At 41.0% G+C, this 131118-nt stretch overlaps 6 protein-coding genes and 1 non-coding gene across 8 annotated transcripts in view; 3 read left to right on the plus strand and 4 right to left on the minus strand.

Moving 5' to 3' along the window:
• LOC119655159 (BSD domain-containing protein 1-A-like) overlaps positions 1 to 12352 on the plus strand; it is a 12448-nt gene extending 96 nt beyond the window's left edge. The window contains exons 1-6 of the mRNA XM_038060907.1: positions 1 to 141; positions 265 to 328; positions 415 to 519; positions 11041 to 11411; positions 11473 to 11854; positions 11912 to 12352. The exon at positions 1 to 141 is cut by the window's left edge and continues 96 nt beyond it. Of these exons, the coding sequence (XP_037916835.1) occupies positions 131 to 141; positions 265 to 328; positions 415 to 519; positions 11041 to 11411; positions 11473 to 11854; positions 11912 to 12202 (1224 nt within the window). The 5' untranslated portion in view covers positions 1 to 130 and the 3' untranslated portion in view covers positions 12203 to 12352. The remainder of the gene's footprint in view (positions 142 to 264; positions 329 to 414; positions 520 to 11040; positions 11412 to 11472; positions 11855 to 11911) is intronic.
• Positions 12353 to 21711: 9359 nt separating this feature from the next.
• Positions 21712 to 36369, plus strand: LOC119655868 (vesicular inhibitory amino acid transporter). Its single transcript, XM_038061995.1, has 3 exons — positions 21712 to 22572; positions 22628 to 22781; positions 28187 to 36369. Exons 1-3 carry the CDS (start codon positions 22374 to 22376, stop codon positions 29484 to 29486), a joined length of 1653 nt encoding a protein of 550 aa, XP_037917923.1. The 5' UTR covers positions 21712 to 22373; the 3' UTR covers positions 29487 to 36369.
• A 7510-nt stretch (positions 36370 to 43879) lies between these two features.
• On the minus strand, positions 43880 to 54772 carry LOC119654583 (rab-like protein 6). The gene is made up of 5 exons (XM_038060042.1): positions 54314 to 54772; positions 53901 to 54222; positions 45376 to 45516; positions 45142 to 45319; positions 43880 to 45074 (listed from the first exon to the last, which is right to left on the minus strand). The coding sequence occupies exons 1-5, from the start codon at positions 54438 to 54440 to the stop codon at positions 43983 to 43985; spliced, it is 1860 nt and encodes a 619-aa protein (XP_037915970.1). The 5' UTR covers positions 54441 to 54772; the 3' UTR covers positions 43880 to 43982.
• Positions 54773 to 54991: 219 nt separating this feature from the next.
• Trnav-aac lies at positions 54992 to 55064 on the minus strand. The gene has a single exon. It is a non-coding gene; the product is annotated as a tRNA-Val (tRNA).
• A 4628-nt stretch (positions 55065 to 59692) lies between these two features.
• On the minus strand, positions 59693 to 80118 carry LOC119653902 (cytochrome b5-like). Of its 2 annotated transcripts, none has more exons than XM_038059038.1 (4): positions 79667 to 80118; positions 79514 to 79602; positions 70933 to 70992; positions 59693 to 59928 (listed from the first exon to the last, which is right to left on the minus strand). In XM_038059038.1, exons 1-4 carry the CDS (start codon positions 79778 to 79780, stop codon positions 59844 to 59846), a joined length of 348 nt encoding a protein of 115 aa, XP_037914966.1. In that variant the 5' UTR covers positions 79781 to 80118; the 3' UTR covers positions 59693 to 59843. The 2 variants fall into 2 exon arrangements, with proteins under 2 accessions (XP_037914966.1, XP_037914967.1); XM_038059039.1 differs by lacking the exon at positions 59693 to 59928 and adding an exon at positions 60010 to 60300.
• Positions 80119 to 80403: 285 nt separating this feature from the next.
• On the plus strand, positions 80404 to 98154 carry LOC119653901 (exportin-2). Its single transcript, XM_038059037.1, has 11 exons — positions 80404 to 80656; positions 80782 to 80933; positions 80995 to 81702; positions 81770 to 82063; positions 90603 to 90792; positions 96091 to 96289; positions 96347 to 96450; positions 96515 to 96671; positions 96736 to 97036; positions 97106 to 97203; positions 97309 to 98154. Exons 1-11 carry the CDS (start codon positions 80572 to 80574, stop codon positions 97937 to 97939), a joined length of 2919 nt encoding a protein of 972 aa, XP_037914965.1. The 5' UTR covers positions 80404 to 80571; the 3' UTR covers positions 97940 to 98154.
• A 23624-nt stretch (positions 98155 to 121778) lies between these two features.
• Positions 121779 to 123309, minus strand: LOC119654450 (sphingomyelin phosphodiesterase-like). Its single transcript, XM_038059859.1, has 3 exons — positions 123211 to 123309; positions 122136 to 123150; positions 121779 to 122077 (listed from the first exon to the last, which is right to left on the minus strand). The coding sequence occupies exons 2-3, from the start codon at positions 123115 to 123117 to the stop codon at positions 121779 to 121781; spliced, it is 1281 nt and encodes a 426-aa protein (XP_037915787.1). The 5' UTR covers positions 123118 to 123150; positions 123211 to 123309.
• Between the last annotated feature and the right edge of the window lie 7809 nt (positions 123310 to 131118).

Here is a 131118-nt window from a genome sequence, read left to right on the forward strand (position 1 = left end):
GTCCTTGTTTCGCGAAATTAATATCTGCCTACAAAAAATGCTGGTCGTTTTCTAGCTCCAGTAAAAAATAGTTGAGAGAAGACTCTAAAAGCTCCGCAGAACTTACAAAATCCAAGTGAAGCCCAAAAATATGGCAGAAGGGTAGGTTTTTTGTGTCACTAAAAAACATGGAAATATTTTTGCGGAATCAAGCACCCAGACAGAATATTTTCATAATTTGAGCCGTCGCAGGACTTGATTAAGAGTTTAATAATAATTTTACAGCAGAGAAGAAGCTCCTAACGGCGCCAGCTGGTGGGGTTCGTGGTATTCTTCGGCCAAAGCAAAGGTCAGCAGAAATTTCAGAATTAATTCTTCTGTTTGTGAATCTAGGTCGACCAGAACACTCATAATTGGTTCATGTCATATTTACAGACATCGACAGTTTTCGAGGCGGTCAAGAAAGATCTGGACGAGCTGTCGACGGCTGTAAAAACTGAGGCGTCTTACGTTGGGGCCGCGATCGAGAATACGCTGAAGGTGAGTGCAAACAGGGTTCGAGTCTGTTTACCTTTCATTGTTTTGGAAAGTGGCTACGTGCAAGCCGCGTTCGTTCGACTGATGTCATCTCGTGATTGTGTGCCGAATTGACGGCTGTATAAATTATAAGCGGGCTCGTTTCCTACCGCTATCTTGCGAAATTGAGGCTGATAAGCGGATAAAGGTTTTATTTACGGCCTGAAATTAGCGCAGACACTGGTCTACAACTGCAATGCGAATGCAACGTATCTCGGGAGCTTGCTTATATAATGTTCCAGGTTTTGATAAGTGCTAGACAACTGTCGATTCTCTAATCAGTGTTTTTGTCGTTATTTCTGAGTTGGAACCTGCTACTCAGTTCCACTTCATGCAAATGTTCATTTCCTCTGGACTATTCTAGCAACGTGATAATTCCACAGAAGTTGATAAGGGAAATAAATGCGCGAGAATGTCGATGTTACCGGACTTTTGTGGCAGGACAAGTGGAAAATATTATTTGCTAAAAGCTCCTCCCGGTATTTAACACCGCATTCAAACCAGCAATAGTAAATACGCGGTGAGATATCAGTTTCCAATAACATATACAATACCTAGCAAACTTGTCAAAGCTCTTTCAGAAGGTTAAGGCAAGAAATAATAAAAACAAATTTGACGAATGGTAGAATTTATTCCAGCTGGATAAATATTGGAGATATGAAAACATTCGTCATGCTTTAGCCTAAGATTCATAAACACCTGTTTCTAAATTTAAAGTGAAGCACATGATTTCAGGTTTTGTTCGTTTTAATCGATAACTTCCTCCCATTTTTGAGGGAAACTCTTTACCCATGGGTGCAAATTACTATATGCAAGTAAGGATCATGCCGTTCATCTTTGCCTATGCCAAGTTAATACTGAGCTAGAATTCTATTCTCTACCCAGAATTTACATCGATTCTTTAATGATTCTTATTCACGCTCCGTCGTTTTTTTTTTTAATCATTTCATTCTATTTACCATCACGAGAAGTAACTCCTTTTATTGACTATTGGTTTTATTCACCTTTGTGTGCGGGGCATGGATGTCTGGTATAGCACTACACCCTCACTTGAAACCAAAGGGGTTTCAGTGAGGAACAAGGTGCCCCTCCGCTCGGCTGCTGCAAGTCAAAATGCACATGTCGCGAGCCTCTGTTCCTGGTTGCGTTTTTTCGGGATGGATAGGCTTTAGCCGGGCCAGGGTACTCAAGGACCACGAAAGAGTCCTTATAAGGTGGGCGTCTGTCCCAATTAGATTGTGTGCGCAGGAGTCGAGATCCCTGGGCACTTTTTCGTGTGTATGGTAAACGTTGATGACTTCAGCACTGCGCACTGCGTCCTTGACCAGATGTTACACCCGGTGGCGTTAAGGCTCCTAACGTCGAATGCAGGGTCCCTGAGGACTCGTCCCGTATACCAGCTCCGCGGGATTTTCAGTAAATTGTTCGTGAACTGCATTCCCTGATCGATGGTGATAGCTGTCAGCATACGGAAACGTGGAATCCAGTCTCGGAACAAGATTGTGCAGAAATGTCTTCCAAAAGTGTCTGCTCATGCCACCGCGTGAACATATTTCTAATTGTGAGGCAATTCTTGAAACAGTGTATGTTTCGCAAAGAGCCAATTACGTCGAGATGGATTGTGGCGAAGAATTTAATGGATCGGGGGAACACACCTACCTTTTTCCTCACGATTTGTTGTCCGGTTACCTGTGTGCGCGGAAATCGGCTGGAATGTTGAGCTGAAGATAGGAAACTCTCTAGATATGTAGTTGGACTTAGAGCTCTGAAGAACTACGTCGTCGTTTTGCAATTGTCGGAAAATCGACGGTGGCGGAGATCTTGACTTCTCCAACACGTCACCAAACGCCAAAAACTACATTCTTTTTTCCAGACACGTGTTGAATGTCGGAGTGGTTAATAAAACTCAGGTGGCGAAGTTAGCGAGGGGACACTTTGTCGGAATTTTGTTGCAAAGCAAAAATGAGTGATTAATATTACACGGACAAGGGAATAAAGTAAATATTTGATTGCGAGGTAGGCGGTTAATTACGGTCTAGATTCTGTAGCTCCATTGAGCAGGATCGGCGATACGGTCGCTAAGACCGTGTTTCACATGTCCGGTAGAGGGTTTGTCAGACCCCAACTTGGCATTCAAATTCCCCATTATGATCACAATGTCATTTTTAGGAAACCTCCCCTGAACTGCGTGTAATAGCTCGTAGAAAGCATCCTTCTCCATTATGTCGGAAATCGCCGTTGGTGCAATGTACAATTGTGATGCTTCTTAACCTGGACTCGAATTTTGCAGTCAGAAGTCTATCCGAAACTATCTCTCACTGACACCGGATTTGCGTCTGCCGCCGCTTGGTTTTCCAGAGTATAAAAGCACATTGCCAGTAGTGTGGTAAAAGGTAGAGGAGTACCCTCCGGAGTTCCACCATCTAACTTCGCTTAGGCCCAGAATAATCAGCTTATATTGGAGTTTCCGCTCGAGTTGGAGAAAGCGAACATTCTGGGCAGCCTCGAGGAGCGTGGGTACATTCGAAAAACCAATCATAAGCTGCTTCAATAACCACAGATGGTAGTCATGAAGTCAGTCCCTATCGGAATAATAAAGTTTCAAATTTTGCAGGTTGCTAGTCCACAAATTCCTATCCCTTACGACACGCAAGGATGACCGAGTACATTCGTAGGTCGCAACTCACAGGGCACCACTGTTACTCAAAAGCTCCAAGCCTTCGTGAACACCTATCTGTGTCGTATCATCGGAGTACACTGGCCGGATACTATCAAAAACAAAGAAATTGATCGACGCGCAGGCGCAGCACTTGTACGCACTGTGATGACCACACATTAAGGTAGAGCGACAATTACATTGCTGGTTGCGCCATGTATTAGGATCCATTCTTTCAAGATGACCAACATGTGAGTCGCTTCAAGGACACTTGGCGCAGAAGAGTAGAGAGTATAGAAGGAGTGCGCATTTAAGGTAACCGCAAGCAATGGCGCTTAGGTGTGGTTGACGCGATATACTCCAGCAAGGAGTAAATAGCAACCATATATATATTTTACTGAAGGGCAGTACCTACGGCGATGTCTGAGGCATCAACAAATAGGGTTGGGGGTGCATATTTTCAAGGGCAGAAATGTAGCTTCCACCAGTGGTTGCTTCGTGGCCTCAAACGCCTGGAAAGCCTTTGGGTTGGGAATCAGTCAATCAGGCGAGAACCTTTAGTCTTCGGCTCAGACAGGTAACTCTTAAGGATCCTTTGATGCTTGGCAGCGTTAGGTAAGAAAGATTGATAGAAGTTTAACATGCCCAAGAACCTTCTCAGATTCTTGACGGTTTTCAGAAGCGGGGTGCTCTAAATCACTTGCACGTTGACTGGGTTCGGTTGGTTGGGTGGTTGAGGAATCACCTGCAAGAATTTGCATTTCTCTGGGACCGGGGTTAAGGAGACCTTACAACGCACTCGAGATGGTTGACATGTTCAGACTCAGAGGAAGACTTGAAATAAACGAAACAAAAGTGAAAGCGGAAGCGTCACATTGCAGGGTTAAAAAGTCATCCTAGTTAACACGAAGAGTCCGAAAGGTGTGCATTTGAGGTTTTGATGTAACGCTTTCACTAAATCCAAAGAGAATATATGGCAGTCTGATATAGAATGCGCAAAGTCGTGGATGAGTGGAATGGGGTGTCGGTATGGAATCGTCTGTAATCGTCATAAGGTCTCCATTCGTCATTGGGTTTTAGTGACCTGAAGGTCTACGAATATTCCCATTAAGAAGTTCTCCGAACTCTTTCCTCGCAGTTGCGAGCTTCTGCAGTGATAATGGACGCACCTTAGAAAAGATAGGAAACAGTGTTGATATAGTGCTGAAAATCCATTAAGCATGCTCAACCTCAGAGAGACTACGCTCAGTAGAAGGAGTACTTCGCCATCAAATGTTGCGTTTCACTTCCTAGTCGGGGACTCACTTGTCCGCTTGGCTGGTCGGACGGCCATATACTCGCCTGGCACCTGGCGCCAAGAAAACCCATGAACTACACCTTTTGATGGCTGCACAAAGCCAGTTCAAGTCATCGTCCACTTTCGTTTTTCCACGCTCTAATGCAAATTCAACAGTTGTTTATTGTAACTATTTCTGTTTTCGAAGGCATGGCCAACCGAATCTTTCCAGAACGTTTACAATTAAGTGATTTCGTCATACAAATAGCTTGCTCCGCCACAGTATACTGAGGCAGCAATCATAGACTGCGATTGGAAATACGCCTGTTGATTGAATTTCTAAGTCAAAAATCCAGGGGAAAGTTTTCAGATTTTATTTTCTCTATTCTTTTGGCTATATGGAATTCTTCATGTGGCGCTGCGTAATGGCGAGAGTCGAAATCATCGGCGACAGCTCACACACATTCAATCAGGCCTTGCGAGAGGGGGGCGGAGAGGGGCTTTACCACGGGCCCGGAGTTAATTTTTTTCACAAAAAAGGATAATAAAGGTAGCTGAATAATTTTCTCCTCAGATTGGTATAATTTTCTCCTCCCGGACCCAATTTGTCCGCATAATTTTTACCCTTGAGTCCAGATTTTCTCTCAACAGCCTTGCATACAACACACAAATAAACGACCCATACATTTTTGCTAAGTTTTTGTTTTGTTGGAAATGGGTATTTCATATAAACTAGTTCTTAAGGTGACTCTGTCAATAACGCATTTTATTATTGCAACGAAACGATGCTAGAAAAGATCGCAAAAGTGCTCGAGCTGATTAAGAGCTGAAAAATAAAATAAACATTTTGAATGTGGGAATAGAAAATAGAACGTGGTGGTGGAGAAATACAGTAACTTTAATGAAACTTGGGCTATATCCATCAATTGACGGTGTTATCATAGAAGTCGATGTTATGTTCAAATTAGTTCACATAAAATGCCCCACCAAACGCTTCGAATTGTATATTCGATACCATAGCAGGAATGGCTGCCTCATGCAATGCAATTAGTCCCCGGTATTTGCAACAACTTCTCATTTAGTAATTTGATATCTATCGTTTGTACTTTTATTTTAAAAAGCCAGCTATTCCTTCGTATTAAGCTATCTTTTTTTCTGGATTTCCTTCTTTTGAAAAGACGTAATCATGCCTTACTACCATGAATATTTTGCTTTCGATATACGTTACTATTTTCTGACAACAGAACATTTCCTCGCGATCCTTCGTATTACAATATTTAACTACTAAAGCGCATAATAACCATGCAATAATGAGGGCCCTTAGTTCTATTTTAGTGGAATGTGTTCTTTGGAATGCGAAAAAGAGCCCTTTCAGCTCCGGAACTTCAGACTGCTGCTATGTCGTGCTATACACTCAAGTGCACAATTTTCCCAGTTACTGGACATCAGATTGGCACTTATCTTGCTGTTAGTCTTAAATGACTCCCATTTCGTTTTCTCTTGTTGTTCACTCAAATTAGTTTTGCTTGTCGCAAAATATGGCTAAATGGTATAGGCATTTACGCAAAATTCGATATTTTTAGTAATGAAATGTAATCCATATCTGGCATAAAAGCGAGGTTATTGCCCCCTATCTTTATGCTTCTCGACAATAGTTTTGAGAATGACGAAATTGCTCGCTTTCTACGACCTTAGGTAAAATTGCATTGAAGTAACATAGTGGACAGTATTGTTCCACTTGTAATATTGAGGGAACCGGTTTCAAATCGGATTTTGATTGCGAGATTTCAACACAGAATGAGGAGCGCCGCAACAGTATATTTTACACACCAACGGAGCTTTCTGATGCAAAGGAGAAACAAGCTCTCTAGGGAGAATTGAATTTGAAAATCCACTAGAGTAAAGGTGACGATTTAGTCGGGGCGGGTGATTTGAATTCCCGTGTTCAACGTAATATCGGAGAGGTACGCGGCTCATAATTCACGATCTTAGGTGCTATAGTTCCGTTGATGTTCGGTGGTCTGTTGTTGGTTGGTGGTCTCAAACAACTGGACAGCCTCTGGGGCCATGCAGCAATCAGGCGGGGGTCTTCGGTCTTCGGCACAGATTGGTAAGCGTTAAGAATCGATTGATGTTTGGCGGTATTAGGCAAGAAACGATCCTAGAAGCTTAAAATACCAAAGAACATTCTCAGATACGTAACTGCTTTCGAAAACGGGAAGCTCTAAATCACTTGCACTTTGACTGGGTCTGTTTGGATGTCTGCCACCTGATTAACCGGTGGCTGAGGAATCATCTCCAAGAATTTGCATTTCTCTCAGACCGGCCTCAAGGATACATTGAAAAATGGAGTCAAGATGCTCTAAATGGAGAAGGAGGTTTCATAGCACAGAGCAGATGGATCTCTGAAAGGTTTGCGGCGCACAATCGAAAAGTCAATCTAGTGAACTCGAAAAGTCCGAAAGTTTACATATTGCCGTTATCGGAATGTTTTCGGGAGCTACAGGAGTTTGATAATATGCCTCCATTAAGCCCAAGGTGGAGAAAATACGGCACAAAGTCGTGGATGTGTGGAAGGGGATATCGATCTAGAATCTATTGGCGCTGCCACCGTCTGCTGCAGCCGAACCATCTGGTTTGTCGTGTCACGTGACACCTCGCTAACAACGGGTCACGCGCCACCCAGCGTGGACCTGGATTTGCCTGGCATATACCAAGAAGACCTGTGTACTTTTGGAGGTCTTTGAAACCACAACGGTCATAGTTAAATCGCATGACGCTAGCCTAACTCCTTCCTTCGCTAAAACGGTGGCACTCGTACTGACGGCAGTTATTGAGGGGTCTACCTCCGTTGTCTGTCATTTTTCGTGAACATCCTATGACGAAGCGAAGCACTCTGCAAGGACAACCGTCTCTCAAGAGAAACGAGGGCTGCAGAGAGTGGATGAAAAAAGCTCTTCGCCTTCTCTTGCGACGTTCTCTTTCTAATATTGAAAATAAATTAAAAAATATATATATACTGTTTGATGCTTAAAAAAAATAATTTGCTCCCGACCGGACGATTTTTTTTTGCGAATTTTTTCTGGCCTCTGCCTGCCGAGCACTTGAGCTGGAATTGAGACACGCCCAAAGACTTCATCTTCTGTGGGCACTTTGCACGTCCGAGTTGTACGCAGCCAAAAATATTTTTTAATTCAAAATAAGCCAGCAAAATCCAATTATAGTTTGCCTAGGGGATTCATTGCCCTCCTCTCTTCGTATGGCACCCAATCCCCTTTTATGGCTACCAAATGATGCGGTGGATGGAATGGTTACGAAATTGTTATGCTGTCGTATTCGAATGGAATTTGTTTTAGACAAGTGTTGGATCCAAGCCATCTATAAAGATCATCATAAGCCGCATGCCAAACATATAATTGGTAATTTCCATATCGAATCTGTGACCAAGACAAAACTCTGCACCTTCTGGTGATTTGAAGTTGTCCGCTTGTAACGTGTGAAGTTGGTGCTAAAATCGTATCTCTCTGGCGAAAACAAAGTAAGTGCACTAAATGAATTCGCTATCCCTTCACCAGCATAATAATAATAATAATTGTTGGTACGGCAATCCAATTGGATCAGAGCATTAAAACGTGTTAGAGCACTCTATTGAAGACCGTAACAATGCACTACAACACAACAGTAGGAGGCAATGCGGTCAGCATTGCGCTCGCCCGGTAGTATTGTACTGATTTGACTCAGGTACTCATTCACCGTTGAGTCGACTGGTATCCGAGACACAAAATCCCTCTGCCATCAGTAAGATATGATTATATTAAAACGATTGTGAGATTTGGGCCGGATGTGACTATGGTTTTTTCCTTTTTCAGTTCATGTGTTATTATGACTTCCCAATAAGCTTACAGAAATATTTCCTCAATTTTTCTACATGTTCGGTTTTGGAGCCACCGACTATTTGTTTTTAATGGGGACATACGTTTTGTTCTATAGCATAGTTGACAAAAGATGTCTTATTCTGGCGCAATCATACTAGCTTGATCAAAAAGTGCCCAGAATTTATTCAAAAAGTTGAATAACCCTGCAATATAGCATCGATTATATATCGAAAAAAAAATTAATAGTCGGTGTTTGTTATATTTATCAAAGAGTAATCGCAGTGAGCAAGATCAGGTGAATTTGATGGCTGTTGGATGGAATTCATTTCGAGTTGGTCGCGAATAATATTTGTATGACGGACGGCCCGTTATCGCGGCGCAAAAATCACTCATAGTCTCATAATAGCGCTAAATAATACTCCGTGTTGTCTAACCTTCTGGTAAAAATCCAACCGATAACCCGCCTGATGTCTGGATTTCGTGTCAACTTACGTCTCGCCTCTAGTAATGACTCCTTTTATGAATGCTGGATCGGATTTAGCGATGGAAATTATAACTTCATCTCACAAAATGTAACACAAAGTGGTTTTTGCCAATCCAATTCCATTTTTAAGGTTTTGCGTGAAACAAAACCTTATTAAAATCGGTGGAAACTGTTAACGCTCACACATACAGTGAGTTTCATTCTTCTACGTCGAATTTAAGGGGGATACATGCAAAAGGAGGGTGTACATTTTTTTTCACCAAATATAGTCATGTGAGGGTATCAAATGAAAGGTTTTGGTTAGTACTTTCCAAATCCGGGTCTAGTTTTGACTATCGCTAAAAAGGTGGGGAGTGCGGGGGGTCGAAATTGATCATTTCGTTAACTGATCCATTCTCAGAAACTACCCAACCGAAAAGGCTAAAAAAAAATCAGGAGGCTGTAACTATATGGTGCCTAGGCTCCGAAATATCTGTTCAAAAAAAGTTAATAATAGTATTTTACTATAATTCATCCAAGAATCAGAAATGTAGGCTATAGTATAGAGCATGATGCTGCCAAGTTTGGTGGAAATCGCACTCTTACTAACAAAATTATAACAGATCAAATTTGCCGTTTCTGTGCAAATTTAAGACTTTGAAAGTCGTTATTCTCACATAATATATGCATATATTACGTGCTAGATTCTAATGGGATAAATGCACACCCAAATGGCTTTATAAAAGAAATACACAAAATTTTTCATACCTGAAGTGTCGAGCTTTCGGTTTCCCAACGTGTTAAGATTACAGAAATCGATATACTCAACACCGCATTCAATTTACAAGCTGTTATACTGAAAGGTGGATAGAGTCTCTGTAATAGATGTAAAAGCTAAACAAAAGAGACAACTTCTATCAGGTAAGGAGTGCCACACGATGGTAATTTTGGGTTGTATGTAGATACCTGCGCTATAAGAATTAAGGCATTTTTAATTGCCAACTTATGCATGCACGCTCCCCTATGTTGGTGAATTCCGCTCTGGATCCTCCTGCACTGACCCTATCGACTCAATATCGAAAAAGTTTTTAAAAGTGTCAACAGGAATTGTATTTGGAGCACTCTCCATGGAGGGTATTCTGGAAAAATGAATAGCTATTATCAGAGCACGCCATATGTTCCTGTCAAGTGCTGCATGAGTCAAGTCTCGGTAGAATTCGAAGTCCTAAGCGGAATCCACCTGGCCAATTGGGAAGATAAGAAGCAAATGTTGTTAGCATAGTGTTGGTGGTTGCGAAAAAGAAAATCCGTGACACTTTCCATAAACCATGATATCTTTCCGCAAACTCCACGATTACGTTAATAACATCTGCTTCTTCTCTTACCACTTGGCCAAATGACACTGGACTTGGGGAAGGGTGCAGGTAAAGTCGAGCAGAAGATGAATTCCAACCAAATCAAGGTTGCCAGTCTGAAAGGTCATCGTACTTTTCCTATTTGAATAGCTGATCAGAGCTTTGAAGAGTAACCGCCTTGTACTATTGTATATAAGTTAATTTTTAACATAGTCGCCATGCCTTTCGATTCCCGCCTCGAAAAAGTATCTTGCCAGCTTCCTAACCCACCTAACCAATCCAGCGTCCAGCTTCCGGTATTCCAACTTGTTTTTGAATGAAATACTGGTTTTGATTTTTTTTTGGCGAAGGGTAAAAAGGTGTGAGCCACTACTGATACTGTCTTTTGGTTTCAGGCATATAGTGGGCAATACAAGGAGCGGAGTGGAGAAAATAATCGCTTTCGAAATTGTAGCGCTCCAAAAATTCTTTGGAGATCAGGACTCGATTCAATTTGTGTTGTTCTGTTCGCTGATTTACGACCCATCTCAGACAGTTTCTCATGTCTGGATTCTGTGATTGGTTTGTACAGCAAACGTCTGGGGATTTGCGGAAACATCGCCAAAATTTCACCCCAAATTGTCGTCACGAGTCGCATTCCTGATTTTTTCCACAATTTCATCATTCGCAATTCAAGGGATTCAGCTTCGCGGCACCATATATTTTGTTTATTTGCTTGAGTTATATATTAACGAAATAGAATTATAGTTTTTTCCGGAACTTATGCAGCACATTTAGTCGAAAAAATTCCAGTCTCACTATCACACCCTGTTGAAACATTTTGAAAATCAAGCTAATAAAATGTGTATTTCTTTTACTAGTTTGACGAGGAAGATTCCACGGTTGGGACAGTGAAGAAAAGTATTAGCACCTTTTTCGGTCAAGTGACCGAGGCATTAATTCCTTCATTGGAAGACGATGAAACCGAGGCAGTTCTTATAACTCATGACGGAACTGTAACCTTGACTGGGTTTCAGAAGCATTTAGCTGACCTACAAAAGAACGATAAGACTTACTTGGAAGCGCCTAAGGATGAGCTAATCGAAAAATACAAAATGTGGATGGAGGTAGTAGATCAGGATCAATTCACGCAAAATCGTCTTGCGCGACATCTGGCTAGTAGCGAAATTTTGAATGAAAAATATGTGACTCTGGTCCCGGAAAAACTGCCACACATGGAGTTTTGGCAAAGGTAGTTTTGAAGAAATACAAGTAACAAGTTTTCTAGCTTCGTTTTTCATTTGCAAATCTAGGTACCTATTCAAACGTGCTCTTCTGGAAGATGCTTTGGCCAACGCTGAAATCGCTGAACGGAAGGCCAAGATTGAAATAGACTCTACTACCCCAGTTTCTCCCCGCAAAAATATAGTTCAAACGGAACAACCGAAACTTGCCTGTAGCGAAAATGACAAAGAAGAGAAAACCGATTCACCTGAGAAGGAACATTCAAAGTCATTGGACAAAGAGTTATCTGAAGACGATATAAATTGGGACGCAGAAGAAATTCCATCCAATGTTGAACTTACTGAAGAAGAGCAGACCAGGCTACTAGAACAATATGAGCAAGAAATTCAAGAGCGTGAGAAACGGAAAAGTATCATTTTGAATGACCCTACTGCCATTGAAGAACCCAAGGTAAGATTTTGAAAAGAAAGAAATGTTTTGTTTTCTTTAACATGACATGTTCCACAGAAACCAACGCCAAAATCATCACCTGAAAAGAAGCCACAACAAAACAAGAAATCAGACAAGAATAACGGCAAGCAACCGGCAGTCGACTCAAAAAAGAAACAACAAACGCAACAAAAGAACACTTCAGTCAAGCAAACCGACAACAAACCGGCCAATGCAAAACCCACGAAACAGAATCAGTCAAAAAAAGAGAGTTCACTTAAAGTCGACAAGGATCACTTCAACAAGGACGAAATCTCATCATCCACATCCGACGAAAGTTGGGAGAAGGACTTCGACATGAACGAATAGATAGCAAAATAGCTGGAATGGCTTCATCTTATGTTTTTCAAACGAAATAATTTTAGGTGATATATAAATTAAATTTAAAAGAACAATATTTAAAGAAAGCAGACATTTTTATACACTACATCTTAATATAATAAAATATTATGAAACATACCTGGAAAATCAATCTCTGAGGATTCACGAGATCGTTTTGGTTTTAAAGAAGAGAAAGAAGGAGTCTTATATCTTTACCTTGAGGAGCATTCATAGTTTGATTGTGTCGTGTTCTGTATTGCTGTCATTACTAACAAGACGTGTTGTAGTCATCTCTCGTTTCTTTCCACTGTATTTGTTTTTCTGATCGTCGACGTTGCAGTTAGTGTTTGTTTTCCAATAATGAATGTAAGATTTAAGTTTAGGCTACTTATGCAATTTATATATAACTTTTTTTCGTGGACCCAGATAGATATATATTTTTACAGAAACTTCTCTCCATATTTTTTATTTTAAAATTGTTATCAAATAACTTTATATTATAGAAAATATAGACAAATTGTATATCATTTCTCTTGTTTTATTTTGAAACTGGATAATGAACACGAAGACTGATTATCTCTTGAATGCTTCTAATTGCGTAGCTAAAGAGATTCCAACACGTCGATTTCTCGCATGAATTGAACGATAATTTGAATAATCCGTCGATCTGTCTTTCGCTTCGCTCTTGCTGACCAGATGGTGTCCTATCCGTTTCAATAACCCGATTAAAAAAATTGCTGCAGAGTGTTGGGTGCAAGCCCCGGTTACCAGAATTAAGATCGGATTGAGAAAAACAATGAGGGACAAATCCAATATGATATTGGGCAAAGTGTTGATCGAAACGAAATTCATATTGGAAAAAGTGTGGCTTGAGTCAGTACCTCATTGTGTGGCGCTTTTTGTTGATTAACAATAATTTACTACGGAGCAGCACAAATCTAACAGGGGTCACGATAGAAACACAATTTAAAAGTCGAATCTTGGTCAAAAAATAAATAACTGGGGATTCAGTATTTACAAATGCATTATAGACAGAATTTACCTCGGATCATGAGTTGAAGAATTTGAGTTGAATTTGATTCAGCCATTTTTTTGGCAGCTAAAGCATATTCACATATATGGTTGCCATGATTGGCTAAATGCAACAGAGCGGGTCGGAAACACCTATGTGCCATCGTTGCCGGTTCACCGAAATGCACTTTTACTCTCTCTGGGTCTTTCCGAAAAGCCTACACTCCCTTACGGCGCTTCGCCATTTATTTCTAGGAGGACCGAATCGTTGATTAATTTGGGATAGTGGGTACCGTTGTATAGCATAACCAGCAATGGAGTTGTCACCCTTTGTTAAAGCATGACCTATTTACTGTTTAACCAACACATCTACCTGGCCTGTATGCCGACGCAGTTTTTTATTGGAGACTGTCAGGCCACAGTAAACCAATGACCACACTCTCCTTCTTTTGGTCAAGACTGAATAAGAGGGGAAGCGGATGTCTTCAGCGTTTTCGAGGTGATTGAGGAAAAATGTCATAGTCCATTGAAGCCCTAGACTTATTCCGTATAAAGCAAGGATGGACGTCACCGATAACAAGAAGGAATAATATCGACGACAGAATGCGACCTTATCGGACTTTGCTCTGAATTTTATTTCGAAATTTGACCTCGATGCAATCCGTGATATTTTGCGCTATTATATATCGTTGTGATGAAATATTAGTTTCTCTGGAATGCCCCTCCTGTACAGAGCATTTCACTCCCATCATCTTACCTCGCTTGACCCCAGCATGCTAGAATTCCTATTGAAGTTGGTGCTTGGGAGCATCATAGGGAACCTCGCACACTTTAGAATCCAACCAAAAACAGTTGACGAGAGCAACAAAATTTTAACCCATAAATCCCTATCCCTTTTAGTCATCCCGCTTGCCGCAACAGGGAATACTTTAAGCGAATTCTCAATTCTCAGGTAATAGGGGAGTCATTGTCTCAGCATTAAAATTCCAACTTATCAATAAGTAATAATAATAATAATCGTTGGCGCAACAATCCGTATTGGATAAGGGCCTTGAAGTATGTTAGAGCACTTCATTTAAGACCGTATCAATACACTACAGTACACTGTAGGAGGCAATGTGGTCAGCATTGCGCTCGCCCGAGATTATTACCCTGATTTGACTCAGGTACTCATTCACAGCTGAGTCGACTTGTATCCGACATCCAGTCACGATAACAAATCCCTCTGCCAGCAGTGAGATTTGAACCTTCCGCTATGACAGCGCAGTGCTCTAACCACTTGAGCCATCCGGACATTATGAATAAGTACTAATCTCAAAAGAGCTTGGAGCCGACAATAGCGAATCATTCATTAGAATTATAAAATATATCAAAGGTAAGGCATGGGAGTATATCTAGACTGGAGATTAACGCCTGCCATACTTATTGCGAGACAGAATTGTAAATTATCAATTGGGGTAATGGCCCTACCTTCGGCGATGCAGTCAGGCTAGAAGTCATCGGTGGCATCTTTTGGTATAGCGTATCTATTCGGGGACTGACGAGTATCAAATGATATTACAATTTCAAACTGCAACCGCGTAAACCACCTCCAACTACTCCAATACGAAATCCACGAAAGACTGGCTGGAGTCTTTTTCATTTCGCTCGCATTATCAACAATAACATTAATTTTCGAAAGAAACTGCCCTCTTAATATGTCAACGAAGAAGAAAGTACTTTGGTAGAAGTTAGACGTTATGATGGGAAGAAAAACTCTTCAACTGAGCTCTGTAAACCGAATCAACTGAAGACTGGATTTTAGAAAAGGTTGATAGTTCAAAAAGCCATGGTGAATAGTAAGAGATGGGCTAATCGATAATTCTGATACTTTGATTAGAGGAATTCAATTAAAAACGCCGTCAAGGTTTCACTATCGCATATATCGATATATCCGGAGCAAATTCTCCTTCCTTTGTGCAAGGTGTCCTCGTTGAAGAGCGTGTCTACGAACTTGGCAATCTACGCTTGCAGTACGGAGATCATTGAAAACGATGTGGAAACGGCGAGCTCAAGTAGGCTTACCAACATGTAAAACGGTTATTCTGAATCGGTATCCGAACACAGCCTTGAAAACAGAGTTTGGTTCTCGACATGGAAAGTTTGTCATTTGGGCGGACTAATGGATATTTATATAATTCTATAAGAACAGATAGAAGAAATAAATGTTCTAGGCCTGTATGTCATGAATATGCAGTGCATAATTAGCGTACATTTGTATTCTAATAAACTGAAGAGACGTGAAAGCTATGTTTATTAACAAACCAGGAAAAAACCCAAATTCCCAGGCACAAAAATTTTCAAGTGGTTAGCATAACTTTATTTTTGTTTTGTTCTTTGTTATCGTGACTGGATGGCGGATACCAGTCGACTCAGCTATGAATGAGTATCTACGTCAAATCAGGGTAATAAACTCGGGCGATCATAATGCTGACCATATTGTCTCCTACAGTGTATTGTGATGTACCGTTACGGTCTTGAATGAAGTGCTCTAACAAACTTCAAGTTCCTGATCCAATATGGATAGATAAGCAGATAAGGCTGCCAATAGACTGAATACCTTTCACAATTGGAAAGTGACCACGCACGCATTCATTTATAAATGTCTTGGAAAAGAAATATCAGGTGGCTCTAATGCTCACCGATCGTATGATTTGCAGATTCGCCTCCAGCCTCAGAGAACTTTGGGAAGACTGACGTGGGTTTACGAACTGACCCATCAGAAGAATGTATCTAACAAAACTGGCGGGGAATAACCCTTTAATCTGTTCCGCTAGTTGGTATGAAACTGCCACGGAAACATCACATCAAACCAGTTGGTAGGAAGCTGCAATTAGGTTCTCGAATACGATTGAGATGAAGGCGTTCCTTATGCGGGTGCCAAGGCGGTGGAACTAAGTTGATAATAAAGAAGCTGACAGATTGACTTGCCAAGGGTTTCGCTTCACAATGGAGAGAACATAGCTAGCTTTTGGTCGCCATCCACTATCAAGTTTGTTCTGAAGGATTCACCCTGCAAACCCACATCATTTGCGAAGCAATTTGAGGCCGTTAGAACAAAATTCTTATCACCTCCAAAGAAAAAAGGCGTAAAGCCCTCGTAGGGTTTCCAACGGATTCCGAATGATGGGCTTGTTGTGGATGCGGACGGGTAGATGGCGCGGAACTCTCCACTCATTTTAGAACTCGCCACGGGAGTGGAGAATTAGCGGCGAGAAAGTGCCGTTGGTTGGGACAGAAAGGACCGCATGGAAATAAGCCGATCTCTTCTGTCTCCAACCGCGGCGGGTAACACTCATGAATTAAATCAAAGTTTGAAACGTTTTATTATTATTATATTTGTTTTATTTGACAATTTGACTTTGCAATGAAATTAAGAGTTTTTCATGCTAATTGATAAGTGGATAATTATTCATATAAAAGTTTCTATTTGTGCATAATTGAAATAATAATTTATTATATGCCTTAATCATTATTTTTGTTTTACGGTTCCCTTTGTTGTACAAAACTCAAGGCTTGTCATCTGTAACTAATACGAAGAAATACTCCTCTATTTCATATCCAGCCCCCCGGCTCCCTCAGATCTAAGATCAAGATACCTCGAAAGGGTTTGTTTCAACGAAATGCCTTCGGATTTAAGGAGTAACATAGACTACCCGACCAGCTATAAACGGGAATAATGTATATAAAGGTCTTAATGTTATCTGAACGGTTGGAACTAAACCTCCCTCTCTAACTTATTCATCAAAAATATACATATACTTTTGGAGTGGAGGAGAGGAACAGCATCTGAGTACTCTAAAAGAATACCCCAGATTCATTTATTTATTGGAAGATTTCAATTAGTGGATATGATGTTACTGCAACTGAAGCATCGTCATCATCAACAGCGCAACAACCGGTATCCGGTCTAGGCCTGCCTTAATAAGGAACTTCAGACATCCCGGTTTTGCCCTGAGGTCCACCAATTCGATATCCCTAAAAGCTGTCTGGCGTCCTGGCCTACGCCATCGCTCCATCTTAGGCAGGGTCTGCCTCGTCTTCTTTTTCTACCATAGGTATTGCCCTTATAGACTTTCCTGGCTGGATCATCCTCATGCATACAGATTAAGTGACCCGCCTACCGTAACTTATTGAGCCGGATTTTATCCACAACCGGACGGTCATGGTATCGCTTATAGATTTCGTCGTTATGTAGGCTACGGAATCGTCCATCCTCATGTAAGGGGCCAAAAATTCTTGGGCAGATTCTTCTCCCGAACACGGCCAAAAGTTTGTAATTCTTCTTGCTAAGAACCCAAGTCTCCGAAGAATACATGAGGACTGGCAAGATCATTATTTTGTACAGTAAGAGCTTTGACCCTATGGTGAGACGTTTCGAGCGGAACAGTTTTTGTAAGCTGAAATAGGCTCTGTTAGCTGCCAACAACCATGGACTGATTTCACCATCGTAGCTGTTATCGGTTGTGATTTTCGACCCTAGATAGGAGAAATTATCAACGGTCTCAAAGTTGTAGTCTCCTATCTTTATTCTTCCCGTTTGACCAGTGCGGTTTGATGTTGTTGGTTGGTTGATTTTCGGTGCTAATGTTGCCACCATATATTTTGTCTTGCCTTCATTGATGTGCGGCCCAAGATTTCGCGCGGCCTGCTCAATCTGGATGAAGGCAGTTTGTACGTCTCGGGTGGTTCTTCCCAAGACGTCGATATCGTCAGCATAGGCCAGTATTGGGTGGACTTTGAGAGGATCGTACCTCTCGCATTTACCTCAGCATCACGGATCACTTTTTCCAAAGCCAGGTTAAAGAGGACGTATGATAGGGCATCCCCTTTTCGTAGACTGTTGTTGATGTCGAATGGTCTTGAGATTGACCCTGCTGCTTTTATCTGGCCTCGCACATTGGTCAGGGTCAGCCTAGTCAGTCTTATCAATTTCGTCTGGATACCGAATTTTCTCATGGCCGTGTACAGTTTTACCCTGGCTATGCTATTAGCATATTAGTACAAAAAATCTGATGCCTGATGCATCCATAGGCCTGTTCCATGGATTCGTTACAGGATGAATACGTATCATGTTGTAATACACCTAATCTAAACATATTTCCAATTTGTGACGTCAAGCCAGCCGTTTGGGTTCAGGCTCCGTCATTTGCCCTTATTCTCAGTTTTTGATAGCAGCATTTACCAATGATACTGCCAGTCCAGTATTTGTTCCAATCTTGGCGTAAAAGGTATTGAAACTCCCCACAATGAGATATGAGAACCAAGTTTGCATGTCGGGACAACTTTCCCTTTGCATAGCGCATAAGCTCTGAGGACTGGCTTGATCTTTGCCTCCACATGTTTGTTTCAATGGAGCTTCTTATCTAAAATAAATCGCAGATATTTCACTTCTTCGGAAAGTTGAAGGGTTATTCCTCTCATCTCTGGAAGGTAAACACCGCACAGTTTTCTCCTTTTTATCAATACATCATTATTATTCGGATTTACTGAATACTTGCGCCTGAGACGTACCCGCTTGGACGTGTATTGGCAGATTTTGCAGTTCCGCACTCTTTCTTCGAAACCAAAGGACGGATTCACTGGAATTCACTGGAATTTCTATACTGTTAAGCATATTGATTTTCATTTAACGCCTTCTCATGAATATCACCCATTTCACAGACATTTAAACCAGAATGATGTTAAGCTGATTCGTTTGAGATAGTTTACGAAGGGTTTTATTTGATTAGTAAGAAGTTCATTGATCTTTGTCTAATCCATTTTTCCTTGGCCTAGACCGGATACCGGTTGTTGCGCCGATAATGATGATGAATTTCCTGGCATTTCTTCTTTGTATTACAGTCTGCTCGTCTGCAATAACGACACTAAATTCTAAGCAACGGTGGTTTGATACTGAGATTTCGTCTAGCACGCACCAATCTCTAATCAAAGTGATGAAATCGAATAACTTCTCTCACCTAGGATAGCACTCGCTATTTTCCTAGCAAATATCTGGCGTGTACGCATCGCAACCTATTAAGAGTTAAATCCAACTTGATTCCGCATATGTTACCAGCACCTTGCATTAGCAGAGGACACAAAAAATCATTGGGTAAGTAGATAAAGGTAACTTTTCTTTATACCGTTAACTGGTATTGTAAGATGACCACAACTAGATCCAGGGTGCAAAATTGCCTCACTATGGTTGTGCCTAACAATTTTGACATCAGAATGCAGCCTCTCGATTCAATGGATCTTTCGCTATAAAAGATCTTTTCCCTCTTAATTAATCCAATACCATAGATTTTGTTAGATCAAATCCATGGCTCTTGTACCCGAGCAATATAGGGGCAGCCCTACAAGTTTGTTAGCTTTGCTACCAATATAAAAAAGGAGTGTTGCCAAACTTTGTGTTTGACATAAACAAAATGGAAAACAATTAGAAGGGAGTGTTACGGTCCGTGTGTCACCAAGCTTTCCTCGGACTTTATCCTCAAAGACTATTGATTGCGCTAAGAATTGCCGCAAATGCCTTTGTCCTTATCCAAAAAGAGTTTCGTCCTTTCATTTAACCCCTTCTCCGTTGCGAGCCTATGCGAGGTATGGTCGATCCTCTCTCTGGCTCTCTTTTCTATGACTCGAAGATTATAATCGTCCTTCACTTTCCAAATAAAAATAACGCTCTACAGTTTTCTGATATAGTTGAATTTCAATATTTCTAGGAAATAGTGAAGCATCATATGATGACTACATCACATCTGTGCATTTATTTTTGATGACATTTATGAACTTTACCCTCCAGTGTTCGAAATCAATGCCCGAGTTCTATTCATGAAGCATGCGAATGATGTTGCCAGCTTTGTTTGGGGGGACGCTCAATTTGGTATTCACAATGGTGATCTTAGGTCGGCCGCCAGAGATAATAGCTGGAATTGCCTGCTGCAGCAGGTCCGGTGGAGCCCATGTTGAAAACCTACTAACACACCGGTGTTAGTCCCCGTGGGAAACTTGGAAGTAGGTCATAGTGCGGAGTAGATCGCTTTTTGAACGAATTACCGTTAGCCATTCATTATGGTGGGGAGGAGTTACCACCTTTGCCCCAGTTTCTCTGAACATTGCCACATCTGGTGGAATTGCAACGGTCATGCCCTTATTTCCAAAGACTGCGTAGTGCTTTTTTCGACGTTGACTGAAAGGTTCAGGCTCATTGTCCGGTCTGCATGACTACATTTTCAGATACAGATAATCAGGATTTAGCTTGTAGTCCGCTCTCCTTAGTGACGAAAGTTTCCTCGCATCAGTGCCGCAGACCGATGGGCCCTGATCGAGTTTAAAGTTCCTCACTAAGTACAGACTTTTCATTGAAGTGGAGAGCATGTTTTCCACTGGTTTCTCCGTGATGAGTGTACATAATTGTGGTGAGGCTTCCGATATCCGGTCACGATTTGATTACTCATAATTGATGCTGGATTCGAAATCTTTGACTCCTTACCACTTGCAGAGTCAATATCCTTAGATTCCATACTTTTGTTTGGCCATTTTTAGTGTAGTTGTGGATTTTTTTACAGGCAGCCCCACTACGTCAATATGGTGTCCGAAGGCAGTTAAAACTATATTAGTAAATCGAACTTTCGGAAGGAAGGGCTTTCGCTTTTAGTGAGGTCCAGTAGGTCTCATTGATTAGAATTCCGAATAAGAGAATAATGTCAAGGATTTAGGAAAGAGATTAGATATTCCTGAATACAAGGAAGTATATCCCAAAGCCTATTCGCACAAAGTGCCGGACGCAGTTTATATAGGCCAGTTAGAGTAAGGCGAACACTGATTTTGTTGATCAGTGTCGAATCTTCTGATGATTCTGGGTTTGACAAAGAAATTTCAGGAAATTAATCTCCCTAAAAAATAAACCTAAGTTGTAACGTAAAATTTTGAAATTGATTTTTTCCTATTTCCCGAGTCAGCCCCGCTTGTGAACGGGACAAACCTTTATAAAAAAGAGATTCGTTCCTGTTTCCATAGGGATGCATATCAGAAAGTTGCAGAATGGCACTTACTTGAAGTATTCTGAAGGAGACTTTGTGTAATTTTCTCAATTTGGCTACAAAACTTGTTACTAAAAGTTAAGAGCATCTCTAAATTTTACGGTACTTCCCAAAAATGTTGCTTGGTATCCCATTTATATGGAATTTCTATTGTATCCCATAATCCTTATAGCAAAGAGCAGTCATTTTTCTGAATACCTATTTCCTTTCATTTCAAGATTTATTTAATTGAAAGGATACACAAATTTTGAAATGATGCGCTATTCGAGTACAAACACCTTAATTTAGTTTTCAACCCTAAACAGCTATGTTCGACATTAACGCGCAGGATTCAAAAACGTCCCGAATACAATCTTCGAAAATTCCATCTTGTACACGCAGCATCCTTCGTCCTCGTCTTTCTTCCAATTTGGAAAGGAAAAGGGTGAGAAATGCCAGATTGATCGGTTCTTGATTTTCCCTTGTCGCCGTCTTATTTTCCACATAAAATCTCAACAAAAGAAAAGTTTTTCTTAAATTTATTTTCGTTGTGATTACACTTTCATTATCTTGAAATCTATTATCGCGAAAATGCCGAATTGATAATTTCGGGATGTGAATGCAGAAAATTGTTGCGTAAGGAGTTTTTCGTCGGAAGCAGAAAACTTTTGCCCGTCAACCCCCAGAAAGGACCTTCTCGTACAGGTCTCTTGTTGACTTAGCATCGCTTTGTACGGCTCCCGCTGCAATCGATATAACCAAGTTGAGGAAAGTGTTTTCTAATGTTTTAGTGTAAAAAGCGTCCTTTGAGTTGTAGAGAAAAAGTTAATCATGCGGACAGTGTCGATATATCATGCTTGACTCAGAAAACTCCTTAGTGTATTCATATGTAAATAATAAATTTAGGAGATATCCCAAGGTTCGAAACATATCAAATTCATTCTTCCATTTTATAAAAAGAGATTGAAACTTTTCAAACGAAAAGGAAGTTGTGCTTCCAAAACTAACGAAATCCACCGAAAAAAAACTGAGGAGAGAAGAAAAATCGATAGATCCGTATATAATCCAAGCCCCAGGCGACAAGAACGAACAGCTGAGGCGACAAAATGTCCTTCCTAAATCAAGTCCGATCAATGCAGTTGCCACCAGTCAAAAATGTGCTGAACGTGGCAATGCAAACGGCTCGCCAACAAATGCCCGGAAAACCAAATAAGGGCGAGTATGAGCAGCCGGCTGGCAACTTGGGTGGCGGAGCACCACCCATTCCACCCCGCCCCCAAAACGTTCGATTCGCTGATACTGATGGTAAAAGTGGTTTGAATTTTATTTGTTCCCGAAATCTGATTGTTTGGTATTTCAGAGTCACACTGCGAAACACACGAGCTGAATCCTTTCCGAAATCCAAATGGATACATGCAACAGGATGGCGACAATCAAGGCGCTGGTGAAATGGCTCACACTTCGTTCATCGGAAATGAATATGATCAAGGATATCAGAGATCTGGGGGTTACAGGTAATATTTCGATTAATTTCTCCTATATTAAAAGGAAGGTGTTTATTAATTAATTAAATTATTGAAAAAAAATTGAAAATTGAAAGAAAAACGTTAAAACTCTAAGTAAAATAAGGACATAAAGACAATTTTAGGATAAGAAATATTAGTCCCAAAAGCGACTAAAATTTTAGGTTGTTCCCACTTCTAGGTACTTCAGTCTTTGAAGTTGTATTAGGTATTCTTCAAGGTGTGTATTTTTGCTGAATGCCGACCCATTGACACAATGTGCAGATAATGTCCAAAAATATCCCCACCATTCCTAGATGTTAGCTTAGTCTGCAGCGATCTGTGAGTACCCCAACTATGATTCCAACGTTCTTTTCAACTGGAATCGCTTTGGGTAATATGTCCCCACAAACACCCAGGACACTCCATTCATGGTAAGCTTGTCTAGTATAGTTCCTCCCACTGTTGCTTCTCTTTTCCAAGTGTTATGATCAGAAACACTTTTCCAATTACATAGAAGGGTCCATTCAAATATGGTCCAAAACACAGATTATCCAGACCTTATAGTGTAAGCCAAATTAATTTAATTTATCGAGGTATTTTTATACCAGTTTATATTCCTCTTAACTGTGGCTTAGAATCTAGTGTTCTGCTTCCTATAGTTCCTTTGGAGTTTGAAAAGCCACCCGGTCGATGACCTATGCTTTCGCCTGAAATATACAGGTGTGATCACCCATTGATTTAAATTATTACTTCCGGGGGCAATAACTCCTGTCCGTTTTCTTTGCTGTAAAGAACCCTTTGGTATACTGTATACAGTAGACCACTGATATACGCTCCTAGTTAGCCTTGTTATTTAATCGTGTTTCGAATTTTTTATAGAAATAAAACTCTGCTCAGAGTGAAATTATGCGGTGTTTCCAACGATTAATTAATTGAAATAATAAAAACTTGTTGTTTCTTTTTCGTTAGTGTGGGTATTTATTCTTGCAAATACCGATATTTCGGGAACCACTTGTTCCCTTCATCAGTGCAAACACACCAACGAAAAAGAAACAACAAGTTTTTATTATTTCAAAACTTTGCTGTCATGCTGCCCCGTAGTAATAGTCGCCTAAATGACAACAACAACAAAAGGTGGCATTATTAAATATACATGAAACTAATTGGAACGGGGGAGGTACAGCTCCTACACCAGTGGTGCGAGACACATATAAGTGTACTTCGAAGGACCAGTGCCCCATTTAAAGCCGTGTCAGGATTGCTACATCCCTCTTCTTAAAAAACAATGAAAATACTACTCTGGAGGAGAGTTAGCATTGGTTGCCCACATGGCAAATGCTGGTCTGACCTTTGGCGAGCCCATCTGTCATTCTTCATATTAACAGCGATGTTCAAGGAACACTTTGTGCAGTAGACCAAGTTTCAGCAGCAACAGTTGGTAACTCCACACCAACTGGCTCGATATATTGTTGCTATTTAATCCTGATAATTCTGCCTTACTGTCGCAACAGATTCGAATGATGCGACCTTGCCATTTTTGTCGGAAACATTCTTTTGCTGCCAATATGGCGTATATTTCTACTTCGAATATGTAACCTAAAATCCCTTGCAGTTCGTAAGATATCTGATATTGCTTCTAGCTTGAAGTTAAGATGCATTACTAAATATTTGACATGGTAAGGTGGGTAACGTAAAGTTGTTCTACCTAACACTCCTAGTGAACTTGTTCGGACTTCCCAGCGTTCACCGTGAGTCTAGTATGGAGGCACCAACTGTGGATTATCTGCACAGTTGAATTCTAGCGGTTCCAATCGTTGTCGATAATTTGTACGGCTGATCAATCGCAAATGCTTGCGGAAGGGCCCTGTGTCCTCCCTTAACCGTAGCAATTTATGTATTACCGCCTGCCATAACAGTCTTGTTCCAGTCCAGTTAGTAGATAAGAAGTTAGACAGATCAGTTGGAAGTTTTTTGCGTTCGTGTAATTAGGGTTCTCTGGTTTGACAATAAACATCAGGATATTACGACAGGTAATTCAAATATAAGCTTGTGCTAAGCATGCGCGATATACATTCTTAATAAATCGATCCAGGGCATTCCTTTTCTATATTATTGTAATAGCAATGATGTTAGCTAAACTCGCAGATTTCTATTTACCGAACGAGCTAAATGCCCATTTTATTCGCTCAAGTAACACTATTTTGAATGGCAGAGTACAGTTTCTGGGTTGAGGGCTGTGTATGGCTAAGATTTTGGATGCTTCCTGGGAAATACAGTTCAAGCAGATGGTTTGCTTTTTTTCATCACTTTGGTCCCTTCCGTTTTATTACCATAAGTTACCTAACTACTCGTATTTTGGCAAGGATCCGCTCCAATTTGGAGGTGGCACCGGGCAACCTTGTACTCTACATCAGAGCTTTTGGAGCCTCGTAGCACCGATTTTTTCCAACAGTTGAATCAGACTTCAGAGTTCGGTTAATTGTTACTCTTGACATTTGTTTCTCTCGTTTTACAGAATCCACCATGGTTCTACCATGGGGATTTACCCTACTTTGGTATATTGAGTGGAGAGTTCTCTTCGCCGACCTCATACCAGTTATTTTCTCAATTTCAACAATGGATTTAATGCGCATCTAAGTGATCGTAGCTGGGACGCCCAGCTCTAGTTTTTACGTCATCTAATCATTCTTTCGCGGATTTCGAAATAAGCGGCCAATGGTGAATCTATGCCCATTACAGAACTGATGCGCCTGTGACCTGAGAGTGTCAGAAAATGCAACCGTGATGTTGATGACTTCTCGCTTGATTGCATTGGAGAAAATTAGGAATCTGCAGTTCCGTCCCTACCAGGTGTTCTAATAGATGCGAGCCCCTTAGGCTGGTGTTACAACCCGCCCCCCCCCCCTCCCCACAACAAATATGTCGTACGTTAAGATGGCAGCCTGCTATTGGGTAGCTCTTCTGAATGTTCCACTGGGAACTATTCCCACTATCGTAATCTGACAGATTAGTGTCCTCAAACCCCATCTATCGACTTCAATAGTCTTGACTGCAACTGAAGACTACGTGTTGTCAGCCAATCCCCCTCCACTGCATTTGGGTTAACAAGATGGGATAGTTAGAAGTATGGTAAAACATCGGCCCCCAACGATCCTTTTTCTCAACCTTCAAGCAGCTCTGAAGCGAATGCTGACAGAAGGAGAAAGAAGAGTGAGAAGCTCAGGGTTGGTCCCTCACTCACGGTTGAATCGAACGAAATTTACAGCGAAAACTTTCCCCATTTAGGCAAGCACTAAAAGTACGGAGCTTATGATACCCTTTTCGGAACCTGGTAGTTTCCGCCGTTCTCCAAAATATAGCAGATTTGTCAGTGATAGGTGCCCTCCGGAAATCCCGCAGGCTGTCGCTGTCAAGTTTCTAACTGAACTTACGACAGTATCAGCTGCAGTTCCTTCGCCCCCAAGGTATCTTTTAGCACTGGTCCGCTTGCCCCAAAACTATGACGAATCTCTCAATGTTCACTTTAGCAACGTTCCAAACGCAGGGAGGGCAACGCCAAAAGATAGCTTCGACTACTAACGCGATGTATTGATATTCGCATATCGACCAGATGGCACCAGTGATTCACAGATCACGTCAGGTATGCTTCCTCCATAGCCTGGGCGGCAGAACGTTAGCATAGATCCGATATTTCAAACTACGAATCCGATCGTCCCGCCATATCCAGGATCCGCTTTCCTTTGTAGTCTGGATAAGATATATCCTATCCAAACGCCCTGGCGATAAATTCTTCCTCGACCAGGATGCGATCGCATCGAAAGTTCGGCATCATTTGAATCGGTGTTTGATTGATATTAAAGAAATGTAATCTTTAAATGCACTTCGCTTTGAACTAGCACCCAAACTCGGGCGCGGGATTGCTGAGTCGAAATGCGATGATGCTGGAAACTCGTTCCGATACTGTTCGCTGATTAACTTTTACCTCCGCAAGGAACTGTTCATGGTGCTTACATGTTAGAGGCATCTTAAACTTTTCCAGTTTCGCCACGAAGATGGGACCACCCGCAATATGTGCAACACCCTCAATAGTCGCGTCACGAACCTTGAAGAATAAATAAGTCGCTTTTTCATCGTAAGTCTTCACTTTGTAACAGCATGCTGCCCTTCTGTTAGATTCCCGGTAGATTGTGTTCTAATAGTCCAAACATCTATAGCAATTTATTTGGGCTTCCCGTACGCGCATTCAACATAACATTATGCAACCGATTCTGATTTGATGAAGCTACCTCTATCTTGTTCGGCAGCTTCTACCTACTAGTTTTTGGTCTCGAAAATTCACATAAGTAATGCCTATCCGGGCATTGATTGCCTTTGGCCTTGATGGCGTCTTCGACTTCGATATTTCTTTGCAAGATTGCTAGTTAGCCCCTTGACCCCATCACAGAACGTACAATTGTCGGTTGTTTTCGGACCTAATTCAACGGGAATTCCATTAGCCGTTATTTTCCATTTGGAAGACGTTACTACTTCACTGTCCACTGTTATAGTGAAAAGAGTTGGTGGACTAGTCCTTCTTCGTTTCTTTGCCTATGTTTGCTCCGTCCGCTACTCTGCTTTGACTTTAGCCAGAAGGTTTTCAATCAATATCCTTCTTCGCCTTCTTTTTCTGCACCCTCTAGACTCCCTGAATGGAGTCTCCTCGAAAGGCGTTTTCCTTCTTTCGACTTTTCCTCAGTTCGCTCTGCAGCAAACTATCTACGCTCTATTTCGTAATGACGCCACTCTCGGGGAGGATTACGATTGCTTCTGCTTTTTGCGTGACTTCTGTTGCTGTCCATATACGCCTGTAGAAAAAAATGCCTGTATATTTCTAAATGAGCCTTTTCTGTCAGATCTAGCAAGAGCAGTCAAGGATAATAAGAGAGAAAGCCATAGAAAGTCAACAGGGTAACCATCGCTTCCTTAAGCACGACATGCTATCTTTTCCAATACTCACGTAGCCCTAGGAAAAGTTTTGAGTGGGGTAAGCTAGACGGTCACGGTTTCAGTTGCGGTTTCGGTTTTTTTGGACAAATCAAAGGGAATTCGTTTTCCTGCTCAGAAAACACTGATGCACTTTTAAAGATGTGGATGTCGATGTTTAGTCTACCAAACGTTTGTGGAAGTTTGGAGTGTGGAGCAGGCATCAGAACGGTAGTGATTTATTTCACCCAGTGTAAATCCACCAGTAATATGTTGGATTACCATACAGAACTTGCTATAAATTGGCAGCAGTATAGCCATGTGATCACACATTCATTGTTTTCATTAGGTTTCACTAGTATTCAAACCACAAATATACATTTTTTTTCTATTTCAGTGAAATATACAACTTATGGCGGTATAAACTTTAACGATTATTCTTCTTATTGCAGGCAAGGCAGCTTTGCATCATCTGAAAGTTCATTCGCTTGTGCTGGTGAAGGAGGTCATTCAGATATTAAAATCGATGAAATGCAAGCCGCTTGGAATGTGACGAACGCCATTCAAGGAATGTTCATCGTCTCGCTACCATTTGCAGTACTTCGAGGTGGCTACTGGGCCATCATTGCTATGGTAGGTATCGCGCACATTTGCTGCTACACTGGAAAAGTCCTGGTCCAATGTTTATACGAACCAGATCCAAACACCGGTGAACTAGTGCGAGTTCGCGACAGCTACGTGGCTATCGCCAAAGTTTGCTTCGGGCCGAAATATGGAGCAAGAGCGGTAAGCATCGCCCAAATTATTGAGCTGCTCATGACCTGCATTTTGTACGTGGTCGTATGCGGAGATCTTCTGGCCGGAACATGGCCCGAAGGTGCACTAGATACAAGATCGTGGATGATGATGACCGGGATATTCTTGTTACCCTTAGCATTTCTCAAATCGTTACAAATGGTGTCCTTGTTATCATTCTGGTGCACTATGTCCCATTTGGTCATCAACGCCGTGATTATAGGATATTGCTTGCTAGAAATAGGCGATTGGGGTTGGTCCAAAGTCAAATGGAGCATAGACATGGCTAACTTCCCAATATCATTAGGAGTTATCGTTTTCTCCTATACCTCACAAATATTCCTGCCCACACTGGAAGGCAATATGGAGGATAGATCCAAGTTCAACTGGATGTTGGATTGGTCCCATATTGCGGCAGCAGCTTTCAAATCCCTGTTCGGCTATATTTGCTTCCTGACTTTTCAAAACGATACTCAGCAAGTCATCACAAACAATTTACACTCTCAAGGGTTCAAAGGATTGGTAAACTTCTTCCTTGTAGTGAAAGCAATTCTTAGTTATCCTCTTCCATACTATGCTGCTTGCGAGCTTCTGGAACGAGCATTCTTTCGAGGTCCACCGAAAACCAAGTTTACAACGATTTGGCATTTGGATGGGGAATTGAAAGTGTGGGGTTTGGGATTTCGGGTTGGGGTTATTGTAGGAACAATCATGATGGCTGTTTTTATTCCACACTTCTCAATTCTGATGGGCTTCATTGGGAGCTTCACAGGAACAATGTTGAGCTTCATTTGGCCATGCTATTTCCATTTGAAAATTAAAGGACACACTTTGGATCAGAAGCAAATCGCATACGACTATTTCATAATATTTTTAGGTGTTCTGTTTGGGGTTATTGGAATTTATGATTCAGGGAGTGCTTTGATAGAGGCATTTGAAATTGGTCTTCCATTTTAAATAGTAGGATAAGAATTTGTTGAGTTTTTTGATTATTTTTCATTGTTGGTGTGGAAAAGAATTTATATTAGTGTCTTTTTTATTTAATTCTGAAGTACATAATTGATTTTATGTAAAATGAAAATCTCCTGTTTGAGACATTGAGACTATACTTGTTGGTATCACTTCATAGCGCTGTTTTTGGCCTTATCTAATATGGATCTTCGGTCCATCATTTATTGCCAATTTTTAACTTATGTTAACACTTTAGATCGCACAGATTAAAAAACTTTATTCAGCCTGTTTCTCTTCATATTTCTCAGATATTACTGTTTTTAAAATTTGTTCCCAAATATGTCAACTTTCAATTCAAACAAACTACTCGTCCACCACCACTGATGGTGGTTAACAGGTAACCGTCAACGTTTCAAGAATTCCGAATAGCTGGAAAAGTGACCTGTGGAAAAAATTTAAATGTAGAAATTATTCTACACGCACTACGGTTCCATTTTGTCAATGCTTGTGCTGCATCCCAATTCGGTAGACCAAACTATTTAAACTCCTTTCTTGAATGACTGATGAAGTCATCACCAGGTTGGTCGTTGCTCGTTGACTATACTTGTTCCACTGGTTGGGTCAACTAAGGACGGCTGCTCATTTCGAATTAAATGATTTCTTATCCAATAACCTAAACTACTTCTGTTATTTTCGAATAGTAGAGGAGGTAGAAGAAGGATGGTGTCATGTGGTATAAGTAGTACGGTTTTCCTTAGCGACTGCAGTATGAACATTTTAACGAGACGTGTTCACATCATTCCCTATACCTACGGAAGACACATACTGCTGCATTTCCTGCTAGGTTCACAATCATTATATGCATCTACTCCAGAGTGGGTATGCCGAAACACATACGGTCGTTAGGAGGTACTATTTCGTTTTTCAACGATGGGGAGAAGTCATCTGTGATGGTTATCCACAACAGGCTTGTATCAATTGTTGGAAATAGATATGGCGTAAGTCACCCATCATATTTCCTTTTTTTCTACTTGGTAAGGAATATACTACGCCTCCAAGGTTTTCGCGAATAAGGCCGCCAATTTTAAACGCCATTCAAAACCTGGATCATTATTGTCGTTTGCTTTTCGCCGTTTTCAAGCAAAAGCAAAGGTGGCTATTTTTTCGGTACTATATCCTCTTCACACAACCCTTTGAAACAATTTTTATTACCCCTCCAAATGATTTCTCTGGTTAAACACTACTGGATCTTTCTGTGAATCGCTGATGGAGTCACCTTGCTGAAAGCACCTATTTTGCAGTACTGCATTTTCACAGATCTATTGAGAATTCGGTTGCCTGTTGGGAAGCACGAGCTTTTGGATCAAAGCAGCATCACATGCTTTCCTAACTCAATGGGTAATTTAAGCAATAATTTCTCCTTCATAGCAGAGATATTAAGCCATATGTCAACCACAAGGACTTCTGAGAAAATGTCTATCTTAAAGCTGTTCGTAGCCTAACTGGGCAACTGGCTTAATATATTGTAAGCAAGCTTTTTAGCCGCCAACTCACTTCTGATCTAAGGTTATTTTGTGATAACTGTGGATGTAGTGCGCCACAGGTTAAGCGACTTTCTTCGCTAATACAGCACTTGCGTTTGTCATATTTTCTACAAACTACAGGCCGCTTCCTCAGATAGGATGGATCGTGCAGGACACGTTTCCTGACATACGTCACTTGAATAAGGCCAAGATTTTTCAGGATGTATCCTTGTGTGTCTATTACAAAAGTACTCAACCTCCCCTCATTTTCAGCGGATGGTGTGCTAGGTGGAATCAAACCATTTTTAACCATTACAAACTGGACATCAGAGTGTTCCTTGACCTCATTTTCATCGAACACCTACAATACTGCCTATCCTGTTTTGTCTACCATTTGATCCCTACATAATTATGGTTAAGTTCGATAATTGCAGTTCCACCAACATTTTTCTGACCTCACAGTGATTGAGTATAGAGTTTGAATTCTATCTCACCTCCGACATTCCGAAAACCAAAGACATCTATACCATCATTTCGCTGCTACCTATTTCCTAAGCGGACATACAATTCAATCTATTTTTATTCTCCCAACCCCCACTAGTTTGTGTGCAGCCTTCTTCGATAGAGAAGAGAATTCAAGCTGATCGGATTCTTGTAATCCGATTGCTCTTGCCCTCGATGATGGATTCTAACATTATAGCTTTTATATTTACCTCTCGCCCAACGATTTTTCCATTTAACTTAAGAACTTGTTCCCGATAATATTCTCGAACTTTCCATATTTCAACTTGAGATTTTTGCCGAGATTAACGGTCGGAGGAAGTCGGCGCATGTTTCCTTTCATCGTTTAGAGATGATGATTACTTTTAGTCAGATCCTCCTTTCGTCTTTTTTTCTTGGGTACCTACCTCTAAGCATGTCCTACCTTTGAAATTCACAACCAATCCCCCCCCCCCTTTCGTTTCTTCAGAGAAGTTTGACCGATTGACTCGTTCAACGTTCTCATAATCCTTTGACACATTTTCTCTGTTACGATTTGGTGATTTTACGGATGGTGAACACTTTTCTTCTCATTGAGCATCTTTATTTAATCACGAAGTAGGAGGAAAGTTGCTAACGCTTGCCCACTTTGCCCATCGTCCAAGTTATTAGGCATGAGAAGTAGGTCCTACCGGCTTCCTTCAACTACCCTCTTGCTGCTCTGAACCGTACTTTGAACAATGGGTTATGGTGGCTGCGGAACATGGAGTTATTTTTGAACACTTCTACTATTGGATGTCAGAGTAGCTAAGTGACGTACTGATGAAGCTCTGCAATCATTTATCGACGCCCGGGAGTTCGGTTGCTCCAATCGTAAAAAAGCATCTCGTCTCTTGTAATAATTCCATCGACAGATCGTTAAATTCAGTGTTAGTTCGTTAGGCGCATTTAAGGGTGTAATGCGGTATAGAATCGACTGCGAAATACTCCTTGCAGCAATGACCTAAAACCTTTAGCTCTCCATTCTTCTGTAGTTCGGCATATGCAACACTCATACGACGCGATATTCTATACGATTTCTTTTCTTCTATTGGATTACATACTTCGATTTTTGCCTTTACCCTCCTCACTCCTTCGCCTTAACTTGCTACTGAATAGGCATTTGGGAATTCTTCTACCATCTATTCAAATTGCATGACCTACCTACTGCAGTTTTCGTATGTTGATAGAGGTCACAGCTACTAATACTTTATGAATTCATTACCTTGTCAAGTTTGTCAGGTTCTCATTGTCACTCACTCCATCTTCCCCATTTTGTCTTGTTGCTGGTTTTATAGATTTACCACGTTACTCTGATGAGTGCAATCATTAAATTCTGAAAGTGTTTTGAACAGTACTGAACGATGCTTGTCAGTCCTTTAATGGAGTTCATGAGGTTTCTTAGTAAATACTACTTAAGTCAATTGCGAAGGCCATTATCCATTAATTTAACAATTTTATTTCGCTTTCGGATTCCGGAGAAACTCCAGACCCGGGGTGCAAATTATATATCCAATTTCGTTAAATTTCTATCCCCCAGCCCGATCCCGATCGCGGAAATATGAGTCATACTAGTCTGCCATGATTGTCGGGTTGAGACATTCTTCGTTTAAGGCATTCCTCGTTTAAGAGCTCATTCTTTAGAATATCTTCCAACGACAACCCTCATTTCCGTATTTCAAACTTCCAGATCGCAAATTATCTTAAAGAATTTCTATTTCTATTCCCCTTCCTGGCGGAGTTGCCATGATTCGATTTCAGTTCGTCCTTTCGATGGAGTTACTCGATTTTTTGCACGGGAACACGAATGAACGCAGATTTATATTTTGTAAAATTAACAAGTGCTTGCCATTAATCACAAAGTTGTTCACATGTGAATGATCTTATCGCTTATTACCCGCTTTTTGTCCTGAAGGCATTTCAGGTGTTTTATTTTAAGAATGCAAGTGGCGAGAGGTAGACCTGACGAGAGGGTGAGTGAAAGGAGATGGTTACCCCGAGGGAGTTTAATACTATTAGACTGATTGTTCAACTTCAGGAAGGCGTATGATTATCACCCCGGGGCCCAGACATGCTTTTGAAATAAAGGATTAATAGGTGAGCCCACATGTCCCACTTAGTATGGGCAAAAGGTCCTATTATGGTCATTACTTGCTTCTACAGCTGAAAAGAGGATACATTTATTTTAACTGCGAAGTCTGCTTTCATAAGACAGCAGGATGTAGTAAATGATGGATCGACTTTCGAGCCTTGTTGGTGAAGCGGGTAAAATCATCTCAAAGTTGGTTTTTGTATAAGGATTTTAACTGAAGATTGGGGACTTCCAAGTTTCGGTTTAGTTGTTCAGTTAGGGATCCACATTTGATGATGACTACCAAATTCCGCCTATTATCAGTTGTTTTAACTAACTATTGGGGTGTTGTCGATGACGACTTCCACCAAATCGTCATCCGTTCTGACTAAAAGTACAGCGCCGGTGTTCTAGTGTTATATCTGATGAACTTGATATTATGTCTGTTTTTGAAGTGAATCTTTGAAATGCAGTAGAAATCTGCTTCCGGAGAATCAATCAACACTTTGGTGTACAAAACACCAGGCCTTGTAGCCGCCTAAAAGTTCCTGGTGCCGTGTTTCTGTCAAATGGCTGTATGACGCGATAGGTTTCAGAGAAAGCCGGTCACTAAAAGGTCAAGAGATTTTACAAGGGTTGGACATAATGTTTCTTGAAGAGACGAAACGATCTACTTGGCTGATTGATGATATGGACGTCGATGTGCGCAGCTACGTGTTGCGCATACCTTCCTTGTTTGATGTGCCAATAACGATCTATACTCTTCAAGTTCTTAGAACACAATTGAGATGCATGATGTGTGGCAAATGAATTCCCACTGATTGTCTTATCCACGACACCTATAACGTCTAGAGCAGTCTATGGTCTGTGCGTTGTTTTTGGCCAATAAAAATTTGATTTTTGGGTTGCTAGTTATACCTCCTGGATAGAATCTTCTTGGTCTTGTTATATGACAAACTAAACTTTTTCGAGGAATCCTCGGAATGCTTCTGTTCTTTACATTGAGCAAATGTTCAAAGATTGAAAAGAGTGTTCCACTTTTCCTTGACGAAGTCATCACTTCAATTTTATTAATCCAAACTGAGGATCTTTTTCTGCTTCTTGAATAAGGTAACCGAACCTGAGGGATTTTAGTGAATGCTCGGTGCGAAAAATAAAGCATTGGAACACTATGTGCATGAGATAATAGTACTTTTCGTGTGATTGTGATTGTCCTTTCCTATTTGCTGAAATTGTATAAAAACAACGCACAAGCTGTAATTTTGATGTCAGCCCATTCTAAGGCAGGCAAGTATCCAATATGTTGGAATGCAGGCTGATGGGCTGTGCTCAGATTAACAATGTGTTTAACCAACTTTACCTCTCTCTCTGTCGATGCTATTATTCTTATGACTACATATAGTTTCCCTTATTAATTTGTAATTTTCCTGTGCTCCAGATCGATTTTGATCCTCCAACTTCTGGAGAAGTTTTCCTCAATCGTTTCTGTCTGCCCATATTGGCAAATTCCAATACATTTCCCGTCTTATTTTTTGCAAATTTGATAAATGATTGATATAAATTCTTATTCCACCGATCACATATTGAGTTATGAGAAAATGTTATAGAATTATTGTAAGAATACATAAAGAATGATATTTAATCCAGGATAAAAATCCAATTTGAATGAGATAATGCGCGCAAGTGCGAAGTATAATCTTAAGAAAATATTCTACATTAAATAACGCGAAGAGTGTGACAATAATGCATAAAATATCAAACAAGTCTTCCAGAAACAAATGTAACAATGAAAACTGTTCAATTTTATTTACATATTAATCATCCGAAGAATATAAGGAATATACATAAATTACAATTGATAATAATATAAAAACTTAGGTGTAAGGATAAGAAGAGAGGAGAAGCCAAAAGAAAGCAATTCATAATCAATGTCTTCCAGTTCAATTAAACAAAGAGAACAGAAACGTTCAGGCTACAAACACTATGACAATAAAGCAACAATTCTACGAAAATTACCTTATTGTAAGTCGTAAGAAAGGCGGAGAAAGTGCAGTAAATATTAGCGAAAGAGGTTTTAAGACAAAGTAAGTCACCAGATTCCGTAGTTAGTGACCTAATTTATATACACAGCAGAGTAAATTGTCGACCGTGTAATATACATGAGAATGTGACTATCAAGCGAGCATTATCCTTTAAGAGAATTACGATAAAAAGTCTTCCAACAAATGTGAAATATGTCTTCCAAGGAAATATACAATTATTCGTATATTTAACAAACTAATTGATAGTGTAATAAAAAATGATAGTTCGAACATATATTGTTACTATGGAAATAAAATGAATATTTACTGAGATTCTCGTAGCTTATACACTAAAATTACTATTAACTATGATATTCAAGACGCAGAAACTGATATTAATGCTAAATTTAGACGTTAATTATTAAACTATTTACTATTGTATGCGTTCCGATTACTTAGAACTCTGACGTTCTTTGTTCGTTTTATGGACTATTAACACAATTGTATTGGAGAGGACATCTTATGCGTTGAAGAGTCGTTAATTTGATTTTGTTTAAACATTTTATTCATAAAAATTCTAATTAAAAGTGTGTTACATATCGATGTATTTAAAACCAAACCAGAAAATTTTCAATGTGGAATAACAAGCTATTTGAATGCGTAAATACAATACACAATTTGTTTTATTATCTAATTTCCCCTTCAGCTTGAGAAAGAAAAGAATTTCAATCTGTAGACTTGGGGTACGAGGTGGGGAAAGAATAGTGGGCGAAATGGTAAGGAATAGAACATTCCAGGATGCTCATGGGCGGGTGGGGATACAAACCCAATCGCCCCAGAATTATTTAAACCTCAGAGAAGAGCCTTACGATCATAGCGTTAAGTCATACCAGGTAAATTCCCAACTGGTATGGTACTGGCTTAACGAAGTGAACACGCTTGGCCCAGTCAATAAGGTTTGGATACTCTGAGTTCCAGGTCACATTGGGTTAGAAGGTAATGAAGCAGCGAATAAGCTGGCCAGGAGAGGAGCAGCGTCGGCGCTATACGGGCTAGAGGCATTTTGTGGAGTCGGAAAGGGGTTCATGGTTACGACAGGCTCAGGGAATTTTACTGAGCTAACTTACCAGGAATGGAACATTTCAGGGTATTCATGGGAGGAAACAAACCCAAGCGAAAGATTGTTAAAAACTCACCAAGAAACCGGACAATAGTGGGAATACTCACTGGTCACCATAGACTAAACTATCACCTGGGGGAGCTAGGGATATTTACGAACACTGTCTGGAGATTCTCTGAGGAAAAGGAAAGGTTCTTGGTGAAGAGCTAACTGCTGACCGATACATGTTGGAACATACTAGGAATTGCCGGAACTGTCGACAACTTGTGGCCAATGTCGATGGGATCATATGAGCCTAGCTGTGCCAAGGTAATAGTTGTGGGTTGTATCAGGAGCTAGCTCCTTTGGGACCCTGGTCGTGTAGTGTGCGAGATCAGCTATATCGGGCCTCAGGAGGCTGGGGTAATGGCTTTGTCGCCGAGGGTATCCCCATCCCTGAGTGTTGCTGCCCGCCCCGCCCGGCCCGCAAGGGCTAAAATACCCGACGAAACATTGGGATGCGCACAGTGAAATAAATAAGAAGACTCGCAAACTGTTTTGAGACCCGTGGCGGAATGGCAACCCTGGCACCATGCCAGGGTCATCAGATGAAAAAGGGTCAAGAGGCAATAACATGCTGCGCCGCAAGAAAACTTTTTGTCTCAAGTTAAGGCAGACACAAATGGTGGAGTACCAAAAGAAAAGGTGGAGAGACGAAAGAGAAGCTCTGCTTATTAAGCCGACAGAAGACAAGACCTTTGCGGAAGTCCTCAGGACTGAAGGTTATAGGATCAAGCCCGAAAGCAGTGGCGCAGAAGTGTCTTCTATTCGAAAAACGAGGGGTAGTGGAGTCCTCGTCGAATTAGGTCCGAAGACATGGAACGATGTGGCGCGTCTGATGAGAGTATTACATATACTGTACGCTCGGAGCTGTTTCCAGTCTTCAGAAAACAGAATTGGAGAGAACTAGGAAGTAGTTAACATCATCCGTATGCTACAATGCTTCATCAATATGTAGCGGAGTACAACCGCTCATGAATTGCTAGCGCAGTTCGTTGCGAAGATAAAAGCTGAAATAACGCTCATCAGTGAACAGCACCAGAACAGACTTCAGACTCGACTTCATGACGCTCAGACTTATCAGATATCAGGGTTCTTGCTTCGTCTGGATTTCCAGTGTCTACCTAATACCAAATGAGACAGCGTCGGACTTTGATGTTCTGTAAGGCCCTGTCTTGGGCACGGAGGGGTGAATGCCATTTGGGGGTGATTTCAATACCAGGGCTTTTGAGTGGAGCGTGCCTCACCCAGACTCCAGAAGGAAATGAATTTTTGAAATGGTAATGAAAAGAGTTCTTGTCGTTTTTAATATGGGATCCACCCCAACATTCGGGCGCCTAAGATGCGAAGGAAGCATTCGCAACGTATCCTTTGCGCCGGCATCACTGGTGTCGTTAATGGACTAGTAGCGAGTTCTGGAAGGCTTCTCGGCAAGCGACCATCAATACATCGCATTAAAGGTGGCTAACGAAGAGCATCGTGTGGCAAACCTTCTATCCATTCGAAGACGGCAGAAATTGCCGAGCTAGGGCCGGGAGATACATGTATCACAATGACAAAGTGCAGATCAGCTAAAAAGGAATTCCGTACCACGATAAACAGAAGTAACGTTCGCTGCTGACAGAACCTAGTATATGAAGTGAATGGAGACCCGTGGGAAGTCGGTTATAAACAATGCTCACTTAAGGCCGAGCAGATGGACTGTTTTGTATGGGTTGATAACAGAAGGGTGGAAGGCCGGGGATTGTCCACCTCACTTCCCTAGAGAAGCATTGGAAAAGACTGTCCTTTCTATCTGGATATATCCCGGTAGAGATATACAAGCTGGTGTTCCAACATCGCCTGAACGCCGCATTAATTATTAATTAATTATTCCTTCCCGCTGGAAGCAAAGGGAAAGGAGATTCTGAGCTGCCGTCTGCATACCGGCAACTTTATATGCATGACACTGCCGGGAAATTGCTCGAAAAGCTTCTAGACTTGCTGAAGAGATATGTGCTGCCGGAGATTTATCCTAAAAGACAGTTCGGTTTTAGAGCAGGGAAATTCACAGTGAATGCGATTTGTCAAGTGGAGGCCCACAGCCGCCGAGCTCAACTCGTGGTGCTCCACGTAACGTTTGATATCAGATATGCCTTTAATTCCATAAGATGGAAAGACATTCTAGGTATACTATGCACTACATTCCACGTGCCGAGCTACCTCTTACAGATATTGAAAGATTATCTGAGAAACCGTTTCCTGCTGTATGAGATGCTAGAGTATCAGAGAAGGATAGATTTTATGAGGGATAGCACAGCGATTCACCCTAGAGCCGAAACTCTTGATCGCTTGTTACAACAGTCTATTAAGACTCGACATGCCAGAAGATTCGCGTCTGATCGGTTATGCAGATGATGTTGGGCATTTGTAGCCGAATGCACTGTTGAACAGGCACAAAGCAGGCTTGGTATGTTGGTGCGACGGGTAAGTGCATGGATAACTGCTCATGGTTTCAGCCTCTCGCTGGAAGGAAACGAAATAGTTATTCTGAATAAAAGAAAGAATCTCGACGGTGCGTCCCATATCGATTAGCAAGTCGATAATCAAATCCAAAGACTATTAAGGTAAAGAACCCAACACCGCTGTGGGCACGGAAGCTTTCAGTCTTACCTGTATAGAATTAAAAAGGCATGATTTCCTGATTATGTGTTTTGCAATGGAGTTGTGAGTTGTGAGTGACGCCGATCACACCTTTTTTTCCTGTAGAAGATGGGATGGGATTCGTCAAAAACTTTATTTAAAAAGGGGGGAGCTCCCTCCTGACAACATTTTCAGAGACATTCTGAGGAGCGCTGACAGGTAGAAATATGTTGTGTATTATGGTCAGGTTGAAGGCTCTCCAAAGCAGGGGAGCGAGAGAGGTAACCCGGAATAATGTGTCAAGCGGTTCCAGGATAGCTCTTATTATTGTTATGGGGTGGGGAGGAATCATGCCCCCTGAGCATTCATTCATTGTACACGATCTGTAGACTCACTTGAACAAAGTTTAGAGAATAAAAGGGCATACGAAATAGTGGAATGATTGAAGAATCGAAAAATTGGAAGAACTGGGCAAAAATGAGGAGCCAGTGCCAACAGCTTTGCTACCAAAACTAATCTTTACCTGCATGTGACGATACCCAGAAGTTCGTCTTAATAGAAAATTGCAGCTAGAGTCTTCCCCGCCTAAAGTCAGGAAAAACGATGTCACGGATCCTTTAGGCTGGCGTTGATGTTTCGGAAAAATTAGACGTCCTTGGTGAGTTTCGTACTGGACTGAAAATACCACGCGAATGAAATAGGACTAACGTTTTGCTCATTGCACATTTTCTGACTATTATAGCTGCTATCCAGTAATATATGTGCACAGAGTAGGTTTGTTAGTCAACCAAAAAGTAAAATCCATTGTTGTCGGCTTTGAAAATATTAGTGTGTTCATGTTCAGTACAGACGAAACTGTAGAAAAAAGGGCGGTACCTTCTATGAGACCGTGGAGTGAACCCTGGCAGTCTGCCCAGATATAATATCAAAATCGTATTGGAAGATTTTAACATTTTGGGAGTAAGCCATATTCAGTTGAAACATCCGGACCCATAGTTTGCATAAATATAATAATAACAATGAGCTGGGAATCATCCAATTAGCAACGTTACACAAGGTGGTTAGAATAGAAATGGACCAAGGATGAAACGCTGAGGGACTCTAAATGATGGGAAAAAGGAGTTCGCAACTGCTAAATGAAGCTCTGCTTACTTTGCCACTTAAGTAATACCTCAACTAGGAGTAACAGATGGTGGCAAACCGAGCTTCTTATGGAGCAGGATGTGGTCAACTAGTCGAAATCCTTGGGACAGTACATTTTCGAGGCGGTTATGCCGGTCAAAATCTTCAATGAAAACAATGGTAAATTTAACTCGTCTAAGTCACGTGGGTATGTTATTCTAAATGAAACTATAGTTTCGTCGGGATTGCTTTCCTTAGTCTGTTTGATACAAACAAACGGAGACGGTAAGTACCTCAGCCACATACGTCCAAATGTCCTCACTTGATGTATAGAACGTTAATCTTGATTGTTAATTGTTTGAAACAGTCAAGGGATGAGGTGACTTTAACACCTCCTAAAAGGGTCGCTGATAAGATGACAAAGAACTAAATGAAGTTATCTTGATATCAGTGGGCAATGAAATATCTCTATTAATGCCGCCGGTAATGATCCATGGGTGGAATTAAAAGGTAACTCTTGACATGCAGTATACAGGTCCGGTACATTAGAAAAAGTTGGTGGCTGGATTTACGTAGTCGTTGACTTATTTAATGCATTGCTAAGTCGTAAAAAGCCCGGAGAAAATGACGTATTGGTCGAGTGCAACTTTTGATGTAGCACCAATGTTAAAAGTAACTTTTTCTCTTTATTTCTCTTGGATTATTGTAGCTCAGCGTTTCGAACAACTCAGTGAGCATGGTTTGGATTTCACGGTGAAGTTAAGGGCCCTATTCAGTATTCCGTCTAGACCCGTCCATGATTACTGCCGGAACTGCCGCCATATTCCGATATCACTGAAAGGTGTCAGCGCCTTTCTCTTGCTGGGGGATAACCCCTGAATAATTTTCATAGAGAAAATATCATAGTTCCATTATAATTCTATAGGCGCTTCTCCATGAAAGCAAAGGTGCTTAAACCATTACTTCCTACGCCGCTGGATGGTCAGCTTGAGGTTTTTCCTTACACGCATGCTCTTTTTGCACCTGATCGATCCTACCTATCGCCCTCTTAGCCGTTCGTTTATCTCGGTGGAAGGCTGTGTGAAAGTTGGCTAGTTCACAGTTCCACCAGTAGTTGCGTCACATGCTATAGCGATGTATTGTCTCACATGCAGATCTTTTTACGTGGAGACGCCCGGTGGTCTAACCACATTCCCATGAAGGTTTGCAGGTCCAATGGTGTCAATCTCCTATTTCAGATTCGTAAGTGGTCTGTTCTAGTAAATCCTGAGCGGCCATGCAATAATTTAAATTTAAGGTGAATAAACCTCATCTTTTCCTTGCAGTCAATGCTTTTTTAAATTCCGGACACTTACCCCTTCTGGTAATATGCCGACTCTCCCGTCCCTGCTTTCTATACGTACAATAGGCATCCTTGTCAATGTAGCCTTTCTCCACACAACTTTTGCATCGATCTGGTCGAGCGGCATGAAGCACTTGAAGTACCTCTCCCATATGTTTGGTTTCGTACTATAACAGGTGAGTTCTTGAATTGGCTTCGAATGACGTCAGTTTTGCCCAAGCTGAATTTTTCCAACTCAAACATGAGATCGCTTCTCTGTGTCCTTCGGATTTTGCTGGCGTTTCTTTTCCTTTTAGATCGGAGTCACCTTCTATCTTTGCGTACGACAGATTGCTATTACTGGAGATAATAATTGCCTCTAGGCGAATTCATACCTTTGCTTTTTTCTTCGCCTTTTTTGGCAGCGATGCTCGTACTTGGGGCACGGGCGTTCGGGCTTTTTTCCTATTAGGCGCTCGCTGATTCCCTAGAGGACCACCATCTTTCTTCCCCACTCTTGGCCTTTTAAACACTCCCCCGCCCATAACATTCAATGTGCTTTCCTGACTTTAATTGTTTGCCGTCTTTGGGATTGGTGAGGTTCGAAGAAGTGAGGAGCTTCTCCTGAATAGGTTTTCTCTTGGGCTTGCAGGATTTCCTGCGGTCAATCCTCTAGGACAAATTTGGTGGGTATCCGAAACGCCTTAGTCGGCCAGCGATTTCCTTTCAGTCCATTATTCTTCGAATTCGTTATTGGTGATCTTGGTAAGGCCTTGCTTCGCTTGAACACATCTTTCATGAAATCTAAATCATTTTATAGCATGAGATACCACAGCGGCCAAGTTGACCACGAATGAGGGACTGGGTTCGAGGGGTATCGTAGTCCGAGAGCCCACTATCCACTCCCCAAACCCGCCGGTACGGGGTTTCCAGTACCGTAAGTATTCTCTGGTTTTCCATAGTAGATAGTTTTGTGCTCTGGATATCCTGTCCATAGCCATTTTGATCTACGTTCACATTCTGAAGAAAAAGTACGTAAACATATATTTATTCATCAACAGATATACCCTTGTCCGCCACCTGGAGAGCCTGATGAGAAGATCTGGCACCTCATTACAGGAGACTTGAGAGAGAATTGATGAATAGTTTGGTCTGCCTGAAAGTAGGGATAACGTGCGAAAAGTGGAGGAATGTTTTGAAAGACTTTACGTGGCGATACCCCCATTATGGGAGGAAGGAACAAAATTCGATTCACTATTTCAGAGTGAAAGAAGATCTACCGACTGGTATATAGACTGAAAAGTACAAAAAGTCCGAAAAGACAGGCGAAAGCCGGGAAATTCGAAAATTCCGAGCGCTTTTGGAACACACGCGTCCTCTTCATGGTAGCAGTCTAGCTTGAGTCACGAAACAGGAGCTATCTACCATTGAAATGAAAACCAAAAGCATTATATTCAGCTTTTATTTATTTTCCATAGATAAATAATAAAAAAAACAATCATAAATTTTCAATTAATATTTTAAAATTACCTACTAAAACAAAATATAATCGTTGGTAAAAAATGAATAAAATACAACGAAAGGAAAATATTTTTTTCTATAACAGTCAATCAGTTCCCTAAAAGTACCGCCAAACACGGACGACAAAATAATGAGATTTTTTATTGTTAAGAATAGTTCGGTAATATTCGGAATATACATTTAGGACACGTTACATGCATTATATTCATTAAGTCAATCTTTTTTACTTTAACACTTTCCATTTTCAATAGCTCTAGCTGTAAAATTGGCAACGAAGCAGGGGACAGTTAAAAGCGTAACGATTAAATAATTATTTGCGTAAATTTGCAGGAGCAGATGGGTATGAAGAGTCCTTTTAAACGGATCGGAATGCAACGGTTCGATATTTTTTCATAATTGAACAGAGAAAGTTCGTCTTCACGGCCGGAAAAAATATGAAAGTTTCGAGGATTCTTTTCGAAAGACCTTTCACTAAATTTAGCAAATAATAGAGAAGCGGTCTTGAACTAGTTTCTTTTTCAACTTAACCGATTATCTGCTGATGCAAAATTACGCATGGTTCAAATATCTCTTAAAACTGATGTAATAACAATAACATTACACATTTCTTCACATTCACAGCATTAAATTGCTTCATACGCTTCGTCGATTCGATTCGTTGAAGTATCTGGCGTGCCATTAAGAAAATCTTCTAAGTCGCTCTCCTTGGAACGTTTCTTCTTTTTCTTCTCCTTCCTTTCTTCCCGGTCTTTTTTGTCCTTGTCTTTCTTCTTTTTATGTTTATGTTTTTTCTCCGATCCACTGTCGGATTTTAGTTTAGGCTCCGCGTCCTGAACAATGCTAGGCATTGAGCTAGTGTCTTCCCCACCTTCAGGTGATCGGCGAATTGAATTATCTGCTAGCCATCCATCGAATTCATCGCCGTAAGCCGAATCGATTGTAGTTGAAGCGACTGGAATTTCTTCGCTTGAGATCGATGATTTACGTATCGACGAGGTGAGCGCTTCGGATTTAGTAAAATCTGTGGATTTACGATGCTTCGCAAGTGGGTTTTCTTTTAAAATTCGATTGTTGTTTGCGCTATCTACATTAGTTATTTTGGAAGTATTTCCTTCCGGTTCAATGAGATCTAAATCGTCATTGAATTTGGCAACCATTGGATTTCCTTGACCATCATCACTGTCGGAATCTGCATTTTCTCCTACTACTCCTCCTGTGTTGTCAGGCCCTGAGGCTGCGAAGTCATCTAGAAAGCTTCGGTCCAAGATACCTTCATCTGGGCAGAACTCTTCAACACTAGCTATCTGTTGCTCTTGGATACTCATCTGTCGAATATCCTGGACAAGACTCGCCTCTTTGATATCGGGTTTCTTGAACAAACTCGTGACTAGACTGGTGGTTGTAGTCGACATCGCTGACTCTGCAGTTGTCGCTGGCAGTGGATTTGCAGTAGTTTTAAGAGCATTATTTCCAGACTGCATTTGTTGTGTTATATTGATTTGTCCTGGAATTACAATTGGTTGTCCGCCACCGACAATGATACTCTTCATTGGCTTTAACTCGGGAGGCGACGTGGGTGTCACTGGCGATATCGCACTTGCACTTGTGGAATGTGTCAATGGTGTCATATGAGCATGTGAGTTAGAATCTGCAATCTGTCGCCGCCTGTTCGATAGATTACTCAGGAACTGATTATAATCGGCGTCCTCAGATTTCTAAAAAAACACAAAAATAAACATATAAGTTCAGTTCGTACTGCAATAGTCAGCCAAAAATACTTACCAAGAACTCAGATATTTCAAAACTGCATATTTCCGTATCTCGCTTGTTTCTTTCCAACAGGGCCAGGAAACTCTCTTTTTGCAGTCTAAGGAATGGCAGCCCCAGAAACTTATGGAGCAAGCGAAGGCCAAAGCCATTTCGCATTGAACTCTCGGCGTATAAAACTTCAGCAGGCCGCCTACAGTATTGCGAATTATGAATCACATAGCTTTCAACATATCCTGATGTACTTACTCTCCTAAACTTTCTATTAGTGCAGTTGCTTGACCTGGGGTAATGACTCTATGGTGTCCCATGTCGCAATGGTTACCGAGAATAAGTACAGGAATTTCTTCAGGTATTTTTGGAAGCTCCCGGGTAACATAATCAAAGGTCCTTTAATAATAATAAATTAAAATTACACTTAACATCGCTATGTGGAGTGCTTCCGGAGGAATGATCATATTTGCGGCTGCGGGAAATCAATTGTAGTTAAGCATAATTCTAGACTATAAATTAGCTCACCAGTGAAGAGTACCGGACGTTATGTTACCCGGACTTATCAGGATCGCTGCTATCTGGGTTCGGTACGGCACCCGCCTTGAGATCGATACCTTGATCAACAGGATGCATAAGGTACATCGATTTTTTGAATTATTTCACGTACACGTGAAACATTAAATTAAGAAATAAAAAGGCATTGTGACACTCCTTATTGACGTCGATATGATCAAAAACATACCAGTATCAAATGAAGAAGAGGATACACGAAACTCTAGGAAATAAAGCTCTACATGCGTGTAATACTGAGACACTTCATGAACCGAAATTTGGCTTTGAAGTGAATAGATGTCGCGCATTTCGCAGGAAGCGACTGAGAGAGGTGCGTAGAGAATGTTTTCGAGAAGAAAAGCAAGATACTTCACCACCTTCAGAAGCCATTCATAAAGGTGGTGTGAGATAAAGTTCTTCTGTCGAAAGAGTGTTCAATACCAAGGATTCGAAGAAATGCATTGGGAGGGATGATGGTGCTGAATACACGAATCAAAAGCTAAATGAAACGTTGAGAAATACCAAGATCAAGCGCCGGTTGACTACCGCTTACAACTCAAACAAAAGTGGAGTTGCAACACGGAAGAGTAACTCCTTCGGCTGGTACCATCGAAAAGGCTTTCTTCTTTCTAGAAGCAGTTTACGTCAAATGTTTACGAAACCAAGGCTGCACAAGCATGCTGAATGGAAAAACTGCCTGTGAAGCCTTATTCGGCAAAACGCCCTGCATGGAAGATATTTGACAAGAAGTTTATTAACATCCGGAATAGCTGGTAACCTCGAAAAACGATTTCTGAAAGAAATAGTGTTGAAAAGTTAATTTGTGAATAGCATTCTTGACGTTAAGCTGAGTAGATGGTAGTCTTAAAAACATCGTCATTATGGACTGCTTTAGTGGTGTCGGTGATATTACTTGAAACGAAGAGACTGTTCAACAGAAGCAGGGGCGTAGACTAGAAATACCCCGGCTCCCAAAGGCAGACCCCGAAAGGAACACTGCACCATCAAAGTGAAACAAAATTGCAGAATCCAAATATTTGAAAGAAATTCCATTTGAACAAGTTTTATCAAGCTCAGGATTGATCTCTGCAATCAATAATCGAGGTAAGATTTAGTCTCAACAGCAATACTTACTTCGGGTATTGTGGATCAACCAAATAATTGGCAGGCTGGAGAGAAGAATCCCAAATTGTAACTAAGGATGGATTTTAAAGAAACTCATCCACTTTCTGCTTGCCTAAAGTCCAATCAATTGGGGATTATAGTTGCTACACACGGAAACATGTACACAAGTAATTTTGATGTCACAATAGCCTAGATATTGGAGCCATAGATTATTTACAGGATATGTATCCATTTGAAAGGTTTCTTGGGAATGGAAGAAACAGAGTACCCTCGCATTTTTTTCCGCCAAATCGGGACGCGCGTTTCTAGGGAAAGGTGTAAAAAACGGGGTCCCTGAAACATTTTCCGTTAGATCGACATTGACGGCTGGAAAGTGGAATTTGCCAACGCACAGAAACTCGCAGAGAACCCATTCTTTCATGCACGCAGTAAACATATGGATGTCACCTATATCTACAAAGTTCTGGTTGGATCGAAGCATTTTGGTTAAAAAGATTCTAGCCGTAATTAGAAAGTTTTGAGCAATGTTGATTTTTTAGTACCTTTTGAACTTCATAAATACCTCAGTGCTTTTCCTTATTTTTCAGTACTTTGACGAAATTATCGAAAAGTTGATCTGATAACCTTAGGTCGTCTGTCGTCACTTTGTGAAGTGGGCCAAAATTTCGGTGATGCTGTTCATCACGTTATCAAAGGTATAGCCAGAACAAAACCGCTCATCTCTAAAAATAGCCTGCCTTTGTGAAAGAGGGTGCTATAACCTAGATCTAAATCTTAGAATTTTGATAATCAGTGACATGCAGCAAAGGTTTGCCTTCAAAAATTGCTATTGTATAATGTTCATGCCAACTCTATATGCCTTCCCAATCGGTAAACCTTAACCTGATTGAACAACTGTATTATTCGCTTGAATTCCAGGTCAGGCTCAACCCGCGCAAGAAATGATTGGAGCATTGTTGGAAACGAATTTTGCCCCAGTGTAATTCAAGACCTTTCCAATACGATGAATCGTTGTTTTACAGCCGTACATAACATTAAAATTGAAATGAAAGTTCGTATTCACTTCGTTTTTACTTAGCGCCTTCATTTGTGTCATGCATGTTTTTATTATCATTGATATATCACTTTTCTTTTTAGGGTGTTGTGTGAAATAATTAACAATAATACAAAGATATGTTAGTTGAACGTTCTCTACGCTCGAGCAGCTAGGAGGCGGTACCTAAAACACCAAGTCAATCGATTTGAAATCTAACAAATTGTAGGGTCATCCATTTTGTGGGAAAACAAGTTTAGCCCCACAATTTTATAAATAAACCTATTTTAGTACAGCGTCGATTTAATGTTCAAATTGCTTCTTGCCTGACCTCAATATTAAAACCCGAAAAAGATATATTGAATATCTACTCTGTAGACTGCGGTGCTGTTTAACTCCGTGAGTCCTAGACGACGTACCTAGGGAACCCTGGACATTCCCAACTGATTACTTTTTTTATTTTTTACTTTTTAGCTGAGCTTCAATAGAAATTTTGCTGTGCGCCTTCCAACCAGCGCAATACCTGACAATACGTCATTGGTATTCCAGGGCGACGTATTTCCAGGTTATAACACAGTATTCTTCAGCGATCGATCAAAAATACTTTGTGGAGTTGGTACAGGAGTTTTCTCGGATACGCACATTGTAGCCGAGTATGGCTTTCCAGGATTCACCAATGTATTTCAAGCGGAGCCTCAAGCACAACATGTTGATAATGACTGACAGACAAGTGGCCGTTAAGGTCTTGTACTCAGTCGCGATTTCCTCCAGACTGGTAGGGTAGTGCAGGGACACGCTAAATAGACTGGGCAGCACACTCAAAGTAACCTGCCTCTTCGTGTCTCGTAATAAGAACATAGAGCCCAACAAGCTGTCTTTGACTGTACCTTGGTGGACGCAGTCGGCGTCCGCCTGTGAAGGGTGAAAACGACTCGCGTCACTTAACAGCAACTGACTTCAAATAGAGAAATCTCACCTCCTACGCTAAGTCGAGAAAGATTTGGCCCTACCAGACTCGATCGCGGGAGATTTTGGACCAAACGTGTACATGATTAGGGCGGTCTGCATGGAGCACTGGCCTATTGGAAATTCTCCAAGTACAATAGAGAATTTGTGGCTAATGCCACAGGCAAACTGTAAAGATCAGCTATGTTATCTTTGAATACGATGCATCATAAGTCGTCTACGGTCTGAATGGCTCTGCCACGTTTAGGCATCTTAGGAAGTACTCCGGATAGTTGCCGTCATGAATCTAAGGCAACATACATTGTAACTCATCTTTGAGTTGAGTATTGAGAATTCACTTAAACAATGTGGTGCTCTTCAAATTAGAATTAAAATTAGGATTTTTTTTATAGACGACTACGGTTTCGTCCAGATCAGAGGAAACTAATCAGGCGATGTCTCTCTCACTGCCCTGGAAGCAGCGTGAGCGAAGTGGTTAGCAACTGTAGTTCGTTCGCTTTTATTAATCCGCAAGAATATCATGAGTGCAAATTACATCCAGGAGGAAAAACTACCAAGCACGTTTGGCCAAAGCCAACCGAAGCTAAAATAAATTTTGTTAGGAATTGAAGAAGCCTGGAACCGTAGTCGTCTATAAAACTTCTTTTTTCAACTTTGGGTCAGCCCAAAAAGAGGAGCCCATAGACCAGAATGATTGATGGCGGATTCAGGGCCCTCTCCATTGCTAACAGAAATTAGAATTAGTGATTAGAAAAAATAGAAACTTGAAAGCTAGCAAGTGCACATACAGATAGATTCAATGCTAATGAAATGTTATCCACGCCGAACACTGGGTTCCAAAATGAGCGAACGCTCTTCGAAAACTATATAGTGTCTTCAAAAAGTTTATTTGTTGTTGTTTCTCACAAGTGGGAAGTTGGCGCTGTGTAATGGTGGAATCAGAGCCAGTATACGCCATACGGCCAACAGCATCCTGCCGTTTAAATTAGCACATAGGCTAATAATAGCCGCGACCATGAGAAAAAGGACAAGACGATCCTGCACTTCATAAGCAGCTGTCCGATCTATTCAGAGTTCAGACGAAGGTACCTCGGCATGGTTTTCTTTAATGAAGAATCTACGCACTCTCTGCCTCTGCAAAATTTGTAGAAGACTATGGTTGGTCGATTACTACAGCAAATGCCAAGAAATAGCTAAAGTAATTCGAGAGCTAAAGTAGAAGCTTCCGAGTTGATGAAACGTTTCTCACAAAGAGAAAATATAATTGGCGTTGTAGTACTGAGTTGCAGAAGGATCTGTTATCGTGACTGGATGTCGGATACCAATCGACTTAGCTGTGAATGCGTACCTGAGTCAAATCAGGGTAATAATCTCGGACGCGAGCAATGCTGAGCACATTGCCTCCTACAGTGTACTGTAGTGTACCGTTATGGTCTTGAATTAAGTACTCTAACACAGTTCAAGGCCCTGATTCAATATGGATTGTTGCGCCAACGATTATTATTATATTTTTGATATTTAATTCAAAGCTCAACCGGGTTCATGATCCAATGAGAGAGCAAGCAGATGTTATCCACATAGTCAAGATTTTTGTTTGGAAAGGTCGACGTGTTGAGAGAAGCTGAAATCGTCCATTGAACCCCTCCACGTCATCCAACAAAGACAACATGAAGAATGTTATCGACAATGAAAAGGAAAAGTATCGCCAGCATGTAAAACAGCGGAGCTAACATTACCGGGATATCATTATGGTCTTCCCACAAATTGCAGCAATACCCTGATTCACATCAATTGACCTGAAAGCGAAAGCCACCAAAATAAATAAAAGCCTTAATACGAACCATACCTTTGTCTAGTCCTTCATGGCCATATTTGGCGCCTTTACATCAGGTGGCTGCGATACAAGTGAGGATAAGGATAAGGAGCATATCACATTTCTTGTTTTTCTTCAGCCCTTGTCCTGTTCACAAGCGGGGTCGGCTCGTCGCGATCGATTTCGCCATTTGGCTCTATGAAATGCCTGATCTGGATGCAATCGCGAGGCTTTTAAATCCCCAGCCAGCGTATCAAGCCACCGTTGTTTCGGCCGGCCTTTTGGTCGCTTACCATCGACTTCGATGTTCAGACCAATCTTGGTAAGTGAATTCTCGTTGGCGCGAATTACTTAACCATACCATCAAAGACGCCTCTCTCGCAGTTTTTCCACAACCGGTGCAACGCCATATCGATCGCGGGTATCCTCATTTCGGATGTGATCAAAAGGTGTCATCCCACTAGTCTAACGCAACATCTTCGTCTCCATTACCGCAAGACGATTTTCATTGTCTTTTATAGTCGGCCACCACTGAAACCCATAGAGAGCGACAGGACGGACGACATTGCGGTAAATTTTAGATTTGAGACGTTCGTTAATACGTCGATCACAAAGAACACCAGTTATGGAACGCCACTTCAACCATGTTGCGTTAATGCGTGAAGCAATTTCATAACGCAATTCTCCATTGGCCCGAGGTATTTAAATCGCTCGGTTCTGGGCATGTTACTGCCGCTGATAGATCGGATCGGTCGTAAAAAAATCATTTTTATTCAGATTCAATCGATACCGTGTTGTATGAGGCGATCATCCCATTTTTGGACAAGTTGCTCGAGATCATTTTTACTATTAGAACTTTACTTTTCGGATTGTAGTAGAGCAATTGAACCCAGCGCACGAGTTTTTCTGACACTAAGTGTCGTCGTAGAGCATACTAGATGAGTTCGTGTGGCACACGGTCAAATGTTTTCTTCTGATCCAGAAATGCAATGTAACGAGGGCGATGCTTCTCTCAGTGTTTCTTCATAAGTAACCGCGCAGTGTGTATTGCGTCAGTAGTTCCACAATTCTTGACAAATCCAGCTTGATTCACAGTAATTTCAACGATTTCGCGAATACGGTTGTCAAAAGTACGTTCAAAAATCTTCATGGTATGGGAAAGTAACCGGATCGGACGGTAATTTGAACATTCAGTTGGAGTACCTTTCTTTTTCCATATTGGCAGTGATACTTTCTTGCCAGTCAGATGGTGTCTACCTTCCTGAATAAACCCCTTTTAAGAATTCACTGAGCCATAGTGATGGGTCCCAGCTCTTCGCTTTCCACAGCTCAGTTGCGATGTCTCCAGGTCCTGTTGCTTTCCCCGATTTCATTCGTTTTATTGCCTTCTCAACTTCAGTTGCGCTGATAGGTGGAACTGCTCTTAATGTCGACAATGATTCTGGAAGTGGAGGATGAGCAAATTCTTCAGTTGAAATTTGCCATTTGCCATCCCGAGTGTCTAGTTTATCGTAAAGATTTTTGTAATGGGCTGCTGGGGGCACAGCGATCGCTTTCTTTGCTTCCCGGTTGATATTCTTATAAATTTGCCAATTGGCGAGCGTTTTATCGTCGAGAAACTTATGATAGAGGCGTTACTTTTCACGGACTTTCATTTCAACATCGTCATTCCAAAGCCAAATATCTCGGTTGATGTACGGCTTACCTGGCTTGGTGGCCTCGAGGGTAGCAGAGGTCGCTTTGTGGATCGTGTCTTTCATTTGATTCCACAATTCTTCCACATTCGTAATGGTTGGCAATCGTATGAGTGAGACCGTTTCTTCGTTCTTCTCACCAAATCGCCACCATTTAATGCGCGGCGGGCCAGTGCGTTCCTCATGCCGTTTTATCGGTGGCTTAATTCGCAGGACAGCAATCAACGGCCGATGTTGAGGTGCGATGGTCTCATAAGGAACGGCTTTGCAATCAGTGACGGTGATACAATGTTGGCGTCTTATGAGAATATAGTCGATTTGCGTTTTACTGTTCGCACTATAAAATGTAGGAAGCTGAGACAATCGATTGATGAACCATGTATTCATAAGTACAAGGTCATGGGTGTCCGCAAAATCAATTATACGGTCGCCACCGTCATTGCGCGTTCCAAGCCCTTTTCTCCCATGACATCTGTTACCGTCTGCCTTTTCACCCACATGACCATTAAGGCATCTTTCTCGGCATCAGGTCGACCTGTCTGTGGTGCGTATGCAGTGAAGACGTGAATAGTGCGATCAGTTGATATAATGGTGAGCTTCAACAGCCTGATGATCGTTGGATTCCCTTAATGGCATCACGGAAACCCTCTGAGATGGCAACGCCAACACCGTATTGAGTGTATGGGCTACCAAAATGGAGAAGTTTATAGCCACTTTTACCGCGTTCGCGTTCTATGTGGAGAAACTCCATTTGACAGTTAATTATAAGTGTGTATCGGACACGGAAACAAAGCTTATACGCGAGCAGGCACAACCGATTTCCTATAAAAAAACTAATTCAAAATGAACCCCTTAACCCGATATGCGAGCTACGTTAATTTCTTTGTCATCGTAGAAAAATATATAAATCTCCGATATCTTATTTTTGGAAGTATGTACTACAAGCTGCTTCAAGGCTGATATTCTGATTCCACAGATTGATACTGAAACTGTCTAATTCGCCTATAATATTTTTAGCTTCTCTTTGAGTTTATCTATGGAGTAAAGAAATCAAAGAGTCTGGACGCAACTTTCTTTTTTTCGGAGAAAGCTCATGAGCCGCTTGGTTACAAGTGATAAAATACTTACGAAGAAGACTTCGCAAACCGCTGAAATTTCCGCAAGAAAGTAAATCTAAGCACCAAAACTATCAAATGCAATTGTTCGGGTCGGAGCTCTTTTAAAAGCTGGAAAGAGGCAAGAAATTTCATTATAGAAAATTACGAGATTGTACTGGCTTGTCCTGTATTTCAAGGACGTGTAAAGGTAGCGCAGAACTCTACAGGTGAGCAAACCTAAACTTTTAGGGAACTCTGTTTGGAACAGAAGGAAAATTTCTTCGAATGAACGGAGAATTATTTAAAACCCTCAATTCGAAAGATTTCCAGCAGAGAAGCACAATATTGTAAAGTACCATTATAAATATTGACATTGAATTAAGGAAGACAGAATAACAATTTGTATTATCTTTATACGTTGAAATCATCAGCAAAGTATCCTTGATGGTTGCCATTTGCCTCCACTATTAACTTTATAAAAAATTAAACTTTCCGCTTACCAAGCCTTAGTGATATCCATCATCAAAACGACCCCGTGGGTGCCTTTGTAAACATCCAAAAACTCTGCATCGAGGGCCGGGGTTTCCGGCAGGGCAGCCGTAGTCAGCTTCAGGCCACTGTGACGAGGTCGGGCCTTCCCACGATCGACCACATCCCACACCTCGACCTTTACGATGTCTTCGGTTGCTTTGAACGCCCACTGAATCGAAGCGACCTGGATCTCCTCCGTCGGGACGTAGGTTTCCAGGAAACCTTTGCCCTGCAAACGCTGCAGCAGACACGACTTTCCAACGTTGCGATCACCTTTTATGATGATTTTCACTGTAAAACGAGACAATAAAATATGAGCCCGTCACCCCGCCGCGACCAATTGTAAACAACACTTGGAATGCAAAAAGTCATTTATACGTACTGTTATATTGCACGCCGCGCGAGAATTTCTTCTGAAGGGATCCGGACATGGGCTGGCCCACCGTCTCCGGGAGGGCCGCATTGGGACCCTCCTGCCGGGACGTCAACTTCTTCAGGGCGGAAAACATTGTGCACAAACTTTTCCACTATATCGCGTTGACTGTTTCCCACGGCTTCACATATGGTTGACGTGTCGACGGCACTGATTTTTGTTCATCTTTGCATGATTAGCAAAATGCTGGGTTGGAATTGCATTCGCACCGTTTTCTGAGCCAGTCGGAAACTATAAATCACGTCGTGAGTTACTGAAGCGATTTTTCCAGCGCACCAAATACTTGGGGTGATTGCACGTAGGAGTCGAGTTGCTTCGTGTTTGTCTCCCAGCACCACTTTGACATTTCACTTTCACATAATTTATTTTATTTTGCTTTCCACTCTTCTCGTCCGTCTATTTTGCAATTTCTTCGCGTCGCGCTCTTGCTCATGCCAGCTGAGTTGGCTGAGAAATGACAGATCCAGATCAAATTAATAATGTTTCCCAATTCGATTGAATTTTTAGTCGAAAGAAAATTTTTAAGGAAATTAAAAGTGTCTTAGCAATATCTGCATTGCTTTTAATTTATAAATTATTAAACCAAAATAGTTGTTAAGAAAAAACAGGATTTGCGGCAAAAAGAACTGTTTCCGCCCGGGATCGAACCGGGGACCTTCCGCGTGTTAGGCGGATGTGATAACCACTACACCACGGAAACAGGCGAAGGTATCTGATCCAATTGGAATTTTGTAGCATAAATGAAACAAATATTACAAAGCTAACTAAAGAAAATGTTAAGAAACTTTTCCCAATTATAATTTTAACCAAAATTAGGAAGTGCGGATCGGGCTAACTCAAATGCGGTTTGTTCTGAAAGTACTGATGACCCTTAACACCGCAGAATATACGAATACACCAGTCCAATTGGAACTTGTTGAATGGAAATTTCATTTCTCACACTAGCTATGTACATTTTACAATTGATTTCAGGGCTTATATCTGTTTGGAGCTCCAAATAAGGAGGTTTTCAACATTTTTCTGTGAGCACATTTTTAAATTATAATTTACAACCAATATACCCAAATTGGCGCACAGTTGTTTGGCTGGCAACAGAGCATATTTCAGTTTACAACAAGCCGGAAACCGGAAGCTCGGCGCTTTAAAAATATTTAGTTACACGATGGTTCCACTTATATATAGGTCGAAGTGTAAATACGTTGAATATACCTGATATTCAATTCGACTGACATTTTATATATTAGCAAATACCTATTTGAGGCGAATGGAACAATATTCAGCTACCATAACTTTCATCAACGTTATCAACGGCGCAACAACCGGTATCCGGTTTAGGCCTGCCTTAATGAGGAACTCCAGACATCCCGGTTTTGCGCCGAGGTCCACCGATTCGATATCCCTAAAAGCTGTCTGGATACCGAATTCTCTCATGGCCGTGTACAGTTTTACCCTGGTTATGCTATCATAGGCGGCTTTAAAGTCGATGAATAGATGGTGCAACTGATGTCCTCATCCCAACAGTTTTTCCATCGCTTGCCGCAGAGAGAAAATCTGATATGCTACAGATTTGCTCGGAGTGAAGCCTCTTTGGTATGGGCCAATGATATTCTGGGCGTATAGGGCTATCCGACCTAGTAAGATAATTAGCAACGTGATACCTCTTTAATTGCTGCACTGTGTGATAGCTCCCTCCCCCCCTGATTCGCTGTCCCACACCCTGAACATAAGTTGATGAACCGCTTGGTGTAATTGGTCGCTTTCATATTTAACCAATTCGGCTGTAATTCCATCGGCCCCTGGCGACTTATGATTTTTAAGCAGATGAATTGTACCCACGATGGATGATAAAACCTGGGAAACGCCTGCTGAATCGACACCAACCAAGCTCTACTATCAAACCCTATCTCCACCTTCACGTGATGACCGCTGGGAGCTCTTTCTTAACGAAAAGCTACTGACGAGGATGGATGAAGGCGCGCCTAAAAACGGGTTAATCTGTACCATCTGGTCCTCCAGGTTGGGAGTTGGGTAGGGCTGACAACCCTACACGGAAAACAACCTTTTACGAAGCCACAAAAAAAATTTCAAAATATAACAACATACTAACTTTATTTGAGCAGATATCGTCACGGAAAGTATTTTGAGGACTAGATACCATATGCTGGGACGACCATCATTTTTTTCAGATTTTTCAGTCGGATAGTTTCTTAGAATGGGTCCTTGATGTAATTGCTCCTTTCAGACTCCCAACTCCCACCCATCCTCATTTGCAGCCAATGTCAAAATTAATATCTGATTCGAAAAGTACCAATAGAGACCCTTCATTTGATATCCTACATAGTCGGTGAAAAAAAATGCTGCACACCTCTCTTAAGTTGCACGTATAACGATGTAATTCATCGCATGTATGGCGGATCACAGCTCCCATCTTCACATCAAATTTCGTGCTAATCGGCACAGTCGTTTCTGAGAAAAGACGGATGCATTCAAAGAGATGCTATTGGGAGACCATAATCCCGGTGGTGCAGCTTCAGCATGCGAGGTTGCTATGCCGAGGCGGCGAGTCCTCCCAAAAAGGCGGTCAAACTATTGATGGAATGCGGAGATCGCAGAATTGCAGGCTGCATGTTTTCGGGCTAGAAGGATTTAACAACGATCTAGAAGAAGATCAATCTTCAGCGAGAAGCAGAATATATGCAAACCTTCGATGTAACCTTAAGTAGGCTATACGCACCTGCAAGCGAGAATGCTTCAAGGAACTTTGCGCAGAGGCAGACCAAAGCTCCTGAGGCACAGCGTATAGGGTGGTTATGAATAAGATGAGAGGAGGAACACTACAAGTGACCTACTCGCATATTCTGCGGAGCGGGAGCGCAAAAAACATAAATAAGTATTGGAGGTGTACACCATACCTGCGGTAACTTAGAAAGAACTTGCGCAGATTTGCCGGAGAATCAGTGATAACAACGCTCCCGTTTTGGATGCTGTTCCCAATGGAGCTCCTAAACTCGACCAGACCCGACTGCTTTATTAACATGTAGAAGCAATTTTCTCCGCTCTATGCAAAAGGCAAAAGCTAGTTTTTTCTCGAGTGGCCTAATAGGCAACCAGCACATCCATCATCATATCGCCAGGTTTGTTTTATCGACATGGTAAGAAAGATGTTCGAAAGGGCCATCTACAATAGACTTCTTCCCATAGAATATAAGGATGGACTATTGGAGCGACAATTTGGATTTAGACAAGCCCACTTAACGATCGACGCCGTAGACTTTGTTTTGAAATCTAATAAATGCTGTGCTGTGGTGAAATTTTAATCAAGGAATAAAAAATAAATATAATTAATGCTAAAACATATAATTTCCATTGGCATGGAATTATGTATAATAAATAACTTACTAGTTTTAAGATTTGAAATGTATTTGAAGCATCCGAAGTATGGTTGGAAGCACATAATAAATATTTAAGTAAATGATTGATTTGGAAGATAGTTTCCTTTGTTGGCTAATAATTATGTAAAATTGATAAAAATACATATTCCTGGGGCTAACTATCCCCTTCCTGAGTGTTTTATCCTCTGACATTTTCCCCTACGATATCTTCTTTGAGGAAAGTGGGGTCCTTTATCGGGAACTTCAAGTCTTTATTGAGTAGTGAATGTAATGGGCATGGAAGCGTGAGTTAAATATCCACCAAAAGACGAAAAAACTGGCATTCGAGAAGAAATTTGGCGTCAAAACACAAACCTTATTAAAATCGGTTTACTGTCTGTCTGTCCGTCACACGCATTTTTCTCGGAGACGGTTATAGCGATTGGCACCAAATTTGGTAGAAAGGTTGAAACTTAAGATATCAGTATGGAAGGTATTTCGGAGCCCAGGCACCATATAGTGGCAGCCTCCTGATTTTTTTCAGATATTTCGGTTGGGTAGTTTCTGAGAATGGCCCCCTTGAAGGAATGATCATTTTCAACCCCCCGCACTCCCCACCTTTCCAACAAATGTCAAAACTAAGACGGCTTTGAAAAGTACTAACCGAGATCTTAATTTGATACCCCACATGAGTATATTTGATGAAAAAAAATGTGCACCCCCCTTTTCAATGTATGGGGACCCCCCTTAAATTCGACGTAAAAGGATGTAACTCACTGTATGCGTGAGCGTTCACAGTTCCCACCTTTCTACCAAATTTGGTGTCATTCGCTATAACCGTCTCCGAGAACCAAATGAGATGCCGTCTTTGTAGGATTATACTTTAATTTTGTTGGAGTATACTTTTCTGTATCAGCGTAATTAGTACTGCTATTATCTTCTCCAATACTATCATTTGTAAAGTTTTGTTCTTGGCCTGCTAAGTGGCCTGAATTCCTTGCCCCTTTTGAAATATCCCTTTTGCCTTTTGGTTTTCAGTCATGCAACCTACACGACTTCTTGAATCAACTTGTTTCCAGTGAAGCTCTTTGTCTTCCTTACATAACCAATTTCCGCTCACTTCTCTAATACCAAAAAGATTTTTTAAATTTTGTACAAACTGTTCGCTCCCTTGCTTCCTGTGAGTTCCAAATGATTTTATTAGCTTGCGAACTTTTACAGAAATTTGGCAAGTTTAACTTTTTCCAAAGCGTCAACAATTCTTGTCATGCTTTAATTATTCTTTCATTTCGCCCTTTGAGTGCTTTGAGCAACGATATCTCTATTTAGAGGCATTTTGCACATAACTTCATCCATATATGTTTTCATCTCTGGAATCATGGGACGGTGCTTCGTAGCTGTTTTCGAATTTCAGAATAACCTACAAGCATATCATAGCTGCCGTTCTTTGCTATTTGCATAGCGGAAAGCCCTTAGAAATGAACTAACAAAAAAACACCAGAAATGTAATAAATAGACAAAAGTTCATCAATTGCAAGCATAGAAAATTCGACTCAGGTACTCATTCACGACTGAGTTGACTAGTATCTGATATCCAGTCACGATATAAATACCTCTGCCGCCAGTAAGATTTGGACTTTCTGGACATTTGATCTACTATAACTTTGTTAAGAATGGTACGATTTTCAGCAAATTTCTAATATCTAATACATGCCCTTTTCAAATGCGTGAGGTCTCCTCTGTCGGTGCACTGAAAGTGATCCACAAGTCATATATATTGTCAGCCATTCTCGAGTAAATTGAGTGCTGTAAACAGAAAAACGGCCAAACAAAAAAAAAAGAAAAATCTCGAAAAATTATTTACAAATATTTTATTTTGGCTGAGTCTTTCACATCTACTATATCCAAGATTTGAATATGATATCTTTCCCGATGCTTATATGAAAAAACAAAATAGTTTCCTTTGGAAAACAATCGCTTTATTTTATGAAATGAACTTTATAATATCTTCGCGTACAAAATTGTTCCCACTACCACAACTTTCTACGTAACTGTATACTTACAGCTGCTACGGAAAAACTTTAGGCGTATAACTGGAGAATATTCTCTTACTTGCATTTTGCAAATCTTTTTATAAGGAAGGCAATTCCAATACCTGCAAGAACTGCACCAACGAAATGGATGATGTAACACCTAAATAATAAGCGACGTAGAGAAAGGCATTATTGGCTTTAGTCTCCTTCAAATGTTAATGGATGAGTTCAATGAAACATGTTATTTTGAAAAGCAGCAAAAGACTTTATTAGATATTTTCTTAAAATAAAGAAAAGTTGAGAGACGAACCTAATCGACAAAATGCAGCATGACATTAAATTGATGCGTTTAAAATACTTTTGGCTACTCCCGAGGACTTAGATTCTACGCTTTGAGCTATGATTTAATATTACATAACAAAAATTATTCGATAAAAAGAAACCGACAAGCACTGGAATAGTACGAAACATAACGCATAACAGTAAGGCAGTATTACTTTATCTTGTCTACATTATCAAGCATGCCCGGGACCTGTGAATTTACATTTTGATAAAAGATGAAAAGTTATCGAAAAAATGTCTAAAATATCTACTTTCAAAATAAGTAAGGAGCAAAGCTTTATGAGAATATGATTGGTGTGAACTATTTTTTTACTGCATTGGGAAATTTAACTTATATATTTAGCATCTGGTGCTCTTATTACTGAATAGGGAAAGGTATAAACATAATTTCCTTTTTTTAAAAAAACTGCGTTTCAATAAAAACAGTTATAATATGACGGACTCCATTTATTTCTTAAAATTTAAATGAACAGTTTTTTGTAACACCATGGAACTGAAGTAATAAATAGCCGTGGGAGATGAGAGATCTCAAAATATAGTAGACAATAGTAGACGCAATTATTGCATAGTTTGGATGCCTCTTTACACGAGAGATAAGCAACATTTACCCGTTGATCCTTGTAGTATTGGTGATTCTAACAATAGATAGAGAGGGAGTACCTACACCTTTCATTGCCCAGGTAAGCTAAGAATACCTTGTATGACCTGGCGTTTAAAAGTCATACATCCTAAATATTTTTGTTACGATCGTGCGGTCTCATGGTTCTTATATTACGTGGTCATATTACAAGTTTTCCTTCTCCATAGTACTTCACTTGTCTCTGGAACAGAGCCCTAGAGAGAAAAACTTGAGCCCGGGGTGAAAATAATGCGGAAAACGGGACTTCAGGTGATTATAGGTCTCTGGGGTGAGAATTATGCGAATCCCCATATTATCTTTTTTTTGCATTCAAGTTTCTATTTCGGGCCACCGAGGAAAGTCCTGGGGGAATCCTCCCCTTTCCACCTCCCCTCGTCCGGCCTGCCTTGGAACTAATTTTAAGTTTCCACACCTAAAAGAAATGTAAATTTATTTGAGCAAACTTTAATTTACGTGACGGGATTCTTATCGAGACATATTTTGGCCTTTTCTTTTGACAGATAATTTTGAGACCCAAACAATTAACATAAATACCATTTTGTTTAGTTAAATTCTTGATCATTCAAATTTTCTGGACATACATTACTGCGTATCAGACCAGTAATACAGGTTTCTTGAGTATTCAACGTGCTTGGCCCACAGGTTTTCGAGATTTGCTCTGGCTGAAAAAGGAGTTTTTAGATACTTTTCCTGAATAGCAATTTTTTGAATTAAACAACGGGGGTTGAATAAGTAATCACTCTAATTTGTGAAGCAATGCTGCAAATTCGCCCTATCAATATCCGCAAATATTTGTTCAGATCTGCTGTGCTCAACATTCCATTTTAAGCAGCATAAAAATGTACTATAAAATAACTAAGATAGCTAAAAACGTGTGAAAGATTGTAAAAAACACTGATGAATGGTACATCTGTGCACCGACACTTCAATGTACTACCTCAATTATCCAGAAAATACCGCCTTTCAGCACTCTTGTAGCAGTTCACCGCAACACTAAGCTGTCCAAAACACATGAGGATGGAAGCAATGGATTGTAACTATATAACAGTGACTACAGCGCGATCAGTTGGAAAGGAGAGTACAGCAACTTCCTTATTGAGAGGAACTGGAAACCTGAATACGGCCGGCCTGCCGGTGACACCGTTGTCTAATTTGTCTAGAAAGCGGGAGAGGAAGCGTCGGCTAAAGGGCTGTTAAGGAAAGGAGACTACATGCTAAATTTCGCCTGTTACAACCTTCTCTTCTGCCCCTGCCAGGAACAGCGGAAGAAAGTGAAGTTGGTGATGTGAACGCAACTGGCCTAATACTGGTATGTGGAAACGGATTCATGCAGCATGGATACCGCGAACCTGGGAAGACTCCCAATCGACGACAGTGGAAGGCACAGCGAAAGAAATCGAAGCTTCTTTGGAATGAATACATTGCCTTTGATGAGTGCTCCAAGTGTAACATCGGACGCAAGAAAGCGGTCCTTTCAGCGGAAGGTGGGGACAAGCAGGATCCACACTGGATGCAGTAGACTCTTCAGTTAGCTTTAGTTAGCTGCGGTTTTAAAATTGGACTACACCTATGTTTATAAACAACAAGGATAGTCAAATTAACCTGCAGCACGCAGGATCTATTGGCAGCAAGGCTGACAAAGTTTTACTTCTGTTACAGGGATCATGAGTTCGTTTTAAAAAAATCTGTGAGATTAGATCAGTAAAAGGGTTAGGATCTCCTTCAATGAAAAATCCTCAAGACTCATAGCCTGTGTCCTGACGTCAACATTTTTAGAGGCAACCACGATGACACAATTTTGTTCTCAGTACTTACGGTCATCTTAGAATATCTTCGAATAAGTCCTGAAAAAGTATGAGTCGGCCAAATCGAACTCTCTTAGAAATCCGGATGGAACTTTCAAGTGTCTATCTGTACAAACTCACTTGGAAGTACACCATCCGACGCGGCGAGAGCGGTGGTTCGCAATGAAAAAGCGAGAGCTAGTATACTGTCCTTTGAACACTTCGAAGCATTTGACATGAATGGCATCTATCCTGCGATACTGAAACAGGGTAGAGCAGCACTTAAAATGACTTCGAGGATTGCAGTTGCAGCCCTTGGATTTATTCATCTAGAGCACTACAATGAGAGCTCATTTGATTTATGGGGAAACAAGCGACGTGAAAAGCGCTATGGGGAGAACTGAAAACGGTTGAAAGGGTTTTCTGGAGCAGGAGTCTACTGGGCTTTTCCTCTAGGACGATATGCAATGGTCTTTTAGGCTGAAGTGTATGCGATTTTAATCGCAGTAATTGATGAGCAGTTGAAGGGTAGACGCATCATAGCGATAGTCAGGCCGTATTGAGGATGTTGAACATTCCTTTGATCACTTAAAAAATCGCTCAGAAATGTAAAAATCAATTGAGTTCTATATCTAGTGAATCTATGGTTAATTCAATACGGTGGAACAACTCTGCGTATCTGGTCACTGTGCTACAGAGGGGAATTAAATCTCGGATGCTTTAGCAAAAGAACGTTCAATATTCCCCAAACTTTTCCTGCCAGAACCAAACAAACGCACTGCAAAGTTTATTCTGTCGAAAAGCACGAAAACTTGGAGAAGTGTTGTGGACATTCTGATTGATCACAATTCACTACCTGAACATATGTTCAAAATAGGGATTCTCCAAGATAATACGTATCCATCCTGTAATGAAGAAGCGGGATCCACGGAACATTTTCTATATGACCCGTCCCGCCTATGGACGAATCAGATATCTTATTTTTGGTGCTGATGCGCTCTAACTGCAGTAGGTAGCATCACATCCACTAGCAAAAATTCTGCGATAAATAAACGAATCCGGGATATTTCGTTAGATTGGGGAATCGAGTATAATGGACCACTAAGGTCTGAGTGCTCAGGGGCTTTGCCTCTCCTCCACGTCATACACACAAAGTGCAGTCGCAAACTGTTTCTTTTTACAACTAACGCTAAGAGCGACGATAAAAGGAGTCAGCATTCCGCTGAATGCATGAAGCTCCGAATTCACTTCCTAGGTAACTCTTATATATCGCATAATTTACCTTTACTCGATTCGAGATAAAAAACAAAACAAATGCAGGAATATCATTGGGGATAAAAATATGAATTGAATATATGAAACGAGTTTAACGCAACACCGAAAAATAATGAGTTCGGCAGTTTGCCCCTAATTATGTATATAAGAAGCACTACAAGCTAGCTAAGCATAAAATTACCTTTGAAGTTCGGTTAGAGTGACACCCTTGACGAAGAACTGAAATTGATTGAACAAGAAATGCACTGTTCTGATAGCTCTTTGAACAAAGGTAAGTCGAGCTACTTTATCGAAAAGGAATGTTTTTCTTAGCTACTTTGGATATTCAAAGGCATTCAGGCAGGCATCCGTTGCGAAGCGGATTAACTAGTAGTGAATTATATTTTCGTAGTTTCGCCAGGCATTAAATTCAAAATTTAACTTGCTTCTTAGTCTAAAAGTATTTCAAAGCAAACATTACATCCATTGAGTTCTGCATTAACTAGCACTTCCAAAAACGTTTGACATCGTGAAGTCATTGAACATGTTAAAGAATCGCTAACAAGTCTAAAACGATTTTTATGAATTCTTCTTCGCAGCCTAATAATGCTTGCTTTTTTCAACTTGGAGAATTCTGGTGATATAAACTACATTCTGGGCCTAAGCGGCTCCGTGCTGTAGGTCGGTGGGAGTAGATCGTTTCGACGCCGCTCATTACGACACGGCACCTTTCATTGCAAACATTTTCCGACGCTATACTTTTCGACGCCAGATAATAATTTTTCAATAACAATTTTTTTAAAATTGCATCTCTTATCTGGGTTCAAGAATGTTGTTACTTATACTTTTCACTTTGCCAGTTTTTTCATCAGTATAATGTTGGGGGCTGAAAAGCTATGAACAGATTCATATATATACATCATATAATCATATATAGATGTGGAAAGGTGAAGCATTGTACTAAACGATTATCAAGGAAAAAAAAAAATAATAAAGAATAAAGATCGAAGAAACATATTCGTTGAGTCACTGACATATCGTATAAAACTAAACATAAAACTTAAATCTGCCTCAGGTGACTGAATAAATCATTATAAATTCAACTTAATAAAATTTCAAAATTTTTTTTAAAGAATTCTATGAAAAATGACAGGAACACATTGTATTGCCTATTCTACAAATATAGGCGAAATATCCTTCCATCGAAAGCTGTTCCTGCGTCGAAACGTTCGGCATTGAAATGAGTTTCGTCGAAACGTTCGCGTTGAAACGACGCGTACTCCTCTGGCAAGTGGTAGCAGACGCGGAACCGGTATGTGTTTCCTGACATGATCTCGATTACAAGATTCCGGTCCAGGTTAGTGAACATCCCAACTGCCTACGCTAGTCAGGCGTAATATAAAACCTGATTAAAATCAATGTCTGTCTATCTGTCACCACAGATTTCCTCGAAAATGGCTGAACCTATTATCACGAAATTTGGTGAGAATTTGTGGTTTGTGAATCCTTTTACATGCAATGACTAGCATGATTTCACATTGAGTTTGAGGGAGGGCTTCCCTACATGTGAAAGGAAGGTGCAATTTTTTTAATTCAAACAAGGTCATGTGGAGTACTAAATGAAAGGGCTCAATTAATACTTTTCAGAACAAGCTGAGCATTTCATACCAACTGGAAAGTGAGATAACTGAAACACAAAATGAAGGTATAACAAATAACAAATATATATAACAGATCTCTTGTTCAAGACCGTCAGAGCATATCTACTTCTACACTCCATTCTGTTATCTGCTCAAATAACGTTAATAATAGTATGTTACAATATTTTAGGAATTTATAAACAAGAGTTTGGAAATACAATATTCTTTTGCTATATCCGAATAACCGTACGTGGAAACCCCCCCTCTCCCCCTCCGATAACATATATACAAAATCTTGCATACCTGAAACGTCCAGCTTTCCGAATTGTGGCACAGTGAGAGAGCAAAATCTAGAATAAAGTTTTTAAAGATTAAACCGCATCTTTGCGTATATGGAGCCCAAGGACCAAGAATATTATACACAGGAGGAGCAACTTCAGTGGCAGAGGGGCACAGAACCTCATTGTGCACCTTTCGGGTAGGGAGGAGGTGGGCAAGTGGTATTGGTGTGTCGATGCTGCATCGCTGGCTTTCTTGTGTGTGCTTCTTCATCTTATCCTAGCAGGAAACAGATGCCTCCGAAACACTGATCTTGGTTGCTTCTACTTATATTCTCCTCACTTCTTAGGAGAGCAAACATGGATCTATTGCTGAGAATGTTGCGTGTGTTTGCTTCAGCCAAATTTCCTATAGAGGAATTGAAGCATCATTCGCTTAGTGACATCATTAAGATCATTACTATTAATCCAACATGAATTTTTAAGGAAGCTCTGTCTGCCGCTGGGATGTGGGAAGCCATAACCAGCTGTGCAAAATCTATCGTTATGACAGAAACCACGTGGGCGCACAGCAATGCACTGCATCATACAGCAGACCTTATGCACAGAATTTGCCTCACGCAACTCCCGGTGCGGTTGAACAAGCGCAAGACTTTTTCATCTCGATAAAACTTCTAAGAATGTGCTGGGAGTTGAATTTCCTGTGTACGTATAGTCTTCTTGCGGCGGACCTTCACTTAATTTACAGGTGATACAGGTGATGAACGTGATCAGGAAGAATGTGTAGCAAAAAGTAAAAATTAACGATTTTTAAATAAAAACTCGAAGACGTCAAATTTTCAACCAAACATCGTAGAAACTAGTAAACTAGACATATATGCCACGGGCAATAACGATAGCATATCTCATGTTTTTCAATAAAAGGATCCCCAGAAAGTGTGGCAATATCTGGAAATTGAGAACTGGAGTTTTACCGTATAAATATCGAGTAATTAAAAAAGTTGAATTTCAAACAGATAAAGATAAGACAGTAAGGAAAAAACCTTTGGGGTGTTATAAACTACGAGCAAGATCAGCATTGATACTAGGACTAAAAATGTTCAAAATATTTTCGCACAAGCAAAGCATCTCAAGTACCGTAAGCTGCAGAAAAACCACCTCTTACAAAAGAGCACAAAACATCATACATAAACAACTGAATTTCATTACTAACATTCCATTCTACAATGACAAAGATATTTACTTGAAATTTAATTTTCCTTAATTATTGGATTACCCCAGTTAATTATTCGAGAGATGTGGTGCGATTTCAGGGATCGTTTTATTACAATACTTTACAATTTCTTCAAAGATATTAGACGTCTAATTTTTTGCAAGACATTACATGGAACGAACCTTCACTAATAGATGGCAAGCGAGACCAGAAAAAATGTAACGCAATGCAACATAAAGCGAAAATCAAATGGTTTGTAATTACGAGTTTATTGGGTTAGTAGCTGAGAGCCTGAATCCTCAGCTCAACTAGGTAGAAAAAAATAAATGAAAGGTATACATCGTCAAAAGACAACAACCTCCTTCCCTCACTCCAACCCCTGACTGGCAATGCAAACATATACCAAATGTATTGAGTGAAAGTTATTCAGAAGATTATCGAATTCCGACTATATCGAAAATATCTAATGACATCACAAAATGTTCGTGGTCACGCAAAGGATGATGGCCAAAACGCTAATGTTTTGATCAGCAAGCACTCCCCTGTCCCCTGACTAACAGTAATAGCTTTGCGTTACTACTCAATGGCAACTTGTCTTCCATGCCCGTAGCAAAACTTGTTTGCAGCGTTAGGTTTACGAAAGCATGAGACGGGTCAATTATAAGGAACATTGAGAAGATCCAATCTAATAATCATAAAGAATTCCTGAAATGTTGTCGATAAAGTCCAAACAGCTTCGATGAGCAGAAATCCAAATTTCTATTGATAGACAAAATAAGATGCAATTGCATCAATTCATTGGCAGTTAAATGAGGATGTTAGGCTTTGTGCTGAGAAAAGGAGGCCTAACTGCAATGTTTTCCAAATTGCAAATCATGTTTAATCACAGTTCAAACGAGGGAAGAAAAAATCGAAAAGGTTGTAATGAATGGAATTGAGTAGGAAATGGAATCAATGATGTCGCCTGTTCATTCCAAAGGGGTGGGAACAACGATTCAACAACTGGAACTCCTTCTAATAGACGATTAGCAACAATGAAACATGCAAAATGAACAAGCTTTGATGGAATACTGTGTTATAGAAATTGTCTATAGTGCTACGCGGGTTACATCCGCACCCACATCTACATGACACCAATAAGCATTTTGCAAAATTATAAATTTATTTATTTAATGAGAGGCGCATAATAAAGTTATTGCTCGAAGTGAAATTTCGTTTCTTTTAATAAGAATAACCTCATATGGTAGATGAAACTTGCGCCAAATAGAGGCGGTTAAAATGCAGTTTTAAGCGTTTGCGTGAAACAAATTTTATTAACATATTTATTAAAATCGATTTACTCGGAAATCTAATGCCACGAAATTTGATGAAGTGTGGTCTGAGAATCCCTTTACATATGGGAAATGGTGCCATTTTATGTTGAGTCTAAGGGGCGGGGACCTTCCTATAAAAGGGTAAAGGGGGATTCAAAAATGCAAATGAAAAGGATCGACTAGTACCTTCCTTAACTGATCTTGTTTCTAATACTGAGTAAAATATAGGGCAGTGATGGCTCAGAATATGAGCCCCAAAAAATGAAATAGGTCTGTTTTTCAGAACCTATTCAACCGAAAAATCAAGAAAAAAAATGTCGTGGTGCAACTACACGAAATCTAGGCCTCAAAATAGATTCGGTTCCGATAGCTGCTCGAATAAAGTTAATAATGCTACATTACCATATTTTAGAAATTTACCCGAAAACCCCCTTAAGTTCATCCTTTGGCGTTGGTATATGGGATAATATGAGGTATAATTTTTAGAAGTTTCAAGGAAATCCAACTATTCTTAACAAAGTTATAGAGGATTAAAGTTTTGTATTTTATGTGAATTCGTTGCACGTATGACGCTATCATCATTTAAAATGGGCTCATATGAACAGCAGGAAGTTAATGAACATCTTCTTTTTACCTTTTTAGCACCTTTTCAATGGAAGCATCCCAACATTGCGTAGTAGTTGCGTAATTGTAAATGAAACTATATTTTGCCCTACTGTTCGATCAAACAGATTGTAAGATAAGCAAATGCACTCGGAGCAAAAAAAAAATCGCACATGCCTATTTTAAACGGTTTTTTCTTATTTTTTTACTTAATTGGATTAAGGTCTGAACTTTGAGCTGGACATGGAATTACCGGTACATTCGCTTCCTCCAAATATGGGCGTACGATAGTAATGGTGTGCGATTTTGCGTTACTATCCATGAAAACAAGTTTTTGTTGATGAATAAAGATAGGAGATTACAACTTTGAGACCGTTGATAATTTCTCCTATCTAGGGTCGAAAATCACAACCGATGACAGCTACGAGGATGAAATCCGCGCACGGTTGTTGGCAGCCAACAGAGCCTATTTCAGCTTACAAAAGCTGTTCACCATAGGGCCAAAGCTCTTACTGTACAAGGCAATGATCTTGCCAGTCCTCATGTATTCCTCGGAGAATTGGGTTCTTAGCAAGAAGAATTGCGAACTCTCGGCCGTGTTCGAGAGAAGAATCCTCCGAAGAATTTTTGGTCACCTACATGAAGAAGGACGATTCCGTAACCCACATAACGACGAAATCTGTGAACGATACCATGACCGTCAGGTTGTGGATAAAATCCGGCTCAATAGGTTACGGTGGGCGAGTCACTTAATTCGTATGGGTGAGGATGATCCAGCCGGGAAAGCCTATAAGGGCAATATCTATGGTAGAAAGAGAAGACGAGGCAAATCCTGCCTGAGATGGGGCAATGGCGTAGGTCAGGACGCCAGACAGCTTTTAGAGATATCGAATTGGTAGACCTCGGGAAACGCAAAACCGGGATGTCTGGAGTTCCTTATTAAGGCAGGCTTGGACCGGATACCGGTTGTTGCGCCCTTTTTCGCCTCTAATGATATGTGTCGCCAGAAGATATAGGATCTGCCACCAAAAAATACCTACCCTGAGATGCTGAATGAGGTAAATCGCTCTGAAAATCTTCGGTGTAGTCGTGCTGTCATATTCTGCATTCGTGTGAGAATAAGACTACAGCCCATTGCTCGGTCGTCAAATTCGCATGTTCTCGAACGAACTGTAGATGAGCTTGGCGGCGAGCTTCTGTCGATTTAGATTATCTGCAGGCTTGTGGGCTACCAACCTCCCTTCAGCTAGATGTCTTCTTACTATCCAACGGTTGTTTTTGACCCCTGAAATTTTTGTAAGCTTTGTGCCAGTTGAGCTGCATTCAGATGCCGATTTTTCAATGAAATGGTGGCAACATAACGAGCATTCCGTTGAGATGTAGTACGTTTTCCACGTCTTGTGTAGCCTCCAGTCTGTTGATACCTCTGGTAGACACGCCGAACGGAGTAACGACTTAAATTCAAATGTCGAACAACTTCAACAACAACAAGTGCTATAGTTTGAGCAACTAGATGGCATGCTGTATCCATTCTCTGGTTTCTACTGACAAGGGAATCTATACAGGAATATACAGGCTGAAGACTAATATGCAAATGGTAGCCGTATATCGGAAAAAATACCCTTTTATAAACCTCTTGACAGTACACTTTAAAAATACATGCGACATATTTTCAGGGCAAATACAATAAAACAAATATTTAAATCTGAAGTTAAAACAAAGACACTATGCGATTTTTTTGCTCTCAAGTGTACATCTCCATGGAACATTTATTGCACTTGAGTCTTTATATAGTGATAATTTAATTTTAATAAATCATTAGGCATTTCTTTAAATATGTGAATACTTTTATACGAAGCATCTATTTTCAATTGATAAAGTTCTTCAATTTATAATTATTAGGGGCATATCGCTTCAAACCTATATTCATAGATCATACCAATCATATTCATCAAGCAAAAAGACAAAAAAGGAAATTGATTATAGAATTGTCACAAAGGCGGATTAACATTGATGCAGGGTTTCCTAAGATAAGCTTGCAAGTAACAGGTAAGTGCAGCACACAAAAAAAAACAATTTAAACCTCTAATTACTTACTTTGAGTCTCGCTTTTCCTCTGCACTGAAATTTCCAACAAGATATGATTGCATTTGATTCCTAAAAAAATGATAAAAATTAAAATTTTATGAATTAATTAGACAGTTATCAAGCGTTTGAGCGCTTAAGAAAGGAACGTGTGCAATAAGAACAAATTTTCTGAGAAATTTCAAATGTTCATTCACTTTTGCCTATGAATGAGAAAGTACATAAAAACAATATACGTCTTATCCTTTCTGAACAAAAGAAAAAAATAGCAATGGAAATCCATACACTTTGAGGAAAGAGTGCGGCTTTCAAAATTTGATAAATCTAAATGTGTTAAGATATTTAGTGCAGAAATCAGGATTCATTTCTACCGTAGGCTATGGCACCTTTCTTATGCTTTTGATCTCACAACCGGCGAGAAAATGTCGAAGAATAGTTTGTGATAATTTTTGGCATAAGCTCCAGACTAAGACTAAAACTAATTTGTTTGCCCAAAAATCCAACTCGACGATTGTTCCGACGGACATTCAAACTAAATTTTTTGCCTCCACATACACAGTGAGCAAAATTAAAATCCACTCCCTGTCGTACGAAATACATCTGCTCAGAAAGGGGGTAAAATAGGTTGTATGTGTTTTGTTTTTCTACAAGAAGGTAACATACAGTCTGTTGGATACAATGTAGCCAAAATTAAGGAAACAGATCAGATAAAATTCTTGCTGAAGGCAAAAAATTCTATTTCCGTAGGCAGAATTGAAATCTGGACAGGGCTAAAAAATCATAATAATGAAAGTAAAAATTCAGAAAAATTACTAGTTAATACTCCGAGAGACTTTTAGCGTCATGTGCATCCGTCACTGGCTAATGCCGTGGATTCGACCAGATGACATGGACATAGTCGACCGGAATTTTGTCCATTATTCGAGAAGACGTTCCATCAAGTATCTTTGCTCGAAATGAGACCTTCGCGAAGCTTATCGTCGACATAACCCCGCAGATTCTCATTAACATTCCAGTCCGGGGATTGTGGAGAGATTTTAAATAGCTTTGGACAATTGAACACTACTATATCCGTGACTTTCACGGTTTATGTTTCGGGTCACTGTTTTGGCATATCTTAAATGCTTGACAAATATCCAATTTCTCTATGCTGGCATGCAGATTTTTTTAAAATATCGATGTACATATTCGCATCTATATTCCCTTCCACACCCCGATCCGCTCCGCCATAACACTTCCCACTTTACCGTGCTTTTCAGATTTTTCACTTCCAGTTTCATGTTAGGCTTTCTGTACGCTTTTACTTTTCCATCGTCGGAGAACACAAAAAAATTAAACTCTTCGCCAAACAGCATGTCACCAAAAAGTTTGATCTTCAAAAAGTTAGTTTTGAGAAAACTCAAATCGGTTTACTTGTTTGGCTTCATTAACATAAGTTTCATACCGTGCGATACGATAAATGCATGGTGACTGTTACGGAGGTATGGAGCGTATAATGTGGTATTCGTATTCGAGTTTGTACATAGAAAATTTAAAGAAGTCGGAATACCAGAATACCGCTTCCGCTTTCCGATTTACTTCAAACATAAAAGCATACATATGTACATATATAGTACAAATATTGAATACCGTTGGTTTAATTTACAAATATATCTATCTGAATTAAGCACTACCCCTTCATTAGCAGGTATATATACCTAAATGCACATATATGCCTGTCTAGAGTAATTGATATTGATATACAAATGACTAACAAACTTAAGCAAAGTATTTCTTTGCGACCCCCCATCACATGAGCTCACTTTGTTGTGGTATTGTTGTGTGATTTTTTTTTCAATTTTTGTTGGTTGGATAGACCTGCTTCCCTTTTTGGGGCACACTTTTTGAGTACTCATTCCTCTATGTTTCACCCAATCCTGGGAATAAGGTCATTTTCGAAAAGTACTAATCCAGCCCTTTCATTTGGTACCCCATATGACCATATTTGGTGAAACAAAATTTTACATCCCCCTTTCACATGTATGAGGAGCCGAGATTCCCTTAAACTCCACACAAAATGACGCCACTGGTTATATGTAAAGGGATTTACAAACCACACATTCTTAACAAATTTCGTGACAATTGGTTTAGGCGTTTTCGAGTAAATCGGGTGTGACACACAAACACCGTGTTTTGTGTAAACACAAAACCTTAAGAGTCCACAAAATAACTTTGGGTGACCGCAAGGTGAAGTTTATCGAAATAGCTGAGGCTGTAAAGATATCAAAGGAACGTGTTGGACATATCGTGCATGAATGTTTGGCTATAAGAATGCTCTATTCAAAGTGGGTGCCGCGATAGCACACAATTGACTAAAAACGAGTGGACGATTCTGAGCAGTGTTTGAAACTAATAAAATATGAAATATGTGTCGATATATGACAATAGACGAAACATGGCCCCACCACGATCGTCATCTGAGTGGACTGCACGTGGTGAACCGACTCCTGAACTGAACTGAAAAGGCTATGCCATCAGTATTTTGGAATGTGCATTGTACATAGTATAGCCATAAGTTCTGTCAGTCGATGCATATAGCGAGAAATGTTAGGCCGCCGAAACTGGCAACACTGCGCACGGAGAGTACCTAACCATACCCCACTTTCTGTGCGTAAGCCTGTTGGACGCAATCCTCTCCGCAAGCAGAAACGAATGTCGGCGGGAATGAGTGTTTTAACTCGTATTTTACGAGAAGATGTCAGTCGATGCATATAGCGAGAAATGTTAGGCCGCCGAAACTGGCAACACTGCGCACGGAGAGTACCTAACCATACCCCACTTTCTGTGCGTAAGCCTGTTGGACGCAATCCTCTCCGCAAGCAGAAACGAATGTCGGCGGGAATGAGTGTTTTAACTCGTATTTTACGAGAAGATGTCGGTCTCGGTGCGTACCGGCGGCGCGTTAGTCATATGTTAACCCCAAAATTAAAGGAAATGCGGCGAACTCGGTGTGCTGCTCTTCTGCAGCGATTTCCCGGTAAGAAATATCGCAAAATTCTATTTGCTGATGAAAAAATGTTTACCATTGAGGGAAGATTCAACCGACAAAATGATCGAGTATATGCTCACAATTGTTATGAAGCCAAAGAAAATGCTCCACGAGTCCAACGTCGTCACCATCCGACTTCTGTCATGGTATGGTGGAGCGTCTCATAACATGGAATAACTAATATTCATTTCTGGGAGGCCGGCGTCAAAACCAATGCGAGTGTGTACGAAAAGATGTTAGAGGATGTAGTGGAGCCATTGAGTGAATCTCTATTCGCTGGAAACCCGTGGTGCTTCCAGCAGGACTTGGCCCCCGCTCACAAAGCCAGGATAATTCAGCAGTGGTTAGCGGTGCATTTTCCTAACTTCATAACCGCGGCTGAGTGGCCCTCAGGCAGCCCAAATTTGAATCCTCTGGACTACATCCTTTGGGCTAAGTTAGAAGAGACTGTCTGCGAACAAACTTACACCGATTTGGAGAGTTGGAATCGCGCGTGCAGCTCGAGAAATGCCGCTTCATACCGTGCTCGAAGCGATCGATGCATGGCCTCACAGACTTCGGGCCTCTATAGCTGCTAGCGACGGCCATTTTGAATATTTTTTTTTTCGTTTGAAAGCTCTATGTTTCCTTTTTCTAATTGTTGGTTTATTACTTCGTGAGAAATAAAGATTTGTTTGACTGACAGAACTTATGGCTTTACTATGTATTATATTTATCGACTATCTTGAGATAGGGGAAATCATCCACAGCGACTATTACATAGCGTTATTGGAACGTTTGAAGGATTAAATCGTGAAAAAAACTGCAGTATTTGAAGAAAAAGAAAGTGATTTTTCATCAAGATAATAAAACGTGTCAAAAATCAATGAAAACGATGGCAAAATCGCATGAATTGAGCTTTGAATTGCTTCCGAATCCACCGTATTCTCCAGTTCTGATCCCCAGTGACTTTTTCCTGTTTTCAGAGCTCGAGAATGCCTGCTAGAAGGATACTTAGCGTCGTTAAATAGGTAATTGCCGAAACTAAGGTCTATTTTGAGGCTAAAGACAAAGACAAAATGTGGAAAAATTCGTTGTGTTATCGAAGGCAACCATATTGAATAATAAAATAAAATTATATTAAAAAATATATTTTTTTTCTATGTTAGTCTACGAACTTTTCAGCCCACCTGGTAGGTCTGATGAAAAGGTGAGCGGAAAGAGAGAAATTTCTCTCGGGCTCATGGTTTTCTCGGAAGCGCGGAAAAAATTCAATGAAAAAAGGAATTAGTAAGGGTCTGCACAGAGCTGTTTTTTCCGTATAATTTTTACCCTAGGACCGAATTTTTTTGCCTACAGTTCTGAATCTAGGATATGGTATGGTAGGGAAAGCAGCAACAAAAATATTGGCACCCTTCGAAAGGAAGATCCTAGGCAGAATATTGCGTAGTTCGCGAGCCTATGGATTATGCGATTGACGGAAGTACAGGCGAAAAAGCAAATGAAAAGACATTGAAACGCTCTTAGATGTAGAACAAAATTGGCGGATGTCGTCACTGCCCGAGTCAAATGTTGAAAGAAGACAAGGCCTGAAAAAGACTGCAGCAAATAAGGTAAGAGTTTACTTTTTCTTTTCATGTTCTTCCATTTACTTTTCAAACTCATCATCATCATCAACGATGCAACAACCGGTATCCAATCTAGGCTTGCTTTAATAACGAACTCCAGACATTCCGGTTTTGCGCCGAGGTCTACCAATTCGATATCCCTAAAAGCTGCCCGGCTTCCTGACCTACGCCACCGCTCCATCTCAGGCAGGATTTTCGGGTGGGATCATTCTCATCCATACAGATCAAGTGACCCGCCCACCGTAACATATTGAGCCGGATTTTATCCACAACCAGGCGATCATGGTATCGCTCATCGATTTCGTCGTTATGTAGGCTACGGAATTGTTCATCCTCATGTAGGGGGCCAAAAATTCTTCAGAGGATTCTTCTCTCGAACGTGGCCAAGAGTTCGCAATTTTTCTGGCTAAGAACTCAAGTCCCCGAGGAATACATAAGGACTGGTAAGATCATTGTCTTGTACAGTAAGAGCTTTGACCCTATGGTGTCGAGCGAAACACTTTTTGTAAGCTAAAATAGGCTCTGTTGGGTGCCAACAACCGTGCGCGGATTTCATCGTCGTAGCTGTTATCGTTTGGGATTTTCGACCCGACAGGAGGAATTATCAACGGTCTCAAAGTTGTAGACTTCTAACTTTATTCTTCCCGTTTGACCAGTGCGGTTTGATGTTGTTGGTTGGTTGGTTTCTGGTGGTGACGTTGCCACCATATATTTTGTCTTGCCTTCATTGATGTGCAATCCAAGATCTCGCGCCGCCTGTTAGATCTGGATGAAGGCAGTCGATGTCGTCAGCATAGGCCAGCAGTTGGGTGGACTTAAAGAGGATCGTACTCCTTGCATTTTCCTCAGCATCACGGATCACTTTCTCGAGGGCCAGGTTAAAGAGGACGCATGATAGGGCATCTCCTTGTCGTATCCCGTTGTTGATATCGAATAGTCTTGAGAATGATGCTGCTGCTTTTATCTGGCCTCGCACATTGGTCAGGGTCAGCCTAGTGAGTCTCATCAATTTCGTCGGGATATCGAATTCTCTCATGGCCGGTACAGTTTTACCCTGGCTATGCTATCATAGGCGGCTTTAAAGTCGATGAAAAGATGGTGCAACTGCGCCTCTTTGGTATCGGCCAATGATGTTCTGAGCATATGGGGCTATCCGGCCTCAATAACGTGATACCTCTATAATTGCTGCACTGTGTGATATCTCCCTTTTTATGTATGCGACAGATAATGCCTCGTTGTCAGTCGTCAGGCATTGATTCGCTGCCCCACACCTTGAGCACAAGTTGATGAACCACTTGGTGTAATTGGTCGCCTCCATATTTAACAAATTTGGCTGTAATACCATCGGCTCCTGGCGACTTATGATTTTTAAGCCGATCAATTCCACGGACTGTTTCTTCTGCACTTAGTGGTGGCAGTTTTGTCCGTCGTCTTCAGTTAGTGGGACCTCCAACTCGCCGATGTTCTGGTTGTTCAGTAGTTCATCAAAATAGTCATCGCTTCAATATGCCCAGTCTGTCGGAAATCAGATTTCCCTCTTTGTCTCGGTAGTATGAACATCGAGGTGTTTAAGGATTCATCCTGCTGACTTGTTGGTAAAACTTGCGCGCCTGGTGCGGTTGGGTCCTATACTTTTCGAGTTCACAGACCTTCCTTTTTCCGTCTATAAAGTCCCTTCTCCGGTCGCCGGAGTTGGTGATAAGTCTCTGCGCGTGCCTGCGTCCTTTGAGAATGCAACATTACTCGGTATGCAGCTTACAGCTTACATTCATCGACAAAACAGCCGTTCCGACTCTTTTTGCGGCTGGGGCCAAGCATGCTTGTGGCCGTATTTATGATAATGTTCTTCAGGTGGTCGTGAAGATCATTGGTTGATGCTTCATCTCCAGGATATTGCGGCATCCATTTCCCTCTTATAGGTGTTGCGGAGGGTTGTTGTGGATAACTTCAGTGTTAACTCTCACCTGATTGTCAGAGTGTATTCTGGGTGGTGTTGTTATTCGAGCTCGGAGCACCATGCCAACGAGATAGTGATCCGAGTCTATATTGGCCCCCTGGCTTCCCGCGCAAACCAGGTACTTCCAACAACTATTTCGTGCGATACTGCTAGCTGAGTAATGCGCAGTCCGTTATCATTGGTATCCCTATGTAAGCTATGGGAGCCAACGTATCGCCTGAATACGGGGTCCATTCCTACTTGGCTGTTAAAATCCTCAAATATGATTTTGATATCATATCTGGGACAGGCTTCGTGGTTTCGTTCTACTGCCTCGTAGAAGGTATCCTCCTCCGACTGCAGTCTCCTCTGTAGGGGTGTGAACGTTTATGAGGCTTATATTTCTAAATTTGCCTCGCAAGCGCAGAGTGTATAGCCGTTCGCTTATGTTTTCAAAACCGATAACAACAGGTTTCACTTTTTGGCTGACTAACAGACCTACTCCGAGCACATGGTTTACTGGATGGCTGCTATAATATATGGTGTAGCGACTCTTCTTCAGGACACCAGTCGCTGTCCAACGCATCTCCTGTAACGCTGTTACATCAGCCCTATATTGGAACAGGATATGGACTAGCTGCTTGGCAGCACGTTCCATGAGAAAATGCGCAAATCGTTATTCCTTTGTCGTTGTCGGCTTCGTCGTTGTGGGCTCCGAGGATCCTGTTGTGGCTTCATAAATTCGGTTTCCCGTGTAGGGTTGTCAGCCCTACCCAATCCCCAACCTGGAGGATCGGTTGGTACAATTTATCCCGTTTTTAGGTGATGAAGACTCGCCTTCATCCTTCTCTGTCTGCAGCTTTTCGTTAAGAAAGAGCTCCCAGTGGTCACCACGTGGAGGTGGGTATGCTCCATCGTGGGTACCAATCCACGTTTCGCCCATACTACCCTTTGAACAAACTCAAGTGAACTTTATTTTTTCTCAAATATTCGTTTTAATTATTGAATTTCTCGTCCGAAGCTATAAATTTTCTATAAATAACATGGAATGAATGAGTATTTGTTATTTTTTTGTCTACATTCAATGATTGGCCCCAAATCAATTCATTTTTTCAATAAAAGCTTCCTAGCCCCCTTTTAAGCAAAAGCCCCCATTTTTTCTACTTTCCATATTAATCGGCCAACTTCTGCAGTTCAGGAGGTTTTATTGCTAAAAAATGTTTTTATATTATTCAAAGCACTAGCCCACCTACGTTGAACGTCCCGGAACATGAGAATTTTGGAGTCTAAAAATAACTATCGAATGGAAAGCGTATTTCACTCGTCATAGGCGCTCACTGAGTTGTAGTGAACCAATACAAGCTCTTAAAACCTATGGGAAGTCCTCTAAATTTATATCACGTAGAAAATGTAAATATTTGCTTTCCATTACCTCCTAGGAAGGCAAAAACACATTATCAGAAAACGATAACGACCGCACATAAACAAATTGTGGGTATTCCAGAAAGGAAATAAATGGCAGGGTTGATACTTTCCCCATCACTTAGCATTTTATAGTAACCAGATTATCTTAATTCCGTAAAAAACCAAATATGAAACCAAAGGAGCTCGAGAAAATGGGTCTCAACACTTAAAAGTGGGCCTACACCGAAATACATTTTGCTTCTGAAACTTTTGTATTGGAAGGAAGGAGGGAAGTCCATTCGCTTCACTATGTCACTAATTTGGAACATTAACCAGCTGAATACAAAGTGATTTCGAATCAGTCACTAAAGTTACGTCGTATTCTAAGCAACGTTGAAGTAATCAGTCGCATAATTTAATTATCTCAACAGAGTCGAAAGTTGCATCATGCACTGTGGCCACTTGTCTGGAAGATCCCATCCACATAAGAGCATGCCGGACGTGAGCGACATCTCCAAGTACTGTAGGTAATGTTTGTAAGCAAAACAGACAAAGATTCGCGATAGAGTTATCTCGCTGAACAATCACACAAGATAAAAGACATCAAATACCACTTACTCCGCCTCCTTGCTGTGTCCGACCTCGATGAATTCCGTGGTGGCATCCTTTCCAGCGACATCTTCAAGGACTTCCGATCCCCCCGGGTGCTAACAATTAAAGTATATTGATTAGTTGTAGGTAAACCACGCGGGATGAAGGGGGTTCACTCACCTCGTGTCGGAATTTGGAAAGGTCATAGACTTTCCCGTTGATAATGCACCACAGATCGTCCGGTTTGTTGTGTTCCTTCACTTCGGTCAACGTGATCAACTTTGGGCCGCTCATTTTCTGCAGTTTTCCTGTTTTCTTTCCGATACTAATGAGAATTTACACCGAGAACTTTGGAAAAAGTGCGCACAACCGACAACCGTCTCTGACCTGCCAGAACTTCTGAACATCAACAAGTTGGTCCCTAGCACACTAGATACCGACGGCCACACGAAATGTCACTAGCGGTAGCGGAGTCCCGGGCAACGGGGGATTGGCCTTGGAAATTATAGTTTTTATGGAAGTTTTACACTCAGCTGACCATGGACGAAATTTGGAGGCTTAAGCAATAGCAATTAGTAGCTGGGAACCATAAGAGTGACTCACTTTGTTATGCCGAGCACGCAATCGTCTACGCTATTAATAAGACGTTAGAATATTATTTGCAGCACAGACTCTCAAACTTATCTTGCCAAGTGTGTGCTATTATTAAGCAAAACTAAGAATTTTTGCTAAGTGTAGTGGTGCCTTTAAATCGGGAAATGCCCCTCTAATTCTGCGTTTTTTAAATTCATAACATGAATTAAACTGCTTTGAAATGTCATACATTACCTCAATAAAATACGTACCGATCAAATTTTCAGGCTTTAAATAAAAAGTTCAAACATTTCTTTCTCAATTTCTGACACTTCTCGCAAATTCAAATCGAAAATTGTGAAGCAGCATTAATTCAACCGCCGTTGGCATGACTACCAACATTTTGCGCCAATTGACAATTTCATGTCCAATTGAAAACTAACGAGCGGAGAAGTTTCCAGCCGGCTTTGTGATATTCTTGAAATTCCGTGTGAAATCGTAAACTCTTCCAAATGGAAATCAATGAAGAAAATTTGAGACATCTTACAAATTACATTCAGCAGACTTTGAGCCCGGATCCAAACGTGCGAAAGCCTGGTGAGTGCAACGAATAGAAATTGTTTATGTTAGGTTAGAGATTTCATCAACGGAACAATGATCTAATTGAAATTATCCATTGCTTGGTTTGGATGATTGAATTTTTATTTCTGTTATCGTTACAGCCGAGAAATTCCTGGAGAGCGTTGAGTCCAATCAGAACTACCCAGTCCTGCTGCTGACTCTAATTGACAAAAATGAGATTGACATGACGATCCGCGTCGCGGGAGCGATTGCCTTTAAAAACTACGTTAAACGCAATTGGGGTGCCCATCTGGTGAGTATAATTAATGATCACTCCGAGTTCGATGATTGCAACTCATTTTATTCACTGACAGGATGATGGCAGTCCAGACCGAATACACGAGTCCGACCGGACAGCCGTGAAAACCCTCATAGTCGCGCTCATGTTGAAATCGCCGACCGCCCTGCAGAAGCAGCTCAGCGATGCTGTCAGTATTATTGGAAAATATGATTTCCCAAAGAAGTGGCCGCAACTTATCGATGAGATGGTTGAGAAATTCACGACGGGCGACTTCAATGTGATAAATGGAGTCCTGCAGACCGCACACTCGCTGTTCAAGCGATATCGCTTTGAGTTCAAATCGCAGGAGTTGTGGGAAGAGATAAAATTCGTGCTGGAAAGGATGGCTAAACCCCTGACTGACCTTCTACAAGCAACAATGAATCTTACCACGGTTCATGCAAGCAACGAGCAGGCGTTGAAAGTGATCTACGGCAGCCTCGTGTTGGTGTGCAAAGTTTTCTATTCGCTGAATTCACAAGACCTCCCAGAATTTTTCGAGGATAACATGGCTGCGTGGATGGGTTCTTTCCATGATTTACTCACATGTGACGTTCCCTGCCTACGGACCGGGGATGATGAGGATGCTGGAACATTGGAACATCTTAAGTCACAAGTCTGTGAGAACATCGCCCTTTATGCGCAGAAGTACGACGAGGAGTTCAGTTCGTACATGCCACAGTTCGTGAAGGATATTTGGGAACTCCTTGTGGTGACGGGAAAGCAACCAAAATACGATTCCGTAAGTACTGACCGCGATAATCTTATTTCCTTCCAAATAACCAACTCTCCTACTCGTCCTTTTCCAGTTGGTGTCGAACGCCTTGCAGTTCCTCTCAATTGTTGCCGATCGCAATCACTACAGAAATCTCTTCGAGGAGCCAACGGTCCTGTCGAATATTTGCGAGAAAGTAGTCATTCCAAATATGGACTTCCGTCCATCTGACGAAGAACTATTCGAGGATAACCCAGAGGAATATATTCGCTGGGATATAGAAGGATCGGACATCGAGACACGTCGTAGAGCTGCCTGCGATCTTGTGAAGACTTTATCCCAGAATTTCGAAGCAAAGATTTTTGAAATATTTGGGCAATACCTTCAGGTGAGTGATTTTATAGGGAAAAGGCTGTTTCGTATTATGATGAGCTGGGAAAGTTAGTTAGGAAAACATTACTCGAAGGTGATGACCCACCTGTTGGCCATCCCGGGGTAGTGAGTTCCATTGCATGATATAGTGACCTGTTCATTACCACTCCTGCAAGTCAGAGGACAATCAGATATCCCCAACATAGTCGAAGTGTTTGAAGAAAGATGTTGACAAAGTTAACACTTGGTGCTTGTGCGTGAAACCAACTACTGCTTGAAATGAAGCAGTTGGGTGGTGATAAAGTTGGGACTGGGTTGCTAGAGTGTTTGTAGCTGCAAAGACTTTCCTAGACTAACATCGCAAACCTTAAATCTCGCCGTATTGCTACGACATGAGTTTAGGACTTCAACCAGTGTTTTCTTCACGATTCATTATAGCAGTTGTCAGTACTCCAATTTTCATCGCACACTTCCTGCGCCGCTATGAATTGCTAGTCGATCTGCACAACAGATTCCCCATTGACCCCATAACCACCCCTAGAACATCAGAGAGAATCGTTTTTGAAGAAATTGTTGACCCAAGTATTCGCGCATTTCAAAAATACCGCAACATCACTACCGAGCGTAGTCTCTCTGAGCCCGCTAAACATGAAATTCAGTGCGTCCATTACAACCACAGACGCGGAAAGGGTTCGAAGAACTTCTTAGGCAGGATATTTGCAAGCCTTAACTAGTCTTCTTTGTTAATATGGTCCCTAAACCCAATGACAAATAATGACTCTGTGGCGATTATAGACGTCTGAATACTCAGACGATTTCAGACAAGGTACTCCATTCCATTCATCCACGACTTTGCGAACTCTATCACAGAATACCGTATTTTCTCGACTTTGCGCTTAGTCAAGGCATATCACGGCTTCATAGGCGAAAAAAGGTCTGTGAACTTGAAAAGTGTAGGGAACAACTGCACCAGCCTTACACCCATTGGTGCGCGAGGGGCAAATCTGATTTCCGACAGAATGGGCATATTTGAGCGATGGGTTGAGTACTTTGATGAACTACTGAACAACCAGAATATCGGCGAGTTGAAGGTCCCGTCAACTGAAGACCATGGACAAATACCGTCACCAGCAAGTATAGAAGAAACAGTCATCGGCTTAAAAATCATTAGTCGCCAGGAGTCGATGGAATTACAGCCGAATTGGTTAAATATGGAAATATGCAAGGCGACCAATTACACCAAGCGGTTCATCAACTGATGCTCAAAGTAAGGAACAGCGAATAATGCCTGACGACAGGCAACGAGGCATTATCTGTCCTATGCATAAAACCATCTATAAGATATTCTCCGCTATCTTGCTAGGTCGGATAGCCCCATACGCCCAGAACATCATTGACCCACACCAAAGAGGCTTCACTCCAGGCAAGTCAGCAACAGATCAGTTTTGCTCTGCGCGGCAAGTGATGGAAAAACTGTGGGAATGTGGACATCAGTTGCACCATCTTTTCACCGACTTTAAGATTGCATATGATAGCAAAGCCAGAGTGAAACTGTACACGGCCATGAGAGAATTCGGTATCTCGAGCAAATTAATAAGACTGACCAATGTGCGAGGCCAAATAAAAGCAGCAGGATTACTTTGAAGACCATTCGACATCAACAACGGTCTAAGACAAGAGGATGCCCTATCATGCGTCCTCTTTAACTTGGCCCTGGAAAAAGTGATCCGTGATGCTGAGGTAAATGCAAGAGGCAAGATTTCCAGCCAACTACTGTCCTATGCTGACGGTATCGACATCATGGGAAGAACGACCCAAGTCGTACAAACGGCCTTCATTCAGATCGAGCAGGCGGCGCGAGAACTGTTCGGCTTGAAACGTCTCACCATAGGGTCAAAGCTCTTACTATACAAGACAATGATCTTGCCAGTCCTCATGTATTCTTCGGAGACTTGGGTTCTTAGCAAGAAAAATTGCGAATTCTTGATAGTGTTCGAGAGAAAAATCCGCTTCGATAGGTTGCGGTGGCCGGGTCACTTGATCCGTATGGATGAGGATTATCCAGCTCGAAAAGTCTATGAGGGCAATATCTATGGTAGAAAAAGAAGACGAGGCAGACCCCGCCTGAGATGGAACGATGGCGTAGGCCAGGACGCCAGAGAGCTTTTAGGATTATCAAATTATTTGCATAAACTTATTAAGGCAGGCCTAGACCGGGTACCGATTGTTGCGCCGTTGATGAGGTTGATATCACCAAATCACCCTGTAGTATTCCGAAAACGACAATATGTACACCTTTCGGATTCATCAAGTTCACTAGGGGGTTATTTGGACGGCCACCCATTCTGTGCTACGAAACTGTCACTTTTAAGTTAAGGGTTCCCGGGCATGTTAAACCTCTATCGTCGTTTTTTTTTTTTGCCCAACGCCGCTCACCATCAATCGATCCTTAACCGTTACCTGTCTAGGCCGAAGATCAAAAACTCCCAACTGATTCCATGGTATCAGGGCACCACAGGAGTTTAATGCCACCAAGAATCAAGTGGTGGAAGCTAGATTTGCATTACCCCAGCAAGATGTATCAGACATCACCGATGCCTCAGACATCGCTGTAGGTGCTACCCTTCACAAAAAGGTAAACCAAATCGGGCAGCTTTTGAGCGTTTTTTTCAAACAGCAGATCCCTGCTTAACATAACTACAACACTTGTGATCGTAGCATGTTAGCAACCACGTAATTCACAATAAAATACTTTCGGTATTCCCTTCAAGGCATGCTCTACACGGCCTTCAGGGACCATTAACCATTCATCTTTGTTTTGCATTGTATTGTATTAGCCAGTACACTTGTAGCATTCTACACGTGTTTGGAAAGGATATCGTAGTTGTTGACGCTTTGCAATGTATTGCAGAGGTCAAGATTCTCCCGCTGCCGCCGATTTTCAGGTAATCACGGAGGCGCAGAAGGACCCCGCAAATAGACATCTAGGAATTACCTGTCAGTTATCGTTAGGTTCACATGGTTGCATGAGGCGATATCTCTGAAAGACATTTTTGCATAAACTTGTGCCGAGTCTCCCTGTCGAGAGTGGATTCCACGTTTTGGTTTAAAGGCAATTCTAATCAGCGATAACGAAATGCCGTTTAAGTTTTCTATTTTCTCGGAGTTAGGCTTCAAACGCCATCGGATGCTTGACAGATGGCACAGGGCGCTGAAAGCCGCAGTAATGTTTCAAGACGATCCTTCTTGGTCGCAAATCCTGCCACGTGTTTTACTTGGACTCCAGGCACCTAAATGCAAAGATTTTGATGCAAGTTCCCCGGAGCTGGTACACGGGGAGAACCTGACACTCTCCAGCGACCTTGTACTCGACATTAAGTCTGGCCTTAACAACACCAGATTGTTGCGTCTGCTTAAGGACCACCACCACCCGCCAACTAAAAACGAGGCCGGCGTTCCAAGTAACCTTGACTCCTGTACGCACGTCCTAATTAGAATGGAGGCACGCTCCAACCACCAGCGTGCCACCAACACTCCCACACTATTTCCCCCGCGACGTCGGCGGAGGCATACTCAAAAGTTTCCCTGGCCTAAAGGCTTTCTACCCGGGAGAAACTACATCCAGGAAGAAGGGTGTGTGACGCGCTCATTTTTACTTGCGGTAACTGAGCTGAGGAAGTCATCAATGTTGTTTTTTAAAAGCATTACTATGTCATGGCCGACCCTTTCCACAGTGCTCAGATCTGAGTGTGTCCGTCACCCAAATTGCTTCGCCACACATGGTTCACTGAACCCCTCCTCATTCTCCAGCCAAGAAAGGACATCATCGACAGCAAGAAGAAAAGCATACGTTTGTGGCGACAGGGAGCACGCAAATATACTCTTGGTTGTTGCATCAAGACGGGTGCCTTTCTTTGGAATCTTAACGTTCCATTCACTGGAGAAATCCTCAGATTACCAGGATTCATAAATGAGGGGAGGTAGTAACTCTCCGGGTATTACAGGGATTGCGATGAACAGTTCCCGCGGCTTTACTTCGTTTGACCGCGCTAATAGCAAAAATAATTTTATTTCTGTTTGGAGGAACAGTTCGTTTCCGCATGTTACGGTGGCTCCTCCCCATATTATCCTCCTGCTATCTCTTCAGCTCATCATCTTGCAGAACCATCGAAAGGCGAACGTACCTACTTTGATACTACCTCTTTTCTGATGCTCTGCTCTAATTTGTTACGGTGACGGAGCTCTGGCGCCTTAACGCGTCGAGTTTATCTTAAATTGAACATCAAAAGGCCTCGCAGCCCCTTACGTCAACCACGTTTTCGCCTTCAGGCAGGGTTTGACATGTTTTTTAGGACGTGGCAGACAACTTAATCCTCGTCCAAAATGAAGGTATTTTTGACGGCAGCCTAGTGCTCATCAATATTTTGGGGATGGTTGTTTCTACTTTACGTTTTTCGTGCAGCAGAAAATGTTCTCCCGCTGCTGGGTGGCTCAAGCTCACGAAGATTACAAATCGTTGTGATCCCAACCTTGCAATTCCCTCCTTACACCCACTGTCAATTTCTCGCAATTATTCCTGTGACTTACTTTATTCTTACTTTCTACGTAATTTCTAGGTGTAGATTGTTCTGACTCGCTCGCCATTTGTCTTCTTACTTTTTCACTAGTTGGTTTTCTCGTTGACAAACTTGGTCCCGAAGGGAACAGTAAACTATACATCTATCTCCCTCTAAGCATAATTTTCAAAAAAAGTTAATGAGTCCTACTTTCCACACCCTTGAAAAGAGATTTTCATTATTCCTAATCTTAAAAAAGGTAATCTTATTTTAGTTCTCAACTACCGTTCTATGTTAACGATTCATTGATCGTGCACTTCGGTCACCGTATAACGACAGAGCAATGTGGCTTCATGAAACACCGGTCCGCCGCGAAAGGTCTTAATTTACCCTGGGGGGTACACGGCATACGAAGCGACTTCATCCGCCGACAAAATCGCGTACATTCTGAAGTTAATTACACGACTGTAAATAGTCGCTACCATACGAAGCGATGCGACGATGACTGGCTGAGACAATCCGCCGCAAGAACGAAGCAAAGCGTGCTCTAAAGTTCTATACTAGTCCTTCTATTCAGCTCAATTTCAACGAAAGTCGCTCGTGTTACGCACTCATATTGTCCGTAACAACCTTTTCCTATTTTTTCTTTATCTATTTCCCTCTGGTTTACGTAAGATTGTCAGACTCTCTTGCGCATCCAGATTTCTACTGTTCCTGCATTCCCTAACGTACATATTGGCACATGTGATGATATGTCTTTCTTCAATGATATGGCGGGCTACGATTAACTTGAGGGATGTTCTCCTACTTCTATTTGTGCTTTCTCCAGCATGCCGAACCCAGCCTTTTGGTTTATCCTATATAACGCTTTTTCTCTAGGCTGCCATACGAAAGACTGCATTTCAAATCCTACTGGTGACAGAGAAATTTGTATCGCGACCAGATATCGGATACCAATCAACTCGGCTGTGAATACCTGAGTCAAATCAGGCTAATAGCTTTCTAATTCTGGTGCCGATAATGTATTCCATCTCCTTTAAAAAATTTTTTGCACTAACGAGTACTGAGGGGGCATGATGTTATTCTATGTGGGCGGGAATGTTTCGAATTGTTCGGAATCGTTGTTGTGTGTGGGTGGGTTCCCTATAAATGCGAAAGAGAATCGCTTTTTCTTGTTTGATAATTTTCAAATCTAGAAACGGGAATTCTTCACCGCCTTAAATTTCGATCGTTAATTGCCATGCGCATTGCTCAGAACCTTCAGTATCTCCTCCATTTTATAGATAATGATGAAAATATCGTCTATATACCTTGTCCACATTTTAGGTACCAGCCAGATGTAGATCATTCTGAATCTTATTCACATCAAGATCACTCAAGAAGGGTGACAAGGGGGTTCCCCATTACTACATTTCTGGTTACTTTGTAAAATTTTCTTCTAAAAGTCAAGTAGCTCTCCGACATGCAGCCACTCTTGAAGATACAAAAACGTCTCCCTCACTAGAATGACAATAATCGTTCATCCGGTGACGTAAACTTCACATCATTTAGTGCCCTGAAGAGGTCCTGTCTATAACTAATCGGTCTTTCAGATCTTTCAGTCCACCAAGTTCTTTGAACCTACCAGCAACCGCTTGGCGATATTTTGCGCGGACGAGTTTGCAGTTATAACTTACTGAGTTTGTGAATTGCGTAGAAAGAAATGAAAATCAATAAAAAAAACTGCAATTAAAGCCAACGCGGCAATGTTGGAAAATCTTCGGATCGGAGACATTTGACAATACCCACCAGGCAGCTATGTAACCTCAGATTATCCACCCGTGACCTTGTATTTCATACTTTTTGGCCTTGTGAAAATACTGTGCTTCGGATCTTAAATTCACGGCCCTTTCTGCATTTTCAAGTTCATTTCCGATGTGATTCGGTCTTAGGTTACCATGACAATCAATGTCCTATAAAGAATATCTATTATAACTTAGAGCACTAGTGGGCTTCTCTCTGTTTTGCGGCGCAAAGAATTGGCGTTCACCGCCTTTTATCTGCTATTTTGCATTGCTCAGGCCTTGGAGAGCAGGATTTGACATTTGGGCTGTTTGACTGTATTAAATCAACTTTTCTGGGATATTTGCCACGTTGAAACTAAGCCGGTCTATTACTGACAGTATGTAGACATTTTCCTACTCAAAATACGGTTTTGAAATATCGGGTGTGGCGAAGATTTTGAATTTCAATTGCTACTTTGTAGACGGCGTTTGTTAGGTTTCATATAACTTTATTGGCAATCAGCAATTTCGACGCGGCACGCACTGTTGGCGCGGTTTAATATCTCTTGTTTTGCCGGTTGAGAGATATTTGATTTCGGACATTTTCTAATGTCATGCAGACTATATTGCATTTATTCCAAGTATCCAATATCCGAGAAACTTGTCAATTTTGTTTGAGGACAGACACTTGCGATATTCACTGAACAATATGTTCGGTCTTGTAGCAAGGAATAAACTTCTCACGGACACTTCGAAAGATAATTTTATTTCCAGAATTACAGATAATTGGTCTTACCCTAAGTCTCTATCAAATTGTACTAAAATAGCAACATAGGGTACAATCACAGATATGGTCCACAGAATCATTGACTTTTTAAGTGGGAACATACCACAGCTCCTCAGTTTCATATTCAGCAGCACACTTTGTATGGAGAATCGTTCAATCTATAAGAAAATGAATTTCACTGGGACAGTTTGCACATTTATATCACGCGATAGAACTTACAATTTCGTCTAATTTTGCATCGTATCCAATCATGGGAAAAACTTGAAATAAGACGTCTTTTGTCTTTTTATTCAACAACATGGTATCATCGGCAACTTTCGTTAGAATCAGTAAATCGACAAATTGGCAAGAAATTGACAATAACACTCTTATGGATGGATCCAAATTTTGTTCATAGAAGGAGCGGTGTACCGCTGCAGTTGCATAGTAGAAAAAATAGCAAAAGCTAAAAGTGTTGAAAAATGAGAAAGCCGTGGAAAGTAGCACTTGCACCTGTAAAATTTCATGGAATGTGGACGTCACTTTGAACACGTCCTTCTGAATTTTAATATTTTGAACCAGAACCAGTCTGATCTGTATCAAGAAAATTTTACGCATTTCAGATTTTAGTGTAATCTTTTGAAAGTCTGCTATAAAGCTTAAAAGGTGCTCATTCGCAAGCTGAGTAAGTCTTCCGATTAGCAACAGCCCCAATATATATCCTATTGGGGACACATCCAGCACAGTTCATTCTATGAACCTCTCGAAACAGCGCAAAATAAGAAGCAAGTTCTTGCCTTCATCCGTGGTTTTTACATTCATATAAAAGTGCAAAAACAGTTTTGCGACATAATTTAATGTCTTAGCACTCAGAATTAGGAGCAAGTTTAGGTCGATATCAAACTTGGGAAGCTCAGACGCCACTTGATAAACCGATTCTATTGTATTGCACAGTGCAGGTTGGGAGTAGAAGTTGACCGCAACGATAATGATTATCGCGCTTGTCCGAAAGACGAAAGATATAACTGTAATGTAAATCACTACAGGCTCTGTGAAGAATCCAACATTTTTTATTGTTTCCAATGCCAAGTATGGAGAGAATGCAGCAAAAATTGTTTGCAGTATCAAACTGTAAATAAAGTGCTGCCTAGAAAACTGAACAGAAACATTTCGTGGAGAAAATCGAAACCAGATGAATCCCAGTACCCACAAATAATGATGACCGAAAACGACTATGTTCTCAAATATCCTCGAATAGATCATTATTAGACACGTTTAGATATAATACAGTTTTTAGGTCGAAACCGTTGAGCAAATAATTACTCAGAATATTCACTTTATGTAGTCATTACTGCTGTGATAAATGAGTAAATAAATAGCCTTTTTCATGAATTATTAATGCTCATTCATATCCATTTAGTCTACAAACGTAATTAGCAATAGCCATTAAATGTGTCGTCTAATTTTCAGATTCTTTTAACACAATATGCGGAAAATCCAGCAAAGAACTGGCGGGCAAAGGACACAGCAATATATTTGGTCACGTCATTCGCTTCAAGAGGAGCAACACAAAAACATGGAGTTACACAGACTTCTGAATTGGTCCCATTGCCGCAGTTCTTCCAACAGCAAATATTGCCGGAATTGGAAAGGAAAGACAGTGAGTAATAGAAATTGATTTACTTTTGTGTTTAAAGATAGTTGTAATGGGTTATCAAAATTCACAAGAAAGGGTAGGTATTTTGCAGTTTCAACGGTGAAAAAAACATCGAATAATGAAACATTTGCCGAATTGCCAGTTAGAACATCCTCTGTTTTGAAGAGCAACTGGAAAAGATGGAATCGTTTGATTCACTGCACTCTTTTAATGAAGGCAGATGCAGTTTAGGATGATTTGTTGTTTTGAAATTATGGGAACTGTCAATTTATTATACTATCTTTGGACACATCTATTCGGAGAGTTTTATGACCTCCAGTAGCGGGCTTTTGAGAATCTGAGTGTGGTTTCCAAAAGCAAAATCACTTATTTAGAAGCCTTTTTGAGACATCTTCGACTTAAGTGTGAGAAAGTCGGGCAGCTGCATATGGCGTGCAGGGCCGTCTCGTTTTCTTAAGTAGATGGTCTGTAAATAGCTGAACCCATCACCTATACAAATTTGAGTTTTGGGTTGGCAGTTTCACCTTCTGTGTTTAGTCTTTTTGATCGAGTGTCTGCTTCCAGGATAAACATCATGAAGTTGATTGTCTGCTTTCTTTTCGAGATGATGATTCGTGATCGTTTAGGAACATTCTTTTCGTTGCAGGGAATTTCACGTTAGTTGATTGCGTTTGAGGTGATTATGTTTTCTATTTCAGGATCTTTGAGATCTTCATGAGCTTGTTCAATCAAATTTGTCATGGCGTGGTCTTAGTCCAATTTGTTTGTTGTCATATTCAGTGTCGAATTTGTGACGCAGCATTCGGAATGTCTATCGGCGGAAATGTGGTGCAATACCATTCTTGAGATCTTTGTGCCGTTGACCTTCTAGGAATATCTAAAGGATGAAACGATCTCCACATATCAACCTTTGGAAGCTTTTTCAATCTGTCTGTCACTTTCCAGTGGTATGGTGAGAATTCTGTTGGTTCCAGCGAGGTAAATTTCGATTGTATCATGGAAGATTGTCGTGAATTTCGCTTAATAGTAATTGATAATCGTCGTGTTGAGGCTTTACAGACTGTTTCGGGCCTTGATCTTCAGAAGATACTACTTTCAAAACTCTCAATCTGCTGATCCCGTCCTTCAATTCCTGATGTACTTTCTTTGTCTATTAAATTCGTCCAGTATTTCCTTGATTAACCTAACAGTTTTTGTCCCTCAGGGGCCAACCCATATAAACTTTTTGCAATATGATAATCGTGAAATCATCTGATTTGTTTAATATTTCGTACAATGCATAGTTGTGCCTGATTAGCCACGATGTCCACCATGCTTCACCCGGATAATTTTTCTTAGAACTGTCCTTTCAAACGCATTCAACATTTTCTCAGAGGTTTGCGTGAGGGTCCATGTTTCGCAGGTTTTACAGTTGATTTGTAGACACGAAGCTTCGTATTCCTCCTTCAAAATTACCAGGACAGAATAGACTGCTTTATTTGCGAGCTGAATTCGTCTCCTAATCCCCTTAGTCTCTCTAAAATTTCTTGTTAGTTGTGTGCATAAGTAAATAAAGCTGTCTAAAATTGTTTCTACATAATTTTCGTCGATTGTGATGTTGTTCATTATTTTTGGTTTATTTTCTTTGGTCTGTGGGTTACTTTGGTTTATCAAAGTTTGCAAAAATCTCACCTTTCACTGGGATTCTGAAGTAGCAAATATTATTTTGTACAGTATTTTCCAGTTTACATTATCATATGCCTGCTTCAAATGCACAAACGTCGGTGGACGTCGTTAAATTCTCTGCACTTGTGTGCCCGTGAAAAGCTAGTCAGCTGTTGATTGTCCAGATCGGAACATTCACTGAAATTCGCCAATTGTTTTGTCGGCATTCACATTGATTTTACGTTCTAATCTTTTTGTTAAGACCTTATAGCACATTCAAAATAGTGACATACCTTCTCATACATTGTAGCTTGTCCCTTTTTGTGAAAACAGTTCGTATAATGGGAGGAGAGAAGCAATTGTTTAACGACTACAGCAGGCGCTATTGGAAGATGCACACGTGAACAGGTTCGGTATTTAGGGTGTAAATGCATTCCCCTTTTTATACAGTGTCAATGGTCAATCAGGTCTATTTTTCTATTGCTTGCTGATTTGTCGCGAAATGTAAATGTCTGAAGTAAAATCTCAGACGAGTTTGGAATAGTGAAATCCGCCAGGATTGCATTTTGTCATCGATACTACTATTCCTTCTCGTTATCAGTGATGTCTTTCATTGTACTTCGGCTGGAGGGCGTGAAGGGAATGAATTATGTCATTTTACAATAAATCTGCCAGGCCAGTGCACCGATCCAGTTCTTCGCTTGCGATAGTATCAGGTCAGCGATGATACGACACAGACAGGAGTTCATGAAGACTTAGGGCTGAGTAATAGTAAAGTTTACGTTGGATGTGTTACTCGCATATTCCAATACAGAGCATTAGCACAGAATAGTTCCAACTTGATCTTGGTGGTAGCGAAAGCGGATCTGGCGCTGTTAATGCATCAGGCAATATTCAGTTCGGCCGCCGTCGGCAGAAATTACCCCTTCCTAGATATAGAAATTAAACGACACCTTGGATCAAAGAGAGGCCCATTAATGCAGATAGGGGGAGTACGATGACCCGTCAATCTGAGAATCTTGGTTTGGTTGGTGTTTATTTTCAGTCCAACTCTATTTGCCTCTCTTTAAAACCCCAGAGCCGCTTGGTAGCCGATGAGAGAGCAAACCGATGTCATCAGCGTAGTCGAGATACTTGAGGAAAGATGTCAGTGCGAGTCCATTGAACTCCTCCACGTCCGCCGGACAAGGCGGCATGAAAAGTGTCACCGATAATAAGAAGCGTCACCGATAACAAGAAGAAATAATATCCGCGAAAAGACGCAATCCTGGCGAAATCCGCTTTGGATCTGAAATTTTTCTGAAATTTTATCTAGATGCAGCACGTGACATTTTGCGCAATCATATGTCGCTCTGGTTGTAGCTATTAGTTCCTCTGGAATGCTTCTCCTCCACTCCAGATACATTCCTTATCCACGTCCCTTCTCAAAATAAATGAAAAGTAGATGAAGTGAAGTTCTAAACTCCGCGCATTGTTGGGAAATGATCCGTAGCGTGTTGATGTGGTCAATGCAGGAGGATCCGAAGCGGAAGCCAGTCTACTCTCTGTCGATCCAGCTTTGTAGATATTCTTCAGCTTTCATGCGTTCCAAATTATTTTATTTTCTTATTATTATTATCTTGACGACAGCTGGGAGTACACAGATATCCCCCCAACTGTTGCTGTCAAGGTAGGTCCCCTTCTTTGGAATTCCCCTTTTCCATTCTTTGGAAAAGGTCTCGTGTTCTTAGGATTTTCGTACGAGTCTGCAGAAGCTGTAGGTACGTTAATGAATAACTCTGTGGAGAGGCCGTCGAACCCAGCGCTCTTAGTCCGTTTCAGTGTGTTGGTGGCCGAGATAATTTCTCTTCTGTTTGGATGAGCAGACCGCATCTACAAGAGACGGAAGCTCACCGGATATGATACGGTTAAGAACCGTGGTAAAGTGTCAATTCCATCTCTTTAGTTACTCGTCATACTGGATGAAGAGCCGATAAACCATTGTGATCTGCGGCAGCTTCTGCTTCTCTGACTAGCGTAATAACAAATCCCTTTTGTTGGAGCGCCCATTTGTGGACTTCGGCGCAAAACCGGGGTGTCTAGAGTTCCTTATTAAGGCAGGCCTAGACCGTATACCGGTTGTTGCGCCGTTGATGATGATGAAGATCCCGTTTCTTCCTCACATGTCCGAGCAAGGTGTGTCCAGATCTTACCTTAGCATTCAGATCAGAATCCAGTCGAAAACCGGCTTCCAAGTCAAGGTAGTGTGCCTGCTGTCAGTAACAATCCGACACCAAATTCGCAACTGTTACCATTTGGATTTCTAAAGTACAAAAGCATATTATTGCAGAATGGGAGAGGATACATATAGTCCAATCATCTTACTTCGCTTAGACCCACAATGTCCAGCTTATATATGAACATCCGCCCTCTCCAGCAGACCGTTTTCGATAGTCAAAAGTCAACCGAGACGTTTTGGCGTTTTGGTAGCATTATAATTTCGAAATTTGCAGATTGCTAGTCCACAGATTTCTATCCTTTTTAGTTTTAAGCTCAAACTCACAGAGCAATGAACACGGTAATGTCGCAGTCTGCTACTGTGTTAATGTATTTACCCGGTATATTGGATAGCTGTCTCAAGCTAAGAAATTCGTCTGTTCTTAGGCAAATGAGAATGGAGAACATCAAACAATCTCCTTATTTCCCTGTTACTTTTTATGGTTATTTTAATAGTTGTGATGACAATAATGCATAGGTCGTAACAAGGATAGCTTCCAAGGTTTTCGAAACTGATATGCACGAGCAGAGCTCAGGGGTTCCGTTTACATACAATGAATCAGGATGCATGGTACTTATTTAAGGTAAAACAATATGTAGCAAGCGACTTCGTTTGTTTGGAAATTTACGTAGTCCACCCGTTCGGTAAAAAGTAGCTCCTTTTAAGATCCAAGAGAGTAGGCCATGTGCCGTTGCCAAAGTAATTTCCGTTTGATGTGTTCAATCGGTATCCTGGGTCCCTGGGTAATATTGTTTTTCTTTGAAGACATTAGTGCCTTGTCTGAGGACATGGAGGTTAGTCTCTGCGGCGTCTGCTATTTTTGGTAGCAGAGCTGTTGGATGCTATTTAAAGTGGGGATTCACAGAATTTATGGTCGATCGCAAACTAGATCATGTCGCCTCGCCAAACATATTATGTAGCTACCTGGTACATTTGAAATAATAAAAACTTGTTTCTTTTTCGTTGGTGTGAATGTTTATTCTTGCAAATACCGATATTTCGGGAACCACTTGTTCCCTTCATTAGTGCTAACAAGTTTAGAAGTATTTGTATTTGCAAGAATAAACATTCACACCAACGAAAAAGAAACAACAAGTTTTTATTATTTCAAATAATTAATCGTTGGAAACACCGCATAATTCCACTCAGATACCTGGTACATATTGAACTTTCAAAACGTTGTTTATGGAGACCTTGCTTCGATTTTTGGGAACGCATCTCTCTCACTACTCATATCGATGTGTCGCCGGGGTTGAACCAGTTGTGCGCTGCATTATATCTTCGGTTTTTAATACTCTGGATTAGCAATTCAAGTCTTTAACTTCACTTGCGAGGAAAAAAAATTTGAAGGCGTATGCTAAGAATTATCAGATCATAATTAACAATTTGTTTCTTTTCAGTTAATGAACTGCCAGTACTTAAGGCAGATGCATTGAAGTTTTTGATGGTATTCCGAACAATTTTGGGCGAACAAGTAATCCAGGCTTCCTTGCCGCAATTGATACGTCATCTACCAGCTACGAGTATTGTAGTGCATAGTTATGCTGCGTGCACCATTGAAAAGATATTGATAATGCGAGACTCAAATAATTCGTTAATGTAAGTAAAGTAGATTTTTATAAGGTGGACCGACTTAATCGTTTCGTTGTGGAACAGGATCTCAAGCGCACATTTGGCACCTCTCTCGAATGATTTACTGACAGGACTGTTTGGAACGTTAGCTATGGATGGATCTCATGAAAACGAATATGTTATGAAAGGTAACTTAAGATGACTATTTTCTGTGTTGATTTTGTGAATAAAATCTTTTGTTATTTGATGTAGCTATTATGAGGAGTTTTTCAACTCTACAAGCTGGTGCCATGCCTTTCATGGCGGTTGCTTTGCCCAGATTAACAGAAACTTTAACGGTAGTAGCGAAAAATCCATCTCGACCACATTTCAACCATTATCTATTCGAGACATTATCACTGGCTGTGAAGTAAGTAAACATATGTGGATTAAGTTTGGCATAACGTTAATGTTTTTGTGCTGGTAATTCGTAGGATCGTTTGTAAGGCAGAACCGAGTGCGGTCAGTTCTTTCGAAGAGGCATTATTCCCTGTATTCCAAGGCATTTTACAGCAGGATATTCTTGAATTTATGCCATATGTATTCCAAATGCTATCACTTTTATTGGAGATTCGGGAAGGCACGAGCACAATACCAGATCCTTACTGGAATTTGTTCCCTTGTTTGTTAGCGCCGGCTCTTTGGGATCGGCCGGGCAATGTGACTCCCCTTATTCGGCTCATCACTGCTTTTATTCGACAAGGCTCATCGCAGATATCAGCGCAATCCAAATTGGTATGATTAGCATTAAACAAAACTTTTATTCGCGTGTCAATTATATTTTTGTTCTTGTTTTTATTGCAGAATCCTATTTTAGGCATCTTCCAGAAAATGATTGCCTCTAAGACAAACGACCACGAAGGATTCTATCTCATTCAGAATTTAATAACATACTATCCAATGTAAGTATTCCATGCTGTGTTACAATCGCGAATTAAGTTTCGGTTTTTGTTTTCCAATTCGATAATTTCCTGTATGATGTCCATCGTTCTTTGTTTTACTTACAGGGCTGAATTACAAAATAACATGCAACAAATCTTCGCCCTGCTCTTCCAACGGCTTTCACTATCAAAAACCACAAAGTACGTTCGAGGCATTATAATATTCTTCTCATACTACGCAATTAAAGTCGGGGCTCCAGCACTAATTGAACTGATTGACGCCATCCAGGCGGCAATGTTCGGGATGGTCATTGAGCGAGTATTTATTCCCGACATGTCGAAAGTGTCCAGTGAAATGGATCGTAAAATTGTAGCTGTTGGAATTTCAAAAGTTCTAACTCAATGTCCTGCGATGCTCACGATGCCCTATCTCAACTTATGGCCTCGTCTTTTGCAAGCCCTTGTGGAATTGTTTGAACTACCCCCAGATGAAAGTGCTCTCGATGGTGATAATTTCATTGAAGTCGACGATGCGCCCGGGTATCAGGTCGCGTTTTCACAGTTGAATTTCGCTCAGCCAAAGAAGGAGGACTTCTTGGCGGAAGTAACAGATTCACGAAAATTTTTGGCCGAGAGTTTGGCGAAGCTATCACAAAGTCGTCCTGGCGAAATTCCCGCGTTGGTTGCTCAAATTGGCGACGATCATAAATTGGCACTGCAGAAATACTGTGCCCAGGCGAATGTTCAAATTCAGTAAGGATGTGCAGGGTCTCGCAGGTTCTTTAGTTAAGCCATAATTTAAGTTTTGTCTAACATCAACTGAATATTGTTATATTGTTTTACTTATTGTAACTGTAGAACTTTTTTTACTTGTAAAATGGGGAGACGTTCTCCCTTTTCTGTTTCCTTTCCCCTGTCGTCTTGTATTTATGCGATTACTGCAATTAATTCAAAAATAAAGTGTCTTTGAAACTTAAATTTTATTTGTTTTTCTTTTCTTCCTCCAAGCGAAAAATGTAGAATAAAAACCATTGATCTCATTTCCGTGCTTTATCAAATTGTACCAAAATAGCAACATTGGGAATAATCACTGAGATTGTCCATAGAATCATCGATTTTTTAATTGGGAACATACTACACCCCTCTAGGTTCAAGTTCAGTAGCAGATTTTGTACGGAGAACTGTTCAATCTGCAAGAAAATGAATGTTACTATTGTTTTCGCAGATATACATACATCAGCCTATTAAACATACAATTTCATCCAGTTTTGCGTCAATCCCCATCATGGGGGAAACTCGAAATAACACGTCTCTCATTCTCCCATATGATTCCACAGTGTCCTCAGCAATTTTCGTAAGGATTAGTAAATCCATAAATTGGAAGAATATTCCCATGGCCGCTTTTGTAGACGCATCCCAGCTTACGTCACGATTTAATGCTGCCTTCGCGTAGTAGAAAAAGTAGCAAAAACAAAAAATGTTGAAGAATGAGGACGCAGTGGATAGTAGCATCTGTACTTGTAAAATTTCATGGAATCGGGATGTCATTTTAAATACGTCGTTCTGAATTTCTATATATTGAACTAGAGCTAATCTGATTTGTATCAGTGAAGTTTTACGCATTGCGGGTCTCGTGGTAACGTGAAAATTTTCTACAGCACTTGAAAGGTATTCATTGATAAGCTGAATAATTCTTCTGACGATCAACAACCCTAAGATATAACCAATTGAGAATATATCCAACACTGTACATTCGATGAACCTTTCTAAGCACCCCAAAATAATTATGAAATTTTGTCCATCTTTGGGGGCTTTCGTACTTAAATAAAATTGTAAGGACAATTTTCCGACATAGTTTGATATTTTAACAACGAGAATAAGGAATGAGTTTCGATCGATATCAAATTTGGGGAGTTTAGATATGATTTCAAGAACTCTTTTTATTATAATGCAAAGTGCAGATTGTATGTAGAAGCTTATCGCAACGATGATAACTATCGCGAGTGTTCGGAAGATGAAAGATATAGTTGAAAGGTAAACCACTATAGGCTCTGTGAAGAATGCTATATTGTTTATTGTCTCAAAAGCCAAACATGGAAACAATGCAGTTGATATCGTTTGCAGTATTAAACTGTAAATGAAGTGCCGTTTACAAATCCAAACAGAAACATTTTGTAAAGAAAATCGGAACGTAATAAATCCCAATATCCACAAATAATAATATCCGAAAATCACTAAGCTTTTAAATATTCTCGAATAGAGCATTATTCGGTTCGCCTAGACACCTTGCCGTTAATACTTTTTCCTTTAAACTAATAATTGAAAGCTGAGCAAATAATCTCTCAGGATATTCACTTTACTTAATTATAACTTGGATGGCAATTTAGTAAAAAGTCGCCCTTTTTAGCTCATGAATCAGTAATGATCATTCATACCTGCTTAGTTTGCGAAAATACTTAACATACGCTACTTAATCGATTTAATTTACAGATTCCTATAGCAAAATGCGTGGGAAATTCCACGAGAACCTGACGGGCAAAGGATACAGCAATATGGGAAAATCATTTGTTCGGGAGGGGCAAAATAGAAGCATGCCATCGCTTCTACAGAAGACGAATACTACTGGAATTAGAAAAAGAAGGCAGTGATTAATATACATTAGAGCTTTTATTATATAAACGCTGCAGGTGGACACCATTTTCATGTGCATGATTTCCTCATTTTTAAGGTTTTGTGTAAAACAAAACATTATTAAAATCGATTCGATGACTGTCCCCACTTTCTTCTTTTTTTCCTCGAGGACCCCCACAAAGCATTACTTCGTGGAGAGGACTGCACTTTAAGCTATCAAGCCTTTCGCCCTCCGCGCCCTGTTTGTGTGCACCGCTGTTCAACCATGCGTCTGAATCCTTTTGATTACCGAGTTCAACGCGCATCAGATTGCCTCATTTCCCCGACGATGTTCTGAGGGTTTATGCTGATTTTCAGAGAGTCTTCCAGGCTCCTCTTCTCTGAGTAAAATCGTGGACAGTAGAACATGACATGCTCCGGGTCCTCAGTTGTGCAACCATAATCAGGGCCGAAAGGAAAATCATCCAACTTGAATCGGCACATATACTCCCTGTAATTACCATGCCCTGACAGAAATTGAGTCAGATGGCAATCAATCTGGCCGTGTCATTGCTGAATCCACTCTCTACTACGGGGAATCAGCATATGAGTCTAGTGAGTCTTCATCCCACCATTGCTGCCACTTTACGAGCGACTCCCGCCTCTCGGTACTCTTATCTTTTTCGAGTAGATTAATTTTCCTTTTCTCGTACAGGCAGCGGGTCCTACTAGCCAGAATGTCCATTCCCGCAAATAAAGTGCGCTGCGTGAGATTGACCTAAAGGTGCTGCACACTTTTATCGCCACTAATTGGTGAGTTATGTTTACCTTTGTCTGATTGCTCAGATTCACTAATGCTTCCTCCCAGACTAGTGCCGCGTATAATGTAGAGGGAATCCCTCTGAACACAAGTAATCTGCAGCTTTATCTTGAACCTCCAATATTTAGCATCATCTGTGCCAACGATACGCTGGTATTTACCGCTTTTCCACAGGCAAAGTTCAAATGCCCTTTGAAATTGATCTTCGCGTTTATTATCACCCCTAGATATTTGATAACCAGCTTTGAAGTGATGATGTGACCACCAACATGAATACTTATCGCAATCCTCTTCCTGCGGTTGGTAATCAAGACCGCCTCTGTTTTTTGCTCCGCAAAGTCACACAGAAGAGCCCTGTGGTCCTCTTGCTGTCATGGTATACTGCTTAGGTCTCCCATCTCTATGGTACTACAGTGTTCAAGTAAAAATAGGTGACTTTCGAGGAACTTACTCAAAAAACTAGGGACAACCGTTTAATCAATGAGCTTTTTATCCATTTTCAACTAGCTAAATTGAAAGCATTTTTGATGTCAATGTTACCGCGGTACAAAATTTATTGGAAGACCGCGCTTCCAGCCAGTTTCATGGCCACGTCTGCGGTGTCGATCGTTGTGCGGACTTGATGAAAACCAACTATGATAGAGAGAAGTCTATTATAGATTTTATCTACAACCGGATGGTCATGGTATCGCTCATAGATTTCGTCATTGTGTAGGCTACGGAATCGTCCATCATAATGTAGGGGGCAAAAAATTCTTCGGAGGATTCTTCTCTCGAACGCGCCCAAGAGTTCGCAATTCTTCTTGCTAAGAATCTAAGTTTCCGAGGAATAAATGAGGACTGGCAAGATCATTGTCTTGTACCGTAAGAGCTTTCAGCCTATGGTGAGACGTTTCGAGCGGAACAGTCTTCGTAAGCTGAAATAGGCTCTGTTGGCTGACAATAACCGTGCGCGGATTTCATCATCGTAGCTGTTATTGGTTGTGATTTTCGACCCTAGATAGGAGAAATTGTCAACGGTCTCAAAGTTGTATTCTCCTATCCTTATTCTTTTTGTTTGACCAATGCGGTTTGATGTTGTTGGTTGATTCGTCTTCGGTGCTGACGTTGCCACCATATATTTTGTCTTGCCTTCATTGATGTGCAGCCCAAGATCTCGCGCCGATTACCGCCTGCTCGATCTGGATGAAGGCAGTTTGTATGTCATGGGTGGTTCTTCACATGATGTCGATATCGTCAGCATAGGCCAGTAGTTGGGTGGACTTGAAGAGGATCGTACCTCTTGCATTTACCTCAGCATCACGGATCACTTTCTCGAGGGCCAGGTTAAAGAGGAAACATGATAGGGCACCCCTTTGTCGTAAACCATTTTTGATGTCGAATGGTCTTAAGAGTGATCCTGCTGCTTTTATCTGGTCGCGCACATTGGTCAGGGTCAGCCTAGTCAGTCTTATCAATTTCGTCGCCTTTTTGCTAGTCGTCAGGCATTGATTCGCTGCCCCATACTTTGAGCAGACGTGGTTCATCAACTTGATGTAACTGGTCGCCTCCATATTAATTATGATTTTTAAGCCTCCTATACATGGTGGTGGCAGTATTTGTCCGTCGTCTTCAGTTGCCGGGACCTCCAACTCGTCGATATTCTGGTTGTTCAGTACTCAACCCATCGCTCTAATATGCCCATTCTGTCGGAAATCAGATTTCCCTCTTTGTCTCGGCAGGATGAGCATCGAGGTGTATAAAGCTTCATCCTGCCAACTTGTTGGTAAAACTTCCGCATCTGATGCGGTTGCTCCCCATACTTTTCTAGTTCACAGACTTGTTGCTTCTCCCAGGCTTCCTTTTTCCGTCTGTGAAGTCGCTTCTCCGCTCGACGGAGTTCGTGATAAGTCTCTCCGCGTACCCACGTTCTTTGAGAATGCAATATTACTCGGTATGTGGCATTCTTCCGTTCCGTTGGTAGCTTCCATTCATCGTCAAACCAGTCGGTCCGATTTTTTTGCGGCTGGGCCAAGTATCTTTGTGGCCGTAGCAATGATAATGTTCTTCAGGTGATTGTGAAGATCATTTGTTGATGCTTCATCTCTAGGATCTCTGTTGATTGCGGTTATTGCGGTATCCATTTTGTGTTGATACGTGTTGCGGAGGACTGTGTTGTGAATAGCTTCAGTATTCAATCTCACCTGATTGTCGGAGGGGATTGTAGGTGGTGTCGTAATTCGAGCTCGGAGCACCATTCCAACGAGATGGTGGTCCGAGTCTATATTGGTCCCCCTATATGTTCTTACATTCATCAAGGCTGAGAGATGGCGGCGTTCATTCAGCATGTGGTCAATTTGGCTGAAAGTGGTCCCATCTGGAGAGGCCCACGTATGTTTGTGGATCGCTTTCCGCACAAACCAAGTACTTCCAACAACCATTTCGTGTGATACTGTTAACTGAATAATCCGCAGTCCGGTATCATTGGTATCCCTATGTAAGCTATAGGAGCCAACGTATCGCCTGAATAAGGGCTCAATCCCTACTTGACTGTTGAAATCTCCAAGTATGATTTTGATATCATACTTGGGACAGGCTTCGAGGGTCCGCTCAACTGCCTCGTAGAAGGTACCCTTCTCCGACTCGGCAGTCTCTTCTGCAGGGGCGTGAACGGTCATGAGGCTTATATTTCTAAACTTGCCTCTCAAACGCAGAGTGCTTATATTTTCAGAGCCGATAACATCAGGTTTCATTTTCTGCTGACTATGAAACCTACTCCAAGCACATGGTTTACTAGATGCCCGCTATAATATATGGTGTAGTGGTTCTTTTCCAGGAAACCGGTCCCTGTCCATCGCATCTCTTGTAACGCTGTTACATCAGCCTTATATTTGGACAGGGTATCGGCTAGCTACTAATAAGGTTTTGTTATACACAATGGTGATAATAGCATTCAGACGAGAAACAACATTCTTATGGAAACAGAAAACATTTATTCATTTTTTATATCAAAAACATTTGGATTCACTTCCATGCCATATCGAATTGCACTAAAATAGCAACGTTGGGAACAATTGCTGCTATTATCCAAAGTGTTCGCGACTTTCGGAATGCGAACATGCCACAACCCGTAAATTTCAAGTTTAGTCAAGTATTTTGTACCGTAAAATCTTCAATCTGTAAGAAAAAAGTTTTCGTGATGAATTTGTGTAATATTCCTACATTGTCACAAAAAATACAATTTCATCCAGGTTACCATCATCCCCCATCATTGGGAAAATTCGAAATAAAACGTCTTTAGCTCGTTCATATTCTTCAGCTGTGTCCTCTGCCACCTTCGCCAGCGTTAGTAAATCCACAAATCGGAAAATTATTATCGCCAATATTTTTGTGGATGCTCCCCAGTTTTGTTTATAGAAGGAGCGATTCACGGCTGCCATCGCGTAGTAAAAAAAGTAGCAAAAACTAAAACAATGGAAAAATGAAAATAACGCCGACAAGAGCACTTGGACTTTTAAAATTTCATGGAATCGGGATGCCACTTTGAACACGTCCTTCTGAATTTTTATAGTTTGAGTTAGAGCTAATTTGATCTGTATCAGGGAAAATCTGCGCATTCCAGATTTTTGTGGAACATTTTGAAAGTCTGCTATTATGTTCAAAAGGTGCTCATTTACGACCTGAATAATTCTTTTGACGAGTAACAAACCCAATATGTACCCAATAAGGGACACGTCCAACACCGTACACTCGATAAATTTTTCGGAACAGCGCATAATTATAAGCAAGATTTTCTCTTTATCCGTGGTTTTCACAACCATAGACAAGTGCATGGATAGCTTGCAGACGTAATTTAACAACTTCGCACTGAGCATAAGGAGCAGACTTTTACCGACTTCGAATTTGGGAAGATGCGACAAAATTCGATAAAGGTTTCCTATTATATTACTTAGTGCACGTTGCGAATAGAAGTTTACTGCCACGATGGTAACTATCGCGAAGATTCGATAAACGAAAGATATGACTGTAATGTAAAACACTACAGGCTCTTTGAAAAATCCAATTTTCCTTATTGTCTCCAAAGCCAAGTACGGAAAGATCGCAATGAAAATCGTTTGCAATACCAAACTATAAATGAAGTGTTGCCTAGAAAACTGAACAGAAATATTTCTTGGAGAAAATCGGAACGTGATAAATCCCAATATCCAGAAGTAATAATAACCAAAAGCCACTATGCCCTCAAATATCCTCGAATAAAGCATTACTTGACTTGTCCTTTAAGATACGATTCCCTTAATGCTCTTCCAGTTACGAGTGTTTATGTCGCCACGATTGAGTAATTACTCTGGATATTCACTTTACGAAATTGTAATTTCCATGGCATTTAGCAAATGACAAATGACCGTCTGGCTCATGAATTATTAATGCTCATTCATTCATATAAACATTTATAAACATGTTTATCATTTAGTGGCATAAACACACTAAATGCGTTTTATTTTCAGTTTCTTTTGCCACTTTATGCGGAAAATTCAGCAACGATCTGACGGACAACTCTCTCGAATCCCGACCAAAAAATCCGTTATGCTGGCCCATGGGTAAAAACCACCTAAATTAATTGTAATAAGGATTACCCTAATTCACATTAATTTCTCATGCTTTCGGCAGAATGGGATTTTATATTTTAATATATTTTAATATTTTAAAAAATCCATCACTTCTAGTTTAAAAAATATATATAGTTATGGGTTTTCCACCGTCAAGATATAAAATAAGTCGATCAGGTATGAAAGGTTTTGTGTAAATCTCTTATAAAAACATTGGACATTTGTCCCATTAGAACTTAGCACGTAATATATGCATGTATGAGTTAACAAATTAGACGGTATTTGTTTTTATATTTTTTTTATTCACGAGGGCCAGAGTGCTTACGCTCTGGTAGTACTCGAGGAACCTACTGATCTCCGTTTCTACACCTTCTTAAATACTACGTCTTACTTACTAATTAATCGATAGGGAAATATACAGCACATATTTCCTATGACCCATGGTATCTGGTATTGGGTATCGATCAGAAATAGTTTTGTCGTTCAGCTTACGAAAGTCGATAACTAACCGTTGTTTCTGATTTCCTACATACATACATACAGGGTCGTTATAGGGTGATCGGCTTTTACGTATGATACCAGCTTGTAACATGGAGTCAATTTCGTTCTCAACAAATTGTTTTGCGGACATTTGTTATGGGTATGTTCGACAATAAATGGGTTCACTAATCATAGTTCTAATGGTAGCTACTACTGCCATATTGTATGGTAGAGCTTCGTTTGGATCAGCAAAAACGTTAGAATTACATCTCAAGATTGATCTGAATTCCGAACGAACCTCTTCAGGAATTTGACTATAATCCATTCTCAAGGTATTTACTTGAGCACACTCCATAAAGGAAAGAGGTTCCACGCCAATTTGGTGTCTGATACAGCTTGAACCTGTATCAACAGTAGCGCTGATTTCCTTAAGGAAGTCATAACCCAATATTCCGTGAAAGTCAACCAGGTTCGGTAGAATGAAAAATTCGGATTCCTGTCCTAGAATGTGAATGATGCATTTTTTTGAAATTTTGGTTGACCCATTAATTGATGAAACATAAAATGGATTCTGTGCCGGTCTAATAGATTTCAAAAATGAAAGTTCCTTGATGTAATTCTTTGCAGCTGCTTACGCTCTGGTAGTACTCGAGGAACCTACTGATCTCCGTTTCTACACCTTCTTAAATACTACGTCTTACTTACTAATCAATCGATAGGGAAATATACAACACATATTTCCTTGTGACCCATGGTTCTTATCGTATATCTTATCTTTAACACAGGGAAACTATACAAAACATGTTTCCCTATGACCTGCGATCTTTATTACTATATGGGTTAAGACTTTTATTACCCATGATGATAATGTTCCAGGAAGGTTGGGGAGTTGTTTACCCAATGTGATATTATTCCAGGAAGGACTACAGATATCGTTATCTATTGAATTGTTCGATGGTGGTCGCAGATGGTTGGCATCTGCTTCGTCGACTATGACTTATGTATTATGTGAGAATATCCGCTTTCGTGTGATACTCACATTCAAAGTCTTGAACTTGCCAGAAGCGACCACTTTGAACTATTAAAACTTTGTTATTAATAGTGCGATTTCCAAGAGGATACTATGCAAGGTAGTATCATGCTCTAGCCTACATTGCTGCAAAATTTCGTGATTCCAGGATGAACTTAAGGGGGGTTTTGCAGTCAACAACTAAAAATTATAGTAATATACTATCATTAACTTTGAACGGGTACCGCTATGGAGGGTATTTCGGAGCCTAGGCACCATATAATGGCAGGCTCCTGTTTTTTTCTAGATTTTTGGGTTTGGGTAGTTTCTGAGATCGGGTCCATGAAATAAATGATCAATTTTGACCCCACGTTTATGCGTAGGTCAGGTAACTCACCCACCCACCAGGACAAGAAATTAATATGGAAGAAGAATGGAGAGAAAAATTTACGGTGCAGGAACCCCAACTTTTGGAAGTGAACAGGCAAGCTCCCGGCCGTCGACATCCCTCGATCGCAGTGTCTCGGTGGTACATTACTTGGCCACCGTTGCATCCAATACTACAAGCAGCGTGGAGAAAGAAGCATTCAAAAGGAGTACATCACTCACGAGAATGTCTGCTCCAAAACACGGAGAACTGTCATTTATTAGCCCATAGTGGGGTGACTACTCCTGGTCGGGAGATGCCGCAGCACTTAGTATTTGGTCCATTTAGGAGAAGCTCGACGATCCTACGATCTCCTCCGAACCCAATGTTGGCGAAGGAAGGAAATTAGGGAAGCTTCCGGAAGGCTAATAAATACGGAAGTGCCCAGTGCGAAAATCAAGCAAAACTAAGAATCATGGTTTACCCTACTCGGAGGAAAAGTAATAGAGGTGTCCGAACTTATAAAGGATAAATACAACGTGCGCCATTCGTGTGCTGTACAATAGTGCCAAGGACGAAAAATATACCTCGAAGAAAGCAAGCGGCAAAGTGGAAGAAAACAAAGTGACCAAAATCGTAGAGACAGCGGCATCGGCTCCAATCGTCCCAAGGAAGGTAAAGTCCCAAAAAGAAACCAAGGAAGCATGGACCAAGATTGGAGTAAAGAAAATGTTACACGTAAAAGAAGATTACGGCCCGAATTGATTATCACCTCCAAAAACGGTGATATGACTTATGCCGATATCCTACGGAAAGTCAAATCCGATCCGGGCCTGATGAACCATGGTAAAACGTCAGCCGAAGCAGACGCTCCCAAAAAGAAGATTTGAGGTGCAGAAAACGTGGGGGAGAAGGTCATATGTTCAGAGAGTGCATGGCTGAGCTTGAATGTATGCTTTGCAAAGAGAACAAAGGTATTAACTGTCGGCACGTGTTAAGGGGAGCCTTGGATGCAGTAACGAAATGAGGTTGATACAAATTAGCCTCAAGCACTGTGAGGCAGCGCTCAACCTTCTCTCGCAGACCATCTATGAGAAGGGAATCGAAGCTGCCATAATCAACGAGCCTTATTGCAACAATAAGAGCGTTGTCAGGGCTACAGATGTAACTGGCAAGGCGGTAATTAATCAAGCCATTAAAGAAGTGATGATGATGATTCCAGAGCTGGTATATGTAGATATAGTTGTTATACTCCACCAAGTGCATCGATAGTAGAATTCGAGGGAATGGTTAGTATGTTGGTATCGGATGCAAGAAATTCGAACCATGTGTGGGCTGTAGATAGGGGCAGTCGCACTACGGACACCAGGGGGCGTATTGTACTCGAGGCTTTCGCGGAGCTAGACTTGGTGCTTGCAAATACGGGAAACCTTTCGTGGGACAAGTGATCTGCCCGCATGTTCTACTGGATATTGTGATGGCGGTCTTCCCCCAGATAAAGGGGATCGCAAAAAATATAAACAAGCATTGGTCGTCTACATCATACCTGCGGTAACTGAAGAAAAAACAAAAATTTTCCGGAGAATTAGTGATAACAAAGCTCCCGGTCTGGATGCTGTTCCTAATAGAGCTCTTAAGTTCGCTGTTAAGACCAGACCCGTCTGGTTTATCAGCGTATTTGAAACATGCATGATAGATGGAGTTTTCCCCGTTCGATAGAAGGGGCAAAAACTAGTTTTGCTCCCGAAGCCGAATAAGTAACCAGAACATACAACATCATACTGCCCGAATTACCATATTGACACGGAAGGAAAGATGCTCGAAAGGACCATCTATCCCCATCCCTATCATGGAATATAAGGACGGACTATTGGAGCGACAATTTGGATTTCGACAAGCCTTTTGACTTACTGCGAATTGCTGTGTTGTTACGTGCGTGAAATGTATCAAGTCAATTTCAAGTCCTAAATATTTTTCCTAAAATTAATTTTGAAATGTTTAATCTCTAGTTCATTGGGTAAACAAAGCAAATCGTCATGAAACATCTAAACAGAGCCATCGTAGGTATGCTTTACTATAAATATGATTCGATCTGTAATATATCATTTCGGCATTTGTATCCTTAAGAAAAACGACTATGGGTTTCGTCCAGGGTAGTGGCAACTCATGAGATGATCTCCATTTGGTCCCGTCCAATATCATGTAGATGTGGACTTAGGATCCTTCATATTCTAAACAAAAATCTAGTTTTGGCCTAGCGTAGGCTCCAATTATTGGCGGTTTAAACTTGAATATAATTCACATTCTTGTGGTGCTTGCGATAGGAGGAGCATTTTCCATGTGTTGCCACTTTCGGTCACGCTGCTCTCTGGACAGAGGTGAGGAAGCGTCTGATTGATTTCTTCAGCCTTGGACGAAACGGTTAGCAGTCTTTCTTTCGTATACTTGGATGCTATGCCCCAAACAAGGGGCCGTGGATCATAAAACGTAAAAGTAAGTTGCTTGCACTTAGGATCCCTCATATCCCAAACAAAAATATGTATCCTTATTTCATTTCAAGCTTGTATGGTTGTATGGTTTAATATTCTAATTTCATTACACATATCTGGTATAAATAAAGTAATAAAATTAGATGTGCCTGTAAGGAGGCAGCAATGATTTTGAACAATTTAAACAAGATTAAATTCCAGATTGAAATTTTAAATATTTTTAAAGTTAATAGCACAAAAAATGGAGTGCTCCCTAGTAGGTATAGAAACGGAACCCCTAACTCTTAATTTTCGAATAATAGATATCTTTTTTAACTGAAGGCTGTGTGCTTCCCCGAGTGAAACCATCTTTTTTCAAGGAGTTTACTTTGGTCATAAAAAACATACATTCATTAATGCAAAATTAAATAAAACCAAATTTTGTTGTATTTTTGAATTTCCATAAACATCATAATAAAATTTAAGAACAATCCTGTTTTTCTTGTTCAAAAAAAATAATGAAATAACGTTCAAATTTCGAGCGTCACACTGTACTAAAAATGATGTTCATTATTTCGAACGGCTTTTTGTACGCTATTTAGACTAAGAAAGATTGTTGTTGTCCAGATGGCTCAAGTGGTTAGAGCGCTGGGGTGTCGTAGCGGAAGGTCGCGGTTAAAATTTCACTGGTGGCAGAGGGTTCTGGTATCGTAGACTCAGCTGTAAATAAGTACCTAAGTCAAATCAGGGTAATAATCCCAGGCGAACATAATACTGACCACATTGTCTCCTACAGTGTACTGAAGCGTACCGTTACGGTTTTGAATGAACTGCTCTAATACATTTACCTTGATCCAATATTGATTATTGTGCAAACGATTATTATTATTATTAAAGATTGTTGATTGCTATTTGGAACTGTTCGCTATTTGGTGGTTGGAATTTACTGTAGCTAAAATAGTACTGGAAAGCATCAAAGAACATCTCGAAAGCTTGATCGGTTTCCGCCTCGAATCTTCCTGCATTGACCACATTGACATCTTATCGATTAGTTTGGAACAGTGTGCAGAGTTCAGATCTTCGTTTTCCCTGCTCTTCATTGACTTCGAGAAAGCTGTGCATCTGGTTGTTTTACGCAGGAGGGCCACTCCGGAGAAACTAATAGCTATTATCAGAGCGACTTATGATAGCGCAAAATGTTACGTGCTGCATTGAGGTAAAAGCGCAGAAGAATTTCAGGTCCAAAACGGAGTCCAGGGCCCAGGTTACATTTTGTCGCTGATATTATTTCTTCTTGCTATCTGTGGCGTCGATCATTTAAAAGCCCAAAGCCTTCGTGAGCACCTGCTCTACGATGCAAAAGTGAAGTTCGAAGTGTGGCGGGTGTATCAAAACCGCTTCCTGTCTTTGGTGGTGTTCATCAAGGAAGCGCCCTCTCACCACTTCCCTTTGTTCTTTTTATGGACACCGTCACTCGAGACATCCAAAGTTTAGCACCCTGTACACTGCTTTATGCAGATGATATTTTCCTATCGTCTAATAGGAAAAATGATCACGAGCAACTTGACCAAAAATAGAATGATCGCCTCATACAACACGAACTCAGTTTGAATTTGAGTAAAACTGAGTTTTTGACAACCGATCCCCATGAAACAGGCACAATCACTGTCAGCAGCGACGACCTGCCCAGAACTGAGCGATTTATATATCTCGAGCCAATGTTATTAGTCAATGGAGAGCTGCGTTAAGAGGTTGTTTCATGCTTTAGCGCAATCTGGATGAAGTGGCGTTCAACAACTGTGATCGATATATCAACAAAGTTTCAAATCTAAAACTTGCCGCAATGTCGTCCGTCCTGTGTCCTCTATGGTTCTGAGTGTTGGCCGACTATAAAAAATAATGAACGGCGGCTTGCAGTAATGAAGATGAAGATGTTGCGTTGGATTTGTGGAGTGACATATTTTGAACACACCCTAAATGAGGATACTCTCGATCGACATGGGGTTGCATCGATCGTGGAAAAATTGCGAGAGAGGCGTCTTTGATGGTATGGTCACGTAATTCACGCTAACGAATTCATTTGCCAAGATTGGTCTGAACATTGAATGTGTCGAATGTAAGCGACAAAAAGGCCGGCCGAAACAACGTGGCTTGATACGCTGAATGGGAATTTAAAAACCTCGCGATTGCACCCAAATCAGACATTTGATAGAGCCAAATGGCGAAAGTGATCATGACGAGCCGACCCCGCATGTGAGGAGGACAAAGACTGAAGAATAATAGGAGGAGGGGATTTCATGGTTGCCATATGTCCACCAAATTTGAATTGAATCGGTGTAGCCGCTTTGGAGAAAAGTGCGTGTGGCATACATAGAGACAGACAGTGGATCGATTTTAATAAGGTTTTGTTTTACCCAAAACCTTAAAAATTGGCTTTGATGCGAATGACACACATTCATTTATTTATGAACTTCAAGTAGATGGTATTTGGTTTAAATCCCTTCTTCGCTTTTCTTTTCTTTCGCTTTATTGTGACGAGTAAAATATATACACAAAGATAATCCAAAAAGTAAATTTATCATTTTTTAGTCTTTATCCAAACCAGAAATCACATTTCCTTATTTATATTTATGTATTTTTGTATCTCTTTTTCATATCAAAAACAATTTGACTTTATTTCCATGTCATATCAAATTGCACCAAAAAAGCAACATTGGGAACAATCACTGCTATTGTCCAAAAGAACATCGACTTTCGAAGTGGGAATATACCACAACCCGTGAATTTTAAGTTAAGTAGCATATTTTGCATTGAAAAATCTTCAATCTGTAACAAAACGGATTTTTGTTATTAATTTATGCAATCTCGTTACATCGTCGTAAACATACAATTTTATTCAATTTGCCGTCGTCGTCAATCAATGGGAAAATTCGAAATAAAACGTCTTTTGCCCGTTCATATTCCTCCATTGTGTCCTCGGCCACTTTCGCCAAAATTAGTAAATCCACAAATTGGAAAGAAATTGCCATTAATATTTTTGAGGATGCTCCCCAATTTTGTTTGTAGAACGACCGATTTACCGCTGCCATTGCGTAGTAGAAAAAGTAGGAGAAAGCAAAAGCGTTGAAAAACGCGAAAGCGGTAGATAGTAGCACCTGCACTTGTAAAGTTTCATGGAATCGGGATGCCACTTTGAACACGTCCTTTTGAACTTTTATACTTTGAACCAGAGCTAATTTGATCTCTATCAGTGAAAATCTACGCATTCCAGATTTTAGTGTAACATTTTGAAATTCTTTTATAGCACTCAAAAGGTGCTCATTTCCGAGTTGGATAATTCTTCTGAGGATCAATAATCCCACGATGTATCCAATAGGGAACACGTCTAATACTGTACTTTCGATGAATCTCTCGAAGCAACGCAGCATTATAAGGAAGTTTCTTCCTTTGTCTGTGGTTTTCACATTCATGTAAAAGTGCATGGACAGTTTGCAGACATAATTTAACAATTTCGCACCGAGAATAAGGAGCAAATTTTTATCTATATCGAATTTAGGAAGCTGACACGTAATTCGACAAAGGTTTTCGATTATGTTACATAGTGCACGCTGTAAGTAGAGGTTCACCGCGGCGATGATAACTATCGCGCTTGTCCGAAAAATAAAAGATATAATTGTTATGTAAATCACTACGGGCTCCGTAAAGAATCCAATGTTCCTTATTGTCGCCAAAGCCAAATATGGAAAAAACGCAACTGATATCGTTTGTAGTATTAAGCTGTAAATAAAATGCGGTTTGTCGAACTGAATCCATATATTGTTTGTTGAAAAACGGAAAGTAACGAATCCCAATAACCACAAATAATGATAACCGAAAATTACTATGCCTTTAAATATCCTCGAATAAAGCATTATTCGATCCGTCTAGACACATATGCCACCACTTCAAATACACTGTTTACCTTGCAATGTTTGAGCAAATAATCACTCTGGACATTCACTTTTCCTAATAATTATTTCCGTTGCATTTAGAAAATTACTATTTCTGGCTCATGAATTACTAATGCTCTCTCATATCCATTTAGTTTATGTTTAACAAATGTCAGCAAATGCGTCTAATTTTCAGATTCATTCAACACATCGCATGGAAAGTTTGGCAAAGATAGTGAGCAACGAGTGTAGTAATATACATACTATATTTGGTCATGTCGTTCGATCGTAGAGGAGCAACGTAGAAACATAAAATTACCAACACTTTCAAATTGGTCCTGCTAACCTAGTTTTTCCAAAGTTTGATGAATTATGAAAATTTACTACCCTCGTATTATGTTCAACGCAAGGAACAAATGTCCAAAGCTGGCTATTGCAATAGTTCTATGTAGCCATCTAAGGACCTACTGGCAACGATAGGAGATGACATGCCAAACACAAAATATTGTAAAAAAATATAGGCGAGTTGGGGTTTCGTCTAGGACAGAGGCAACTAATTAGACGCTGCCTCACCTCTGCCCTGAGAGCAGCTTGTCCGAAGTGGTTACTGGGTGTTATTTGCCTCCTTTCCTTATATACAATTCACAAACACGACGTGAGTACGAAGTACCATTACCCAATAAACATCGTCGGCTCTCTTTAATGTGTGGCCTATTTGCTGCCACTTCTGCCTTCCGATCACACCATCCACGGGTGACAGATTTGTGCCGTTTGAAATAGTATCAGGCCAGCGTACTCAGATGATACGACGCAGAGAGTTGTTGACGAAAGCTTGGACCGTTTGAGTAACAGTGGAGTTCATTTCCCATGTACTACTCCCATATAACAACACAGGAAGAACAGTGTTGAGATAACTGAATTCGCATCATTTGCAGATTTTAGACAAGGCAGCGAAGGCGGATGTAGTGTTATTAATGCGTCAAGCAGTTCGGTGACAACGTCGGTAGAAACTACGCTTCTTAGATATACAAATTAATTGATGTCATTGATGCTCTGCCCATTAATATAGACAGAGAGAGTGCGGAAAGACGTCATCGTCCATTGAACTCCTCCACGTCGGTCTCTGCTTTGGACATCAAATTCCTCTAACATTTTATTCCGGTGGACCATATGACATTTTATTCCATCATCATCTGATAATAGATATTAGTTTTTGCGGAATGCTCCTCCTGGGTAGAGCACTCCAGATACACTCCCTGTTCACGCTATCGAAACTTTCTCGAAATCAATGAAAAGCGGGTGAGCAGAAGATATAAACTCCACGCACTGTTCCAAAATGATCCGGAGAGTGTTGATGTGATCAACGAAAGAGAATTCGGGGTAGAAATCAGCCTGCCTAAGCTCATCAAGATTTTGCGATGTTCTTTGACGCGTTTCACGATTATTTTATTTATTATCTTTGTAACGGCAGGGAGCATGCAGTCCCCCTCTCTACAATCAACACGGGCGCCCTTCATTCGAATCTTAACGATCATCCCCTTCTTCCACTCTCTGGGAAAGGTTTTGGGTTCCCTAGATTTCCAAGAGCTTGCCACTATATGGTGCCTAGGTTTCGAAATACCCTCCATACGGATATCTGTTCAAATAAAGTTAAGAATAGTAAATTAATATAATTTTTAGTAATTGGCTGCAAAACCCCCTTTAAGTTCATCCTAGCAGTATGAAATTTTGTAGCCGACCTCGCTTGTGAACGGGACAAAGGCTAAAGAAAAAGAAGAAGAAGATAGGCTGTAACATAGAGCCTAATCCTATCAACTTTTGAAATCGCACTATTACTAATAAAGTTATAGTAGGTCAAAGTTGAGTCTTCTTTGCAAATTCAAGACTTAGAATGCCATTATCAGGCAAAAGTGCACGTACTAATGGGACAAATGCGCACTCAAATGCCTCTATAAAAGAAATACAGAAAACCTTTCATACCTGAAGCGTTCAGCTTTCGGTTTCCCGACTTGTTTGATACTTGTATGGCATTGAATGCGACTTGGATCATTGCATATCCATTGAAATGGATCATGAACTGTTGATGAATATGCAAATCAATTGATGAATGGTCAATTTATATTTTTTCTTAGGTTTAAGAAGTTGTAAAAGTTTGTATTAAAAGACGATCCGAAAAAATACAGTTGCCCAGTACTAGGGCGGTACTGATTAGAGTTACATCGCTGTACTATCATCCTTTGCGAGGCATTATCCGCGTTGGATTTTAGTAATACCGGCATATTGCATATGACCTCTGGTCATCGGATGTTGCCATCCTACCTTCGGTCCAATTGCTTTGTTACGTGTCTGCCCATTTCATTTTCAGTTTGCTTTCGATCATATACAAGCGAATTCCGACCCTATTGGAGACTTCATGTCCCAACTTGCGCTGTGTAGTGAGTAGAGTAGAGACGTTCTTGCCATTACGATGCAACACCAGGGTACATTGTGGCAACAATATTTTACATTACACGATCAGCAACATAGCTCTCCCATCAACACACAGGCGTTCGATATAGAACTCGGGGGTTCGTGGCTCTTCAACTTTGCGGGAAGTGGCGGACGCAACACGCAAGCGAACGTTAGCGACTATCAAATGGTGATCCCTTCCGAGGCCAATATCAGCGTCTTTCTTGTTATATAATTCCAAGAGACAACTCTTAAGTATACTGCTGAATTTATGGAAGGCTCTGCGTTCGAAAAGTGCGCCATCAATCACGAGGTGGTGCAGGTTCCAGAAATTCATAAACCTCCCTCCATTGTGGTTACGGTTGCCAAGACCTTGTTCCCCGTCACATGTCCGAGCGATGTTGTCATAGCCCACCTTGGCGGATCATCGATCACGATTACAATCTCACCTTTGCGAAGCCTCTCCTGAACTGCGTATAATTGTTCCTAAACTGCAATATTCTCGACGATATCGGAAACAACACAATTGTGTGTGCTCTTTAATCTGGATCGGAAGATTGCAGTCAGAACTCTGTTAAAAGCCATCAGGATCAACATGACACCAGATTCGTCTCTGCTATCACTTGGCTTTCCAGAGGACAAAAATACATCGCCATTAGTGTGGGAGGAGGGAGAGGAGTACTTTCCAGAGATCCACCATCTAATTTCACTTAAGCCCAGAATGGCTAGTTTATATCGTTGGGATTCTCGCTCGAGTTGGATAAAGCGAGCATTCTGGGGATTTTCGATACCGTTGTCGAGGAGCGCGTGTAAATCCCAGAAACCAGTCCCAGTCCGTTTTCGATAGTCAAAGGTCTTCGGCGTGGCGTCAATTCCTATTCAAGGCGTTGTTCACGTTTCGATAGCAGTAAAATTTCGAAATTTTCAGGTTGCAAGCATTCCTGCTTCGAGTGTATCCTTAAGCTCCAATTGGCAGGGCTCCCAAGCTACCCAGGCAAAAAAAAAAATAGGCGTCTTGCGGTATGTAGCGTCTGATGGGTTGCCTCTGCCTTGAACGCGGATTGTCAATTTTTTTTAAAAACTTGGGTGCCAAACTCCATAGTCCGTGAATCAGAAACAGCGGGAGAAAGTTTCTTCTCAATTGCTCCGGCCCCCCATCAAATGGATCGTAGACTCAGGACTCCTCCTAATATTTGCCTTCAGAACGCATTATAATTGAGAAAGCATGCTTACATATAATTTTCTCATTAGTTTAAGTAAATTGTATCAAGTAAACTTAATATTTTCTTTTAATTTTTAAATATTATTAGAACGGGATGTTTTTCGCTTTATAACGCTCGAAACTTCTTCAATAGGTTTGAGGTTTGGGCTGTATATAGGCTATGATAGGGATGCAGTCCCTAAAATATCTTTATATTCCATAAACTAGTTAATTGGTGGTAATTTGTTTGAAAAAAAAATGAAATGTTTTCTGTTGAAGTTTCGATTCTAACCAAAATCCCCTTTTTATAATATGTATGGATATAGCAATATAATTTTTCCCACAATACTACTTGTAATTGCTAACCAGACCCGGTGGGCATTTTTGGGCAAATTTGCCAATCGACCAGCGTTCTATTGTCAAGAAATTTATAGTAGAGGCGTTTTTTCTCAAGGACCTTCATTGGGAAATCGTCATTTCAAAGGTAAGTATCTCGATATCTCGAGGAGCATCAAGTGGGGCAGCTATACGCTACCCACCTTAGCAGGGGCGGAAATCCAGCTGACACAAACAGTCAAGTACTTAGTAGTACATTTCGACTCCGAGTTAACGTGGAAGCATCATATCCAGGAACAATACCAAAAATCCTTCAGATTGCTCTGGTGCTGTAGGACTGCGATAGGTAAGACCTAGGGACTCACCAAAATGGATTCATTGGATGTATACATCCATAATAAAATCCATTTTGATGTATGCATGCATCGTCTGGTGGCCAAGACTGAACTTTGCTAACAGCAGGAAGCTGCTAACGCAGATTCAGAGACTTGGTTGTCTAAGTATTACATGAGCAATGAGTACTACGCCGACTGCGGCACTTGAAGCTATCCTAAATCTACCCCCCATTCACTTTAAGGTAAAACGAAAAGCAGCCAATGATGCATATAGATTCGATACCATTGGAGCGTGGAAAGGCGGCCAATCACACGGTCATACGTTTATCCGGAAATTCCTTGACAAACATCCGGTAGCCCTGATGCCGACCGATCATATGGTTTCCAGATTCGTCTTTGAAAAGACATACACTGTCGTAATCACCGAAAGAGAGAATGGTCGATAAGTGGCCATGAGTCTTTTCAGATTACATACCTAATAAGCTTCACCGACGGGTCAGTCATGGAGGATGGATCGGGCGAAGGGGTGTTCTCGGAGAATCCGATTATAGAACTAGCCCGACCCCTCGGAAAAATGGCGACCATATTCCAGGCGGAGATATATGCCATTTCATTGGCAGCAGAAGAATGTCTGCGACAAAAGTGGAGGGGTCGCACCATTCGAATCTGCTCCGACAGTCGGACGGGATTATCAGCACTAAGTGGCAACGACATTTCAAGCCAGTTGGTGTGGAGTTGTCATCAGGTGCTGTTGTTGTTGGCCGACTGAACGAAAGTTTCCTGATGTGGGTGCCGGGGCACTCTAACATCGCCGGTAATGAGGAGGCTGCCTCTAATGGCGCCGGTAATGACTGGCTCGCCGAGGGTCTGGATCCAAAATGGTGGGGCCAGAACGAGCTCTTGGAATCCGATCATCTGCTGTCAAGTTTACTCTGAAGGGTGAAATTACAAGGATTCACGCAACCGAGTGGAGAAATTTGGCCTCTTGCCGGCAAGCGAAAATCCTTGTGAAGGAGCCTAGGGCCACTAGAGCGGCATTTTTATTGTCCCTTAAGAAGTGGGACATGAAAACCCTAGTAGGGCTTTTAACGGGATGCTGCTCCTTAAACTACCATATGGAAAAGATTGGGGTGGTGGTTTCGGCTAGGTGCAGCAAATGTGAGGAGGAGACGGCCCTGCACTTTTTATGCAGCTGCCCGGCATCCTCAGATCTCAAACGAAGACACCTTGGCAAGATTTTCTTCAATGAAGAATCTGCACACTCTCAGCCTCTGGAGAATGTTCTCATATTCGCTAAAGCCTGCAAACACACTAGGCGGATTGGATAGATAATTTACGGGGATAGTACAACGGGCCTAGCGATGGCCTGAGTGGTCGGAGCTGCGGCTCCCCAGTAAACTAAACTAACTAACTAAGTATCTCGATTGATAAACCGCTTACCAGGCTTGGTGACCTCGAGGGCTGCATAGGTCGCTTTCTGGATTGTGTTTTAACTTGGTTCCACGAATCCTCGGTATTCGTAATGGTCAGTATGACGTAAGAGAGATCATTTCTTAACTTTTCTAACGAAATCGCTATTTTTTGATATGCGGTGGGTCAGTGCGTTCTCCGCCTTGTTTTATCTGTGGCTGTGACACTTATAAAATGTTGGCGTCATATAAGGATATAGTTGATTTGCGTTTCACCGTTCCCACTAAATTGTATGAAGATGAGAAAGTCGTTTGATAAACCATGTACTCATAAGTGCAAGGTCAAAATTGACTATACGCTCGTCACCCTCATTGCGTGCCCCAAACCCTCTTAACTCATGGCACCTGTTGCCGTCTATAGTCACCAGCAAGCTCGTTACACGTCTTCGTATCGAGAAGTTGTCAGGAGGCATCTTTCTTGGCATCAGGTTGACCTGTCTGTGGTGCCTATACAGTGAAGAAGTGAATCGTGCGATCTATGCCGCAGCTTTCAGTACCACACCATCCAGTTTTTTGTAGAACGCAAATATCAATACGATTCTTCCGAAGGGTATTTGCGAGTTTCCTCATCTTCCTAGTAAGGGTACCAATATTTAACGTCCAGACACGCTTCCATAGCTTACACCAATGACAACAGACTGCGGATTATTAAGTAAATAGTATTACACGAAATGGTTGTTGGAAACACTTGGTGTGTTCGAAAAGCGGTCCACTAACATACGCGGGCCTCTTCAGACCAAATTGACCATGTGTTGACCGTATACCGCCACCTTTCAGCCTTGATGAATATTAGAACATACAGGTTGGCAATATATACAAATCTCGTTGGCATGGTACTCCGGACTCGAATAAGAACACAACAACAATTAACTGAGAGTGAATACTGAAGCCATCCGCAACACAGCTTCATAACACTCATAAGGCGGAAGTGGATGCCGCAATAATCTCAGCTAACAGATATTCTCTATAAAAATGAAATCTATGAGCGATACCACGACGGTTGTGGATAAAATCCGGTTCAACAGGTTCCGATTGGCGGGTTACCTAGTCCGTATGGGAGGAAATTCTACAAGAGCAATATCTACGGTAGAAAATGAATACGTGGTAGACCCTGCTTAAGATGGAGCGACGGGGTAGGTCAGGACGACAGACAGCTTTTAGGGATATCGAACTGGGGGGCCTCGGCGCAAAACCGGGATGCTGGATTTCTTTATTAAGGTAGGCCTAGACCGGATACCGACATTGAATCGTAGTTGCTATGTGGATGAAATAACATAAATATCTTATCAAGACCGAGGGGAAGCTTTCCTAAAAATAAACAAGGAGAAGGTCGAAATCATGACGCAAACTAAACGAAAAGCGCAAATCCGATAAAACGTAACACTAAACGATTAGAACTTTTAAGGATGACTGCAATTCTTAAGGACAACAACGAAATAGATGAAACTACTTGCCGGCGAAACGTTCTATCTTGTACTGCCGGCCCTGTTTGAGGTAGTAAGACGTGGAACATGAACCAGGCAGGAGAGCAGAAAATCAATGCTTTGAAACGCGATTGCTGTCATATAGAAGGGGTGGAGTATCCTCCTCCTAGTATCTTTAGATAATTGGGACCAACTCTCATCTAATTAAACAACTTGAAGTACGTTTTTACTATATCTTTATTGTCTATATCTATTAAAAATAAACTAATATTATATCCATTTTCTAATTTTCCTATATAAGTAAGAGGTTTTGAATCTATCTTAAACTATTTTGTTCGTTTATATGTCTTGGGCAGGAGATGGCAATGTCTTACGATCCAAGCGTATAATTAATTGCTGAATTTAATTTATTTTAAAACTCTGCCTCTCGTTTCCACATTTGAATCGCATATTTTGCTTTCCGAGATATGTAATATTTTTTTGCTTTTGGTTTTCAAATCAAAGCGAATTTTTAGGTATTTATTTTGACGCCTTTGTAGTTAGCTTCTAATTTATTTATTTATTTTTAATTCAACAGTTGATGGAAGATACATGCAGTTTGATTAGACTGGAAGAAGTCTGCGTTAGGGGACCACATATTTGTCTATTCTATCTTGCTGTGTAGTTTACCCTCAGTAATTTCTCCATGGATAGACTTCATTTGTTGCTATTGAAACCTCTTGTTCGATATATTCCAACGACTTCCATCTGTAAAAACAAATATGGATATGGAGTTTGTATTTGATAGGCTCTATATGTATCTACTGAAGTTAATGCTGAGGGAAGATCATAACTGTTGCTATTCCGAATCAAATCTGAAAATAATACTCACAAGGACCTAATGCCGTTGAATGTTCACTGCGTCCAGGAACGCCGCAAATTTTTTTTATTATCTTTTAAGGTTCCACCACTACACAATCCTTTGCGGTCATGGTTTCGGCCGCTCTTTATATCACAAAGATATTTCATCCTGCAAGCAGCGTCGCAGGCAGGTCTCAGACTTGAATCTTTCCAGTAATGCCTGAGAAAAAAGTGAAACCAATAAATCCTGGAAAACATCAAATAATTTCTCGCATTACTTATAATACAAATCGAATAATTTGGTACTGTTTGTCATTTCGTTTATTAATTTATTCCAGTCAGAAGGTCTGAGGCCTTCCATGTCGTATGCGGATTTTGCTGAATACAATTTATACCAGATAGGGTTGTCGTCGGTGTTCGCCTGTTTCAAGTTCATTATCCACGATTCGTGGTCCAGAACTGTCCGTGTGGTTTTATTGTGGTCGCCGTCGATGTAGTAAATCCGATATCCCGGATTCAAGTTGACGAACGGAGTGACGGATGGCCCGATATATCCTACGCTTATGGGACGTGCTGAAAACGGGTTGGTGATATAAAAGCGAAATAGGACATACCCCCCAATCAAACTTACTTAAATTCTCTGGATCATAAAATATTTCCAACTCATCATAATGTGTGTGCCCATAAAACTGAGCAGTAATTGTACTCTCGTAACGGCCAACAATTTTGTAAAAATTACGCGACCAAACTTTTAGGCAATCTGAATTCCCTGGTGCAATATGTCCAAGAATATGAACCTTCTCTTGCGCGTTCTCAGCTTTTTGAAGTTCATCAATGAGCCATTGAAGCTCGGCATCAGGATCAGTTGAATTTAGAAGGAGCCACCAGTTTTTATTGCTGCAGTAATTCATATTCAAGGATATGATTCGGAAGTCAGGCTTCACTAAAATTGAATAGAATGCTCCGCGCCGGACAGTTTGTGAAACATTGAATGGGAGCCAAAGTCCCCATAAAATATCTAGCTCGTCGTATAGCCACGACATTGATATATTCACCCTATCCAAATAGTGTGGTGGAAATGTATTCACTGGAGAACTTTCATGATTACCTAGAGCTGGAAATATTGGAATGCCAGGAAAAGTGTTGGCAAAGAGCCTGGTAGTTTCCCTAATGATATTCAGATTATTTTGTTTAGTCTGATTCCAAACATCATGCGGCGGAATATCTCCTGTCCAATAAATGTAATCGATATCGGGATGCGTTTTTACGATGTGTTCCAGAAGGTTTTCGAGTGTTCGCTTGGGAGTGTCACAATTGCGATAATCTCCCCACTTCCCGGCCGCATCATTAGGGTTCTGAGGGTGTCCACTACTGGCTCTACAACATAATGGGTCTTTGCATTTGGCGTTTGCGCCTTCAAGATAATCAGGATCGTAGTGAATATCTGATAAATGTAGAACTTTTAAACGAGGAGTTTTTGCTATTGGTAGCGGCATATCGCGTGGAGTTGGTTTCGGGACTGGAGGGAATTTAACAGTCCAGTCGTGGTAAGGGCTGTAATCATCTGGGCAAACATCGTCCATAATGAAACCACAAATTTGTCCGGTCCCCATGCTGACATGCTTTAAAATGTAGATTATTTCCAGCTAAAGATTTGAATTGTGACTGTCAATAGGGTTAATTTTAAGCTAAGCAAGTTCTCCTACCCCGAAAAGATTTGAAAGACCATTGCACACTGCTCCACTTTCTACATTGAAACTTACACAGAAGGAGGTGATTGTATTCTTGATTTGTTCGTCGGTTTGTTTTAATCTAATCAGCATTTTAAGGAACTCCACTCCTGAAAATTGGTTTGGAAAAGATTTGTAGTCCAGATTTATAACAGGATAATCTTGTTCTTTACCTTTGTGACACACCGCACAAGTAATATAATCCTTGACGCTCCCAACATTTTCGTCGTGAGAATTTTGTGATGCATACTCGATGCTGTTTTTGAATTTTCTAAGAACTTTGGCTTTAATCAATAATCGTCGAGTGTCATCGGAAATGCCTTCTACTTTCTGTAAGCTGCGATCTCCACTAAGCTCATTTTCATGGTTTGAGGGTTCAGTAGGAAATCCTGTCAATAAGAACAACACCAACTGATTTGAAATAAAGTAAAACCAAATGTACATAAATCTAGATTGAAAACAATATAGAGAGAGTGTTGGAAAGCAACAGTACACCGCGGACTACCACCGTGTCGTCATTAGAAAACTAGCTTGGAACCGTTTGCCACATTACTTCGGGGTAACCCTCCTGATCTCTCTCCTTGGGGAGCCTTCAAGTGAGGGAATTCCTTTCACCAACGGATGGTAGAAGAGGAAGGGAACTTTTAGTTCAAGGTACCTCCTGCTATTCGGCCCTGCATCGGTTGAGCTCTACCCTCTTTGCAACAAGGAGAACCCGACCGTAATGCCCAACAGGGCTCCTCCACCTATCAGCACTCCTTAGCATCCCGCCGGGATTGTTATCCCCCTGTGTTAAATAAAGTTGTTGACGGATGACACTCACATTTGACAAGAAAGAAAGATGTAATCGGCATTGTCCACAGCCTCATTGCAAAACACCCAGTCACAAGACCGTGCCTTCCTAATTTTGTGCATGTATGGCTGGAAAATTCCGTGCCTACTTAGGAGCTTGGTAAGGAGGTAGTCAATCTCACTATGCTTTCGATTCAGCTACGCAGTTTGCCAATGCGCCACGAAGTCCATCTGTCTTTTGTCCCATTTTGCCAAGAGAGTTACCGTTCTTCACGAGCAACCACCTACCTTGAGTCTTCAATCTTGCGCTGGTATATAGGTTACCGCTCCTTAGCAAAAAGGGCAACGGCGATCACTCCTGCGAGCTGAGCTGATCAGCACAAGGAAAGGAAAAATACCCTCCTTCAGGCAAGCGTTGAATGCGCGGAGCAGTAGGTCTGGCTGATGTTGGATATCAGTCTGTACTCCTCTGCCAGGATACCATTGGGTCCTGGCGCCTTCGTGTTTTTCATAGAGATGGCTGTCTCTTTCAACTCTTTTATAGTGCTTTTGTCGTCAAACGGCAGGAAATGTGCAGGGAATAGTGCCCGTACAATATGGTCCATCTGTTCGGGTTTAAATGAATAAGGGTTCCGCAGGGCCCTAAATTTTCGAGTTACCAGTTTATGACCGAGTCCCCACAGATCCCGCCAGCAGTTAGCTTTGCTTGTTTTTGTTGCACTGCGCAGTTTCCTTATGGCTGATCTGTACTCTGTCATTATGTTCAATGCCTCCTCCGGATCGTTTAGTGTCTCGTTAAGCGGTGGAGATTGTGACACCCCTTCCGGAGCTCTGAAGTTTCCACCGTCCACGAACACATAGAAGGTTTGTCATATCTCAATGCGCTCTTAGGCATGAAAGTTCCGCAGGTTGCGGTCGCCGGGCTCATAACTGAATTTGTGAAATTGTCGGCTGCAGCACCATCACTCCCAAGATTGCGCTCCAGTACGGTCGACGCCGGGCCGATGCATACCGAGAGGTGAGCTCAGCGCAGTGTATTGATGGTCGCTTGCCGAAATGTCTCCTGTCCACCGACGACTTCGGCGATTTTGATGCAAAGGCTACGTCGGGAATGCTTTCTTCGCAGTTGCGCGCCTGAACATTGCGTGGATTCGATATTTAAAACTATGATCCCTATTCTCGCTGCCATTTCGAGAATCCGTTTTCGCCTGGAGGTGGTGCATCCCTTATTCAAGCGCTTTGACATTGAAGTCACCCCCTATCAGGATCTGCCCTGCCGTACCCAAGATAGCCTCCTTCAAAGCATTTAGCCTGAGTCGAAAGTCCGGCATCGTCTCATTCAGTGCTAGATAAATGCCGACAAAGCCGTCCCCTCATTCTTGGGCAAGAACCATAAAGCGGTTGCCATCCCCAACCCAGCTGGCAGCGGGGCTTTTGTTTGCGCGAACAGCGCCAATAGCTCATGGGCGATTGCACTCTAGTGCACATTGGAAGATGTAGAACGTATCAGCCGCGTCATAGTACTTTCAATTATGCTCTGAAAACTGGACAGCACCCCGAAGCAGCACTATGTGCAACGCTTCTCATTAGACGCGCAAGATTCCTGCATAGAACAGAACTTTCCTTTTACAATGAGCTGGATGTCGGTAGCTATAAGTATAGCATGCTAATTTCAAAAGAATTTCAAGTTCAAAGCTAAGTATGACAAGATTGCATTCTGCCTCCAATATTATTTCTTCTCATTATAGGTGGTGTACTTCATGCTGTCTTTTCGGAGGACGTGAAAGGTTCAATGGACGATGACATCTTTCCTGAGATATTTCGATGTGATGACATCTGTTTCCTCTTTTACAGAATCATGGACTTTGGTTAAATGGAGCTGGATTTGGACAAGAAGTCAAGCAAAGGGGAGGGGGTAGGTATCCAGACCGTGAGAAGATTTTCGTAGGACATAGGTCAACTGCGAAGACCGCAACCAACAAAGATAAAAAAGTAGGAATTTGCAGAAATACGTCCGAGGTCATTATCTCAGACATCAGAAAGGAGACAGGTTTTTAAGGCGTCGTTGCTAAATGGTATCTACGCTATTTGAAGCCTGAATCTAGAAAAAGTCTTTAAAAATGTTCGGGTCAGAATTAAGCTTTCAACAACGGCACCGAAAAAAATCGGAGTGGAACAGAGGGGAAGGTAGGAGCCAAAAGACCTGCCGTTAGTAAGGCTAATGCGGTGAAGAGCATTCAATAGACCATACTGGCGAAAGTATTAGTCAATTCTGAGGAGCAAGAAATCATTGCAGACCTCATCGTAATACAGAAGTAATGCAACAGAATGGAATAAGGAGCGTGTTCACCCTCATACGCTTTCGACCAAGTTTTATGCTGATACAGTGCCCGGCGTGCCTGAGGTGGCAAGCTTGAAGGGAATAGAACTGTCGCCATATGTTGGGAATAATATACCAGAAGCACACATGGTTACAATCTATCTTCCTAAGGCCGCAGAGATTGAGACAGAGAAGCATAATTGCCTCTACAACACTCAAAACACGCATTTTCACACGCGATTATGGAGAGTCTTTTGAAGCAAGGAGGAGGGCAAAGGTGAACTACCCACGGTCGAGGTAGATGGCTGATCCCTGGAGGCAATTAAAAGTCGTAACTACCGCATAATTGTAGATTTGGCAGCATATCTGTGCATGTGCACAAAGAAAAACCAAGGAAAGATACTTCGGGAGACCCATCCATTGAAAAGCCTATCAAGGTCCCTGAGGGAATTGCGACGGCCATAGAGGCTGAAAGGGCAGGACCTCGAAGGAAAGTGGACTTTGAAGAACTGGACATGACCTTTTAGGCAATATGACATGACCGATAGGCAAGCAAGTGCCATGTCGGAAGAGGAGGATGATACCCCGATATTGGAGAAGAACTCATAGCGCTACTATAATGGAGATTAGTTCTCCATTCATCAGATCAGGTAAGCTTCCACAATTTAAAAGCTGCGTCCGCAATAACTGCACGGGAAAGTTCCAAGGATAATATTGGAATAATGGAACATGACGACAGTCGTGATCAGCACAAGGCAAGAAGTACTCGACATAACTCTAGGGAACGATGTCAGAATGAAAACGAAGCTTCGAAAAACGAAGGATGATTGAACCGCCACCTCTGCACAAACCGTGGTGCATCAAGCCTGAAAGCAATGGAGCAGAAGCGTCTTGCTGGGAGAATCCTCGTTGAATTAGTCCTGAAAATAACTGATAAGGGTACATTCTGTCAGGCAGTCAATGGGGTGCTTGGAGAGAACACTGTGGTTAGAAAGCTTATATACTCTTGAGAAGACCTCTGAGCAAGCGACTGTTAATGCATCGTATACGAAGTAGGCGTCACTATTACTTGGTCTACACCAGCGCTATTCATCCCGTGCGGAATGGTGGACGTTAACATTGACTGCTGTTATGGAGCACCGAGTTGAGCTGTACAGCCGTCGATCTCGACGGTTAGTGCTGTTCGGAACGCTCGGTATTAGACATGCTTTCAATTTCGTAAGAGGAGCGGATATGTCGGGGATAGCGCAGGGGTCCATCCTAGAACCGGATCTCTGGAACGCTTCAAACAATAATCTGGTAAAACTTAGCGTGGCAGAAAAGTCGGGTTTACTTGGTTATGCAAACTCATGACGTATTTCCCCGCTGTAGGGATACTAAGCCGATCGCGATGGGTTCGGATAGTTATAAGAAAACATCGTATGGGTTCTGTTTTTTAGAATATTACCATTGAATTAATGCTGAGAATGCAATGAGATATGAGAATCATGCTCGTTTCTGCATCAGTGGGGATGGCTATAAGTTTTTATGCGAAATGTGATACATGTCGGACCAAACACTACTATTGTGTGAATCTCACTTTGTGAACTGAAAAATTTAGTTTCAATGTTGAGGAAATTAAGTAAGTCCTATTAGTTTAGGATCGAAAACTTACCGTTAGTTACTGCGGATCCCAGGCTAATAAGTAAGAGTATAGTTGAAATAGCCTTCATTCTTAAGTTTAATTGCCACAAATGTGTATTTCCATCTACTAAAATCTGAAATATAAACAAAAATTACACTACACTGCTGAAATCATTATTATTTGCGGCAGGTACTGCCTTCCTGTCTCACGCAATAATAAATTCCCTTTTGTCATGGTAGAACTAAATTTGCTTCACGATTGACAGAGTCCTAAACTGATATCCCATCAAGTGGATTGAACCAATTATTCTATGGAATCCCCTTTTTTTAAAAAGGAACAATAAATGTATGTTGACGATTTCTTTCGTCAGGACAGCTGGCAAACTCATCACACGGTGCCGTGTCTCTGCTCTGCGATGTTATGTGACTGAATGTGGCTATATATGTTTTATCTCCGAATATATTAATTTAAAAGCCGCCATCAAGTAAGCGCATTCAAAATAAACAAAACTAGAAAAAGAACAATAGTCGAACGTTTCGTCCAGGCAGAAACAAACAGATCACATGTTCTTGCCAATTTTCGTGACAATCGGTCCAGCCGTTTTCGAATAAATCCGTCTGATTTCCATAAAGCTTGCTATGTGTATGCACGAGGCTGTCCTCTATGCCGGTGCAATTTAGTGCTCCTAGGAGGAACTCAAGGGAGATTTTTTAGTCAATTTCTAAAAGTTGGTAATATACTATTAGTAAGTTTATTAGAGCAGATATCGAAGTATGATATATTTTGAGGCCTAGAGTTCATCTTAGCGCACTTCCATGATTTTTTTTCGGATTTTTGGGCTGGGTAGTTTCCGAAAATGAGTCCTGTCTCACTTTAAGTGAGTACATTTTAACTCCTTAGTCACGTACTTTGCATTTCACGCCAAAACTAATGTTAGTCGGAAAGGGCTAATCGAGATCTTTCATTTCATACCCCACATAACTATATCGGGTGAAAAATTTTTTTAAATCCGCTCCTTTAAACTCCACCTAAATTTATGTTACATCTATCCATCAAATTTCGTTCGGTTCGGTGCATGATGATGCAGACGTGGCATGGATTCGTTTGGTCGGCCATATTCGGCTGGATTTTTTCCCCATTATTTGAGAAGTTCCACCACCACAAGTTCCACCAAATATTTTTTTCTGGACCTTTGTTCAACCTATCGTCCACATAATGCCGCAAGTCCCCAATAATATTGCAGGCTGTAGAGAGGATTTTAGAGAGGTTTCGAGTAGCTTTGGACAATGGAATATTATCGCATACGTTTTTTTTCACGCGCTGGAATGCAGATTCCTTTTAAGGTTTTGAGTTTACACAAAACCTTATTAAAATTGGTTTACTGTCTGTCTGTCTGTCTGTTCGTCACAGGCATTTTTCTTGGAGACGGTTATAGCGATTGACACTAAATTTGGTACAAAGGTAAGGACAGCTCCAGATAATATCACAATCATGAACGTTTAAGGTTAAAGCATAACGTTCACTCGGATCGAAGAAGCGCCGGGGACTCCATTGATGTTGATAGCAATTGAATATTGGATATTTGTAAGTGGAAGCTAGTGCTATCCTATAGAGCATGATACTATTGCACTATTTCTAACAGTTATAATAATTTCTTGCATTTTAAGACTTTGAATGTCAGTCTCGTACCAAAGTGAATGGTCTGATAAAGGAAATGCATAAACATTACGAGCTAGGTACAAACGCCCATCTAAATATGCTTATATAAGAAATACACAATTTCCTGACTTGTTTATGGAAGCTTTGGAACCCAAAGTATCACCTGAATAGAGGTGCCGTCCCTATTCGGCTGTTAAAATCTCCTAGTATGATTTTGGTTTCAAACCTGGGGCAGGGTTCGAGGGTTCGTTCTACTGCCTCGGAGAAAGTATCCTCCTCCGACTATGCAGTCTCCTCTGGAGGGGCATGAAGTTGGATAAGACATTGCGCTTGCCTGGGATTATTACCCTGATTTTTGCTCAGTTACTAATTCACAACTGAATCGACTGGTATTTGGCATTTAGCCTACCATATCTGCCTCCAGTATGATTTGGACCGCGACTTTCCGTTGCGATAGTTCAGATTATTCCATTGCTTTTCTTAATGATTGGATTCGATTGCTCTACCACAATCCGAAAAGTAAAGTTTGAAGTGTGGTGGGTGTATCTAAACCGCTTCGTGTCTCTGTTGGTATTCATCAAGGAAGCGCCTTCTCATCACTCTTCTTTGTTCTTGTTATGGTCATTGTCACACGGGACGCCGTGTATACTTTCTGCAGATGATATTTTGCGAGTGTCTCATAGCAAAGCTAATCTCGAATAACTTGTTTAAACATGGGATTATCACCTCATACAACACGGTTTCAGATTGAATCTACATAAAACAGCATTTTTGTCGACCGATCAAAACTATAACTGTCAGTGGCAGTGCCCTACCAAGAACTAAGGTCAATCAGCTATGTTATGAAATTGGTTCACGCATTAACGGAACCTGTATAAAGTGGCGTTCCAGAACTGGTGTTCTTTGTGATCGACGTATCAATGAATGTCTCAAATCTAAAATTTACCGCAATGTCGTTCGTCTTGTCGCCGTCTATGGTTCTAAGTGTTGGCTGATTATAAAAGACAAGGAAGGGCCTCTTCCGGTAATGGAAATGAAGATGTTACGTTGGGCTTGTGGCGTAACATGCCTTGATCACACACAAATGCGGATCTTCACGATCAATATGAAATTGTACGATCGCGGAAAAATTGCCAGAAAGGCGTCGACAATGGTATTGTCACGTAATTCGCGCTAATCGGAATTCACTCGCCAAGATTGGTATGAACATCGAGGTCGATGGTAAGCGACCAAAAGGTTGGTCGAAACAACGGTGGCCTGATACGCTGGATGGGTATTTGAAAAGTTCGCGACTGCATCTAGATCGAGCCTTTGGTAGAACAAAACGGCGGTTGTGAACGGGAAAAAGACCGCAGAAAAAGAAACCAAAATCAATGTACACCAACACAATCGACGAAAGAAAACTTTAAGTAGTCTGTACCACATTCAAGTCAATTTCTGAATTAGAAGGAATACTGAATTTTTCTAAGCGTAAATACAACTCACAATG

This window comes from Hermetia illucens, chromosome 4, assembly GCF_905115235.1.
Source record: "Hermetia illucens chromosome 4, iHerIll2.2.curated.20191125, whole genome shotgun sequence".
NCBI lineage: Eukaryota > Metazoa > Arthropoda > Insecta > Diptera > Stratiomyidae > Hermetia > Hermetia illucens.

Coding starts and splice junctions, on each gene's coding strand:
- LOC119655868 (XM_038061995.1), top strand. CDS start 22,374: ATGTCCTTCCTAAATCAAGTCCGATCAATGCAGTTGCCACCAGTCAAA. Junction 22,573..22,627: donor TCGATTCGCTGATACTGATG/GTAAAAGTGGTT, acceptor TTGGTATTTCAG/AGTCACACTGCGAAACACAC. Junction 22,782..28,186: donor CAGAGATCTGGGGGTTACAG/GTAATATTTCGA, acceptor TTCTTATTGCAG/GCAAGGCAGCTTTGCATCAT.
- LOC119654583 (XM_038060042.1), bottom strand. CDS start 54,440: ATGTTTTCCGCCCTGAAGAAGTTGACGTCCCGGCAGGAGGGTCCCAAT. Junction 54,223..54,313: donor GCGCGGCGTGCAATATAACA/GTACGTATAAAT, acceptor CTCGTTTTACAG/TGAAAATCATCATAAAAGGT. Junction 45,320..45,375: donor CTAATAGAAAGTTTAGGAGA/GTAAGTACATCA, acceptor GCAATACTGTAG/GCGGCCTGCTGAAGTTTTAT.
- LOC119653902 (XM_038059038.1), bottom strand. CDS start 79,780: ATGAGCGGCCCAAAGTTGATCACGTTGACCGAAGTGAAGGAACACAAC. Junction 79,603..79,666: donor TTTCCAAATTCCGACACGAG/GTGAGTGAACCC, acceptor TTTAATTGTTAG/CACCCGGGGGGATCGGAAGT. Junction 70,993..79,513: donor GGACACAGCAAGGAGGCGGA/GTAAGTGGTATT, acceptor TCATTTTTTTAG/GAATCAAATGCAATCATATC.
- LOC119653901 (XM_038059037.1), top strand. CDS start 80,572: ATGGAAATCAATGAAGAAAATTTGAGACATCTTACAAATTACATTCAG. Junction 96,290..96,346: donor GACTCAAATAATTCGTTAAT/GTAAGTAAAGTA, acceptor GTTGTGGAACAG/GATCTCAAGCGCACATTTGG. Junction 96,451..96,514: donor AAACGAATATGTTATGAAAG/GTAACTTAAGAT, acceptor TATTTGATGTAG/CTATTATGAGGAGTTTTTCA.
- LOC119654450 (XM_038059859.1), bottom strand. CDS start 123,117: ATGGGGACCGGACAAATTTGTGGTTTCATTATGGACGATGTTTGCCCA. Junction 122,078..122,135: donor TTATGATCCAGAGAATTTAA/GTAAGTTTGATT, acceptor ACCCGTTTTCAG/CACGTCCCATAAGCGTAGGA.